The 108,412-nt window shown below is 31.3% G+C and overlaps 2 protein-coding genes across 2 annotated transcripts; both read right to left on the minus strand.

The window, feature by feature from the left end:
• Window positions 1–6,228: 6,228 nt before the first annotated feature.
• Window positions 6,229–81,794, minus strand: LOC111612922 (transcription factor 7-like 2). Its single transcript, XM_023354212.1, has 10 exons — window positions 81,386–81,794; window positions 81,213–81,288; window positions 80,852–80,937; window positions 33,737–33,872; window positions 33,556–33,658; window positions 15,477–15,680; window positions 15,156–15,393; window positions 14,671–14,830; window positions 7,790–7,862; window positions 6,229–7,705 (listed from the first exon to the last, which is right to left on the minus strand). The coding sequence occupies exons 1-10, from the start codon at window positions 81,527–81,529 to the stop codon at window positions 7,291–7,293; spliced, it is 1,635 nt and encodes a 544-aa protein (XP_023209980.1). The 5' UTR covers window positions 81,530–81,794; the 3' UTR covers window positions 6,229–7,290.
• Window positions 81,795–96,635: 14,841 nt separating this feature from the next.
• LOC111612921 (long-chain-fatty-acid--CoA ligase 1-like) lies at window positions 96,636–104,748 on the minus strand. Its single transcript, XM_023354211.1, has 13 exons — window positions 104,594–104,748; window positions 104,398–104,520; window positions 104,233–104,310; window positions 103,981–104,115; window positions 101,002–101,084; window positions 100,778–100,925; window positions 100,635–100,707; window positions 100,483–100,571; window positions 100,293–100,409; window positions 100,065–100,208; window positions 99,894–99,995; window positions 97,979–98,050; window positions 96,636–97,911 (listed from the first exon to the last, which is right to left on the minus strand). Exons 2-13 carry the CDS (start codon window positions 104,449–104,451, stop codon window positions 97,774–97,776), a joined length of 1,233 nt encoding a protein of 410 aa, XP_023209979.1. The 5' UTR covers window positions 104,452–104,520; window positions 104,594–104,748; the 3' UTR covers window positions 96,636–97,773.
• Between the last annotated feature and the right edge of the window lie 3,664 nt (window positions 104,749–108,412).

Genomic DNA, 108,412 nt, shown 5'->3' on the forward strand with positions numbered 1-108,412 from the left:
AAACACATGTTTTGTGATGTGTAATTACTTTTAGTTTTACTTTCTTTGCATAGTAGGGCTTTAGCACACATCCAAACAAATTTCAATTCATGGAATACTGTCATATAATATTATTTTTGGACAATTCCAGATTATCAGCTGTTTTCAGAGGATGTTGGATTAACAAACTTTTATTATAATAATAATCTTGGCGAATTAATTAAAATTTTTTAAAATTACAATTTATTATTCATTTTATTGCAAAATTATTTTGATATTATTATGATGGAAATCTTGTTTATTGACATTCAGCGTATTTTTCAAAACATCAACATATGATTCTGGCATTTTTCCAATGGTATTTTGGAATGTAACTAGAGACTTTTCACAAATTGCTTTGTTCAGACTGTTGTATTTAGGAAAAAATAATTTTTCTTATATAAAAGAGTTAATAAAGTTATATAAATTGGTAAATAAAGCAATGGATAATGTTATGTTAGCTAGAATAAATATAAGAAAAATTTGAGAATTTGGGCCAGAAATCAACTAACTCAAACCCCAATCTTGTCAATCTAAGTGTATTTATATCACTATTACTGCAAGCAGCACTATTTAAATATTGTTTCTTTTTGTGACTGTTTATTTCTTAATTTGATGTGCCATTAGTTATATGTTTTATTAGTAGTACCAGTAGCAAGCAAATCCAGTTGTATATGTTACAATATATTTTATTTGTTTTCAAGAGTAAAAAGAAGCCAATTTCAAAGAAAGATATCATACTAACAAAAGTCTTTTTATTACAATAGTATATAATTATTTATTTTATCCTATTCTTTAAATTAAATTCAGATTATATACTTGTGATTCTGATAGCAGCATTTCTTCCTTTTTATTAGGATTCTTATTTTGGCATTCCTTTAAACTATCTTTATTCTATTTGTGTTGTTAATTTTCTCGAACTCTTCAGGTTCATAACTAAACACTAACAAATTTTTGAACCTCTCCTTCTTTTCATACTTTTTTTAGTAATTCTTTAAAAAAGATATGAATTTTAGAGGCATATTTCAAATTACTACACTGTATATACACTATATATATATATATATATATACAAGAGATATATTACAACAAGAGTTTTGCAAATATCAGGGCTAGTCACAAATTGATTGATAGGAAAAAAGAGAGAATTTTAACTTTTGATATGTAGATGATTTATTGGTGATATGGATGAGTTTATGAATCATTTTACTGGCCAGAGATGTGTTTAAAGTTAAAAGAAGAACAAGAATTCAATCAGAAGATACATTTTTGGAAGGTATGGATAATTAAGAAAGATAACTATGAAATTTGTGCATATAGGTAAGATGTAATATTAAATGTATGCATTTTTTTTTTTAGTTGAACTATATTGAATGTTATATTCTGTAGGAAACTTCAGTTAAAAATATAAGGTTTTATAAAATACAAACTTTAATAAATTTTTAAAAGGTTGTAATAATTTTAACAAAATATTTTAGAAGAATGAAATTTAAGATAAATTAAAAGTGATTTTATTTAAGTATTATTATGATCAATTTCTGTTTATCAGAAATATTAAAATTCAAGTCATTCCTAATTTTTATTATCTGACTGACACTTATGGAATTTGCAAAAGATGTAAAAATAATAAATTTACACTTACTAGTAATATTTAAATTATAAGTAATGTAAATCAAAATTAATACAGTAGAAGTTTGTTAATCATGCACCTACATTATCTGAGTGGTCCCAGATTACTTTTTTGTATATTCAGAAATTAAAATAAAACATTTATTATGCCCAAATGATAACACATATTCAGTATTTCATTTAAAAAGCAAATTATACAACAACCAAAAGAATTTTTTTATGATTTGTTTTATGTGAGATTCTTCACTGTTAATCACATGATTAATATGAACTGAAAAATTGTTAATCATAGAAGCAAGTCCATCTTTAGAAATCAGTATTTCAGTTTAAATTACTGCCATTGGGTCAGTGAGTTTAATCACACTTTCACCCTATACTTAATGCAGAATGCTCTGGACTGTTTCCAGGATGTTATTTTTTATGTAATATTGTTGGACCAAGAATCTGTTCTTCAAGGCTGTATGATACCATATTTGCATGATACACAATACTGCAGTATGACTATAAACACATGGACAGACTAAATTTTGTTATTAAGTGCCAAAGTTTCCTATAAACTTTGGAACCTGTAAAATAAAGACATAAAGAGAGATTGAGATTTCTTTTTGTTAACTCCTATTTTTACACCCTGTACATCAGTTATACATATGTTTATGGACACAAAATGTGTCTTAGCTCTAACGTTGCAGGCATTTCTGATGTTGACCATGTCCTTCATAAGGAGTTGTCCATAAGCNAAGTTTTGAAACTAAAGAATAACAAAGTTTATTATATGAGTAATAGTTTATTATTACATCTAATTGTCATAATGCATTTTTAAAATAATTTTTTATGTCAATTCAGTTTTAGTTTAGTTATATTGTATATTAAGTTTGAATGAAAAAGCTTGAAAATAAAAAAATTTTCAATCAATTCCTCTTGAAATCTCACTTTTATTGCTATATTATTTTTGAACATGCTACTGGATATTTAAAGTAGATGATTTTAAATTGTAAGTTGAATAAGTTCATTGATGATATTTGAAATTTTTCTAAATACAGTGGTGGACAAAACTTTAAAAACAAGTGAAAAGTCCACTTAAACAATTAACTTTATTAGAATTATTGGTTCAATCATGTTCATATGCTTTAAAAAAGTAAAATAATAGGTTTATATAATAATGAAAGAATAGTGTTGGAATATTTCTTCCAAAAAGCAGAAGACTAGGTAATTTATGTTGACAAAACTTTAAAGACAACTGAAAATAATCGATCTAAAATCTTGTGGACTCTCCACTTTTTTAAATATCCTCAAATATGTTATCTGATATATTTATAATAAATGTTTTGAGTGTGGCAGTTGGTATAGCATGCCATACTTTCTCTACTGCAACTTTTAAATCTTTTACTAAACTATATTGTTTGCCATCAGCATATAGTTCTTGAGTATATCCCAGATATTCTTGATTGGATTTAGAGATGGATTATTCAACAGTTGGATTTTTTTTGCTGAAACCAACTTTTTGTGGTGGATGAATGGACGACTATTGTCTTGCATAAAATAAAACTTTCTGCCTGCTAATTTTCATAAATTTTGAAGTAAAGTATTTTCAATTGACTCCTGATCTTTTTTGAATTCATTCACCCATGAATGCAGTAGATGACTTTCTTTTGCAATAAATGGCACTCCACGCCATGATGAAATCACCATTACTTGTTGAGATAAAATCCTCTCTTTGTTGTGCAAATCATGAAAGTAATAGTTCAGACCATCCAAACTATCCAGTTGAACTTTTTTCATCTGAAAAAATAACCTGTTGGTATTCTGTATCCCAGGATGTGTGATCTCTAGCATAAGTTAATCTTGCAGTTCTTTAGTTAGGGGAGATTTTCTTTTCAATTTCTTTCAAGTTATCCTAGTGATTTTATCTCTCTTTGAACAGTACAAAGATGAACTTTTAACTCTAATTAGTTTACAATTTTTGATGAAGATGTCACATTGTTGCTTGTAACTCTCAGAATTCCTTTTATCTCTTGCATTCAGCTTAGAAAGTCTTACATCATTGTTTTTCAAGTTATATTTATCACCTTTTTTTTAATATAGTTATATTGTTCACAAGTGTGACTCCTTCCTATTTGGACAGCTACAGTGCAATAATTTTGTAATTGTGATCATAAAATACCAATTTGTCCTTGTTCCTTCTCTGTCAGTTTTACATAATGTTTGACAGATGATTTTATTGTACACAAATGTATGCAAATCTCTATACACTTACACATTCTTAATTATTAACATTTATATGAAAACTTGCAGTTATTTTTTCAGTTATCTTTAAAGTTTTGTCAACATAAATTACCTACTATAAAATGCTTCTTGTTTGGATAACTATGTTAAATTTTCAATTGGCTATTAATATGCCTCAAAACCAAACTTGTCATAACGACCACAAATGACTTTAAGGTGACTGTTTTATCATTTCATTTTGGAGAAAATATGTGATATTTCAAAAATTTGTGATATGATTATTAGAAAATTAATTTGTCATTATAAACAATTTTGCTAAAAGGTTTATGTGTGATTAAGAAAGATTAATTTTTATATTCATTCAAATTTTCTGTAATAAAATATTCCTTTTTTTTTAATTCTTTCCCTTATATATTATCACAGATAGGGAGTAATTGTCTTTTTTTGTAACAATATTGAATAAATAAATTCAGATATCGTGTTCTGGATATAATTAATAGTAGGTTTTTTTATTTTAATGTTTATTTTTTATTTTCTTGAATTTAAATTGCAGTTATAAATACAATGTTNAGCATATCTCCATACATGTTTATTTTTTCTTTAAATAATTTTCTCTTTTTTAAATTTCTAATGAGAAATATTAACAAAATATCAAATAATTTTTATATTTATTTATATATATACAGTGGAAAGTTTATGAGACCAGGGGTCTTCTGGATAAATGAAATTTTGGATAATTCAGAAACTTGTTCATTTTTTTGTTTTGGATATATAAACATTGCTGTGCATTTAAAGCTTCATGAACTATAAATACTGTAATTCAATTACTGTATTTGGAGAGTAAGTCAATTTACTCAAAATCTAATGTAATGTTATATATATATGATATAGTTTTATGGTACTACAATCAACAGATGATGTAGTTATTTCTAATTACATAGAGTTTGGTCTCTGCGTATTATAATCTGTGGTATGTACAAAACTACACTTTCTAATTTTCTTTTTGTTTTCATTTTTTTCTTAACTGTTTCAGATAATTGATTTTCTACTGTATATATGAAATAATTGTATATTTTATGTTACTAAACTTTTTGAATTTTCTCATTTGAACAATTAAATAACTTAATTGTAGCAATAATATATTTAAATAAGTAAATATTGTGATAAACAAACACTATAATAAATTATAGTATTCAAAACAACATTTAACAAATTGCTTGAGTTTAAAGTGCTTTGGACAGAATACTCTAAACTCTATAAATTTATAATAAAACAAGATTGTTTTCAATGCTAAAAATTTTGCATTTGAGAAAAAATATCATTGAAAAAATTATTAAAAACATGATAAAAAAATTATAAGTAGAAATTTCAATAGCTTTAGAAAAATGTTATATATATCCTCTTGTCTTTCCTCCTCTCTTTGTATCTTTCTCTCTCTTGCTCTCTCTCTCTCTCTTTGTCAGTGTTATTTTATATACCATTTTACAAGTAAAATACTGTTTAGATGATGATTGCATTTTAACAAATGTATAGAAAAATAATGATAAATAATTATGTTGTTGTGAAATTATTAAAAAAGATTTTCTCAGTTCATGTAGAGAATGTTCATAATATATTTTTGAACATATTCAATTAAATAAGAAAATGAATAGAATAAAAAGTTGCAACATATATCATCTGTTTAATTTAAAATTCCACTGCCATTTACGGACTAATATTAAAAATACATAAATTTTATATTTTCATTTGGTTTAGAATTTCATAAATTGGATTAAAATTATTTGGCTAAACTTACGAAATTGTGTAATAAGAGACATTACTGAGGAAGAATTCATTTATAAGATATAAATATGAGAAATATCGGAATTAGATTTGACTTGCTGATGGTTAATTAGGAAGAAAATGTAAGGAATATGAATTATCATCATGGATATAATAATGATAATAGAATCATTTTGAATATCGAGGGGATTTAAAATATTATTAAGGAAGAAGATGTAGTATATAAACAAGGAAATCAAGAAATTATCCTCTAGAATTAAGTTTATCGATTTTTTTTTATCTAAATCACGGGGTTACGTCATGAATACTTGTGAATTCAACTCTATCAACTACGATGAAATTCTTTACTATTGCAGGATTCTTAATTTAATTTCATATTCGCTATTAATTGTAATTTACTATAATTAATTACGTATAATCAATTCAATATTAACAATTCTTAATTCAATTTTTTAAATTGATTTTGTACTGTACCTTTACATTTATTTTCAATAAATTTGTAAGAATAGTATTAAATAAATATAAAATTTAAAAAATAAAAAAAAATTTTTTNTTCACAAAGTTATCAAACAAAAATCAATAATTATTTCTGGCATTTTGGTTTTAATCATAATGAAACCACAAAACAATATTTTCTAACAATTCTCCTAACACAAGGAAAGGAAAAAGGTATTTGGACTAAGATTTCTTTTATAACAAAATATGACTCAACAAAATAGTAATTGAATTTTTTCCATAACACATTCATAAAAAAAACATCCTGCAACAATACTGATTTTCTACATTTCTTTTTTACAGAATTATCACTTTAAATTGCCACTGTTATATTGCAGAATTAAAGCATATCTCCATACATGTTTATTTTTTCTTTAAATAATTTTCTCTTTTTTAAATTTCTAATGAGAAATATTAACAAAATATCAAATAATTTTTAGTTAATATTTCATAATTTTATGCATTTTTTTGCTTTAAATTCTAAAAAAGTCAGTAACATAACAAAAAGGTTATCTTGGAGACAAGGTAAGGCTACATTAGTAAGGCTATGATGGCATGTTGGGAGAGAGACATACATTATTTGTGACATAATGTCAATATGAGGCGTTAATTTTTACAAAAACATGATGAGATCATATATGAATACAGATGCCATTTCAAGTACTACATTGTTGATTAACAATCACATTGTATGACACCACAGTTGGTTACAAAAACATATTCTACATAATGAGCTGACAATACTGCTATGATGAGAGGGAAAAAAAATATATGAAAAACCAAGACAAATAACAAAATGCACGCAAAGCCAGAACAACAAACAAAAAAAAATGTCCAAAAAATTAATCTTATTTTATAAATGTCTCACTATACATTATTGGACAATACCTGATGACATAAACTTAGAACATAGCAAACATGAGAATTCAGCAAAAGCAGACTTAAAAATTTTGATATATCAAATTAATTTATTGCAGCGAATTTGATGTGTTATGATCAGCATTTGCTAAATAATCAGGATGGCTATATTCTCAGTATTGAATTTCCACACCAAACACATTTTGGCTGGAAAACTTTTCTATCACAACAATTATCTACATCATTGGAGTTGGTTACGATGAGACCGGTGGTTGTTTCCTTGAGCTATGTAACAGTGAGCATAGGAGGTGCCGCAGTAGTTGATGAGTCCGTAGAAGGAGGGGTTGGAAGCTGAGGTATTGACACCACTGCTATATCTGGATCACACTTAACTCTGTTTACAGTACTATTGCAATGAGGTTGAGTTAGATGATGTATGCTCAAAGGATGTAGAGGATGAGTAGGACTACTTTCTGGTGGAAGTGAATGTATTCTGCTATTTGGCCTATTGTCCAGATCACTAGGAACTTTAGGACTGGAAAGACTAAGTTCAGAAACATTGAGGTGCTCATTGTCACTATCTCCGGCACTCTTGGAATCCGGAGTGGGTGCTTCAACACTTCCGGCACTTCCAATATTGTCCTCACTGTCCATTGCATTGTCAGAACCATCTACATATCGTATACACTTTTTCTTCCTCCTAACAGGGAATTCAGTTACATATTTGAACTTAATACAAAATATGTAGAATATTTTTCAATCTAAATATAATAATTATACATACCTACAAGGTTTACACCAACTGCTCTGTTGATCTAACCCAAATCTTGCTCGGCATTTCTTCGGATTGCTGCCTTCTGCATAAATAAAGCATTTATTAATACTTACTTATTATGAACTTTTAATTAAATTTAAGATTTTGAAAAAAAATTGTAAAGATGAATATTTGTGTAAATTTTAAACTGAAATAAAAAGTAAATGTTATTAAAATTTGAATTTTATTTGAAAACATATTTTCATAAATATATTAAATTTTTTTTTTTTGATAATTTACAGTATATATGTAAAAGAAACATAAATTTTTCATTAAATTTTAAGATTATTTGTATTATTGATAATACATATTGTAATAAGTAAATTAAGACATATTATTAGTATAATTAAACACAATTTTTTTAATAATCTAATTTTAATATAATTATTTTTAATATATTGTTAAAAGAATTAATATATTAATGTAATGCTACTTTTAAATTTAGAAAAAAATTAACATTAAGCATGACTAATAGCTAAAAACAAAATACCGCATACCATGCAGTAAAAAATACTAATTAATGTACACTTTATATATCAGATTAATATCAAACATTTTTCTTAAAGAAAAGAAGCATAAATGTGTGAATACATTTAATCTGACTTTAATGAAGAAAGATTCCAAATGACTTCAATTTTGTAATTAGTGAACCTCTTTAAATAAGGTAATCTAATTTTTTTGTTTTTACTTTTCTGTTTTGAACTTTGTTTATAACTGTTTTAATTATATATTTTTATTTAAAATATTATTGTCATACTCAAAACGTTTATAAAAGTTATTATTTGTATATAATTTTTTCTAAATTGTTTAATTTAGAAAATTGCTTATTTATCTGTTTAGATAAATAAATTTAATTTTTTTAAATGTTTACAACATTATATTTATCAATGTAAATAGAAAAAGTTTTCTTAGTTTTAGTGTTACAAAATGTTGAAATTAGCTATATCTTAATGCAGTAAATAATTTCCGAGTACTTTATGCATTTCAAAAAATGTTTTGTTTATTCATGTTAAATTCTGTTAATACATCTCTTTGCTATCCAATCCTTTATATAAAGTGTATTTATTAATCAAAATTAAAATTAGTATCTAAGATGCACAAAAACAATTCTGACAATTTGTAACAATGCAAATTTAATTACAAAAACCTATGCAAATCAAAATATTAAAGCAGAAATCATAAGTTTGCACATCACTCAGAAAGAAAAAAAAAGAAACAGGCAGTAAAAATAACAACAAATAAAAAAAATAAAAAATAAAACTTTAAAGATCGCCACTAGAAAGACGAATTAGTGCCTACACTAGCTAGAGGCCGAGATTGAAGGTTTACTTACAGGTGATTTGACCTACCCCTTGCTGCATGTTTATGTAAATATAACAACATTAAAAATACAGAAAAATGTATTACAATTAAAAATTTTGTATATTAAGAATTAAAAATTAATAATGTCAATCTATCTAATTTCAAAGAAAAAAAATTAAATATAGTCTATTCTTTATTTTCATTATATAATATATCAATATATATATATAAATATATATTTGCTGGGTAGGTTAAAAAACAAGCCAACTATCATGGCCTCCAGCACCAAGCTAGCAGACCCAATAACAGACAATAGAAGAAAATATAAAATGAAAAAAATAGCAGATACTCAATCACACACATACAATCATAACCATTTAAAATAAGATAAAATTAATCCATTCAAAGGAATCGCTCTAAATCATCCAAGGATTATTTTAACAGAATAGCAGTTTCAATCCTTTCATTTTTTTTTTTTTCTTTTATAATGATAAACATTCAAACAATGTTTCAATATTCATTTATCTTATATACATAATTTTAAAACAAAATATTACATTGAAAGGATTAATACTTTTTTTTGATAATCTAAAAGGAAAAACTAAATTAATTATAATTAATATAATTTTACATTAAAATGTTATTAATAATTTCAAAAATTGTATATAAAATTCTGATGGGCTTGTTTCAAACTATAACTTTCTTGTTATTTTTATATTAATGATATTTGAATAGATATTGCTGATGATAACAGAAATATATGAAAATTTATAACCATTTAATTTCAAATAAAATAATGGAAAAAATTGTAAATTCTGAAGTTTTAAAATTTTTTATAAATTGATATGGTGAACAATGAAAAATCCAAAAATAACAGGGAAATTAAACCTTTCATCTGAAAATGTAGATTCCAGTAATTCAGATAAATTTTCTTATTAGCATAAATTGTATTTATTTCACTTAAAATTTGCATTGTAAATGATTTAAATGCATAAAATAATAATATGAAATAAGACAACAGTTTAACATTACATAAAGAAAATAATCAAATTTACTTTCTCTTAGAGAGAGAAAATGAAGAATATTCGATTCAGAAACTAATATAATAATATAAATGTTATTAATAGTTTTATTGTTGTTTAAAATTTGTTGGAATATTTTGTCTAATATTTTTATTCATCATAGAAGTCTTGGATAAATGAAAATATTAATATCCAGTATTTACTGATTTTATTCGGTAGTCATTATAAGCTTAAAGTGAACTTTTTGGTCAATTGTCTAGACCAGACATGGGCAAATGCGGCTTTTGCTGAAAGTTAATTTCTGCTTTTTGTTATTATTTTTACAATTTTATTTTCACAAAATTGTGGAAATATGTTTATTAAAAAATTCAATATTTGTTTTATATTATATTTATATTATATAATAAAATCGCAGTACAGAACTGCGGCTCCCATGCATTTTGCAAAACTTACATTTCGGCTCCCACTGAACTCTTGCTTGCCCACCCCTGGTCTAGACAAATAATCAATATATGATTCAAATTTCTATAAATATAAGAATAGTCTAAAATGTTTTAATGAAATACTTTAATTAATGCATAAATAACAATACAAAAATATTTATGATTCTTTAGTTAAAATCGTGTAGTATATTATAATATAAAAACAAGCAAAAAAATTACCCAAATGTAATTTAAATCAAATCTTACTCTTCACATGTGAATGATGATTTTGATATAAATGATCCTCCCTACTGAAAACAATCATAATCATAACACAGTAAATATTTGTAATATGGCAGTCTAGAATGTTAAGATACACACAGAATTTCTTGAACTAGCAAACAAATCATACATGAGAATAGTGTAAATATTCTCATATATGCTTATATTGTTAAAAAATTTAAAAATTTCATTTTAAATTAACAGCATTATCTTTAATTAGATTTATTTATAATTATTAATAATTATAAATAAATAATTTTTTATTTTTTTACCATTTATACATTTTTATTCAATTGTAAAAAAATACATATTCTTCTAAAAGGTTTTAATGATAAATAATAAAATTGTAATTAGAGAGAGAAAAAATATCTTGTATTCCTATAAATTGATATCTAATAAATCAACATTGGAAAGTAAAGTTTTGATATCCAGTTAAATTCAAATTTTATTTTCCAGATCACCTAACTGAATAATGTAACAAAAAGTGACGCACTGCATTTTGAAAAGATTTTTTTTCCAGTTCATGTTCCCGATACTAAGTTTTTGCTTTGATTCTGTCAAAAAGGATTTTGGCTTTTTCAAATTCCATCAAATATATTTGAATTAAATATTAACAAGATGATAATTTATAGATTCTCTCAACTCAACTCTGTGGATAGTTATCATCAATAATTTCTTTGACAATGCAGATGTAAAAAAAAAAACAGTCTCAGTTGATTCATTGTACTTTTTGAAAGATGAGGACCAGTCAGTATGCCAGCATTGTGGTTGTGATCTAAACACTCAGTTACATTGGGCAAATTTAGTAGCCACTTACTAACAAATTTACTTGTTGCTATTAAACTCATTCAATGTAATTAGTGGTTCATTAACTCAATTGATGATTTACCTGAACGAGTAAAATTGAAGATTGGACTACTTTTGTCACTACTCACTGCTGAGTTTACTTTTTGACTAGGAAACTTGCCATATAATAATGTGCAACAAGTAAATCAGCCTGTAGAAGATATACATCTTCTATTGGTTAAAGTAGTGTATGTGGAAATTTTAGCTGTTGCCTGTATTTTGAGATTTCAAGAGGACTAAATTATTATGCTTATTATTCCATCTTGTTTCTTATAAAATTGTTGTTATTATTTGTTTAAGGAACTTAAAATATATAAAGAATTATAATATAATTCTTTATATATTTTAAGTTCCTTAAACAAATAATGAAAGAATTTAAAAAATCTATTTGGAAAAAACACAGAATTCTGTGTCTAGACTTAAAATTAACTTGACAATATTTCGTATTAACTTTAATCACATTAAAGGAATTTATTTTATTTTGCTTTTTAGTCTAATCTTGAAAGCAAAGTAAATAGGAGAATTTACTAGCCTAGTGTAATTGGTACTCACTGTGTGCGTGTATAAACTTGTTCACTCTGTTGGAAGTTTTTATGCTAGCAAAGTAGCTAATAAACATGTTTAATGTAATTGAGCCCTAAGCATAAAGTATATCGTAGTTGAATGCCATATATTTAATAACTTGTCTACAATATCTCAAAGTCTCAAAGATGATGAACAATTCTAAAGTATATTGGATCAGAGACCAAATAAAGTTAATAAAGTTGTCTTTTTGAAAGCCACAAATAAATAATAAATGATGATGCGGCTTTTCCACCAATCAATCCACATGCATGCATGCATGCATTCACACAAAATACCACACACACACAGACAACCAGGACTGGCCTGAGCTAAACGCTCACTGGGCAGTCACCTAAGATGTAAAAATTTAGGGGTACCACAGCCAGCATCACTTCAAGGGCACCCTAGTACCATTTAACTATGCTGGCCCTGCAGACAACAGACATTATTTTACAGATCTGAGGCTGAAAAATACTATGTTAAAATCCAGTTAAATCTAAAAAGTCAAGCCAATATAGTATTAGTGGTTTGAAGTTAGAATTAATATAAAAGTAATTATTGCCAACCTAATCCTTATAAGTTAATAATAAGTAATGACTTTGAATGTATTTCTTTACAGAAAATGTATATATCTTTCTTAATGCTAAAATTTATACTATATCATACAAATTTATAAAATGAATGAGACAGATAATCATTGTTAAAACAGTAGCTACTTTTTATAACACATTTTATTATTACAAGTAGTGTAAATAATTATTTAAATTTTATAAGAACCATTAAACATTTGTGATATGAAAACTTTACACATTGATGAACCAGTTATTTATTAAAACAAAAAATGTATATGACTTCTAGAGGATATGAACTCCACTAAAGGATATGCACAATAAACATTATATTTCCAAACTCAAAATTTTTTTTAAAGATTCATTGAAAAAAATTAGATTTTTTTTTTAATAATCTGTCTGTATTTTTAAAGCTTAAAATATCAAAAAGTTTCTTTCTTGCTCAAAAAATTATTTTGACATTTTTTGTAATAAAGTTATGGTTATTTTTTATTTGAGAAGGAAATTAATGGATTAGTATATACTGATAAATTTGAATATAGTTATTAATACTTGGATGAAGCATCTAAATATTGATCTTTAAACAAAGTTTCTCCAAATTTAATCACTATTTCAAATTTTTAAATAATTTTTAAAAATAGAATATTTAATACTTAGAATTAAACACCTATAAAACAAGGAAAAATCACCTTTTTTTCATTAATATTTATAACAGTTATGTTAAAATTGAAAATTACTAGAAAAAAATTATGTTTGAGTTGCCCTAAAATATGAAAAATATTTGACATTTTCTATAAATACAATAAATATATATTTTTTCAAATGTAACATTTTAAAATGTAACTTAGTAAATTATAAAGTTGCAAGAACCACTATTCTTTATTTTAAGAATCATAATGCTTTATAATATATAAATAATAACAATAATTCAGTTTATTTTTTTTATTTTCAAGAATTATTTTCTTATTTGAAGAATTATTCATAAAATGTTTGTTTTTTTTTAATGAAAAGATTACATTGTTTTTACAGGTGTCAAAATAGTAGTTAAAATCTGTTATAAACAATCATATTTAAACATTTTTAAAACAAAACTGTCAGATATAAAAATGTATCATACAAACCTAAAACAATTTACTTCAAGTTCTTTGTAAATATTTTAAACATTCCTCAAATTCTTTTGAGGTTGGAAATGAAAAGGTTATTTAAATATACTTTGCAAGTCATCTTTATTCATTTCTAGAGATTTAAATTGTGATAACCTTCAATACATCAATGCTCAGAATTTATGGATGAAAAGATATTTAAAAGATAAATATTTACATTTTTAAATGCTTTTTTTATACCCTTAGTATAAATTATTTTTACTTTGTATATATAATTTATTTAACAAAGGTTAATCAAATTATTTATTAGTTTTTCATGAGATTATTTATATTTTCACTAGTTCAATAGATAGTTCACAGGTTTTGTTTTATTATTTGATTTACTAATTTTAGAATAATGTAATTAGATTTCAGATTGTTCACTATATCAACATCATTAAAAAACTAAAAGTTTCAATGATAGTTTTTGATTATTTTTAAACTGATACACACAATGAATGTTAAGAAAATTTCAATGAAATGTTAAGAAAATTTCAATACTGAATAAACTATATAATTTTTTTTGTATTCTAATTTTTAATTATTATTTTAAAAAATAATGCTAGAATAATTAAAATATTTCATATAATAATAAATTATTTGAACATCTAGATTATTTTATTATTTATGGTTTTCTCATATTTTGTTACATCAAAATGCACAAAAACATTAAAACAATTTAAATGAATAAAAGTTACTGACCTCCATCATGAAGTTTATCTTTTTTTCTTTTCTTTTTCTTTGTGTGTTGTGCGTAATTATCTCTGGCACTCCATCCAGGATATAGCTGCATATGTAACTGTCTTTCCTTTCTTGCCATGTCATAATATTTAGCTTGTTCTTCCCGTGATAAACTATGCCACTGCATTAAAAATAAATAAAATATAATTTTTACAGAATTAAAATATTTCCATTAAGCTAATTCATTTGCAATTCTACCCATTTATACTAATGATGATGAATAAATAATAATTTACAGTTTCAACTGACATTAATATTTCTGTCTAATGTATTACATTTGGTAATTAATAACTCCAAATTACTTCTCAATTATTAATTATAGACAATAAGTCTATAATTTGAAGTGTAGGTGAATTACTAAATATTATTTAATAATTATTTGAAATTTTAAAATATATTTTCATTTAAAAAGTTTGAAACAGAGAAAAATTTTATTTTGTACTAACCCTTCTGCCTAATATTTGATTAATAGCTGCACTTTCTTTCAGAGTGCATTCTGCAACAACTTTGGCACGCATTTCCTTCATGTATAACATGAAGGCATTGAGGGGTTTTTTAATGTGAGGTGCTTTTTTCTCTGCTCGTGTATGATTGTGATGAGTACTTGGACCACCATTAGTAGCATTATTTGTGTCAGCTCTACTCGACGGCACTTTTTGGTCTAACTGGAAATTTGGCAAATTCCTAATCAATTTTAAAAAAAGATATAATTAATTTTAATAAACAAAACCTTAAATGAGAAATTAGGAAAAAGACAAAAAATAAACCTTATATCCTGAGGATGAATTTCTTGTTTTGGAGTGATAAGTGCTGGATGAGGTATTCCAGTATGAGCTGCAATACCTGGATGATGAGGAAGGAGTGTTGGTGGAGAAAACCTCGTTAGACTGGCTGTGGTGGTGGGAAGACCTGGAGGATAGGGTCCTCGGAATCCTGCTGATGTCATTGGATACATAGCAGATGCTGCATGCCTAATTTATTTTAAAAGAATATTTAAAATCTTGAGTAATTTCAAAAATTTTTTTATAGTAAATAATTTTAATAAATATTTACATAATATATATATTCATTAGATTGTTTGAAATTATTTNTTTAATTATTGTTGTTTGTTTTTCCTTCCTTCTCTTGATATTTACTCGGCATCGATGTTATATATATATATAGTTTAAACACAAGAGTTACATACATAAAACGTTGCAGAATGTTTTATGTATGTTGTTAACTGTTTGGATTCCCTTACAAATGCCTTGGGTGTGTGATGTATGTTCTCATATTTGGTATATAATGTTGGTACTTGTAAAATAAGGTTTCATTTGGGGTAAAAAACTTTTTTAATAATATAGCATTATTAAAAAGAACTTATCATCATAGTATGTTATTTATATACATAAATGAGAATGTTTGTTTGGATGTTTGTTCGCTACACACGCCTAGGCAGTTCGATCAATTGCTACGAAACTCGACAGCTAAGTTCACATACTTTAACTTAGATAATGTCGTACATCCCACCCCAAAATATTCAATTTTTATAAATCAATTAATTTCTGTCTACATTCGAATTGCTGGTTTTACACGTAGCGCTATCTATTGGCAAAACTTTATAAACAATGAACTAAATATAATTCTTACAAAAGAATATATATATATATTTTGACATTTCATCTATACAATAGAACTCCAATTACTGAATGCTGCTCATCCAAATTATCCAAACTTCTATATAACATTACAAAAGAATATATATATATCGTTTGACATTTCATCTATACAATAGAACTCCAATTACTGAATGCTGCTCATCCAAATTATCCAAACTTCTATTTATCTTATCCGGGCCATTTTTAATTTTTATTTCCATACATAAAGTTCCTGACAGTGCCTCAGGATAAGGGAATGGTAGATGGGCATTTTTATGTCATCACACCCATAAATAAGGGTGCAAAACAAATGGGTCACTCATCCATTAACAAAGGGTAGTTAAACAAAGACCTTAGAAGTTTCTAGAAGAAATTAGAGGCATCCAACATACAGAAATTGAAGAATATAAAAAAAAACAGACAATGCTGGCCAGAGAAACAGCAATACCATCATCTCAAAGACCTTTCACTGGAATGATGATGATGGTAAGATCATTACAGCAGAAGAAATAATTCAGGTCATAGAAGGTATTACTAATTTCATCTGTTGTTCCTTCAAAGAAAGAGCAGTGGAGAACCAATATTGAGTCTTTTGTTATGTGGAAAAGTGCTACACAATCACTTATGACCCTTATTTCAAAACCAACAATGGTTAACTCAGAAACTTCCACTCACACCATGGTGTAGGAGAACTTCAAATTAAATGAGAGTTGTTGTTCTAAGACATCACAGATACCAATGAATTCAAAAAAACATTAACGAAATTCATGGAAAGCAATAGATATTCTGAAGATGCTATCAACAAAGCAGATATAATGGGGATAAACTGGAACGTACTTCTCAAAAGTCACAGACTTCACAATAGGAATCTACAGATCCTGGTTTTAAAGTTAGCAAAGAGTAAATTACTGAATTGGTTTGTGCAAACCCCAGGGGTACTCATGCATTACATTGCTGGTGATCAGAAAGTCTTAAAAACCTTAGTATTTCAAAAATTCTGTCTGCTACTGTTTACAAGATACCAAAAAATGTGTGGATGAATTCCAAATTTATTTTTCTTTTGTGAATGTTATACTAAAGACTGCACTAAGTGTTAAAACACATTATAAAGGTAAAACAGGGCAAAGAACTGCTGCTGCTCAACATCATATTATGCCACTCAATATATGTACTCATGCTTTATATTTATTATAAATAATTATAAAATTTAGAGGTACAAATAAAGCATTATTTTGGCCCTGCTAAAGTTTAGTATATAGTTTATTAACAACGTTTCCTTGTTTTAAAATTCTACATTGAAGAAACCAAAATTTCAAACTATTAATCACATGCCACTTATAATAACACTCTATAAATCATTTTTAAAATGCTTTAGGTAAGAAATTAAAATATCCATAGTCTTAAATATATAATAAGCTCTCAATCAGAGCTGGACAAAATACAAAAAAGAGCAGCTTGAATAAAAATATCAAAGACCAGTATTTATATTCAAAATAATTTTTCCTAAATATTAAATAGCTGATGAAAGTTATAATATTTGAAAATACTAAGTATTAATTAAGTTTGAAAATATGATTGTACATGAAAATTCAATAAATTATTTTAATGTAGAAATATTTGAAAAACTTTATATGCACTTGAAAATACATTATTATTATTTGGAATACATAAAAATATCTTTAAAAATTCTTGAGTAGACAATACATACAAAGATGTGTTTTTTTTTTTATCAGTCCTTTCAACTGATTGAAAAAAGACACATCTTTGTATATATTGTCTACTCGAGAATTTTTTAAGAAATTTTTGTAAATATAATTCATCCTGGCTAATTATTTTAAACATAAAAATACTTCAAGTAGACTCATTGCCATAAAAATTAGCACACCAAGGAATTGTTATATTCAAGAAATTGTTATATTGCTGTGAAACTTCACATGCAGATCAAGCAGATATGGAAATAATTAGAGTTATAAAGCGATGGCTCACTGCATAATGCCAGCAAAGGGCATTAAAGTGTGTCCCCCGTGGTCTATAAAAAAGTGTGCAAAGGCATCCTGCCTGTAGTTTACCTGTTGCAGAGGGATACTGTATCACTAGAGATGCCTTTACATCACGATCAAAGATCATATGAACAACTAACCAAGTTTGAGAGGCAAAGGATCATCAGGTTGAGAGGAACCAGATGGTCATCTCACCAAATAGCCCGCCACCTAGGCCATTCTAACAACACTGAGAAGGTGTTGGGACCAGCAGACGAGAGAGCCCACACACATGGTGACCAGGTTCAGGACCTCCTCAGCAGACCACTAGTCAAGAGTAATGCTGGTCCCCTGAAAAACATACACACAACCAACTGTATCATTGTCCTTCATCCTGATACAGGTGTCACCTGGGTGAGGAACATTTGGTGTCATGGCAGCCATTATGTGTACTGCCATTGACAGTCACCTACTGTTGCCTCTGGAGTGGTGTCACTCCAAACAGGACTGGAATGCAATAGAATGGAGCTGGGTCATCTACAGCAACAAATCCATTCAGTTTGGTCACTGACAATGGCCTATGGTAAATGCCTCAATCCTATCTGTTTTGGAGCAGCACACCACTCCCACAGCTGGTGTGATGGACTGGAGTGCCATTACATATGACAGCCACCTCTAGTAGTGATCCAAGGGACCACGAAAGCCCAACAGTATGTTAGTGACATCTTGTTAGTTACAATTAGAACAATTCAAAAATTTCATTTTCTAAAGACTTTTTATAAAATTTTTATGCATAATTATTTTGTAATTACAATACTTAAAATCATTCAATTTATTTCATTCATTCAATATTTAAATTTGTATGATCATATTTTATCAAATTTGTCATGTTTTTTTAATCCATCATTATCAGAATGGTTCTAAAGTATAAGCCATATTCAATGTAGTGTGTATATGCACAATGTATAGTATAGCAACTATGCTAGCTATACTAGCTTTCAGTATCCAAGCTAGTATTCCTATGACCAGAGATTATTGTTGATAACACCATATGTCATACACACTGATCAAATTTCACTGCAGCATATTATATCAAATGTTTATGTTGAAAAATACAAATATTTTGAACATCCTAGAAAAAGTATTTCAAATAAAATAACAACTTCCAAAGTATTTGAAATAGGAATTGAAATATCACCCAGCTTTGTTATCAATTATACAATTTTTAGATATTTCATACAATGCTGGGCTGCAATTGAAATTGTTTACTGTCAGTTATTTCAGTTATAGTATCCTATTATTTATGAATTTAATTAACAAGCAATTTTTCTTGTATATAAACTAATATTAACATTCTTGCTTTCCATATATAAGTACAGATGTTTAAAATTTATACACATTATTCTATTTCTAAACACTTGTCCATACCTAGTTAAACTTTAAAAAGTTTTAAGTGTTACACAATATGGTGATAGTTTTTTATTTAAGCCTTCATGGAACAGATAAATTACAATTTCTTCATACTTTATCATATTTTTGCTGTAATGAGAATTACCCATCTTTATCCATATCAAATTATGATGATATTTCCATATTTTCTCAAATTGAATAATGTTTTTATTTGCTAAGTTTAGTTCCTTTTCTCATCTTAGTTCTAACTTGACTGAGCTTCGGTAAACTTGATATCATTATCATCAGAATGGTTCTAAAGTATAAGCCATATTCAATATAGTGTGTATATGCACAATGTATAATATAGCAACTATGCTAGCTATACTTGACTTTGACATTGACTTTCTTTTGGCATTTTCTCATTAAATATAGTTTCTATGAGCGTAAAAGCATTTATTTGATTAATATTTTTAGGATACAATCATTTCATTTCCAGATCACTTCAAAATAAAATCAGTTACATAATTGATTTTATTTGAAGTGATCTGGAAATGGGATTCTTGTATTTTGGAATTGTTAATTAAATAAATGATTATAAGCTCTAGAAATATTTTTTTATATTTTAAGACAAAAATGCTGAAAGTTACATAATTTAAACTCTCTGATAAACTGTTGTTAGTAAATCAATATAATTCTTTACTATGGCTTTATATATTGCTGATTTGTAATTCTCTTCTAACAACATGAACTTCCTTTATTAAGAGTGTACTTTTAGTTTTACAATTGTTAATTCACTTATACTTTGATATATCTACATTAGTTTTCATATATTAAAAAGATATATGAAAACCGATATTGTTTTTAATCACTCATTTAATCACTCAAATTATAATCTAGCTTCAAATTTCAATCAAAACTATTTAACTATTTCACTAATATAGTAGGTGCTGCTTATTGTAATCACAATAACTGAGTGATTAAATTATGCAATAAAGTAATAAGACCACAATTAGTGAAAATTCTAGTTTTATTGAAACAAAAATTTAAAAACATGTTAAAACAATTAAAAATGTTTAATACTTAATAATTATTATTTGTAAAGTAATTCATTCAGAATTATGTTTATGGTCTTGCATATTAGTACAGTAATACCCCGACTTATGCGAACCCGGAGTTACGCGATTTTCAACTCTCGTCGATTTGTCTTTTGTTTGAGCGCCACGCAACCCTTGATTACTCACTCCCCCCACACTATTGTCCAGCTTACATGTTCGGATGTGTCGCACGGAATCCACACATAGCTACAATTTATTTTGTGTTATTTATTTCTGTGTTTGTTATATCTACGGAGACTCGAGAAACTCTACTATGTCATCCAAACGAAGTAGAACTGATTCTTCTGCATCAAACAAGAAAAGAATAACTTTATCTTTGGAATGTAAAGTTAACATTGGGTATGTTCGTAAAATCGAACGAGTTAAGCGAGAATGAAGTCATCGTTATTCCTATTTCGTTAGACTTTTCAAACGATTCGTTACTAATGCGTTTAACTCGTTTGACTTTACAAACGTACCCATTATTAAAGACTTCGATACAAAAATGAAAATTTGTGAATTGGCAAAGAAGTTTGATCTACCGGAATTGTCGGTCAGAACAATTATAAAAGGCAAAGAAAAAATTCTCGAAGCTGTGAAAAATGCTCAATCTTTAAATTCAAGCATCATTCGTAAACGTCACAGTATTATCGCTGAGATGGAAACAATGTTAAAATTATGGCGTAATAATCAAGTAAATGTGAAAAATTGTAAAATAATATAGGCCTAATTTGTTATACATATGTATTATCTAAGATTTTATTAAACATTTTTTTCTAAATTATTGTTTTCTTTAGTCTCCGGCCCCAATTAAAAACTATTTGTATGTATTTATATGCGAAATTATACCCCGACTTACGCGGTTACCGCTCGGTTCCACCTATCGCGTAAGTTCGGGGTATTACTGTATAGCATAAACTGTAATATGTTGTTCAATGATTCAAATCTTCAGTACTTTTGTGTTTAAACATGTATGATCAGGCATGCCATGAAAATTAAGTGCTGTTTTGTCTGCATTATAGAAATTCCTTAGTGAATGAATATTTAGCAATAATTTTTGATCATTCTGTCCTTGATACAGAATCAGAACTTTTCTCCTGTTTAAGAATTCATGTGCACCAGTAATAAAAGTAAGATAATTGTGTAATGATCTCACTTTTGCTACTGGTTGAAGCACCCATCAGTTGCAATAAAATCTTTTTTTCCATATTTTTAGTATTTTTCTATATTTTTCTGTTTTGTGACTAATTTGTGGCCCATTAACAGATACACTTGTTTTTACAAACATTGTTAAATAAAGTTTCAAAGATAATTCAACTTTACTATTTTATCTGATGTGATTTTCTTTTGTGAATCTTTGAGATTTCAGTCTTGTACAGAACTGGCTGTGAAATTTTTAACTATGCAGCACCATTGACTTGACTCATTTTTGTACCTTATCATGGCATTCTAAAATTTCAATTTTATCTTTGAGGAACAAATCTTTGTGTTTCTTACTTACTTTTTCCATTATGCTAAAAGTTATAGTACAATACATAATATACTTTAATTAAACAGTAATGAATAGCACAGTCTTCAACAATAGTAAACAGCTAACCTGCAAATGAGGTAAGAAATGACAGAAATCACATTTAAGCTATAGTAGTGTATAGAATACTGAATGCAAAAAATTAAAACAAACATCTTAGATGACTGGATGATTTAATTTAAAATGAATCTGACCATTGTGCTATTGCTTTTATGAGATTTACAGGAATTATAAATTATCTGTTGAGTCAGTTGGCTGCTATTAACTGTCTAATGAAATTCAAACTTGTTATATAACTAATAACAGTGAATTTCTGATTATATTAAGTGAAATGTTAAGTGTAACATTATTTAATGTACATGTTTTGAGATATAGTGGATCGATGAAGTGTGATTGTATTGAGCAGCACTTACTGTACAATCTTTGTCTTTATTGAATTGCATTTATGTTTATTTTGTATTTTAAGTTCTGATGATAAGGATAGAAATTCTCAAAATGCATAATGCAGATTACAGTTTTTTATTTCTTCGAAAATCAATTATTTGTATTTTTCTATTTATATTTATGTTTACTATTAAAATTATAATGGTTTATCTATTTTTAAAATATTTACATAACTTGTAATGAATTCATGTGAAAGCATTTCAGATCTGTTAAATCATTCATCTTGATATTCTAGTAGTAGTAGTTCATCAGTTTTCAATGAAAAACTTATAAAAGTGAATCAGCATGACAAAGTATACTTTTTGTTATAATTATAAAATAATTTGGTTTACATTTTTTTCAAGTAGAGCTGATATACATTTACTGATATTCAGAAAATTCAGTTTTTAATTGTACTTCAAGTGACTTACATTATGTATATATGCTATTTGAAATTATTTAAATGAAGTATATATACATTTTTTGTTATTATATAATAAAACATTATATGATTATAAATTATATTGAACTAAAAATAAATTTAAAATTCTTAGTAATAGTTTTCATGGGGAAAAAAATGATTTTCAGAATTATTCAGATGTCCTAAATTAATTCAAATAAACACTTTTCAGCATTTAACTGTGATAGTTATAAGTTTGAACGAACCATATCATATTAAAGTGTGGCACAATCTGCAAAGAGAATTTTAATGTCCTTTGCCAAATTTCACTTAAAAATAAAAACTATATAATAAGAGACTTAAAATTAGTCTGCTACAAAGTTTACTGAAATACTATCACCAGTAACAGCAAATGGGAACATTACATTTGTGTTTACATTTTCAGTTACATAGCTTTCAAAGATGTCATAGCGATCTATGTAGCCATGTCCTACAAAATTTTTCTAGCAACAAATTCATTATTGGTGAGAACAGTGTTCAGTTTGAACATTTTGATTGTTTAAACTCTTCTGGAATAAACAAACAAAAAATACAGTAGAGCATCGATTATCCGACCCCCGATTAACCGTCACATCGGTTAACCGACCGTTCTAGTCGGCAAATTTCAAATGTCCACTAGTGATGTGGCGTTACAATATTTGGCTATGTCTTGGATACTTTAATATTATTTTTGTTAAATTTTTGCGTGTTTTAGCTGGCATCAACGACTCGACTATTGAAGGGAGGCCAGTATTTAAATGAGGCTTAATTTTCTAATTACGAATGGTTGTTTGTTTCGTGAGCAATAAAATAATTTAAAAATAATTTTTAACGATACAATAGCGACAATTATTTTTAAAAAATTTTGTTAGGATTAACATCGATGAAAATTTAACGCGAAATAGGTTAACGATATACTAATATACTATACTAATAATGTATTTTTTTCATTCTTTTCGGTTATCCGATTTTTTTCAGTTATCCGACCAACCTGAGTCCCCAATTGAGTCGGATAATCGATGCTCTACTGTACTATGTAACAGTAGTAACAACTTTTATTAGTTCAGCATCAATTATATAGAATTATTATGCCAACATTTTTATTATGTTTGCCTGCATCAACAGTACATTAATAAAAATATTTTGTAATGTTAGATATTTTTTTCTTTCAAGATCATTTTATGTATAATGGAGGCTTTTCATAAAAAATATTTGAACAAAATTTTATTGTATTTTTTAGTTTCAATTTGGATTAAACTTGAAAAACATGTTCCATTTAAAAAATTTGACTTTCAGCCTGGATATCCCACTTATGGCAAGTTCTTAAAGTTGGAAATATCATCATTTTATAGACCATATCTGACTTACTTTCTAAATTTTATTATTTTTGATGAAACTTACAACCCTTTTAAAATGAAAGGAAGTATGGGTGGTCTGGGTCAACCTGTGTAAGAAAAATTTTGTTGCATGAAATAAATTGATATTGAAATTTCAAATATTCTCTCCACCTCAAATTAGCAGTGACTTGCCCCTGTATATCACTTTTCCTTTAACAATAGGATCATGCCAGTCATCTATCTAACACCTTTCAGAGGAAAATTTTTGAATTGAAATAACATGACTTCTGGTTTGCATTGGAAGTTCACATATAGTTAGTTGGGACCTTCTGCCCCTAAAGTTTCCATATCTGGTCTTGACTTTCATCTAACTAACTCTGTTCTTGAGATTAAGAACAGACAAATGGAAGACAGTGGGGATTTATAGATCTACAATTTTTTAAAGTTCAGCCCAATAAACATTCAAATGTTCTTTGATTTACTAAATATTCTTTGTTTGACTGTTCTACGATCTATTTTAGCATTCATCACTAAATAGTAAACAACCACACACAAGAGACTAAACCAATAAATATTTAAATGATTCAATTTCAAAAATGAAAGCTATCAATTTTATTTTATGTTTTATTATTAATTAAAGCAGTCCAGTAGAGAATAAACCACTTCTTGTTTCAGTTTCTTATTTAAGTTATTTAAAATTACTTTAAATCTTACATATATGATAGTTTAACATTATCTAATGCATTTGCTAGCATACATGTTGAATCAATATCATATTATCATTTGTATTCAAATTCATTTTGGACAATATGGAGTTGTGATTATACTATATACTTTTTACATTACATGGTTACCTCCAAAAATATTTCAATTCATTAATATTAGTTACTCAATTTTGGCTTCAACCATTTTTAGCCTTTTAGAAATATTTGTTTTAATTTTGTTAGAATCATTATTACAAATATTAAAGGAGGTAAACATATAATCAATGTTTACCTCCTTAAAAAAAGAAAGAAAACATTCATCTAAATAAGACTGAAGATGATGTAGAAAAAAATGAACAAAGTAAATTACACACACACATTTGCAAATTAAATATATTGAAGAAGAAAAATAACATTTTGTAAATGATAAAATCTTGCAATTTTTTTTTTTTTGTAAATATATTTACAAAAACATTTATTATATTATCAGTCATGTAAATCTACAATCTAATTAATTTCCATCATCTGATGTTATCAATTATTTATAAATACAACTAATAATAATAAAATTTGTGGCCTTAAGGTATTTGGAAAAAACATGCACAAATTTCAACATGTTCTTGATTACATGGACAAGAAAGGAATGAATTTATAAAAAGAACACTAAAGACAACTGCTTTCAACTGATATTAGATATGTAGTTATTTTCATTAGAATAATCAATGATAAACAGACTGGAGACAGAAAGACAGTTGAAAAGTATGGTGTTTTGCAAACTTCATCCAGACATGGAAAAAATCAGACATTGTTAGGCTTTTATGATCGCTTGTTTAAAGTGGAGATGGGTTTACAAGATCCTGAATAGAATAGAAAAAGGTTGTAATAGCAGTATAAAATCAGGTACAACCAAAACCAAAAGTTCAATTGGACAACATAGTCTGAAACATGTCCTCAATATCAAATTGATCTCAGTTTCAACTCATTGGCAAAAAGATATTGGATATTCAGAGACAACTCATTTCAAACACTATTCTTTTCATACTTTTATATGATGAGAAGACAAAAGTAGCACCGATAGGTTCAATGAACTTCGGTCAAAAATGGAGACAACAGCAGTGACTGTCCATTTTTCTCAAAGACATCAGAGATGTTCCTTTTCCTCTCTTATCATTGATTGTGAATCTGGGCACATTGGACAACAAGCTTTCTAGATGTTATTGACTATGACTTCATCTATTCCCAGTATCTTGAGATCTTCCTGGAATGTATTTCGCCACATCATGTTGGGTCAGTCCACTTTGCATTTCCCACCAGGCAGCATCTGTTGCATTGCCATTTTTGGGTGTTGGCGATTTGGCAGGCAAAGGACATGCTAAATGAAATGCAGTCTAAATTCCATCACAATGTCTTCCAGATGCTTTCTGTCACTCTGTTGGACTTCTTCAATTGTGGGCTAGTCAAGGTAGCTAATTTTGAGAATTCACTGTAAACAGCAATGGTGGAACACATTTTCCACACTTCATGAGTGTAATAATAGTTTTGAACACAGCAGTTTTGTAAAATTGCAGTTTCAGTACTTGTTGATATCCAGATTGGCTAAAGTCTCTGAAATATGAGCCCTGACCAAGTTGATAATTTATTCTGCTTCAATACTGCCATTGTTTGATTCAATGCTGCCAAGATATGCAAAACAGTCCACCTGTTCAATCTGTCAGTCTCAAATGAATATGGCCAGCATGGAAACAGTGTGCTCAACCAAAGGATTTTATCTTTTCACTACTGATAGGTAGTCCAACTTTTGCTGCCTCCTTTCTCAATTTAGTAGTAATAAAATGGAGGGCATCACTTCGCTCAGCAACTAGTGCAATGTCATCAGCATTACAAATCAGTTAGCCATGTATCTTTAATCCATGGCATATCAAAATCAAGGTTGATCTCCAACAAGAACAGAAATGTTAACAAGATTTATCTTGCCTAATCCAGTTGTTATGCTGAAGAAGTTCATCATCCTGTCATTTATTTGAATGCAGTAGCAAGAATTATAGTATAGGCCAGGGATAGCAAACATTTTTGTGTCTGCATGCCGAAGTTTTAGACTTTGAATAATGATATTTAAGTAAATTAAATGTATATGCTTTAATTAGAATAAATGTAAAAAAACTGATTGAAAAAAGGATGATCAGGTGATAAACCAAAAGGATGCTTGAAAAAGACAGATGATACATTGCTTGCCAGATGATTTGTCCTTAAGTGTCATTATGGGCACATGTGCCATTAGGTTTGCCAACCTGGTATAGGCTCTTAAAGATGTCAATGTAATGATTGAAATATCATAATATTTCACTACGGCCTACAGTGAATCAAAATGTACATTATCAAAGGCTTTTCAAAAATGAATGAAATACTGTATAGAACAGCAGTCAGCAAAATTCTTTGCATTGTTGTGCAGGGTTAAGATCTCCTTGGCAAAGATAACTGCAACAGAACCCAGCTTTCTTTCTACATAGCATCAAATTCACTTTGTTACAAAGTCATTGCATCAGGATGATGCAAAATAATTTTTCTGGCACTTAAAGCAGGGTGATTCCCCTCCAATTGTTGCACTCATTCAAGGCTGTCCTACCCTTCTTTGGCAGTCTAATAAGGATATCTTTTACCCAATTATCAGAACAGTTCTTTGTTGCTAGTATTTGTCCAACAACCCAGTCAGAGCACATACACAATGTTGGCCACCATGTTCAACAATTTAAGTATGATCTGGTCTATGCTAGCAACTTTCATTGCACTGGTAATCTTGGCACCTGCAATCAAATCTAGGTTTGCATCAATCTGTTCTGATGGGTCACCAATGGCACATGTCATCATCAGATTTGGCTATCTAAAGTTTATCTAAAGTTTTTGACCCATTGAGCATCTTGTTCACCTTTGCCAATGAGGATTTTGCCATTTTTGTCCTTGATTGGGACATTAGAGTGGCCTCAAGTGTCAGTCAGCTGTCAGACAATATGACATAGTGCGCTAAGATCATTATGATCTGCAGCTTCTTGGGCCTCAGCTCCCATGCATTCCATCAGCTTCTGTTCCTTTGGCAACCTTTTCATACTTCATGTAATCATGGGCAACAAGAGTTACTATCCTTTCTAGTTTCCTTATTCTATAACATTATGAAGAAGGGAAATATCTGATGACAAGAAAGATTGCACCACAAGAAAAAAATTAAGAAAAAGTTATTAGTCTGGCAGTCTTACAGTTGGACCAAAAGGATCATTACAGTCATTTTTCATGTATTTAAAAAAAGCCATAAACTGAGACACTTACATAACTTGAATGCATTGAGTGCAAGGGATGGTCCCTATATCCAAAAGTGCTACTCAAAGAATGAATGTATTGGGTCTAATCTGGTCACTACTCACTATACCTATCAGAATCAAGCAAAGTTGATTGAATTGTGTTCAAAGAAAAACAACTCTAAAAACATATTCCACCTCTAATCAATTGAACAATTTTGTGCTTATCATGAAGGACCAGTCTATGCTAATGGATGGCATACAAAATCAACTCAGGGATTGATTAACAAGATGAAGAAAAAGTTAGCCAAAGTTTCAAACAATTGTGAATCAAATCTCATATTAGAAGTTCATTTTAGAGTTTGCTATGCTTCTAAACCAAGGAATCTTCAGTACCATTTAGACTTACAAACCTGTTGCCAACATATTATATTAGTCTTATCAATTTGCATTGAGTGTAAGGTGTACAATTATGATTTCTTATTTAATTTTATCCTAAAACATGTCCTCAAATTTTATCCATTTCTAATTAAAATTGGAATGTCCTCAAAGATTCACCCTTCTAAATCAGATGACAATGCATTTTAATGATGTTTTAGGGGTGAGCCCAATAAACATAACCAAATGTTTCATATATGATTTCATCATGTATATCTATAAACGTATTGTAGTGTTGTATATGGTGCAGGTGGAGCAACCATATCATCTCCACCCAAATCTTGAAAAACATCACCAATAAAAAAAAATGTTCTTCATATTTTTAAAAATATATTAAAATTATTTCCATTTATAATAATTCTATATTTTGTGATTATTTTGAATATCAGTTTCATTCATTTATAGTAAATTATTACAGTATTTGTCATGTAATCTTTGTGATTTTTACATGCAAAAATAAGTTGTATCAACACACAGTCAAGTCTTCTTAAGAAAGTACTCCTGGAATCGCTGCATCATGCTCTTATCTGAATTGCTCCATTATTTGAAGTAATAGGATCACTGAAAGGGTTGTTAATGGTATTAAATTCTNGCTTTTATATATTATGATAAATTGCTCAGAATGGCTTCTTCACAATTTCATTTAAAAATTAAGTAATTTTAACTGAGATAGACAATGCTACTAACAGAACACATCATAAATCAATAAGTTTCCTTGGCTAGAATTTGCATAAGTAATGACTTCTACTAAATTTTGATTCTCATTAATGAGATGATTATTTAGTTTAATTGTATTTGTCTATTTCTATTTTTTCAAGAAGAAAGAAGATATTTGTTTAGTTAACACAATTAAATGATATCCAAAAGCAAATTGGATGTTTGATAGATTAATTATTTTTAAAATTCAATTAATTAATCATGTTTTAAATACTATATAAAATTAATTAATTGGCAATGAAAAAATTGATCTTTATAGTGTTGTTTTCAGAATTTTGTTATTTTATAAATTTTTAAGTAAAATATTTTATTACTTTGTGATTTTTACATGCAAAAATAAGTTGTATCAACACACAGTCAAGTCTTCTTAAGAAAGTACTCCTGGAATCGCTGCATCATGCTCTTATCTGAATTGCTCCATTATTTGAAGTAATAGGATCACTGAAAGGGTTGTTAATAGTATTAAATTCTCTTCACTTTTTCACGTCTTAGGAATTCTACATAACTTATAATACACTTGGAAATGTAAAATAATGAATTTTTAACAGTACTTACATATTGGTTTCCATTCTATTCAGTTTTATTGTTCTATTGAACAATCAGTAAATACAGTATATTTAGCATCGGTATCAAGAGCTTAGCTAAAGGAGTCCATTATACCTAGGCTCCATACATCTGTTTTTTGAACAAATGAAATATGTAAAATGTTTACAGCAGTCTTAAAGATTTTATTTTCTGTTAGTAAAAATAATATTAATTTTACAGGGAGATATGAACCATTATGGACCCTTTTCCTTCTGGACCTGAGAAAAAATCCCCAACTCCTTTCTTGACAGTCTGAGAAGTGCCATTGATGTATTTCTGAGAAGTGAAAGCAATGTGACTGGTAAATAACCAGTCACATTGCTTTCACTTCTCAGAAATATAGTAGGAGGCATAGCCAAAAAGATTGAATATATTTGCTCCATATATTCTGAATGCTCTCTAATGGGACAAATTACTATAGTACTGTATATTACTGTCTTAAAGCAAGGGCATGTCCTTCAAAATCTAATCGTTAATCACTATTTGGCTTGTCTCCTTGAGATGATAAAATATGTGATCTATGTTGTTTGCTCATATATATTTTATTATACCTTTTTAATACATAATTGCTTTTCATTTGTGTCCAATAAAATCTGTTCATTATGATTCTATAAGAAATCTTGACTGACTGTGTATTAGAAAACTGACCAATGAAAGGTTTCACCAAATCTCAACAAATACTATAATGCCACTGTGTGACCCATGTCACTATGTGCTCAAGTACCATAAGATTAAAAATGGATCCTTATAAATCTTCCTTAGAATAACCTTAAATTAAGTTAGATTAATTTATAGCAATAATAAATTTCAATTCTTTTAAACTCATTTCAAATTCTCAATATAAAAATTTGACACAGGCGTATGTTTATATCTAAAGCAGGATTTTAAAATTCACATCAGAAACATATTGTTGTATAAATTGAATGTAAATATCAATTAACATTGATATTCCTTTTAAACAAATTAATTTATGGTTGACAAAATTTCATTTAATATCTAAATGTACTTTTCCTTATTTGCGCACTTTGTTCCTCGTATTATGTTTTCTTATTAACCACAAAACTCATTAAACACGTTTAGTATAAATTTTAAAACACTTTTTTTAAAATCGTTTGAAGTCTGTTCTATTGGCCTTATTTTAGGCCCACGTCTATGATGCCAGGCACACAATCGGATCCGATATATCCGGGACAACCCCCGAAAAATTTATAGGGGTTTATGAATGCCCAGATTCGAACTTGGCATACCTAAAACGACAGGCTGGCACTTTTACCCCCCCTCCACTAGCCAGCCAATGATAAAATTGTTAATTAAATCCGTATCCGAGAAGATTAAGGCATCAGCNCCGCTCTCTTTCGTTTAACGACCTCTATCGTCAAGTCTTGGAAGCAAGCCAGTCCTGCTACATCTGTAACCACTTTCACTTTTTTTTTTTTTATAAAATATCAATTAACATTGATATTCCTTTTAAACAAATTAATTTATGATTGACAAAATTTCATTTAATATATAGACAATGCTTTTTATAAATTATGAATTAATTCTAAAAAAAAAAATGTAATTTAAAATAAAAAGTTAATTATTATAAAATGTCAACATCAACTCCTTACATATAAGTACAAAGTCATGTTCAATTAAATTTGTCATATTTCATCTGACAGATATAATTTTAATCAATTTATAATATACAAACACTAGAAATGACAAATAAAAATAAATGTTAAAAGTGAATATTTTTATTAATTTAGAAATTGTGAATTTTGGGATGGTATTTTTTTCATTAAAATAAACTTAGTAGACTGACTTAATTTTTGTGTCATACAATCTATTTTATATCAAATAGAAAAATATTAAACGACAGTATATTTAATGTATTTTATATGATAGTGCAAGACTATGTCAACTTTTTTGTTTTCATTTTATTACTAATTTTTGTCTATTCAAAATAATAAAATTACGAATTTGAAGAAATATGTTGTTATAGTCATTTTCATTGATTTCATAATTTAAATTCTGCTGAAATTGATTGATATATAATATTCTTAAGGCTAATTATCTATGCTTTTTTTTTTTTCTCTTCAACAAAAATTTTCTGATTTAAAAATTATATTTTAAATGGGAAAAAAACTTTAAAATTCTAACAGCAATATAACAAATTTTGTATATATGTAGGTACTGGTATAGATGCACAGTTTAGATACATAGATTTGGTTTTATATATTATGATAAATTGCTCAGAATGGCTTCTTCACAATTTAATTTAAAAATTAAGTAATTTTAACTGAGATAGACAATGCTACTAACAGAACACATCATAAATCAATAAGTTTCCTTGGCTAGAATTTGCATAAGTAATGACTTCTACTAAATTTTGATTCTCATTAATGAGATGATTATTTAGTTTAATTGTATTTGTCTATTTCTATTTTTTCAAGAAGAAAGAAGATATTTGTTTAGTTAACACAATTAAATGATATCCAAAAGCAAATTGGATGTTTGATAGATTAATTATTTTTAAAATTCAATTAATTAATCATGTTTTAAATACTATATAAAATTAATTAATTGGCAATGAAAAAATTGATCTTTATAGTGTTGTTTTCAGAATTTTGTTATTTTATAAATTTTTAAGTAAAATATTTTATTACTTTGTGATTTTTACATAAATGAGTAATGAAATTTCAATTACAATATATTAATAAATATTAATCATAATCACTCTTTCATAAGAAAAAATTAACTTTTATATTACTTACTTTAATTGATTATTATATTATTTACTTTAATCAATACATTAATTTTTAACATATAATAATAATAATGGCATATTTGACATAGTAAATTAGTGGTATATATTATAATTTACTGTGCTATTTTTAAATGAATATCTCTTCAAAATCATTAAAACATTTTACCAAAATCAATTGCTTCCATGTATAGATAAACATTTCATTAATATATAAATTCAGATATTTAAAATTTTGCTGAAATAAAGTATAATTTAATATTCTTAATAACTTTTGTTTGGGAGTTTATTTTTCAGCATCATATATCAAAATATAATGCAAACAGAAATGCTTTCTAAATTAATAATGATTTTTCTTGTCTTGTCTTCTAGAATTTAATAATGACCATGCAGTGTCAACAGAATAAAATATTTTGTAAGGAAAGAAAGGGAAATCAATATTAGTGGTTTCATTAAAATAGAGAATTTTAACATTAAACGTTTTAACTATTTAATTAAGTTTTGAACAGCTTTTTGACATAGCAATTTTGTAACTATCACACCTTAGGTAATAAATTCTTGCAGTTAACTCCAATTTCTTCTGTAGTATGACAATGAAAATACCATCCATTGATAGATCTCCTTTTATGACAATCGTACCTAACTGGTAGAGCACAGTAACAGACAGATATTAGCAAGTAACATACAAGTATAATTGTATTCCTATCAAAATGTGACATACCTGTCTTGGGATCAATATGAACAGGTGGAATGCCCATGTGTGCTGGAGGAGGTTGGGCAAATGCTTCACTATTATACATCACAAAGGGTAACGGCGAACCGGAATGTGTTGGTGGTATCATGTTCACCTTATTTGTCTATAAAAAAATTTTACAAATTAAATAAAAGTTTATTTAATGCATTTATCAAAATCAATGAAAAATGATTCTCAAATTAGTAAAATTTATTATATCTGTCTGTAATATATTGTTTTAAGAGAATACTCAGCAGTATACAAAAATAAAATAAATTTATTTTCTTCAAATTTTACTATTATATATACATAATAATCTTGTTTAATCAGCTGAGTATTTGTAATTTATTTGAAATTAACATTCATTAACTGAATAAACAACATTAATTTAATGATTAATATTAAAGTTAAAGCAGCAAAATAAGATTAAGTACATTAAGTTACGAAAAATTAATTTGTTGATCAATATTAGCATTAAAAAAAAGTAAAAGAAATTTATGTTAAATTATTCAAAAGATATCTAAATATATGTAATAAGTGAACAACATAGTAAATAAATTTACAGTATATTTAATTTTGTTTGTGAAATACACTATAAAATCAATTTATGATATTTTCATATAACAAGATTTTCCAAACTTCATGTTGATCATATTATAAATAAGTTATTGGTCATGTGAAATGTGTGACCGTCAAGACGTACATTTGATTAATCTTTCTTAATTTAATCAAAAAACATTTTTTAAATGTTTGAATTTCATTTTGAAAATGAAGAATTCGCTTATTAATTTTTGAAAGTTTTATTACATAGATGACATTTAATGTTCGACCTTCTTTGAACTTCATATTTTCCATTTTTAGAGAAGACACAATTACAAATTAATAGTCATAAAATGTACTCCAAGAATGAACATTATGATAATGTATGAATTACATTATATGCAAAACTATCTGAAATGGATGACAACAAATGTTAAATGCATAATATTGTGAATTTCTGTAGGTCTGACAATGAGTGAGTTAATTCTTTTGCTTTCTATCTTTGTATTGAATACATAGATTAAAATTCAAAGTGCATGCAAGTACTGTTACTAATGAAAACATCCCATCCAAGAACTCCATGATAATAGCCTCTAGCTCCATCAGTAAATTAACAAGATGGATGAGTCACGAGTGTAATCAGATACAGATGGAAGATCTTTACTCTTGAATGGAAGAGTCCATCTGGTTTCAGAGAATAAACTCATTTTTGTACCAACCACTACATACATCCCATCAGAGGGGGGTAGAATGCAGCTGAAGCAAAAATGTTATTTGCACACTACATCAACAGCAAAGTTCGCTGATTGAGAAGCAGCAGACAACTCACTTTGATCTCACCGCCTCTTCGTAATACGCAAGCGCAATATCCCGTGATTCTGACAAATATCCCCGCTGTCAATTCCCACCCTCTTAAGAGTGACATTTCAAATTAGATGGTTCATCATGCAATGATAATTAGAGCTTGCTTTTCCACAAGACTCCCGGGTCTCACCTGGATTAGGACAAAGAAGAGAAAGCCGAATATACCAAATGGCATTACGTGTGGTAAAGCTGCTTCTAGTTGAAAAGTACTGATAAAATGAATCAGTAAGTGGGAGATTACAGCATCCAAAAAGCAACATTATAGTATGAACAACACCGAAAGTGCAGGTTGTATTTTTACCACAAAAGAACTGTGATTTGCTAAGAACAGATGTTAGCGCACAACCCTCACATCTATTCTATTTACTACTGTTTTTCTCCCTCGTGCATTCGCCATGAAAAATACGAAAATTGGTTCTGGTCCAATGCAAGTGTGCACTTCATTACCCACTTTCAATAGAAGAGGTAGTTCTGCTTGCTTTTGTCTGCATCTCAGAATTGATGGGGAAAGAGTGCACAATTCTTTTTTTCTAAAGCCCAGTGACAGGACATTACATACTCACTACACTACTCTAAGTGATGGTAAATGATAGAAACTCTTACATGTAAAAGGCTAATTGTAGGTAAAAGCCAGGTAAATGGCAATTCTTACACAACCATAAAATTCAAAACTGGAGAGGTGAAAGTATTTTCACAAAGCAATACACTTTTGTAGCATTTACAAAATTCCTTTTTTTTTATTGATTCTATTCTTTTATATGAGCATTTGCAATACTATTCTTCATTCTTATATAGATAATAATTTATATTACTTTTATATCTTTGCCTTCATATAAAAATCTTTTGAATAGTGGAAGTATGATTCTTTATATTATCTATGTCAGTTTAATAAATTTACATTATGAATAAATTATGTCAAATTATGAAAGAAAAATTCTAATTTAAATTTATTTATTTTAATAAGAGATTAGTATAAGGTCCTACAATTATGATTTTAATAAGAAATAAAATTATATATATTTTTTTATTAATATTTGTTGCTACTAACATACTGATATTTCATATAAACTAAAATAAAATTTCAAACTAACTAAATTGCTATTTATATTTAGAAAAATTCAAATTTATAATAATACAATTTCTGTGGTAACATGAAAATACCAAAATTTGAAATGTATAATAATTAACCCTGTCATATCTAATAGTATCATTCCAAAATATGCTACCAATAAATAATAAAAATTATTTTTTAAAAAAAGAAGAAGAAGGATGAAAGATTTTACAAATTCAATTTAATGCTATTCATACAAACAAGATAGATGAGACAATCAGATAAGAGAATGGTTATTAAAGAGCAGAAAGAATAAAAGTAGCTATGTGCATGAACACACAATAGACATTTACAACAAGCCTGACAAGTTCCTTCTTTAATTGTATAGGATTTTAAATAATAATCAAAATAATGAGAAGTGCCTGAATAGATTATAATGAAAGGATCTAACATCTCAGTTCTCATGTTTTCCTATGGTTCCTTTCAGTTGCAATATGTAAGATATTTATATTTTTTACAAGTTACTTACTAATTTATTATAAATGCACAATTTATGTTAATTTATAAAGATAAGCCTATCTAAATCCATTTTGTTTGTTTTTGAGCAAAATTGAATGTTGTTATCAAACAAAGTATAAATCTATAATAGATATTGACTTATGTATTCACAGATGCTGCATTAATAATAAATATATATGGAGAAATAATGGGAGAGTTGTGTAAAAAAGTGATCTTGTTTTCAATAGCAGCTTGTGAAGAGGAAAGAAGGGAAGATGCTTTTTACAGTATACTGCAATAAATCTACTTGTTGCTATGGATTAATAGCATCTTTCAAACGATAAAAAAGTCTTTCACTGCCACATTTTCGAACTGGAGAAGTCACGAACTGAAGTGGTTCTTAAACGGGAGTCTCTCTACGTAGGTTAAATGTGTCATAAATTCTCTTTAAAGCAACGCTATTCATAACTCGACAGCTATTAGTTAACTACTTAATTCGAAATGGAAGTTTTGTTTTCTCTAAAACGCTAAAGAATGTACAGGTATTGTAAGGATTAGCAATAAATTTACATTCCAAGAGAATTTAGGCACTTTTCAGAAAGTTCCATCTCTTACGAAATTTATTATAAACATGAGATAACATTAGCAGTAAAAATTTACATAGTCGTGGAGGTACACAAAAATATGGAAAAAAAACAAAACGACAAAGTAATGACACTGCAAACTCCAATTATCGGTGTCGCCGAAAAATGGTGTTTCTATAGGGAAACTACCGTGATGCCGGACAACCTACAATTTAGACAGGAAGAGTCTTGACAGACAGAAACAATTAGCCACACACAGTGTACTACATTTTACAACATGACATGTCCGAGTCAGACACGCCAAACCTCTCCGCCTCACGCAAACAAAGAATCTACCACAATCGACTCACTGTTCGAAGAAACATTATTCGTTTTATTAACTGGGTTGTTTTGCTTTGAACGACTTTTTCCCTCCACACAACCATAAAATGCGTAACATCTCACTGGTTTCGATAGTTTATCGACTGGAGAATTTAGCCGTTAACGGTATAAATCTTTATATTTCCTTTAAGAGATGAATAAAAATATATAATAAGCCTAGGTTTAAAAATACTTCCGTCGTACGTATTACAGTTGCTCTAAATGATATCGATAGTTCTTTCATGTTTAACGAAACGTTTATCTGTCATTTCAGCCACGTTTCAGGATCATCTGGTAAGTTCAAATTCGATCACAATAGTACGACTGTTACTTTTTCCTCTCTCTCCTACAGTTACATTTTCAAATATTTACCCTCTAGGTATTACGTGACAGGAAGAAAGAGAGAATGAGTTAAGTTGCATTGCTGCATAAGTCATGGATGAAATCTTTCTCGGCTTCAAGCACATCATATGATTAAATACCTTGTCACAAATATTACTACTTACGTATTCTTATCAAATCACTAAGCTATAATTTTAATATCCATTTATATTTAAATATAATGATAAATTAGAAGATAGTTAACGCGGTCGTGGCTTTATACTCTGTTAAAGTCTAAAATGGCCATTCGTGCGGAGTACAATTGCTGCCGGTGTGAAATTTTTGATGTAGTTGGCTATTAAGATTTTCCAGTGATATGTTTTGCTTCTATAAATCCTTGCTGCGTTATTAATGTAAAAAAGGATAAGATTTCTTTTATATTATACAGCAGTAGCATCTTCCCAATTCCAGGAAGACAGTCGGATGCATGTGTTCCGACATTTCGACGAATCGAAGCAATCGCATCCATCGAGAGACCTAAGGGGCCCGGAAAGGACTTTTCGTGAGAACGTATGAATTCTAACAGACTAGACATTACAAAGAGGGTCTTTGACATACAGTAATAGCGTCTCTGCTACTATTTGGTTGCAAGCATCACGCACGGCGACTAGTTCGCTCGCTTCATCGGATTCCACCAATCCTCCTCCATCTTTTTTGTTCGTATGTCATTAAAGAACAACTCCTCCTACTAGAACTAGAAATATCTAAGCAAAGCATCAGTGCCGAAAACAAGAAACACAGCAATATCAATAACGGAAATATCAAATGTAATTATGGTAGCAGAGAAAAACCCTTCCAGAGAAAAACAGGATGTTGTTGCTTTCCACTGCTGTTTAGTGTCTTCTTTCACTGGTCCAGCGTTAAGAAGAATTCACGACTAACGCCTAAATGACCCAACCTAATTACCATCGGAGTCCCCGAGCAACAGGCATCCTTCTTACTAAAGTGTGTGTGGTCACCGCCACTACTCTATTATAGACGTCAGAAGGCCAGTGAGCCGTGACTCGCCAGCCCCTATACCCCCTCGAAAAGGGGCAGGGGGCACGAGTCCAGGGCAACCATGCCCGCAAGATGAAGCATATGCGTCCAATTTTCCACGTCATGATCCTGGACAGTGAGGCAAGTGTGACTAACAGGCGAATATCTCACCTGATTGGATGGTTAAGTGATAGGGATTGTTTACCCCTGGATAGCCCCAACTAGCAAGATCGCTTAATGTGTAATGGTCTGATGAACTCGATACTCTATCGGCATCTCGGCGTGCTAACATAAAAAACAGGAAAATGTTTTTCATATTACCTTTAGGGGAAAAAAATCATGTAATTTTCCTAATTTATTTTCGTATGAGTTGGTTTAACTTTAAAAACCTTTAATTATTTTCTCTCAGATTAAAAGTCTACAATCTCGATAAATTCACCGATACTATTATAGTTGCAATTTTTTAAAATCATATTTAATACGGTTTTGGTTCCTTTTAAATCCTGGAGATTAGCACAGTTAATCCTTTCTTTTCGTCTAATCATAAATCAAACCACTTAGTGAAAGGCAGATTAATTACTATAATAGTATTACGTTACAGACATTAGAAATTCTTGGCGTTAGCAAAAATATAACTCCATTCCAGCAAGATAAAAATAAAACGATCAAACGTGGACGGGCTTTTATCTTTCCATCACCAATTCTGAGAAATGTATCCACTTGCGCCGTGGAATTAGTCTTTGTTTGCTTTTCTGGTAGCTTCAGAGGTGGTCTAGAGGTAAGACCATTTGTCTGCAAAATCTGCTGGTACCACGGGAGAGGCGTCAGTCTGCCACCGTTCCGCTTTCTGAACTATTTATCTATATTTTCCGATCTATGTGGGCGTTTGAGCATGTTCTATCGGCGATTTATCATGACAATGGAACGATAAGTCGTCGTTATTAAGACACTAGTTAGTTAAGTTTACTGGAATCGTGAAAGAAAAAATAATTCGACAACGAGTAGTTGCACTCTAGTAAAACTTCCCATTTAAATGACTTTCATGCCAAACGAGGATACAGTTCATTTAAACCGAGAGTGAAATTTAAAATAGGCAAAATGTAAAGTTAACGAGGATTCCACCCCCCCGAAAAAAGGTTTGCTAATGAGGAGTAAGTTTCGCTGTCACCAACGAGTGTTAGTGACTTTAGCGAATACTCCGCTCTCTTTCGTTTAACGACCTCTATCGTCAAGTCTTGGAAGCAAGCCAGTCCTGCTACATCTGTAACCACTTTCACTTTTTTTTTTTTTATATATACTAACTCAGCTTTTTCCGCCATCAAGGTCATCTAGACAAACACAAGGTACTCGTTTATCCAAACGAATATATTTATTTATTTATTTATAAGCGTAACTAACCGGTTTATAGTAAATAAAACATTACGAAAATCTTACAAAATTATAAAAATCTTGTAACAAATTTCAGTATTGTGATGCAATTGTCTATTGAGTTTTCGATTTAGAACGGTGCATCCCTTCTCCAATTTGTTTACCACTCCGGGATGCTTAGGATTCATAGATGAGAACGTTCATTGTTTGTAAAGAATTTAGATACATTACTCTTTGTGACCTCTTTATTGAGACAATGAGAAAAAATAGAAAAGGAAAAAAAAATTCTGGTGGTTTCGAACTCTTCTTCCTCTTTTGCTTAAGGGGTCTTATCCGAATGGAAATCGGCCAATTGAATAAAAATGAATAAAGAAGTGAGTGATGTATATCCAATGGAGTAGCTGAATAAAGATTAATCGAAGCACCAATAGCATGAAAGAAATTCATCCAATAATGAAGCGTCAACACCCACTTTGTCAATATGCTAATGAGGTGAGTCACTTCAGCCTATTAGGAAATAACACGCGGACATTTTGTCACCTGAAACATTATTTTGCTTTTTCACTGAATTATCACATCTTGTCTCGGCTTCGTAGATTCGAACATTTTTCCGAGTTTTGGCGATTTTAAACATTTTAAAACAGAGCGCATCAATTGATCGAAATGTTAAACGAAAAATAATTAGACCGTAAATGTCGAGAAATTGAAAAACGATCCGTTGTTTCTATAAACTAGATATTCGATACGTATACAACGAGCTACATCACATACGCTATCGACGGCAGTGCTTCATCCCTACTTGAAAAAAAAATTACGTAGTTAAATTTATATATCTCGTGTATTTTTTTGTCCTTTTTTTTTAAAGATCGTAATGCTTTAAAGAACAGAAATTAATTCGTAGATAGAGAAGATAGTGAAAACCACCAAAATAAATGGAGACTGTAATGGGTCGTTTCGCCTGCTTTCCCTCCATCCTCAGATTTGGTACCCGGGTGTTGAAAACGCCTCTGAATGGTTTCTTGGCAGAGCTGGCATGTTTCCACGTACCACGACAGTGCCATCCATTCATATCTTGCCCGCAGCACAGCTGCAACGAGAAACACGAACCCCCCAGTGCCGGGTACTTGCATATGATGCGTGACCTATACAGTCGTCGACCAATCTAGTACGTTTATTTTAGTCGTCTACGTCCCCCCTTTTTCGTTTTTCCCGTTTTTTAGCCTGATATCGAGTTCATTGTGTCAGCAGACTTCCCTCTATGTTGAATTTTTTTAAAAAAAAGGGGTAAAACATTCCTTCTAGCATTACAAAAGACACAAATTATGACTTCTACAAACGGCAATAAGGGAAAAAAATCGTTCATTGACTCTACTTAAGTAATGCTTAAAATTGGCATTAATTGTAATTAAAGCGATTTTTTAAATTGCGTAACATGTTTAAATGCGATTAAGAAGTGCTCGTAGAGAGTTCAAGCCCTGGGTGAGCTCACGAAAGCGTTGAAATTTAACTAGCAAAGTTGACTGACTAACAACTTTTAAGATGTTTATTCCTTCAAACTGACGTCAGCTTTAACGTTAACTAACTTCCGTAATGTGGAACACATTAAATAGAAATCATTTGCCTGACCACACTCACTTTTCAAGTCTAACGGTTTCACGAACTTTAAACTCGCTGACTAAGCGATGTCTAGTAGAGAGAGAGAGAGAGAGGTTGCTCCCCTTCATTTACTACCCCCATACACTGCACATTAAAGGACGGAATCCAGCTGTCTCTTCACGTGGTACAAGAGCGCAAGAAGGAAAAAAAAAATAATGCCAGGTGATGTCGTGGCACAACTGTCAGCTTAGCGTGTCTACTGAGTGACGAGTTTCTAGAACGATGCCGAGCTACTGTGCTTCCGTCACGTGACCCGATTAATCTTGGAACCTCGAATAATTAGTACGATGGCATATATCCGAATTTAATTTCAGCGAGAGTTGTAAAATTTGGACGTTGGTCTGGTAAAAATCTGGCAGTGACCAATTAAAATTTATACGTCGGCAGTAGAAGTAAAGTGTCACGTTTAGAAAAGTCACGTGTCAAGAGGAAGATGACGATTTTCATCACACGTTTCCAGTTTTAGGAGTGAGATAGTTATAAATTACTAACGTCAAGAGGACAGCTATTCCATAAATTACTACGGAGGAACCTGTAATCTGATACGTGACTGACTGTTCTACCTGTACGTAATAAGTATGCACGGATAACTTCTCGCCTTGCCTGTTAAGTTCGTTGGAGAGTCGGATGTCTATACATCATAGAAAGTTGTGCTAATGGAAAGTTTTCCAATGATGAGACAAAGAGTTCTTGTTACATAATTGCAAGCCGATACAAACTTTTCGCAAGATTGGAAACTACTTCGGGCTTAAATAGAGACTTTTCAACAATAAACTTTCTCTTCTAAAGTTTTTAATAGAAATCAGTTTGCTGCAAGTGCTCATTTTTCTGCTAGATTACTAACGGAGATGATTTTTAAGTTGTACAGTCTGCCTTATCACTAATAATAATAGTTTAATTCGCATTATTTTAAAATATATAAATGCTTCTTGCTGATTAATTTTATTTAGAGAGCATCGCTTAATTATTTTATCAGTTTTAAAATCGATTTATTGGTTTTAAAATCGAATTATTGGTTTAAAATCAGTTTTAAAATCGAATTATTGGTTTTAAATTCCAAACCAATCGCTTCGTTTGAAACATTTTAACGTCAATTTCAATTATTACGTATATTACAGAATAACACCGTATTGGCTAATTCAAATTTGAAAAGATAATTAGCCTCAAAAACATTTTTTTTTTCTGTAGAGAAATACACAAAAAGTAAATTATAAAAACAAAATTCTTATACTAAAAGGCAAACAAGCGTTATAAAATAAAAAAATAAATGCTAATTACCCAAAAGGCCTACTAAATTTTATTATTATCATAAAATTTCATGCCTCTATTAAAATGCGTTTCGGTCCAATTCTCTTTTGATATAAGTTACTAAGCGGTCGACATGGATCTAGTTACGTGTCTCAATCTACTGTCCCACTAACTTTCTGTTTTAAAATTCACAGAAATGAAAATATAAGAGTGAGACTAAGATTTTGTAAGAGTAGAAAGACATACGATACGACAAATATTTTCTAGCAAATCCCTTTACAAGCATTCAGTTCATTTAGAAGTAGTTAATAGCGAGACGGTGAAAGGTTACTGACTTATTGAACTATAGACCTAGACGTTTCGACAAACACTCCAACAAACTTACGTGCACATGGTTGACTTTTATCAACATTAACGCGTGTTGTGTGTGTGTGTGGTAGATGTCTAGAACGAAATTGCGCTTTGCCACCTTTGACTCGATTCTTTTAATTTCGAAAAATAATAATGAAACGATATAATTTATTAGTTATAAACAGTTTGACAGGTTTTATTAGAGGTCGCGAACTCGTTGGTAAGGTGCAAATTGGATGGCAAAGTGCATAAATTCTTGTTATATCCTTATTGCGTGGTATTCTATTTCAAGATTATCATATAAATTTATATTTTCATTTTGTTTTTATTCAAAAATTACGAAATTTCCAACTTATTTTCATATTACATCTTCGAATTTTAGGAATAAAACTTTTATAAACTGGAAATGATTTAAATGTGAAAAATCTTCAGTAAAATATGTTTTAAAAACCCTCTCAAGACATACGGACGGCTGACACGAACAGTTGCATTAGCGCCTTTTTTTTATTACTGATAGAAGAAAAAAAAGATGGAAATGAATGAGAAAGAAAAAGTACATTTGTTTTTTTTTCTTCTATTTTTTGACAAGGAGTTAATTGTACTTTTTGTGCTAGTGTTAAGTTCAAGTATAAGCGAACACTCTTAAGCACTAAATAACAGTTAATGTCCATTTGGCTCTTCTCTATTCAGGATTTATCGTACGAGTTCAAAGGAAAGGGCCTCTAGAGATAATAACCCGTCGTACTTAAGTTAGATCCAAACTAGTCTAATAAAGGCCCGTTTAATTGTACCCTAGAAAAGGCCTCGTAACAAATGACCCTTATTCAATTGTATTCTAATAAGCCAACTCGCAATATAACTTATTTAATAAGTAAATTATATCAGTAATTATCACGAAAGCTTCTATCTTAATATTTTATAATGGATTCATTATCGCGCTTAATTTTTAAAAAGAAACATAATGCCGTTATTTTATGTATATTAAGTTAACAAAGAGAAAATTCGTCCCGTTTATCTACATTTTATAGTTCTAGCTGTATTTTAAAATCATATTTATACCAATTACCTATGCATCTCCCCAGTCTGTTCGGAGTGTAATGTAATCATTAAGTGAATCAATTCCTGTATCTCTAGGTTCCACTCTGATCGGTATCGACTCAGACCCCAATTAATGAACATTTATTAATTTTATTTTTACATAATTTATTATATTCTGAGAATAGATTTCATTAAAAAAAATTTTCTTTATAAATATTTTTTAACTTGTTATACATAAATAATTCTATAGCTTTCATTTCTTTCCCTTTTTTTTCTGTAGAAATTCAGAATATTTTTTAAATTAATCTCTAATCCTGTAATAGATTTATAGGATGAAAAGCAAAATGTAATTATTTTTAGAATTTTAAAGCTTTACTTTCTTAACTCAAAGCTGCTATTTTCTAGTTAAATTGTAAAAATTTTAAATAATTTTTTTTTTTGTAAACTAAAGCTATTAAATTGTGAATTATTCGCTTCCTTCTTCTATAGTGTGTTATATAAAGAGAATACTATTAAGTTACGATGTTCCAGATAAGCAGTAAAGAGTTAGTCAATTATATTCAAGCATCTTTCTTTCATGAAAGATAAATAAACAATATATGTATGTTGTTATATTTTGCATCTTTTCTTTATAAAACAACAAAATAAATAAGAAAACGAGAGAGAAAATTATAGCATTTTGATCTTTCCTTTGTCTAAATATAAGCAAGTAGCATATACTTTATCTTCTTCATTCATCAACGATGGAACACGCATCTTTTCTTTACACTTTTCTTTCGGAAAAATTATACTTAACGTACAAAAAGTGCTAAAAAAAAATACATTTAAAGTTTAAATTCAATGTCAATTACGTTGAATATTTTTTTTAATAATTTGAAGAAAAATAAATTCGACTGGATTTTTTAAAAAATGAAATTTATATCAAGAAAGAAAATATTATAAAATGGTTTTAAAAAATGTTAGCAATTAAACAGTTGAAAAATGTCATCATTAAAAGTAACAAGATGCTAGATTAAAGAAGGAAAAAGTAACTATAAAAGGAAGATAGTAAATGTTCAGTAACGCATGCATCTTGATGGACAAATTAATAGATCTTTTTGCTCTTTGCACTGATTACCCATAATTATAACATGCGGACCGTAATTAAACGTTTAATAAGTACAAAATCGCAAAAATCTCCAAGAAATTAAAATTAATTGCACGTTTGGATGAATACGAGACAACTTAAGAAAGGCAAACTACAGTAGATAGGAAGGCATCGCATCACTTTACACTGTGGCTGCATTTGCAAAAGAAGATTCGGTGCATAACAGCGATGAAATATAACCTCTCCGGTCCTCGTCCACTCCATCAATCTGCAGCGGGGAGCACCACGCCCCTGGTATGCAGCCCAGGAAAGAAAAGTACCCAATGTACATGTGGGAGTTAAACAGGCTGTGCCATGTCTCTCTCTTCTAGAGACCTCTGCCAAGAATATTATAGGTCTCTTTTAAACGGGTTGTTGAAAGGACAGGAAGCTTTTGTGGAATTTCGATTGGAAGTTTTTGTTAGGTGCTGCCATTCAGATTGTCAAGACTTGTTGGAACAGGTGATTGTGTTGTCGTACTGTTTGTTTGTCTTGTCACAATCTGACAAGCTAGAGAATAAGAAACAATTGTTACAGATGGAAAAGTGTTCCCTCAAAAGCTGTTATATATCCGAGAGAAGAATGAGATGAGGTAATGCACCATTTCTTATGGATAAAATACGATCTCGTATGTACAAATTCGATAACTGAAAGGTCTTTTGTTGAACCCAAAATTGTCAGTTATATATATATATACACATATAGCCTATATATGTCGTATATTCATCTATATTTAGCATGCGTGAAAAGATGTTTCGATCTCTTTATTTATTTTTCCTTTTTTTGAAAAATTTGTGTTTGTATGCAAAATACAATCTAAGTAAATAGCCGTACAAACACGCGAATAAAACTCATTTCTGTACAAACAAACCGAATTCCCATTTCTTTTCAATTTAATTAAATTCGAAATTCAAACAAAAATACTGTTTTTTATTGTTTCTTTTCATATTTTAAGAGTCATTCACCAGTGTCAAGAATGTCAACTCTGTAGTCATACTTAGTTGATTTACGACAGTTCATCTCTGGGTCGTATGAAAATTTGTGCCTACATAGATTACATTACATGAATAAATAAGAGTTTAAAACATGGAGGAAAGGGTAATATTTGACCCTTTTCAGACCTTAGCTTGGTGGTGACTGACCAGCGTTGTCATCTGGAAAAGTGCACAGAAAGAACACCGGTTTTTAAATCAGATAAATGCTTTTGTTTTTTTTTCTCTCTTAATATTAGCAAAAATGGTATCTAGTTACTTATAAAAAATTCAGAAACAGAGCATTTAAAGATACCCGAATGATGAGAAGTAATGCTACTATCAGCGTTACGTCAGTAACACAAAAACGTAATTCGTGCTATCCGCTTTATCTGCTTTTGAGGAAACACGTAGAAGTGATACGTATGCACGATAGCGGGGGCCAACATAAACACGGTCAATCCATCAACCAGCGCATCTGTCAATGTCTACTGAGGAGACTCATCTGAGGACAAACAAACAATCGAAATAAGGAGAAAAATATGTGAAATATGTACTCTTGTAAGTCGAATGTCCATCCGTAATTTCTTATTGCTGTAGAAATAAAGCGTTTATTATTATTATAGGGAATAATAGTTTGAGTCTCAAAATACACGATGTTGCAACGTAAATATTTATTTTGCAGTTTTCCTAACACGTGTAGCAAAGGCAGATGTCCACTTTAACCAAGGTAAATCCCTTTTGGCGCATGGCCAGAGGGTGCAAATCTCTGGGAAAATTTATCAATTTGTTTATTCTCAGATTTAATAATTCTAGGAAGTGATTTTTTTTAGGATTAAAAAAGAAATATGATAAATGGCCTTGGTACGAATTTCTGTTAGATTACATGTTAAATGGAAATGTTTACTTTATCAATAATAATTATATATTCGTTAGAGCTTTAATTCTAGACGTTTGAATGATTTATTATGGTAAAATGCCAATTGGATGAGGCTCTTTGATGATGTCTAAATGCCGAATGTCTACACGCAAAATCTCATTTCGTATTCCGGGCTGACGTTATAGGAAATGCAAAACAAAACTTTTCATGATGAAAGTAACCTTCTAAAGGTCGTAATTGGTCAATTTTCTGTTTGTATATATTCTCCGCTCTGGCACCTCTCCAAAATTTTTAAAGATGACGTTTTTCTTTCAACCACGAAGCTCACCCACAGGTTACAGTTAAGCAACACGGGGAATTTCTGTTAAGTCTCGATTGCTAATTGGTTTATAACTTAATATATCGTTGGAGTATATAAAAAAAAGAAACGAATATAACATAAAAACATCGTATTTGATATCCTGGGGCTGAAAGAACCGCTTTATATCGTGCAGCATTCACTACAAGCGATTACAATTGGCGTATCGTGATCAAAAACGTTAAGAAGGCATTCTTAGTGGTTGGGAATCTTAATTGGTGGATGGGACAAATATTTTAGTTACGTGATGGATGTTTAAAGCGGTAGAAAAAAATTGTTCAACTCAATTCTTTTTTTTTTTTAACTTCTTCACTCGCTTTCTCCCCAGACGTCTATTGTCTCCAAACTGATCATCCGTCACTGTCGCAAGTCGAGTGTCGTGACCAGATTCAGTCCTCTTTCCTTGTTCCGATCCTCCCTTCGCCAATAGTGACCTCACAAATTAGGGTTAAACCTCACAACTAGAATCCCGAGACCTCGGGACAGACAATAGCATTTTTTTAATTATTTTTTTTCGTATGTCTCAGTCTCCTTACGGTGGCATGCTTCGTGTGACATTTGTAAAAAGCGAACCGCTGCAAACGAATCTAAATTACTGTATACCTAATTAGAATTTTAATTTGTTTACTGGCCACTGAATTTAATGAATTTCGCATTGCCTATGCTTGTATATATATATCAATACTCAAAGTAATTCCTTCATCTCCTGTATTGATGAACAAAAATATCTTAATCAAACAAGCTCTTTTAGAAACAGTAATTGCTGAAAAGCCTCAAATATCCTGGAGATAAAAATGTTAATAACTTCATTCAGTAAGGTGATGTTGACTTTTCAAACAACAACACGTGTATATTGTTTTTTATTTATTTATTTATTATTATTATTTTTTCTTTCAATATTCGAGTGAATATAATTAGTTGTGTCAACATCTTAACGCCTTAAAGTAAATTAAACTTATAAATGGGAAATTCTTGGCAAGAAACATTACAGTTCTTAAATATCAGCTACTGTAAGAACAAGAGATGGATAGATGGTGCTAAGTTTCTGTCATCTGCACAAACAACAAAATTGCACTTTAGAAAACTGTGTTTGTTTGCAGTCAATAATTTCCAGTGAAACTTCTCACCAATCATTCCTCCGACAGCTTGTTAACCAATGGAAACGGTGATAGTTTCAACTTAGCCCAGGGCTAATGTGGGACAGTTATGGGGGAAAATGACTGGCCCGAGGTCGATCGGACTCCCTTATTATAAAAGGAGTGGATTCTCTACATATCATGGACTACTTAATGGAATTTTAGAAATAATCACGCGATGCCATGTCCTCCAGTACTTAAACGGCTTTTGATGGCCAGACTTTGCTAATTTTCGCTCTAATTAATTTTAATTAGGCTTCTCTTAACGTTCGCCACCGGTTATCGAGTGTAGAAAAACGATGATGAATAGCAACGCACGCATTAGAAAATTTTTAAAAAATGGTCTTGAGCATGGTCACTCTTAATTGGTTTTAAAAAGTTAAAAGTCGGCTCGCTATGATTTATACGCACCGATATTTTTACTACAGAAAACTTCTTAAGTATTAGCTTCTGTTTTTCTTCTTCAAAGTTTTTAACTCTTACTTTATACGATTCAGTTTTTAGAAGGAACCATCCCTCCTCTTTTGTTATGGTTCCATCAATCATCTTCGTCCTTCAACCTGCATATACAGTACTTTATTTACACAAATTTAATTCGTAATTCTTTAGACAGTTTTCCGCCATAAAACGGTGTATTTTTAGCATTAAAATCTCACAATTAGATTTAGGGGAGAAAAATGATAGTTAAAACCATTCTTTGCTTCCTTCCAGGCAATTCTCCATCTCAACGTTTCAACAGGTTGTCAGGAGAAAGTTGGTCTATTCTCACTTAGCCTGAAGGTTGCACTTACGTATAATTACTGATGACGTCAGTATCCAGTTTTTTCCCTTCACTAGTATGTTTAAAGACCATGGTTTCTGTGGATTTTTTCAAACGGGGCAATCAAATTGCTTTATAAGCCTACCGTGCAATAATAGTCACTTCTATCAAAATAGTGCTCTATATATCATTCATGAACAGTTGCGCTTACATTATACTATTTACTAGCAGTTGTTCCAACCCATTAATAGTCGCTCCTGCATCTTATGTGTTATTCAGTAACGATCGTTTCTACAGAAATTATAGAACTCAACAATCCTCTTGGGCTTTATGTACCATTCACTAATAGAGTTTTTATCCCAATGCCTCTAAGTATTGTCTATTTTTCTTATCTTCTGAATGCATCGCTAAAGAATAGTTCACGCTGAATGTAAATGATTGGCAATGTGGAAAGCGATCGAAAATTGAGTGAGATGGCGTCATACAAGACGATATACGCTACACTTGGTGGCACGAGCAATGACGTTAGCGTCATTGATGCCATTTGACTTTTCTTCTTCGCATTCAGTAGCAATTCGTATTGTGTGGACCTACCTTAATAGTGGCTCGTATATTTTATGTGCCATTTACTGATAGTCACTCCTATTCCTTATCTACGGCGTGCTCACCGAATCGCTTTATATTGCCACGACTGGGATGAGAATCGTAACGTTGTTTTCTTGTTGGTGAATCGGGAGCGTGACGCAGTTTTAGAATAGATCACGATCACGTGATAACTAACCAATGGGGCGATTGAGGATAATAAGCGTGGGTCGACTATCATAAATCGCTGTTAGTTTGACAACACTCATGTCACAGAGCGGCTGATGAAGTAATTGTTTGATCAACGTTCTTTTTCCTACCGGCAGGAATTACGCCTTGTTATAAATTGACCAAGTAATGGCTACTAAACAGTTATTATCTAGAGCATTACGACACAACTACTTACACTTTTGATTATTAATACACGCTATTAAAGACATCCTGGTTCCTCGCTTCTTAAAAATAAAAATATTGAGAAAATTCTGGATGGTCTAAATGTTTGGTGATATTTCGAGCACCCCGGGCTCGAGATAGATGTCTCGACACCACCCACCAATCTATTAGAAACTCCGATTATTCGGCAGATGTCTTCCAAAATTCGCAGTTTGAGGTTCCTTATCTCTCTTCTACGTCACACGACATTATCACACCCCGAGGGGTGGAGTAACCACCCCATAAGTAAACATCTTTGGAGGTGAGGAGGGACTAAACCACTGGCTCCAGATAGTCTGCGGATTGGGGGTGGGCTCCTAGGCCCGTCAGTTTGGGGTCTTCACACCCACCCAACTCGGCTCCTTCCATTATCGATTTCGGGGAAGGTGGACTTACTTCGGAGAAGAAAGAAACCACCACGGATCTCCGAGGAATGCGCCGGTTGGGGATTCAATTTAATGCTTTTCCCTCTTCATTTCTGTTTCTGAAAAGAATAGCACAAAAAAGAGCTCGAAAATTCGATTGTCTTCGCATGACCGTGAAATACGTTCAAGTCAGGTGACACCATTCACTTGGATACAATTAATAGAGCACGTTAGGTTTCATAAGGGGAGTGTAATGTATATAAAATCTAGTAGACACGCGATGTTGAAAGAGTTAATAAATTTTCGACTACGTCGGGTAACGTGAACAACTTTTTTCCAGACAATAGATGGTTAAAGATGAATGAACTAGAGGAAAACTATTTACAGAGACGTCATGCCGGGTGTCTGTATCTACTTTCGTTTAACGGAAAACTAGAAACAGATTTTCAATCACTTTGATTTTTAAAATGTTTTCTATTAAAATCTAAAAATATTTATTCATTTTTAATCGATTCCGAATATATTTATCTTGGTTTTTCCTTCTAATTTTACTTTACAGAATATTTATATTAATTTCCCGTCCTTTTTCCATACAAGACGAGAATAGTTCGGGGATAAGCTAAAGTTTAGAACAGTTTGAAAATAAGCGTAGGAAGGAGGAAAACTAACGTTTAACTGTTTGGTATAATAGTTCGTGAACCATCCCTAAATAGGTACTGACTGCTCCTATTTAGGGATGGTGCAAGAGGAGAAAGATTTCTGTATCTTTCTCCTTGTTACTAGTCTGTTCTCGTTTCACCAGTTAAAAAAAAAAGCACACTCATATTATAACGTACAGTACTTTACTTTTAAAAACAGAACAAAGAACAACACAGTAAATGCTAGGTATTTTAAAATAGAACAAGTACAAAATATTTACAACAAAATAGTAAAATTGAAGAACAAAATGGCGATTCTAACTTCACAGTAGAGTGAAACTAGAAGATTTTTTTAAAATAATAAATAAAATATAAACAAAGCGATAAATTAAAATAATGAAAAGAAAATAGAGTAATAAAGTATTATTTAAAGTATTAAACAAATGTATATTTTATTTTTTTTTAATGGATAAATAAAAAAATAAATACGAATATTCAATCCGAAATTAAGATATTTTGAATATGAGAAAGGGAGATGTGATGTATTTTTATAACAAAACAATATAAACTATATAATTAAATACAAACAAAACTTACAATACGTAGAGAAAATAAAGAAATTTTAATAAGTTTATAATTAAATAATCTTTTTTTTTTTAATTTCGATTATTTTCGAATTTAATTTATTCCTCGTGTAGGGTGTTTTTATTTTTCTTGTTAAGTGAAATTCGTCTATGTATAGGCGTGCACAAAATTTTAGCTCTAATCTTTCTTTTTTTCTTCTCCTTTATTTAATTAATCTTTCCATCCTCGCTTCTTTTAATTAATTCAAATTTTAATTGAATATAAGCTCTTAATGATAATGCATTTAAAATGTTTTTATTCTTCTATTAATTAGAAAAAGATAATTAAAAGAAACTTTCGTATTAAAAGGTGATTTTTATCCAAAATTCTACTCTCTCTCTCTTTTTTTTTTTTTATGGCCAGGCCAAGAAGAGAAAGCGAAATTTACCCGCAAATTACGGCAGAACCACGACTTAAGGTTGGTGAGAATAACAAGGAACGAGCTTAGGATCTTACTAGGAAAAATTATATTTGTTAGTGAAAAGCGTGCCTCCCCCTCTTTGCATTCCATCCGATATAGGTGGTAGGCTTTTATAACCACACCTCTGCTACGGGGATGCTCTCCTAATCACGTGACACGGCTCTCATTTCACGCCTGTTTATATTGTAAGTAAGTGGAAATTGTTAGAAGGTGCAGTTTGACTGATATCCGGCTTAATAAGCTATATATATATATATATATAAGACTTTGCAGTTTCCTTTATTCGTCCTGGGCGTTGCGCGGTATAAAAATATATCGCATTATGAAACAACGTCTACGTATGGATGCGACGCAAAATAAAATAAAATAAAAATGTGTTTGTTTGTTTGATTGAACCCAAATTTCTGTATTTCCTGCAATTGGTAGTGAATTACACGCATTTATATATGCATTGTTCCTCTTGGTTAAACACCATGTTACGCCAATGTCATATTTTCAATCGAGTGTTTCCAGTTACTATTAATACAGCTCCCCGAGATTTAAATTGATAAATATTTAGCTTATAAATTTTGTCTAGTGACTGTTAAAACTGTTAAAGACACACATTTCATAGTATGTTGAGGACTGGAAACGTTCTCTTAGCTCACAACTAAAACATGGAGTAGCGTAATATTCATTATCGAAACGAGCGAGACTGTTATAAATATCGTAAAATTTTTCCACACAGCACTAAAATCGGTAGTTTTTTACAGCACTAAAACTATCAAAGAAACGTAAAATTCTTTTCAAGAGCTCTAAAGCTATCGAAGAGGATTTTAAAAATTACTTTCAAACGGATCCGCTCTTGAATTGCATAGAATTCCCTCCCCCCTTATAATTACAAACAATAGAGATAAATGTTTGTTACTAAATTAAAAACGAACCTTTCCTGATTATGAAAGAAATTATCGTGGCAATTTTAAAGTTTATTTATTTATTTTATTTTTGGCAAAGTATTAAATAAAAAAATAAAAAAAATGCTTCTCTAAAATCTCATACCTCTAAAAATACTGATTAAATCTTATCATAAGGCAAATTACTTCTAAAACTATGATTAAACATCACTATAATTTACTTCTAGATCTATCGATTAAGTCTGACTGTAAATAAAAATTCTTTACAACTATTAATTAGCCTGACTGTGAAACATACCGCAATGTCAAAAACACGAAAACAAGCAAACTATCTTCATAAAATTAAACATATCCCAACACTATCTCCAAATATTCATTAGTTATCTTCAAAAATTGAACTTGGATCTGGTGTAAAGGGGGGAATGCGTGTATTTTTTTTTTCGAAAAATGAAAGTAAAACAAACTGGAAGCATCGTCGATTGCAAAAGCATCCCGGGTTTTGATAATGTCCCAAGTAGTAATTAGTTCCGATACATTAATTTGATGCAGGTTAAACGTATCTTTAGTGGGAATTCCAGACTCGCCAGTGTCTGCTAGAGATACGCTAGATCGCGTCGCTGATTAAAAGTGACAAAGTGGCAACTCGTGATATTTTTATCGTACTGACTACTTGCCAAGTTCTAATTTAGTTTTAATAGTAGAGAGCGAGAGAGATAGAGAGAGAGGGGGCTTCTCTTCAACGCTGATTATATATATATACGTGGGGTCATTAGCGATTAATTTACCAAGGTTCGACTGTCGCGATTGTTCGAGGATGTCTGCGACGGTGGTCTGCATTAAAATTCAAACGATGGACCTGGTCGACTTGTTTGACGACAGCAATCCTTTGTTCTCTACGTTTTGTTCTCACAGTCCAATTGTCACCGTAGTCGGAGAAAAAGAACAAATTAACCGCTGCCATGCGTTCATTGTGATCTTTTCCTTTGTTTGTACCCTGTTTAATTAAGACAAGTATCTCGTGTAGATTGCTGCTGCCATCACGTTTTAACAGTTTCGACGACATATTGGTTAATTTCAAGTACCACAAGGCCGTTTCGTCCGAGATAGAGATGCGCTTTGGACGGATGCCAGCCTCTTCATCTATTTTACATAACGATCCCTCACTAGACTATTTTTAAATGTTTAATCCACCTTAACCCTCGAAGACACTAATGGCTTTTACACCTCTAAACATCGTTTTGAATGCGAAATTAATTTTAAAAGCAAAGATTTTCTAAAACTCTTTACGTAATTTAATCCTCTCGCATTTCTCCATCCTTAATGCCTTAAATTATTATAAATGAGAATTTTACTTAGATTTTTAGGGACGATAAAGAACAATTTTACTTAGATTTATTATCTGGATATCTGTTAATAAGTAGAAAATAATTTTTTTTGTGTGTGTACTTAGCGAACGGCAAGTTCGATTACGCCGCATCTTCCAGTGTAATTTAGTAAGTGGGTAATATTTAATTTAAATGATAGGACGTGTCGTCCGAGAGGGTAAAAGAGGGCCAGGAGCTGGATTAGGCGCCGACATCATCACCTGTTTTGCGGAAATTAGCGTTTGGTCCCGAGATAGTATCGCGAAGTAAAGCACTTTCGGAGGCTACGAACTCCCATTCGCAGGGGTTCAGATGGGGTGAGGAGAAAGTTTTTCGAGACTTGGACATCGGAACGTCGATCGAATCTGATAATTACCGCGAATACTGGCCGCAAAATGACATTAAACATGATCGATCATAAAGGAAAAGCAAAATGCGAGCAAGAAGTGATATTTTGCGTGTGGATTCTGTCATCGTTAATGTCAATTTAAAACATAAAAAAAAATAAAAATTAAAGGTAAAAAATTTGTTCGGTAGGAAACATTAATCTCTGCAAATAAGCATCCGCGACGCGCCCCGCTGCGTTTAAGGCGATAACAAATTTCTGATCATAAAATAAAAATTTAGAAAATTTTCTAAATCAAAAAACTATATTTGAATGAAGGAGAAAAAATATGAGGGATAATTAGAAAGACGAATGTGGAAAATGAAGCGCGTTGCACATTATTTATTCATACAAAACGGGGGGTTAGCCCCGAGCAGAAGCTGACCTTTCCACGACAAAAGTCACATGTCCCCCGGAGCACGCTTAACAATGGAAAGAATAGAAGAGAGAATAGGACAGGGGAAGGTCTTTCCACTCTATGTACGTTATGATATGATTACAACCACAAAGTTAACCGCACACCGTAAAATTGATTACATTTATCACGGCGAAGTTTACGTCATAGGATGGATGAAGACGAACATGTAAAACCAGCAAACATGACAGATGAATTTCAAAAGAGATCTTTTCAATCTTTACCTTTTAATTATTTAAGCATTTATAACTTTTTTTCCTAGAGAACACTTTAAATTAATAACAGAAACGGTAGATCGCGAGCTACCATTTGGAGAATAATTAAAATCTACATCAATCTAAATTACGGACAAAAATTTTATTATCCAGAAAAATTGTCAAAAAAATCTTACGTAATACCTCAGAAAATTCACATCGCGCTGTTTTTCCCCCTATTTAATGCCCACTCTATCATTCACCCCATTTCGATTGTTTCCTAAGGACAATAGTTAGAACCACAATTTCTAGTTAGTGCAACACGGCGATGAATGAGGGACGGCAACGAACTTAAAAAAAAAAAAAAATACATAACAACCCCTCTTCTGGTTATTATTTATGACAGTAATTATCTCTGCCCTTAAGATAAGAGAACTCATGATGTGTAAGAAAAGAGATTTCGTCAAGCAGATATGAAAAGATGTACAGTCTTGTCCTCTTGTTGAATGGTGCTGGTTTTAATGACACATCTTCAATCAAACAGGCTACCAGTCGGACGTGGCCCAGTCTGGTTTGGCTTTACGCTCACGCGCCATTTTCACACCGTAAGGCAATTTGGGTTCTTTCTTTTGATAGATAATTTCCACAACTCGGATAATTAAAAGATACGAAGGAACCCTTGTAAATAAATTAAGATATTTAATAAGAGTCCACCTTGGTTGACGTTAAATGGATTAACCCCCTACGACAGAAGTTAAGAATTTTGCTACAACATTTTTCTTTTTCACCCGTTTTAAGAATTTAATTATCCTATCTAAATGCTCCAGCACGATTTTCTGGTTTCATTAAACAATTTTGTTAATTAACAATTTGGGATGGAAACGGTTTAAAAAAATGACGTCACGATCCAAGGCGATATTAAGCATTGGCACGTCTCTATTATGCTGTGGGCGTGTTGCGTGTTTTGCATGTTAGATTTGGGGTCCTTTAGCTAAAGTTTCAAAGTTGCTCTGGCGCCCTTTTGACGGATGAGGGGCGAGTCTTACCACTATTCTCGAATTTTCTACTATTTGTTAGAGTTTCATTAATCTTAAATATAAGTTGGCTCTTTTTTTACATTAGCGTGGTTGTAAAGTAATTTGTACTCTTCTCGATGATACCTTAGATGGTAAGGTTATTGGTGTAGACGACCCAGATTAAACGAGATAATGGTGAAAGAGAGAATCTCGTTGGCGGATTTTTCTTTCTTTCTCCGGAATCGGGCATCGTGGACGATTCGCATTAACGTTTTCTTTCTTCTCTTTCTAGAATAGCGACTCGGATAGATCGTTGCTATAGAAAAAAATAATTCTCTAGAGCATCTCCGGATGAAAAAGTTCCAGGTCCAATGCTCCTTACTTTATACCATTAGGAATTGTAAACCTTTTAAAGTTGGTGGAGAATGCAAATTACAAATGACGGTTCATCTTTATGAATTGTAAATGATATATTTCTAGAATAATCAATTGGAGATTATCTTAACAATAAATGTAGATTTCTACTAAAAGTTGCAGATTTCTCTAGAATTTTTTCAGTTAATTAATTGGCTTGCAGAGTTCTTTTTTTATATATATAAAGTGGAAACAAATCGACTGTCAACAAAATCTTCCAGGTACTTAATGTAGCATAGGGTGTCTGGTGTCAGGGCGGAGACCGTTTCAAACGCTTCCATGCGTACATCTCGAGCAGAGTTCAACACGAACATACGTGTTAGCCAAGAACAGGCGGTGTCACAGTATCGAAGCATGATGCGGTTAATTATAGAATAATTTATGATTGAGCACAGGGATCTTAGCCGGGAGGATCCTAAGTGTAATTTCATGGTGACCCCCTTTCCAACCCGGGACGAGTCGACCCCACCTAAGTCGCTTTTCCATCCACCCGTTATTAACGCCTAGATTAGTCATACTCCTACCCAGCCGTGGAATATTATCTAGTATCCTCACAATCATTATTGCACGGTGTGGTCCTCCCCAAAATACTCTACCTCTGTCATCTAGCAGTCGAACAGTTGAAAGTATAGTAACTAAGGATGGCGTGATGTCTTTTCTTCCTCTATCTGCCTCCCCGTTCTCGTTTTAAAGTCGTTGATTGGAGGAAGAGAGAAGAGTCGTGCGTGCAATTTCGCAACTTTAAGAGGGAATTGCTGTTCACGTGATCTAACTTCAGGTGATATTTATCCTTTATATCCACTTTTTTTTACAACTTTTAGTGTGAAATATCTCCCTTCGATCTACCAAACTGTTCAGGATGAGCGCATTATACATAATCGCGATACATTTCGAACAATAAATCAAAAAAGATCTCTTTACCAGATTATAGATTATGCGTGGCTACAGGCTTCTTCTACGCCATCTCTCAACCGGGGAAAAAAATGATTTATGACTTCTGACGTTATAAATACGAGTAAACTATAAGTCAGTAATAATTAGGGGCCTAATGAGGAAAATAATAGGATGGATATAAAAAAACAAATAGGAATGGATAATAATCCTTCAAATGATGCAGGGCCTCCGAAGTAATTAGACGAATAGCCGGGTTAACGTGACAATACAACATTCAAATTCACTCTTATCGATAATTATTAATGTTCTCATCCTTTATGAACACAATCTGTGCTACAAACGGATGAAAGGATACAAAACCTGAGCCCATCATCTGCTTACTGATTAGAGTCGGTCCTTATCCTCTACTTTTCTTTAATTATTAACGTACTCAACCTATGGGAATCGTCTATACCCTTTAAACAAATGTTTTTATGCGTGTTTGCTTTCAGTTTTCATGCCTTTAAGCTTAGATATAAAGGAGAGAAAGTCGAAGGTGAATTTATTAGATGTATTTTCGGACAAACTTTTCATTAGATCAACCATCAAACCGGTAGAAACCCCGGGTGGATAAAGTCGAACAGAGAGGTGCAACTCCAACAGTGATAATGAATGGGTAGTGCTCGTGATCTAGTTTGTCTTCCTCTACGCTGTAGGGTGACTTAACAAGACACTAAATATTTCGCTAGATCGAAAACATCTTAAATCGAGTCTAAATTACATAAATATGTAGTAGTAGAGTATCTAAAAATGAAGTTTAAATCGAAACGATTCATATATTAGCTCTACGCTGGGAGTAAAATGAAACGAACAATACTCCCTCGACCGAAAAGTACTTTGGATGGCCATCGCCACATGTAGGAGGTCGACGGGGTCACGGTGGCACCCCCCCGCTAACGTGCTCGGCAGGCGCAGTGTGAGCACGCGCTGGGCATTTCCGACTCTCCGTATAATCAGCACATAAATAACCCTGTCCATGGATTAAATATGTAATCTACTTTGCACATGTGTTAACGAGGTAAAGTTTAGAAACGAAAGCAAACGTATCGCAGCACGGAGCCATTTTTTTTGAATGTTACTAAAGGAAACTGACGTTCATTTTTTTTCTCATGCTGATATTAAATTTTTCAATTTTGAATATCGCATATCATTCCAGGCTTGTACCGAATTTATAATTTTACTCACACGTTTATAATTTTATGTATTAGGGATTTGAATGCATTTCTAAATTTTTAATGACTTAAAAAAACGAAAGTATCGGGAAAATTCCGTTATATTTATATTATAGATTATATCTTCTTATTAAAATAAAATTCTCTTAAATAAAGTTGAAATTCATTTAAAAATTTCATAGATTGAATTTCAATTTTATAGAAATAAAATATGTATTCCCGTTTCTATATATAAATTTTCTACAATTTAGATTTATTTCTTTATTTATTTTTATGGAGTTTCGCCAATTTAGTTGCCCATTTCGACGAGTTTTTTGATATGTATTTTGCGATCTTAGACGAACATTATTAATTAAATATAACTTGCAACGTTATACCCTATTATTATTATTTTATAGATGAAAAATATATATATATATATATTAAAAAAATCAGCGTATTAAAAAAAGAAGAGATGATTAAACAGAACGGATAGCATTATACTGTATATACTTTTTCTAAATAGAAACTTCTAGAATTGTCAAATTCCCCCGAGCACTTTTTAGATAGCGTTACATCGATAGACAATGGAGAAAAGCACGGTTGTAAGCACACAAAGAAATTGGATTCAACCTTCTTATAAAGTCAGAGTTGTTGTAAACAAAGTTATCCCCTAACGACCAACCAGAACAAAAGAGCAACCCAGTCTAGTGTACGGGCTTTAAACATTCTGCATTGATGCCACCCATATTGATTTGTCTCATTACTAGCCATATCCCACTTCAAAGTTAACCTCTTCTGACAGACCATCGAGTAGAGTGAAGTACTTGCCAGAGGCTTGTAATTGTAGATTCTACTGGCATCTAATCGACTTAATTATAACCGCGGAAAAATTTGTCCGACTGGTTTCAGGACAAGATATTTTTTTTTTTATTCTTTCCCCTTTTCTCCTTCCTAGTGGTTTGCTTCTTTACGGTCTCGTGATGCATCGAGAGTCGCAATGTCCTTCAGAGCCCCAATAATCCGATCAAGACGTCGGTATCCGTTACGTTTAGAGTGTCCACTCATCCTCTGCTTGGAGTGGCAATGCGGTTGCTGCTTGCGTAAGCCAATCAGAACATGGAGAACATTATCCAAGCGGTGGTGATGCTTTTATGTAAGTAGCAGACTAACTTACAGTCTAGTTTGGGGAAATTTAATCAGAGAATCTGGAGTCATTGAAGATGTTGGTAATTAGGCGGCTGTTACAAAGACGGAGTTCTTCTAAAATTCCATTTATCCGCATTAACTGTCATTATAAGCTGGTGTGCAGCTCTAAAGTGATTATAGGACTCATCCACGAAGATCTGATCAACGCTTCGATACACCGCTACTGCTAAAAGGTTTTCAAATGCAAATCTAAGGGAATTTCTCTTCTTATATTCTCCCTCCTCCTGTTTAATTATCTTCTTCTCTTCCCCCAAATAAAAATTAGCCAGCTAAACTACTCTAGAATTTGTTTTTGTTCTTCATAAATATTCGGTTAAGTAGGTTTTACTTAAATTGAAAAATTTTTCTAAACGTTACGCTCCACTTGGTCTTTGTTCACTACCAAAACAGCAAGGCAGGTTCCTCCGGAAGCTTTCTTTTTGCCTGGCCTTCAATCCCTCTAGATGCAACTCTAAGCAGAATTCGTCCATGACTCATTCCTATCCTAATAACCTACATAACAACTTTTAAACAATGCATATTTTATATATTAAGGAAATTAATTCCTACCTAAAATTTTAATTGCGATTCCGGGTTGACGACATCGAGATTCCTCTTCCCTCTCGAAAACGTAAACCGAGTTTGCAGATTTCGGAGGTAACGAAAAAAAAAAACACGAAAGAAATGCAATATTCACTATAATCCAGGACGCCTTTACGAAGTGTAGTTAAAATCTCTAGAGATGCATTCAACCCTTTTAATCTTCCCTAAATCGTTTGTGTAGCAAATCTGTAAGCCGTTTCATTAACCCTTCTATTTTATGCATGACCCTAGCCGGAGCTTCCAATTCAATCCCCATTGTTTGTCGAGACTGCACACGCCTGCACTTTTTCCACCTCTGTTAAAGGATATTCGTTCTCTTCCTTTTCAAAATAAACTTGTTTATTTTAAGAAAAACTAAACTGACCAAGATAAAATGTACTAAAATATACGTATAAATATGTATTAACAGAAATACATACAAGTAAGCAAACCCTTCTATAGGATAAGGAAAAAAAAAAAAAGCTGATGATGTACAGACTCGAGTGACACGTGATCAAGTGGATGGGTTCAAATTTTATGCGGGGTATCTGGAGAGCTTACGAGAGAGTGTAGCTAACGTTAAAGTTTCAACCCCCAACTTTTACCGAGCAGATGAACACATCAAAAACCCCACACAATGAATATTCGAAATAATGTTAGGAGGGCGTAGTGTGTCCGGAGCAGATTGTCGAGAAAAGGCTCCACCCACAGACTCTCTCGCCCCATTGTGTTGAGGGTGATAACTGACTTGGAAGTCGAGTGATAAATAGGTGGCAAGACTCGTTCGGTCTCGGACAGGGTAAGACCACACGCGAGATCCGAGGAAAACTTTCTATATTCTGCCCATGGGTCATCGTTTATCATTAAGTAAATGGGAGCATCTCAGCAAGTTTTTTTTCTTTTTTCTTTTTTTTTTTTTTGAACCATTCTTCTAATTTTTCGACAGTCGAGCATCCTCGATAGATAAGGACGTAGTGTAGGAGCAATGGAAAAATTTTTACTAGTTTCTGCCACTCCTGAAACTATGATTAACAGTATAAAAGAGGGGAGAAAGGGCGATAAAAAAATGTGAAGCGGCGAGATGAAAGGCGCATAATCAAGTTATAACAAATGAAGAGAAAAAAAACCTCTTTCATTAAGATCGAATAAACATAAAAGTCAGAAAAATAGACAACTTTTGGAAGGTCTCCGTTAATGTTGAATCCCATCTCCCTACAACTTGCAGGTTACTTCTTCTTCTTCTTCTTTTTTTAATGTTTTCTTCTTTTAGTGAATAGAAAAGACAGTAGTTGCTCTTCTCGTTTCAAATTAATTTTTTAAAGTATTTTTTTCATTCCAAGATTTAGGAGCAACGCAGCTACGTTATTGCAGCAATATAAACTAGTGGGTGGGCTCGATGCCAGTTGCTGTTATAGAGCAAAGGTGCATGACGTCAAACTCACTAAAACCTCCGAAACGATCCCGTTGAGTTAACTGTCGGTGGAATAAGGACCGGAACAAAGGAAGAAAAAAAAAAAACAAATACAATGTATGTTCTTACTCTCTACACCCTGCTGAACAATTTTATGGATGGTACTTTGAAAAAAAAGAGGGGTATTTCTTGATACAGATAATAATCCAATTCTAAGATCTAACATGAGTTTTGTAGTGTCTCCACACGAAAATTTGGGTGTAGTATTGTTTATTTTAACTATTTTAATTAGATTTAAACAAATTAGATTAATTTTTCCTTCAGTATAGATGTAAAAAGACATAAAATACGCTAAAACTTTTTTTTATTTTCGGTACAAGAGTTAACTTTCCTGTGCTACGCACCGAGTTACGCACCTAGAACTTCTAAAACACTTCATAAAAAAAGAAAAAGAAGAATAAATAAATAAAAATACTGTGTTTTTAATGAAAAACGTTGCCAATTTTCTTTCAAATCCGACTTAATATTTGGTAAATGTAATTTCAAAATAGAATAATTTACAATTCTGTTAAGACGTAACCTTTTTTTTTTTAAGTTCAGTTAAATGTTTGTTTACAGAATGTTGCATAACAATGAAAACATGCGAGTAAGCTTAACTCTAAGGGAAACAGGATTTGAATGAAAAAAAAATTATGCTGACAAACTCAAAAGAATTTTGGTGTCAGTTACATCCAGTTTCTTTTTTTTTCGTTTTTATTTTTTAATTTTTTTTTTTCATCGGAAGGCGGGTTTTTAATTATAAATATCGTCTCAGAATGTACTGAACATGTCAGTGTATGCAATTAAACTATTTGCAAAACAGTTTTGTCGCATGGGGAGTTAGTTTTTACTTTAATTATTTCGGGAATAAGCTATTTGTATCGTGGAATTGGATATTATTGAAAAAGTTAGTTTATAAAATAGCACAGAAATTAAATAGGAATGAAAAGGGAAAGTTTCACATATTATTTCTTGTATTTAAATTAAATAATATAATATATATTTATGCCATTATAAACGGAAAGAAAATGCGCACATTTGAATTTACATTTTAAATTTCGAATATAATCAAAGTAAATTTACTTTAAGCAGCATAAATTCTATTGGTTAAGGTTTTGCACATTTAAAATAATAATGTGAAAGTTCATTCACTTTCGCAATAATGATAATACAGTATAAAAATCTTGTAAATTTATTTTGTTCCAAATTAAATCGCATAATTTACCATTAAGTGCGAATAACTGTTTAAGAATTTTTACAGTAAAACTTTATTAAATATTTATTATACATTTAAATTATAAATGTTATTAGATAAATATAATTTTTATAATGTAAAATTTAAATTATCTGTCGTGTAAACATATTAAAAATTTACTGTAAGAGTAATTTAGTAAAAAAAAAAAAAAAAGAAAAGAAAACAAGCGCCTTAAAGAATTAAGAAATGCGTCTGGTAAACATATAATTTGAATTGTTTCCATGCGATAAGGATAAAATGGCGTTTAATTAAATGATAAACTTACTTCCTGAATGAAATTTATACTGTATTCTTTTTTATGAATTGGTATAGTCTAAAACATGTTTTCTTTGCTACACTCCATCAAGTAAATTGCTGGCGTTGATGCTAAATGAAGAAGTGGATAAGACTGTGTTTTAACTTAATTTTATCAATTTTAGATCCCTTTGTAACGTCTTATGTCGTGCTTAAAGCAGCTTACACAGGTTATAGTGCGGAAGTAAAAGACTTCATATCCGAATATCAACTTCTTTGTTGAGGGTCCTTCTCGCTTCGGGGTAGACACTTCCCGTCTACTTCATCCAAAAATTCTCTTCTTTTAACTTCTCTGTGATTAATGATGACCACCTGGAGTATTGTAGCTGAACCAATTTGTCAATTATTGTAGCGGGTGCAAAATGCCAACTTATTATTAATGTTTTTTTTTCTCTCTCTCTCTCTTCTCCGTCCACTATTAAAATCGTGAAATGAACTCAAGCTGATTTCCTGCCTTTTGATAAATGATTTTACAAGTTTTCTTTGTTTGATTTACAAAAATTCCAAGGTTACGTATCAATTAAATGTTGCAAACAAACATATTTTCCCCATGTCCTAAAACTACTTTTCTTTTCAATTATTTTTCTTTACGCATTTTATAATGTAAAAATCCTATTCTCCGATTCGAAATGGCGAAAGTTTTAGTAAAAGTCGATGTTTATTGAAGATTCTGAAGTGATTTTTAATCTCGGTTATCGGCACTTATCGCCTCTTCAAACAAACATCTCTAGATAAAACATAAGAGTACGATAAAAGTAATGAAAATATACTTTTTACTCTAGCAATTTTCGGTAACTAAGTTTTATTATCGTCTTTTATATAACATTAAAACCATGATGGATGGCAAGAAAATCCTTTGCGGAGCGTCAAAATTCAACAGCGTGAATGGTGAAATTCACCTTTTCCTTGAAGACAAACGAAGTAGGACGTGCCAGATCGACTCGCTAGCGCTTTATAACTTTCGATACACGAAGGAGAAACGGATAAATGCATTCTCTTTCGGTCGCTTTAACCTCAGACATGTAAAAATAGCGGTTTGGGAGACGGAACGGTATGCTCATGCGGTATGCAGCTTCGCAACGGGCTGTTACTTATAAGGAACCACATCGCCCGGCAAATCACGTGATCGTATTGCATTGGCCGTATCCCTCTAAACTTTTATCATAAATAAATTTCTACAGTCGCAGATAGAACCGCATCCAGACATCACTTTCCTCCCTCCGACTTCTAGCTTCCGATCACCTGCTGAATTAGAATAGACTTACTGGCGTCGTCCATTTGTTCTAACCAAAAGGGAGAGTAGAAGCTTCGTAGGAGAGATCTTTAGAAGTGCAGGAGGCCAAGCAGGGGGTGGGAATGAATTGCGTTCGCTTGCAGGCTACACCTGTCACTGTCCCCTGTTTAGATCTTGAGTCATGCCAGGAAATCTTCGATTCGATCCGAGATAAGCTGCAGAAGGTACTTGTTGCTGGCCGAGACTTTAAACAATATTTTCTTCTAAAAAAACAAAAGACAAAAAGAAATCTTTTTGGCAGATACACCGTTCGATATCACGTATTTAAATATATATATTTGGATTATCGAAGGTAAGAAATGCTGTCAAAGAAATCATCAATGATGTAGGTAAGAACTATTATTACAACCCTCCGGTTACTATTTCTTTACTTCTTTAATGATCAGAAGATAACGGACTTTACCGGAGGCTCTGTAACGAATTCAGCTTTTGATGCTGTTTATAAAGACCCCATCTGTATCGGCATTGGTCCGATAGCCTTCAAACGACTGGCTAATTTTCCAAGCGGATCTTTTAAAGTTCCATTAAAATAGTTGAGGTGATAAAAGCCATCAACACCGAATAGAAAAAGATCGTTTCGACTCTGTGCAATCCGTTTTAGGCTTTTGGCTACTATAAAAATGTCCGCAGACGGCAACTTGTGCCCGATCCAGATGTAAACTACATAAATCTTGTTTAGTAATGGCCAAAGCTTGCTGGACTTGTATTCTAAATGCCTACCGTAATCTATCTCTATTGAAGGCAATGGTTGCTAAGTGTATCGAGGGCCTTTTTTTTCTTCTTCGAGAGCATCATTCATTGAGCAAAATCTCGACCAGAACGATGTCTATCGATACGACTACAAGAGAGGGAATGAACTTCCCGTGTTCGTTGGATGTTGCCATTTTTGGATTAAATATTAATTAATGTCAATATTTTATGATGTCTTCAAACGTGTTTTGCTTTGATAAACAGTACTTAAAATCTAGAGAAAAAGGAAATTAAGGCTTATTTTTGAGCGAAAAAAGTCCAAGAAACGAAATCAGGAAAGAAGAAAATGTAATAAAAAAGAAAAAAGCCTCTCTTTTCGATCACCTAATGGAATATGCCTTGCTTATTTGAACGTCTTCTATGGATTGACAATCCAAAAGAAGTGGTTGGTTTCTTCAAAAATTTACAGTTTTCCACGGCTGAAAGTTGGACCAAAATAGGACTTTAAACAAGGAAACTTATTAAGCTTTCTTTTTTCTTTTCCATTTTATTATTTTCTGCTTTAGGAGTTGGTAAATCCATTCTTATAGCTACATTAAACACATGTTTATACTAGTAAAAATTATGAAATATTATCAAAGCACCGCGTATACTTTCCAGATTTAAACAGGTTGTGTGATGGAGGAGGAGAAAAGAGAGAGAGAGAAAAGGTCACAGCATTGAAACCAGAATTATAAACAAAACTTTTAAACTTATCAGCGGTTCAGAACCTTGTCCTGCTTCCTATCGTGCTAGAATGGACTATAAACTCTCACTTTTATTAAATAACGAGGCATTTAAAATCCCGCAATGCTCCTTAAGAGGTGGATTAAGGTCAAGGGGATGGACACAACTCGTTTCTTCCTAAATAGTAGACCTAATTTAAATGGAACCCTCTATGAGAGTCATTTTCCACAAGATCCGGTTTTTGGATCCGCACACCTGTGGGTACTTCAGTCTAAAGGGGGCATAAATCGAGTTTTCTATACAGAAGCAAGTAGGATAGACTACGTTGAAGTGGTGAATAAAAGGCCTATCCTAAATACTCCCTTTCTTACGACACTAATGACTTATCGGATCTTCAAATGATGTTATAATTAAAGAAGACGTCATTAACAAAACCGGTAATTAAACTTTTAATTCTTAAAAATGAATCAATCTCCACACAAAAACCACTTGTTTACAATAAAGACTTTCAGAAAGATATGGGGCTTCCGAAATACTATCTTACTAAGAAGACATGTGACAGATGTCAAGCTTGGGGTGTTTCAAGCGTCGTTGTAGCCTTATCAACTTCAGATGTTTGCGTAGAAATTTAACTTAAAACAGCAACCGAGAGAGCCACTCCACATCTTCAAAATAAATTTCTTAAAAGATGAAGAAGAGATTTAGCATCGTTTAAGAATCTACAAGACTTTGGACATAAGAGACTAGAAAAGAATTGATGCTGTATGCAACAAAGCTGGTCCTATCTACGTTATAAAAGGAAAAAAAAAAAAAAGAAAGATTTATCCTTATCTCGTTACCAAATTGATATATATATTTTTATCTTTCTTTGTAGGGCAGCATACTTTATTCTTCAGTCTCTCCTCGACTTAAATCTTTGGTCAAGGACGCGAGACTAATGGTAAAAGGTGTGTTCAGCAAGGAAATTTGTAATTTTACTATGTCAAAATTTATGCCGAATTACGCTATAATAATTTTTAAAATAGGTTATGAATAATTAATATCGTATTAAGTTCATTCCTTGTTTAAAATTTTTACAACGAAGAACAGATTACAAAAGTTGCAATTGAGCAAATTTGCAAGAAATAATTCTTCTTTTATGAAAATATTTTTATAATAAAAATCGAATCACATCAACGAAAACTAGTTTGAGCGGAGTTTAACACGAAAAATAATGATAATTGTCTCTGATAGGCCTACTTTTTTTTGTTAAAGTTTTATATCATTAACAAGAAAAATATGAAAACAATTTAATTGCAAAGGATTTATTAGTTTATAAGAAGAATAAACAATTATATGAAAATTTGCAAGATTCAACGATAAAATCTGGTTCATCAGTAGAATATAAACTAGTTTTGAATGGTTTTCTTAATGAAAATGTCTGAACAATTCTGTCTGGCACTTTCATTTTATACGAAAAATATAATTTAAATTCTATAGAAGCACATTTAAATACAGTATTTTTTATAAATAAAAAAAAGGACNTGCGTGTTTGCTTTCAGTTTTCATGCCTTTAAGCTTAGATATAAAGGAGAGAAAGTCGAAGGTGAATTTATTAGATGTATTTTCGGACAAACTTTTCATTAGATCAACCATCAAACCGGTAGAAACCCCGGGTGGATAAAGTCGAACAGAGAGGTGCAACTCCAACAGTGATAATGAATGGGTAGTGCTCGTGATCTAGTTTGTCTTCCTCTACTCTGTAGGGTGACTTAACAAGACACTAAATATTTCGCTAGATCGAAAACATCTTAAATCGAGTCTAAATTACATAAATATGTAGTAGTAGAGTATCTAAAAATGAAGTTTAAATCGAAACGATTCATATATTAGCTCTACGCTGGGAGTAAAATGAAACGAACAATACTCCCTCGACCGAAAAGTACTTTGGATGGCCATCGCCACATGTAGGAGGTCGACGGGGTCACGGTGGCACCCCCCCGCTAACGTGCTCGGCAGGCGCAGTGTGAGCACGCGCTGGGCATTTCCGACTCTCCGTATAATCAGCACATAAATAACCCTGTCCATGGATTAAATATGTAATCTACTTTGCACATGTGTTAACGAGGTAAAGTTTAGAAACGAAAGCAAACGTATCGCAGCACGGAGCCATTTTTTTTGAATGTTACTAAAGGAAACTGACGTTCATTTTTTTTCTCATGCTGATATTAAATTTTTCAATTTTGAATATCGCATATCATTCCAGGCTTGTACCGAATTTATAATTTTACTCACACGTTTATAATTTTATGTATTAGGGATTTGAATGCATTTCTAAATTTTTAATGACTTAAAAAAACGAAAGTATCGGGAAAATTCCGTTATATTTATATTATAGATTATATCTTCTTATTAAAATAAAATTCTCTTAAATAAAGTTGAAATTCATTTAAAAATTTCATAGATTGAATTTCAATTTTATAGAAATAAAATATGTATTCCCGTTTCTATATATAAATTTTCTACAATTTAGATTTATTTCTTTATTTATTTTTATGGAGTTTCGCCAATTTAGTTGCCCATTTCGACGAGTTTTTTGATATGTATTTTGCGATCTTAGACGAACATTATTAATTAAATATAACTTGCAACGTTATACCCTATTATTATTATTTTATAGATGAAAAATATATATATATATATATTAAAAAAATCAGCGTATTAAAAAAAGAAGAGATGATTAAACAGAACGGATAGCATTATACTGTATATACTTTTTCTAAATAGAAACTTCTAGAATTGTCAAATTCCCCCGAGCACTTTTTAGATAGCGTTACATCGATAGACAATGGAGAAAAGCACGGTTGTAAGCACACAAAGAAATTGGATTCAACCTTCTTATAAAGTCAGAGTTGTTGTAAACAAAGTTATCCCCTAACGACCAACCAGAACAAAAGAGCAACCCAGTCTAGTGTACGGGCTTTAAACATTCTGCATTGATGCCACCCATATTGATTTGTCTCATTACTAGCCATATCCCACTTCAAAGTTAACCTCTTCTGACAGACCATCGAGTAGAGTGAAGTACTTGCCAGAGGCTTGTAATTGTAGATTCTACTGGCATCTAATCGACTTAATTATAACCGCGGAAAAATTTGTCCGACTGGTTTCAGGACAAGATATTTTTTTTTTTATTCTTTCCCCTTTTCTCCTTCCTAGTGGTTTGCTTCTTTACGGTCTCGTGATGCATCGAGAGTCGCAATGTCCTTCAGAGCCCCAATAATCCGATCAAGACGTCGGTATCCGTTACGTTTAGAGTGTCCACTCATCCTCTGCTTGGAGTGGCAATGCGGTTGCTGCTTGCGTAAGCCAATCAGAACATGGAGAACATTATCCAAGCGGTGGTGATGCTTTTATGTAAGTAGCAGACTAACTTACAGTCTAGTTTGGGGAAATTTAATCAGAGAATCTGGAGTCATTGAAGATGTTGGTAATTAGGCGGCTGTTACAAAGACGGAGTTCTTCTAAAATTCCATTTATCCGCATTAACTGTCATTATAAGCTGGTGTGCAGCTCTAAAGTGATTATAGGACTCATCCACGAAGATCTGATCAACGCTTCGATACACCGCTACTGCTAAAAGGTTTTCAAATGCAAATCTAAGGGAATTTCTCTTCTTATATTCTCCCTCCTCCTGTTTAATTATCTTCTTCTCTTCCCCCAAATAAAAATTAGCCAGCTAAACTACTCTAGAATTTGTTTTTGTTCTTCATAAATATTCGGTTAAGTAGGTTTTACTTAAATTGAAAAATTTTTCTAAACGTTACGCTCCACTTGGTCTTTGTTCACTACCAAAACAGCAAGGCAGGTTCCTCCGGAAGCTTTCTTTTTGCCTGGCCTTCAATCCCTCTAGATGCAACTCTAAGCAGAATTCGTCCATGACTCATTCCTATCCTAATAACCTACATAACAACTTTTAAACAATGCATATTTTATATATTAAGGAAATTAATTCCTACCTAAAATTTTAATTGCGATTCCGGGTTGACGACATCGAGATTCCTCTTCCCTCTCGAAAACGTAACCGGAGTTTGCAGATTTCGGAGGTAACGAAAAAAAAAAACACGAAAGAAATGCAATATTCACTATAATCCAGGACGCCTTTACGAAGTGTAGTTAAAATCTCTAGAGATGCATTCAACCCTTTTAATCTTCCCTAAATCGTTTGTGTAGCAAATCTGTAAGCCGTTTTATTAACCCTTCTATTTTATGCATGACCCTAGCCGGAGCTTCCAATTCAATCCCCATTGTTTGTCGAGACTGCACACGCCTGCACTTTTTCCACCTCTGTTAAAGGATATTCGTTCTCTTCCTTTTCAAAATAAACTTGTTTATTTTAAGAAAAACTAAACTGACCAAGATAAAATGTACTAAAATATACGTATAAATATGTATTAACAGAAATACATACAAGTAAGCAAACCCTTCTATAGGATAAGGAAAAAAAAAAAAGCTGATGATGTACAGACTCGAGTGACACGTGATCAAGTGGATGGGTTCAAATTTTATGCGGGGTATCTGGAGAGCTTACGAGAGAGTGTAGCTAACGTTAAAGTTTCAACCCCCAACTTTTACCGAGCAGATGAACACATCAAAAACCCCACACAATGAATATTCCGAAATAATGTTAGGAGGGCGTAGTGTGTCCGGAGCAGATTGTCGAGAAAAGGCTCCACCCACAGACTCTCTCGCCCCATTGTGTTGAGGGTGATAACTGACTTGGAAGTCGAGTGATAAATAGGTGGCAAGACTCGTTCGGTCTCGGACAGGGTAAGACCACACGCGAGATCCGAGGAAAACTTTCTATATTCTGCCCATGGGTCATCGTTTATCATTAAGTAAATGGGAGCATCTCAGCAAGTTTTTTTTCTTTTTTCTTTTTTTTTTTTTTGAACCATTCTTCTAATTTTTCGACAGTCGAGCATCCTCGATAGATAAGGACGTAGTGTAGGAGCAATGGAAAAATTTTTACTAGTTTCTGCCACTCCTGAAACTATGATTAACAGTATAAAAGAGGGGAGAAAGGGCGATAAAAAAATGTGAAGCGGCGAGATGAAAGGCGCATAATCAAGTTATAACAAATGAAGAGAAAAAAAACCTCTTTCATTAAGATCGAATAAACATAAAAGTCAGAAAAATAGACAACTTTTGGAAGGTCTCCGTTAATGTTGAATCCCATCTCCCTACAACTTGCAGGTTACTTCTTCTTCTTCTTCTTTTTTTAATGTTTTCTTCTTTTAGTGAATAGAAAAGACAGTAGTTGCTCTTCTCGTTTCAAATTAATTTTTTAAAGTATTTTTTTCATTCCAAGATTTAGGAGCAACGCAGCTACGTTATTGCAGCAATATAAACTAGTGGGTGGGCTCGATGCCAGTTGCTGTTATAGAGCAAAGGTGCATGACGTCAAACTCACTAAAACCTCCGAAACGATCCCGTTGAGTTAACTGTCGGTGGAATAAGGACCGGAACAAAGGAAGAAAAAAAAAAAACAAATACAATGTATGTTCTTACTCTCTACACCCTGCTGAACAATTTTATGGATGGTACTTTGAAAAAAAAGAGGGGTATTTCTTGATAAAGATAATAATCCAATTCTAAGATCTAACATGAGTTTTGTAGTGTCTCCACACGAAAATTTGGGTGTAGTATTGTTTATTTTAACTATTTTAATTAGATTTAAACAAATTAGATTAATTTTTCCTTCAGTATAGATGTAAAAAGACATAAAATACGCTAAAACTTTTTTTTATTTTCGGTACAAGAGTTAACTTTCCTGTGCTACGCACCGAGTTACGCACCTAGAACTTCTAAAACACTTCATAAAAAAGAAAAAGAAGAATAAATAAATAAAAATACTGTGTTTTTAATGAAAAACGTTGCCAATTTTCTTTCAAATCCGACTTAATATTTGGTAAATGTAATTTCAAAATAGAATAATTTACAATTCTGTTAAGACGTAACCTTTTTTTTTAAGTTCAGTTAAATGTTTGTTTACAGAATGTTGCATAACAATGAAAACATGCGAGTAAGCTTAACTCTAAGGGAAACAGGATTTGAATGAAAAAAAAATTATGCTGACAAACTCAAAAGAATTTTGGTGTCAGTTACATCCAGTTTCTTTTTTTTTCGTTTTTATTTTTTAATTTTTTTTTTTTTTCATCGGAAGGCGGGTTTTTAATTATAAATATCGTCTCAGAATGTACTGAACATGTCAGTGTATGCAATTAAACTATTTGCAAAACAGTTTTGTCGCATGGGGAGTTAGTTTTTACTTTAATTATTTCGGGAATAAGCTATTTGTATCGTGGAATTGGATATTATTGAAAAAGTTAGTTTATAAAATAGCACAGAAATTAAATAGGAATGAAAAGGGAAAGTTTCACATATTATTTCTTGTATTTAAATTAAATAATATAATATATATTTATGCCATTATAAACGGAAAGAAAATGCGCACATTTGAATTTACATTTTAAATTTCGAATATAATCAAAGTAAATTTACTTTAAGCAGCATAAATTCTATTGGTTAAGGTTTTGCACATTTAAAATAATAATGTGAAAGTTCATTCACTTTCGCAATAATGATAATACAGTATAAAAATCTTGTAAATTTATTTTGTTCCAAATTAAATCGCATAATTTACCATTAAGTGCGAATAACTGTTTAAGAATTTTTACAGTAAAACTTTATTAAATATTTATTATACATTTAAATTATAAATGTTATTAGATAAATATAATTTTTATAATGTAAAATTTAAATTATCTGTCGTGTAAACATATTAAAAATTTACTGTAAGAGTAATTTAGTAAAAAAAAAAAAGAAAAGAAAACAAGCGCCTTAAAGAATTAAGAAATGCGTCTGGTAAACATATAATTTGAATTGTTTCCATGCGATAAGGATAAAATGGCGTTTAATTAAATGATAAACTTACTTCCTGAATGAAATTTATACTGTATTCTTTTTTATGAATTGGTATAGTCTAAAACATGTTTTCTTTGCTACACTCCATCAAGTAAATTGCTGGCGTTGATGCTAAATGAAGAAGTGGATAAGACTGTGTTTTAACTTAATTTTATCAATTTTAGATCCCTTTGTAACGTCTTATGTCGTGCTTAAAGCAGCTTACACAGGTTATAGTGCGGAAGTAAAAGACTTCATATCCGAATATCAACTTCTTTGTTGAGGGTCCTTCTCGCTTCGGGGTAGACACTTCCCGTCTACTTCATCCAAAAATTCTCTTCTTTTAACTTCTCTGTGATTAATGATGACCACCTGGAGTATTGTAGCTGAACCAATTTGTCAATTATTGTAGCGGGTGCAAAATGCCAACTTATTATTAATGTTTTTTTTTCTCTCTCTCTCTCTTCTCCGTCCACTATTAAAATCGTGAAATGAACTCAAGCTGATTTCCTGCCTTTTGATAAATGATTTTACAAGTTTTCTTTGTTTGATTTACAAAAATTCCAAGGTTACGTATCAATTAAATGTTGCAAACAAACATATTTTCCCCATGTCCTAAAACTACTTTTCTTTTCAATTATTTTTCTTTACGCATTTTATAATGTAAAAATCCTATTCTCCGATTCGAAATGGCGAAAGTTTTAGTCGATGTTTATTGAAGTCGATGTTTATTGAAGATTCTGAAGTGATTTTTAATCTCGGTTATCGGCACTTATCGCCTCTTCAAACAAACATCTCTAGATAAAACATAAGAGTACGATAAAAGTAATGAAAATATACTTTTTACTCTAGCAATTTTCGGTAACTAAGTTTTATTATCGTCTTTTATATAACATTAAAACCATGATGGATGGCAAGAAAATCCTTTGCGGAGCGTCAAAATTCAACAGCGTGAATGGTGAAATTCACCTTTTCCTTGAAGACAAACGAAGTAGGACGTGCCAGATCGACTCGCTAGCGCTTTATAACTTTCGATACACGAAGGAGAAACGGATAAATGCATTCTCTTTCGGTCGCTTTAACCTCAGACATGTAAAAATAGCGGTTTGGGAGACGGAACGGTATGCTCATGCGGTATGCAGCTTCGCAACGGGCTGTTACTTATAAGGAACCACATCGCCCGGCAAATCACGTGATCGTATTGCATTGGCCGTATCCCTCTAAACTTTTATCATAAATAAATTTCTACAGTCGCAGATAGAACCGCATCCAGACATCACTTTCCTCCCTCCGACTTCTAGCTTCCGATCACCTGCTGAATTAGAATAGACTTACTGGCGTCGTCCATTTGTTCTAACCAAAAGGGAGAGTAGAAGCTTCGTAGGAGAGATCTTTAGAAGTGCAGGAGGCCAAGCAGGGGGTGGGAATGAATTGCGTTCGCTTGCAGGCTACACCTGTCACTGTCCCCTGTTTAGATCTTGAGTCATGCCAGGAAATCTTCGATTCGATCCGAGATAAGCTGCAGAAGGTACTTGTTGCTGGCCGAGACTTTAAACAATATTTTCTTCTAAAAAAACAAAAGACAAAAAGAAATCTTTTTGGCAGATACACCGTTCGATATCACGTATTTAAATATATATATTTGGATTATCGAAGGTAAGAAATGCTGTCAAAGAAATCATCAATGATGTAGGTAAGAACTATTATTACAACCCTCCGGTTACTATTTCTTTACTTCTTTAATGATCAGAAGATAACGGACTTTACCGGAGGCTCTGTAACGAATTCAGCTTTTGATGCTGTTTATAAAGACCCCATCTGTATCGGCATTGGTCCGATAGCCTTCAAACGACTGGCTAATTTTCCAAGCGGATCTTTTAAAGTTCCATTAAAATAGTTGAGGTGATAAAAGCCATCAACACCGAATAGAAAAAGATCGTTTCGACTCTGTGCAATCCGTTTTAGGCTTTTGGCTACTATAAAAATGTCCGCAGACGGCAACTTGTGCCCGATCCAGATGTAAACTACATAAATCTTGTTTAGTAATGGCCAAAGCTTGCTGGACTTGTATTCTAAATGCCTACCGTAATCTATCTCTATTGAAGGCAATGGTTGCTAAGTGTATCGAGGGCCTTTTTTTTCTTCTTCGAGAGCATCATTCATTGAGCAAAATCTCGACCAGAACGATGTCTATCGATACGACTACAAGAGAGGGAATGAACTTCCCGTGTTCGTTGGATGTTGCCATTTTTGGATTAAATATTAATTAATGTCAATATTTTATGATGTCTTCAAACGTGTTTTGCTTTGATAAACAGTACTTAAAATCTAGAGAAAAAGGAAATTAAGGCTTATTTTTGAGCGAAAAAAGTCCAAGAAACGAAATCAGGAAAGAAGAAAATGTAATAAAAAAGAAAAAAGCCTCTCTTTTCGATCACCTAATGGAATATGCCTTGCTTATTTGAACGTCTTCTATGGATTGACAATCCAAAAGAAGTGGTTGGTTTCTTCAAAAATTTACAGTTTTCCACGGCTGAAAGTTGGACCAAAATAGGACTTTAAACAAGGAAACTTATTAAGCTTTCTTTTTTCTTTTCCATTTTATTATTTTCTGCTTTAGGAGTTGGTAAATCCATTCTTATAGCTACATTAAACACATGTTTATACTAGTAAAAATTATGAAATATTATCAAAGCACCGCGTATACTTTCCAGATTTAAACAGGTTGTGTGATGGAGGAGGAGAAAAGAGAGAGAGAGAAAAGGTCACAGCATTGAAACCAGAATTATAAACAAAACTTTTAAACTTATCAGCGGTTCAGAACCTTGTCCTGCTTCCTATCGTGCTAGAATGGACTATAAACTCTCACTTTTATTAAATAACGAGGCATTTAAAATCCCGCAATGCTCCTTAAGAGGTGGATTAAGGTCAAGGGGATGGACACAACTCGTTTCTTCCTAAATAGTAGACCTAATTTAAATGGAACCCTCTATGAGAGTCATTTTCCACAAGATCCGGTTTTTGGATCCGCACACCTGTGGGTACTTCAGTCTAAAGGGGGCATAAATCGAGTTTTCTATACAGAAGCAAGTAGGATAGACTACGTTGAAGTGGTGAATAAAAGGCCTATCCTAAATACTCCCTTTCTTACGACACTAATGACTTATCGGATCTTCAAATGATGTTATAATTAAAGAAGACGTCATTAACAAAACCGGTAATTAAACTTTTAATTCTTAAAAATGAATCAATCTCCACACAAAAACCACTTGTTTACAATAAAGACTTTCAGAAAGATATGGGGCTTCCGAAATACTATCTTACTAAGAAGACATGTGACAGATGTCAAGCTTGGGGTGTTTCAAGCGTCGTTGTAGCCTTATCAACTTCAGATGTTTGCGTAGAAATTTAACTTAAAACAGCAACCGAGAGAGCCACTCCACATCTTCAAAATAAATTTCTTAAAAGATGAAGAAGAGATTTAGCATCGTTTAAGAATCTACAAGACTTTGGACATAAGAGACTAGAAAAGAATTGATGCTGTATGCAACAAAGCTGGTCCTATCTACGTTATAAAAGGAAAAAAAAAAAGAAAGATTTATCCTTATCTCGTTACCAAATTGATATATATATTTTTATCTTTCTTTGTAGGGCAGCATACTTTATTCTTCAGTCTCTCCTCGACTTAAATCTTTGGTCAAGGACGCGAGACTAATGGTAAAAGGTGTGTTCAGCAAGGAAATTTGTAATTTTACTATGTCAAAATTTATGCCGAATTACGCTATAATAATTTTTAAAATAGGTTATGAATAATTAATATCGTATTAAGTTCATTCCTTGTTTAAAATTTTTACAACGAAGAACAGATTACAAAAGTTGCAATTGAGCAAATTTGCAAGAAATAATTCTTCTTTTATGAAAATATTTTTATAATAAAAATCGAATCACATCAACGAAAACTAGTTTGAGCGGAGTTTAACACGAAAAATAATGATAATTGTCTCTGATAGGCCTACTTTTTTTTGTTAAAGTTTTATATCATTAACAAGAAAAATATGAAAACAATTTAATTGCAAAGGATTTATTAGTTTATAAGAAGAATAAACAATTATATGAAAATTTGCAAGATTCAACGATAAAATCTGGTTCATCAGTAGAATATAAACTAGTTTTGAATGGTTTTCTTAATGAAAATGTCTGAACAATTCTGTCTGGCACTTTCATTTTATACGAAAAATATAATTTAAATTCTATAGAAGCACATTTAAATACAGTATTTTTTATAAATAAAAAAAAGGACCTCTACGAAAATAAGTCCTTAAAATGAAGCATTCCATTATTATTTATGAAATTAACAATAGATCGTTTTTTTTTATTATTTTTTATAATTACAATTTTCCCCCTTTGTATAGGCCCTATATCTCAAAATACAAGATATGTTTTTTTTTAGATTTTTAATGGAAAAAGTCTCGGGTCTGAGGATGTGGCGACAAAAAAAAAAAATATGTAGTTGGCATATAATTTACTAATTTAAAAGAAGAAAGTCAAAGTTTGCGTACGATAAAATCTAATACTATCGACGAAACTAGTTTGGGTGGCGTTATTCGCAAAATGGCGATAATCGTTTCTGGTACTTTTAGCGTCACCTAAAGAAAGGAGGGGGATGCCCGAACGAAATTCTATTGAATCGTTGAACGCGAAGGATGTGCTGGAAAGATGAACACGGAAAGACAGGAAGGGGTCATGTTACGACATCCGGGAGAGGGACATTTGTTAAATCACCTCACGAGAGACAGAAATCCACCCATCTTCTGCGAAAACAGGAATTCCTGTCTGGAATAGGACGTTTCCACCCACCCCAAATCTCCCTTAACTGTCGTCTCACTTCTTCCCCTCGGCTCTTCCCCGTTTATTTACGTTAGTCTCTCACCCGTCTTCAGTTAATCTCGTCTACTTGACCACCTGGCCGCCATTAAGGGAACTTCCGAGTCAACATTTTTGATGAAGTTATAGAAGCGGAGGTTGGACGAGAGAGAAGTTATCTTTTTATCTGGCACAGCAACGATGTTGCGGGCGATATTTTGATCTTACCGAAATTTAATTTAATTTCTTTAAAACTATTTTCACCTTTAACTTTCCCTCTGGAACCGGATTATTTAGTAGAAGTGGTAGAATTTTTCCCCCTCTTAAATCGGGATTGAGACGTGACTTATCAATTAAGCGGGGGGAAAAGAGTTTCGATTCATCCTTCACTCTACTTATTATCCTCCAAAACAGAGGGCACCTCATCGTCGACACCTCTAAGAACCAGTTAGAACCTGTTATCCCTCGCAACTTCTTAAAGTAGCCCTTGAAACATTCCGTTCGCCCACTGACAAGTCCTGTTTGACTAACTGGTTCCTGCAAAACATAGAGGCGAACACCCAATGGTGGAAGATTTGCATCAACTTGGGGTCGTTGTTTGTCGTCTTGGATCGTCTCCAACTCTCAAAAATAAACACTCTAATCGTTATTATTCTTTAAAAATAGTTTACGAGTCCAATTTTTCGCTTCTTAAAGTTGAACAACTCTTTTATTATACCTATTATATATATATATATATAAACACACACGATTTATATAGGTTTTTGAGCCTGATTAAAGGACAAAAAATACTAGCTGAATATCGTAAACAAAAATTATTCCAATGATTATGTAAAAATACAAAAACAAAAAAACCTTTCTATCTCGATTTAGAAAAAGAAGAAAGTTAGTTGAAATTCAATCTCCCTCGAGAACACCACGTTCTTAAGAAAACAGCAACAAGGCTGATTTCTGTCTGTCTCGATGAAGATGACCGATCTTCCTGAAATAAATCCTAGTGTATATATATATAGTGTTTTTTTTATATTCTTCCTTCTTTCCTTTCCCTACCACATTAAATCCAAATATATGTAAAAATTCTCCGGGAGGAAGTGAATTTTTAATGGCTGTTTACGTTCGTAGCCATGCTATTTCTGTTTCAAAAGTAACGGGATTGTTCGGAAATGTGTTTCTTAATGGGAACCATTATGTCTGTATCTAGAAACTGAAAACAACTCGGCAGGAGGTCTGGAGTGGCAATTCTATCTTGCACTTAAGTAAACCAACAATTAGAGAATCTCGAATTATTGTAAATATCTCGCAATCGGGTCTTAAAACCGATGGGATCGTCCATCAGTGCAACTCCCACGTGGCTACAGAATGGAGGACTCTCTGGGACACGCAGTCGCTGCACATCGCTGCTCTTGCGTAAGGTTAATCGCTACTGGATGATTTCGGATGGGCATCTTTATGAAGCCTCCCATAACCTTTCTTGACCCCTAGCCAACCCAACTTGCTTAAGAGCATGTATATATCTGTCTAAACTTGCTTCCATTCCTTTCTTGGATCTCAGTATTTCGGTTCTGTCTTAGCAGTTTTTTAAACCAAAGATATGTCAACAACCTTGAGTGTGGTTGAAAAAGTTTGTAGTAAACCGCTTACGCGATCTTCGCGACATTACAATATCGTTAGAGCGTGTCAAGGACGCTGCAAACATTCGAAACGGACATCAGAAAGTATCAAAAATCGAGCCAAGGACCGAAAGAAAAGTAAAAAAATGAATAAATAAATAAAATAAAATCTAAGGATTTTCGTGGAAACCGCTCGCTACTCTCGAGAAGACTTACAAATTTTGTACTTACCATTGACAAACTCCCGTTGGGATGAGGATAAGGTGAAACCACATATCCAATAGGTGTGGCGTGAGATATAGTTTCGAAAGGTTTACCTAAATTTTAAAAATATGCTTTTAAAAATGTCTTCTAAAATTACATATATAAATATATAAAATATTGTAGATATATTAATGTAAAAAGCGTGACTCTCGAATTGCAAATATTGTAATAATTAAGGCTTTAGAGAGATAGAAGATTGGCAGAAAAGACAGTGGAAATTTTTTAATTAAGCTCTATAAATATTTATCGCGTCTGGTTCTTATCTCGGACAATCGACTACATTCCGCGAGGTTGACAACAATGTCAACAATGCCGGCGCGATCCTTACCTGCCTGACTGACAGTCCCGGGTCTCGACACTTGGCTGTTCTTCCCGCTAGAGTATCCTTCGTTGGAACTTTTTCCCTAACGGAGGAGGTAAAGAGACCAAAAAAACCATCAAAGGACGGCACGGGGCCCTAAGGCAAATTTCAACGCTTCACCAGTAACAGCACCCACCTACCTTCTCACCCTCCGTTACCAGACTGGACTTTAGATCCGTAAGGTTTTCCGAAGACCTTTCTTCTTCTTCTCCCTCGTCCTTGAACACTTTGATCTCATCAGTCGATGCCAAGTCTTCTCCGCCGCTCCCGCCAACATGCGGCATTTTTCACACACAAAAACTGTTCGATTTCGATGCCTAGATTCGACTTAAATCCTCAAACGGCAACGTTAGTAGTAGGGAAGACGGGCCCGACGACATGGAGACGAACCACAACCCACCTCGACTGCTTTAACCTTCTGACAAATCAGATTGAGGGCGAAAACGAGACTGCCCCGGCACACCAATCACGCTCGAGACGTTGGGTCGCCAGCCGCTCGGCGCAGATGCGCGGCGCGGCGTGACGCCAGCCTGTCACTTCGTATTGGAGTGAAAGTTTCCACCGTCCCCATAAATAAAACATGATAATTATAACCATCCTCGGTTATTTGTGATGTTGTTTATCTCTCCCCGTGCTCGATTCGAATGGGAAATACTCACATTTGCCACTTACGACACGTTAAAACGCTACCGGAACCGATTAAACCCGAGGTTAAAGTCCCTACTCTTCTATCGCGTGTTTATGCTCGCTTCGTATTATAAACGGGCCTTATAAAATTGTTTTCGTGTTGGGAAGCCTTTAAGGACCTTCTCCCACTACAAATACCCTATACTTTCGTTACACGTCTAATTATTTTTAACTATTCTCATTTCCTCCGACGGACGTAACAAGATTTTCTGATTATTTTAAAATTCAAAAATGAAAATTAACCTGATTCATAACTTAATTAAAACCATTAAAATTAAACTGGTTTCTGCAAAAGACCTTAAATCATATTTGTCTCTTTAGATTTGATAATTTATCGACTGTAAGAAGCCCATTTTAAATAGGTTAGAATTCAGAAAAAATAAAGTCATTTAAGATTCTTTTAAGGCCCTAAGTGCCTCTACTAGTATAGAATTTGGCATTTACACTCGTAGGGGGGTTATCATTTCTTCGATAGGCCCTTTAACATCTCTCCGAAACGTAGCTACTTCGAATTTTTTTCCACCTATCGAACCTCATATCTAATCGCAACCAAGCATTTAAGCAATTTTAGTCGGTGGCCAAAGAGTAAGTAATATATAACCGAGTGAGGATTGACGTCATGAATTTTATACTAAGCATTTTGCCTCGTCGCTGACTTCCAAGGACCTTCTGAATTTAGATTATCTCCAATAGTAAGCCACTTACCAAAATATACACGACTTAATAATTAATTAATTAAAAAAACATTTTGTGCAAATTAAATTTCAGAAAAATATTGCTAATAATTAAATTAATTATCTATTTAAATTATTTTACAAATAAGACTGGCACTTTAAAAAAAATTATGCGTAAATTCTATTTTAAAATTAAAACTAAACTTTTAAAAAAAGGAAGCCGAAAGAACCGAGAAAAAACAGTTTAAAAAATGGAAGAGACTATAAATAAATGTAATAGAGACTATATTTAGACTATATAATTTAAAACAATTATTTATAGATAATTGCATAAGGCAAAAAAATACAATTTTTTTTCAAATATTCAATAACAATATATTCGTTAATATATATGAAAAATAAATTATTTAATAAGAAAAAATAAAGAATTTAAAATTCTTATAGTTAAAAATATACGAGAAAAACATATAGAGGAAGCACCGAGTAGAATAAATTAAATGAGCAATTTTAAATATATTATTTACGTTAAATAGTTAAGGAACTGATAATCAATATAAAAAAAAAATATTAATTATTGATTTAACTAATGTTACAATCAGGGCTAAAATAAGCTATAATATATAACAGACTCTTCCTCTCCACTAAATAATGATAATGTAAAAATGCGAGGTCCTAAACTGTTTTTACATAATAATAAACAACACTTTTTGCCCACGACTATAAATTAGACAGAGTTAGACAACCTAATAAATAGGGTATAACAATTTGAAGGGCTTATCACACCAAGGCCGACTGAAAGAAGGACCAGAACTTTTATAAAAAAAAGGTTGGTCTTTAATAATCACATTTCAAATTTAGGTAAGTACATATTTCGGGTACAAGGACCCCTCATCAGCTTACAAACACATGGTAACAACGTAACAAATACAACACCAATGACCTGCCAATACAATAGAATAACCAACATATGCAGTGCGCTGCATTTACAATTTTTCAATGTAACCCATACACTAAAACTAAATATTAAGTATAAATTAGAATACAATGACAATGTGGTATAACATATTATCTGGGACCAGTAAATGTCTTAGTTTCTCCTACATTTTCTAAATTCTGGTAGACGGTTACACTATTAATAATAAATATTGTTAACCCTTTTTTGTAAAAGTTCTGGTCCTTCTTTCAATCGGCCTTGGTGTGATAAGCCCTCAAATTGTTATACCCTATTTATTAGGTTGTCTAACTCTGTCTAATGTTTTTACATAGTTGGTACGAATCTATGCATCAATGAAACGAAAAAGAAAACAGGAAGGCCCAATGGGAGGATGACATCAGAAACTTGACCAAGAGAAGATTGTCAGAGGCTACTCCGGACGTAGGAGAAAAATTGTCTACCCCCTGCAACCTCTGGAAAGAGAATTCCACGTGAAACAACGCGAATAATTATATATATATATTTTTTCCTATATCCCCATTGCGTGTAATGCCAAACTCAAAAATATTTTTGTTTTTAGACGGTATAGACGGTATAAAATGACTTATACTTTATATATTATTTAATCCACTAAATAAACAATTCTTTCGTTTTTAATTTCCACATTTATACATTTAAATTACGGTAGATAAACTTTTTAAGAATCATTCTTTTTTTATTTATAGTTTTGTCATTCAGTGTTTGTTTTACACACATTCTTCGTTATTAAATGAATACGTTTTGTCATTTTCCAATCAACCAGCTTTAATATTTTAATACTAATTAGCGAATTATTAAGTTACAGTGTAAAACTTTTTATACTGTAACTTACAAGACAATAGCAGTTTTCTTCGATCTAGACACGCTTCATTAATGAGTTTTCCCTTATATACTTTATGATAGTGCCTTATTTATTTATTTATTTATTTTATCTCGTCAGACCAATTTAAACCTGAGAAATGATTTAAATTTGACAAGCGAGCCAATTAANTATATATATATTTTTTTTTATAATTAAAATCTTATTTTTACGAACTAATGACGAAACTTATGATATTATTCGTTAAATTTCCATTTAATTCAAGTACAGAGATAGCCTATATTTCTACATTTTCTATTAACATTGTCTAAATTCACCGCTTATTTGTCAAGATATCGTCTATTGTTATTAGTTTTGTAAGACTATTTAATATAGTTTTTTTAATTTTTATAATAATCCAACCAAATTTATAATATCTCACCAGTATTTACACTTGACTATAGCTCTATATTTGTTCTATTTATATAATCTGTTTAGTCTAAAGCTTTGATTCTATGCTTAAATAAAAACCAATACAACAGACTTTACGCACGCGAGTCAATAAATTCATTATTCCAACATATTTATTTTTAAATATAAATCTATATTTTTTTAAAAGGCATTTATGCTTAGGTTATTAATCAGGACGTAAACGATACATACAACATTTAGACATATTAATTGCATACTTTGATGCTAAGATACGTATAGACTATTATATAAACTGCATTTTATTCTATACAACTGTTGATAAATTACCAGCCTATTATTATATAGTTCTATTTTTAATACATGTTTTATATAGATTTTACGAGTTAAATTTTGACGCAGGGACATTATAAGCACATAACTTATGCATGGAATAAACAGTAAATTAGGCATTTATGTGAATTGTAAGAATTGTGGTTTATTTAAGCATAAAATTTGACACTTACGATATGTATCTACGCGTAAAGATTTCAGATAAACGCATAAATATGAATTATGTTCGATAATCTTCGATAAACACGACTTATATTTGGATATATCCAAAATCACACTTCTTAAAATAAGTAAAATTCTGGGAATTAAGAGCTTAAGATTTTAAATTTTTCTTCCTTTAAATTAATTTTAAAAAAAAACACTCAATTTATGTAGTTTAAAGTAAATCACAATTCACATGGCTAGAAAAAAAATTCTAAGGTTATTAAAAAGTATAGCATTTGTCTATAGAGCTACACAACTTTCAAATCAAATTTGGAATGTAAAATTTTTTCTTCTCCAAACCCAAGTTAATACGAATTATTATGTATCTATATTATTGTCTTTGTCGATCGTAAAATTATAATAATGGTTACGTGTAAACTATGGACGTAATTCGTCAAGTAGTAAAGTCTAACAGACACAATCGTAAAATTCGGTTTAATGTTTTTGGATAGTCGAAAATTCCTCGGGCAAAATAGTCCAACGAAGAACAAGAGGGAATTATCTGACGATCTTTATTGAATGAAGAGGAGCATAACTATTCCTTACTCCATTTTCGGTAGTAGAATTCGGACATTAAGCAATTCATTCATTTTTTCCACTTGTGTTATGTGTTCTGAATAATAATAATAATAATAATAATAAAATTCATAAAAGAAAAAACTACCTTATAAGGTTATAACATCGGGGAGGAGGCAGTTGTGCACGATAGTAAAAGCATACTCCTTTTTCTTCTCTTTGTTTTTTCATGCATCGCGTAATACGAGCATATCCGCTTTTATGCGTGATAGATGCGCATTAATAATAATTTTATAGGGATATAATTAAAACTTTTTCTTCATTACTTTATATTTTATATAATTTATTATTTGATACTTCTAACGGCCTTTGTTGATTTATAATCTATAATCCCCCTTTTTTTAAATTTATAGTAGTAATAACGAGATCGTTCATTGGATGCATGTGTATAAATTTAAAAAATATATATATATATCAAAATTATATGTTAATTCTACATATTGGTATGCTTGACACCCTTTGTCTTAACTAAAACTGCAAGATTATTCATTAATTTTATAGTGAAAGTAGAAAGATTGTCCACCTTTCTGTATTTTATCCTTGATTCTGTTGACATAAACGCAAAATTAGCCACCAATTCGATACGTTAGTCCGTAATATAAGATTATCTACCAATTGGATAGCGAGATCATCCGTAGATATTGAACAGTAATAACAGGATTTTCTGATAAACGTATAGATATAACTAACTTCAAAGGTATCCGCCGATAAACTATAACAGTCATTGAGAATGTAATCTATCCTCTATGCTTATGGATACTATAATAAAATTATCAGCAATTTTTATATCAATGGCAACGAGATTATTCACATATTCCATTGACATAATGACCTTCTAACGTAGTTGCAAAGACATCCCATTTATTCTTCAGCCTGTTAACAAGATTATTCATTGATTTCGTAGACTACTACTAACAATATCATCATATATTCATATCCATAAAAATATTCTAATTTCGCATTAATAATGATAAATATATCATTAACGGTATAATAATTTGTAGATTAAATACTTTAAAAAAGCAAAGGATCGTCTCTGTTGGTTCTAGTAATAAGATTCTCTTCGAATTCTTTACAAACAGTAACTGTAATATGATTGATAACGTAACGTAGTTGAATTCGTAACGTTAGGCCCAAGTAGTTAAGCATCACAACCGGATATTTGTAGTAAAATGGAGAATTATCATATTATATACATTACCTAGTATCGTAGGAGATTATTTATCATAACGGGAATATTTATCTCGTTATCAACGATGGATCTTCCCGAGGTGAATACATTACAGACTTTAATAACCGTTACGATGCAAAACGAATAATATTTTGATCAATAATCATTTAAAATTAAGGGAAGATAATTTGCAAGAGAACAATGCAATCTCCGGATTAAAATCTTCCCAATGAATAACATAAATCTCCAGATTTTTCTATGATAATCATTTTAGCAATTATCTTCTGCTTAGCATGTATCTATTCGTAGATCACTCGGAATTTTAAATCAGTACTTAGCTCATTAATTGCCTTATATTCATGCAGCATTTTTTTGAAAGGAAAGAGGCCAAGCTGCTAGATAATGGCCGACTTTCGTCACTCCTGGAAGATGCTACGAAAAAATATTTCTTCTGATTATTATAACAACAACAACCTCAGCGATTAAAATATAATTATTTTATTAAATATTATACATATATAAGGAGATTAAATTTTATTTATTTATTTTAAGATTACTTTAGCGATGACGTCGCAAACCATTTTGTGACGTCGCGACTGATGTAAAAATCTCTGACGACGACATCACGCCTTATTTTAAATAATTGAATTTATTTTTAAAAGCGAAATTGTTTTATTTAAATCGATTTTTAAATAAGTTTTCATGGTTGATTTTTTCAGACTATCATATCTATCCGCTGAATGTTAAAATATATATATTTTTTCCTATATCCCCATTGCGTGTAATGCCAAACTCAAAAATATTTTTGTTTTTAGACGGTATAAAATGACTTATACTTTATATATTATTTAATCCACTAAATAAACAATTCTTTCGTTTTTAATTTCCACATTTATACATTTAAATTACGGTAGATAAACTTTTTAAGAATCATTCTTTTTTTATTTATAGTTTTGTCATTCAGTGTTTGTTTTACACACATTCTTCGTTATTAAATGAATACGTTTTGTCATTTTCCAATCAACCAGCTTTAATATTTTAATACTAATTAGCGAATTATTAAGTTACAGTGTAAAACTTTTTATACTGTAACTTACAAGACAATAGCAGTTTTCTTCGATCTAGACACGCTTCATTAATGAGTTTTCCCTTATATACTTTATGATAGTGCCTTATTTATTTATTTATTTATTTTATCTCGTCAGACCAATTTAAACCTGAGAAATGATTTAAATTTGACAAGCGAGCCAATTAAACAAAGGCGTTACATCTCGCCTTTCTAATGGAGATTAAACACATCGTTAAACAAACAATCTATAAAAATCTGTGATCGATTTTTCTCTTAGTCGATAATCCACCCAAATACCTTATTTCACGTGTCCATTTTGATTTCACGCTTCCCTAAACAACACCCCAATGTTACTCTTCTCTTCATTTCTACATCACAGAACTCCTTTAACATCCATCTAATCTGTTAAACCCTTCAAATCTTCGTCAAAAATATGATTTTGATTTAAATAAATAATGGAGATATTTAATCGTGGATAGTAAATTTACTAATATTTACGAAAATTTAATAAATATTTAAGATTAAAGGATTAAAGGATTAAAAATGCATTTTGTCAAGCAAAATTCCTATGCAAATTTTGGCAAGAGGATTTTTAAATATGTAAAATAGAATTTAATTTCTAAAAAGAAAAAAAAAACTTAAAATTTAAATCTTTTTAAAAGAAGTTTTCTTCCAATATTCGACTATATAGGCCTATATATTTGCAAGTAACCGATTTTTTTTAATCTTATTCGGTATAACAGATCGAATGTTGGCTTGACTGCATCATCCCTATTTTAGAACGTATCTTTCTTGTGCAGAGTTTTCATCGAATTCTTATCAGATTTTTCATTTTATATACGATAGCCCTGGGATATTTTGATATTTCCCGACGACTCTCGTTCGTTCCTTTTAACGCAAATTCTGAATTAAAATCGGTTTTTGAATATAACGAAAATCAAGTATGTACTGTACAGTACATAGATGTGATCTGAGATATTTTGTTATATAATACGGTTGTTGAAAGTTTACATTTTTATGATTTTACTCTGTCGATAGGATGGTAAATAACTTTTCTATCTGTTTACATATTGAGTAAAGTTGCTTACATCCGGCTTACAGCCATTAATCTTAAAGCAGACACAAAAGAAAAATCCTCCATCGAAAGAATAGACAATTTTTACGAGTGAATCTTTTATGAGATTTCTTTTAATGCTCATTAAACCGGATTTTACTACTCAAATTTAAACTTTAATTAAAGTTTTGTCGCTAATGGCAACGTGTTAAATGACGTAATAGCGCCACGTTTCTCGTCGTGGCGAAATTTATCTCCTCCCCTTCACGTTAACGTCACCGTTAAGCACCGCCCATAATCGTTTAACCGAATTTTCTTTCGTCTGAGCCGTGTTGTCCGATTGGGTTTATTTTATTTTATTTTATTTTATTTTTTTTGCCATTTCGACTGTTAAAAATGGAGAGGAAGTGCGTTTAGTATCGTATAACATAAGGAAAAGAAGGGATAAAAGGAAATGATGCAAATCAGAACAGAAGATGCATTGTCAAATATAAGGCCCGCCCTAAATCCCGTAACAATGCAATAGAGGAGGAGTTGCTTTAAACCGTTTTATAATAAATTCTAGTTATTTATTTACCAGTATTTATTTTTAAAGAACAGAATAACTACATAAAAAATTAAGTCTGTTTTATAAGCCGGATGGATAATCGAGCTGAGAATTTACTTTGTCCTACAGAATAACAAAAACTTAAGCTTTAAAATCATATACTTTCTACAGCGCTTTGATTAAATTTACTCTCGATTATCCGTTTACTCTTACTACCGAAGAGATTTTTATAAAATTTTCTGTAATAGAAAATTTATTTTTTAAATTAGTTTCGACTTTCGAAGTGTAACGGTTTAATTACAATTTTCCTTTATCTATAGAGAAAAAGTAAACAAAATTTAAATGATCTGAACGAATTTTAACCGGATAATCGAGGTGGAAATACTCATTAAAATATAGGTTAATTATTATTACATTTTATAGAAGAAGATTACGGTTTGAATTGAGAGATTTTTCAATACAAATGCAGTGTTACGGATATGTTTGAGTGGGATAATCGAGTAACGAGATGATTTAAATAAAGGAAAGGAAAAAAAATGGCGCGTTGACAAGTCGGAAACAGCGAACAGAACATTTAGAGTTATTTTTGTTTTTTTTAAATTTAAATCCGACTAGTGTTGCGAGTAGTGTTCTTATATACATATCGAACACACAAGACGACAGAGCGATGACGGCGATTGGACGAGAGATCGTTTCTCTTTCATTCGAAAACGGTCCGGTTACGGGACTCAAGGACAAAATAAAATAGAAAAATCGGCCAATTAAATGCATTATTATTGTCGGGGACCTTCTAAGTTTACAACTTATCTGTTGGATGATGCTAAAGTTGTTTATTTTTCTCATTTCTAACTCTCGATCGTCTAACAGATAAAGAGTCAGTCGCGGCCACTCGTTATTAATTGCGGTCACGTGATCGAGTTCCTTTATCTTAAAAACGTTTAATGAACGCTAAAAGTTGTTCTTTAAATGATGTCACTCGCATCGAAATCGTTTCGTATCAGAAATAAATTCCGTTTTCGTTACTTTCGACGGAAAAATCTCGTAATATCAGCGACGAGAAGTATCGCTTATAAGTCACATGGTAAGTCACGTGTACGTACGTCACGTAACGTTTACTTTCATGTTGCCAATCGTTTTCTCGAGTATTTCGTGATTGTTAAAGTAACGGTATAAAAATCATGTGACTTTTACTCTCCTTTGCAAAATCCAATTTTAAAAAAATATTTACAAAATCGCCGGATTAATAATAATAATAAATAATTCACTTTATCTATAACGATATCGATCACGTGATTGCAAAACATCTGATCTAGCGTCACGTGATTTTCCGGCATTTTGTCAGAATGCTAAGGAGGATCACGTGACATCCGTTGTACTTAATACGGCAATAAAAATGGCTAGAATTCAGATAAACGCGTTTATATCGCTAAAACAATTCGTTTTTTTTTAAACGACTGCAGACCTCACGCAAAGTACGATCACGATTTTTCATTTTTTTTCCTTACTTTCGCCACGCGACTATCGCGGGCCACCTACATTATCGTTCGCAATTTTCGCTATTCGAAATTTTAAGCGTACTATCCTGACGTCATCGGACTTAATCCAATGAGACGAGTCGAACCAACCGAAGCAGATTAGGCACATCACGCGCTGACGGAAGTATTCTCGGATCGAGAGACGAGACTTCAAAACTCCACCGCAACCTAATATGGTATGATAAAGGGGAACCGACTGGCGGGGATCAAAGCGCCGACTCTTCCCTCCTAGCATCTGTATAACATAATAATTTAGCAAGTAACCTTCCCAAACCCATCAGCTTTTTTTTCCTCTCTCGTTCTGTTACGGTCCCCGGAGAGTCGCTCCGTAAGCAGTTAGTGAGGTCGAAATTATGACCTCTACACCTACGCTGTCAGTCACGTGACCGCCGTCCTCTCTCGCTTTGTCCGAGAATCTCGTGGCCGGCCGAATCACGTTAGTTTCACTCCGATCGACGATACAATGGAGTCTGAGCGGTTTGCTAACCACCTGTTGCGCTCGAAAGTCGAGCAAAGTCTAATGTTAGGGACTAACTTCCTAACTTGACAATTCCCGAATTCTCACATTTATTACAGTATGCGGACATCGCTTTATTACATTTAAGCCATATATTTATGGAAATTGGAAATATACATTTTAAAACTTTTTAAGTACGATGATTCGCTATTGCTTCCGTTAAAGAAGCGTGCTGCCATCTATCTCTTCGACTACAAATTATTTTAAAATTTCAAATTTTCTGCATAAGAGTACGTCCCGCCATCTAACGATCGAATTAAGTACTAATTCAGAATTTACAGAATCGTTCCTACGTAAAGGACGGATTTAAGGAAATGGCGATTGCTCCTAACAAACCAAAATTAAACAAAACAATTGTTTTTTAATGACATATTTGTATTTTTGCGTGTTATAATATATAATATAATATTTTGCAGTAATTAAAAATAGTGAAAGTCACGGTGCGCTAAAAAGAAAAACATTCATATCAAGCTATAAATCTATGGAACGTAGCCTTAAGGACACAGTACCGTAAACACAGCATCCTTACTTGCATTTTGTGCAAGAAGTTTTAGCGCGCCCAGGCTTGATAACAATGTGTAAATTTTGCACCCATTTTCTTTCGGCTCTCTGTGAGGCGGTAGTTTGATCGTACCTAGAATCGGCTTAAACATTGAATTTTATACAGGCTACTAAAACCATAAAAATGGAGGTTATCATGCGAAACGATCTGAAAATTTCATACACAACAGTAAACCCTCCCTAGCTGGACTGAACGTTGTCCGAGTTAGCGGGTTGTTTTTTCCGGCTGCGTGTAAAACGAGAAGGCGGATATAGAGTAGATTTATTATTTATTACGATCAGCTCTATACAGAAGTTTTATTGAGCTGAGATTATAATGCCAAATTTTTCTATTATTCCAGGATATAATGAACTCAAAAAATTTCCATGATTATAGTGCACAGCAATGTACTGTTATACAGTACCCTACAGTAGAGTCTTTAGTAACTTACCGATTACAGTAGCATAATGCGCGGATTTCAAAGACTTCAGGATATCGAAAACATTCGTTAATTTAATTTTTCCATTATCAAGAAATTTTAAGTTACTTTTTCGAAAAATTTGTCCACGTTATGCGAAGTTCGAGTTAACTGTATTTACTGTATTGTAGGTTTACTGTATTGTAGCGGAGGTTTACTGTATCATCCAGATTTACTGTAACTGTCCAGTTGCATATTTTTATCGAATGTTTTTTCAACCGCTGTGCCACAAAACTTAAATCGCTCTAAGATCTTTCCAGTGGCGTGCCGTGACATTTGATGATAGGGAAGCTGTGTTTCTATAAGAAGCCGACTGCCAGGGGCAATCAGTCAGCAATGGTCTAGGGTCCATTCGTATTCGNTTCTAATGTCGGCACGCCACTGGATCTTTCTAGATCCGCCATTATGGCTGCCGTATTGTGAAATCCCGAAAAGGAGCCATTTCTGTGCTCCGAGTTTCGAAAAAAGTTTTCTTATTACAGCAGTAAGGATAATACACTATACTGTGATGTAACAAGAGATAACTGTAATCTAAATAAGAATTTATATGTACTTACATTTATTTTGTTTTGTAAGTTCAGTTGTAATCTCAACACTTCCCAATATTTGCATAATCTCAAAGTAAGATTTAAATAACGAATAGAATTATATCTTACTAATTTAGTATTTAAATATGGTTAAAATATTAAGTAATATTTTACTTATATTTTATAAAAATATATGGCAGAGATAAGTTGATAAAAATTTTATTTTTTCTAGCCTATATCAATCAATTAAAAAATAAATAATCCCTTTTATGTACAGTGTACTCGTTTCTTACTCCTAATTTTTGTAAAATAAAATGAAAATAAATACATATAGTCAGTGCCAGCCCGAGGCAAGTTTTAGGATGGAGCGAGATCCTATTATGGCGCCCCCCTTGTGGCCCCTAATTTATACCCTTTATTTTTCTTTAACACTGAGGCGCCACCTAAAACTTAGCGCCTGGAGCGGCTGCTCTGTTCGCACTATGGTAGGGCCGGCTCTGCATATAGTCTATATCTTGGGAGGGAGACAATTTGCTAGTCATATTGGGGATATAGCCCCTCTGCCCCTTATGTGTCAGTGGTATAGCACGGTGTATAACTGTTATATTGATTAACGGCTATGTTCTCTTTGTAATCAGGCTAATCGATCGTTTTGAATAATTGTAAATTTTACTAATAATCAATTTCATTGTAATTAATTGAAATTTATAACAGTTGAGTTTTATGCTAATTAACTTATTATTGTTGTAATATTTCTTTTGTAGTCAGAAAGTTAAGTATTGGCATTTGTAATTTATGATGCAAAGTGGGTTTTTCTATATTTTGGATTAACCTACTTTTAGAAGTTTTGTGACCAGAGCCATCGGAGTTTTTCCTCGTGCCCAGAGAATACTTTATTTAACGTAGTGATTCCTGCTCTTATTACATTTTTTTTTGTTAGTAAAAAATAAACACAAAACAAGCTTTATCACTTAATAAAAAGCATGTCTGCGTACGTCGTGCGCGTAAAAGGAGCCCTATACAAAGCTCTGGACGACCGTGCTTGTAACATATTGTAATGAATAAAATCTTATTTCTTATCTTATTACAGTACATTATTGTAATGAATAAAATCTTATTACTTACATAAGCTGAGTTAATCAAACAATTGTTTCGATGAATTTAGACTTATGTACTGTACAGTATACTAGTTTATCGAGAATAGTAAACATACTTAAGGCTACACTTCGTCTACGTGCGAACCGAAAACGAAGCTGGCTGATAATGAAAATCCGAATAGAAACTAGAAATGTTTAGATCTAAATACATTTAAAATGTAATATCGTTAGCATCATCTAAGTCAATTGGTCGAATTGGCAACGTAGAATTCTAAATTAACGCTACATTGTTACTAACAGAATCTCCCATTTTTTACACGGGGTAACGCTGGAGTGAAGAGGAAAAAGTCTAATCGCTAGAAATAGGGACAAAAAAAAAAACATTCAAAACTACACGGACACTAATTTTCATTCACAAAATGATAACGTATGCATGGGCATAGCTAGAGGGTCATGATGGTCGGACGACCCCCAAAATCTTAAAGTCAGCAACCTCATTCGTTTGTATAAAGTCCCTCAGCTAATCACAATCATTAAAAGCAATGTTAGATAATTTTACTTAGTTCTATAATGTTTCTTAACTTTTAAAATAACAGAACTATTAATAATACAAATGAAAAAGTTAAAGATTCCATGAATCAGTTATGTAAACAAATATTGTTAAAAGCAAAGTAGTAGAGATTATTATTAAGGTGTCCAAATTTTTTACAATGAAAAGGAGGACACTAATAAATTGAAGGAAAAAATATCTTAAATAAAAAACATTTTATTCATTGCAACAATAATACACTATAATAATCTCTACTGCATGCGTAGGTGCCATGTCGTGTTCAATAAGAAGTAATAAACAAAGCCGTTTGCGTGCGCTCCCTAAGGTTTTCCGTGCGAAGAGCGTCTCATAATTGCATCTCGTCGCATTGTACAGAGCCTTGTTGAATCATGTTAAATACAAACACGTCATATCACATCACACGTAACGGATCGGTTCGGCATTGATTGAATACGGAAATTTACAGATTAGTCTTCAAATATCAAAAAGGAGGACAGTTTTCGAGGAAGGACAGAACTTACAAAAGGAGGGCGATTAGTCACCTCTTCACACTCAGTCTCCCACAAGATACACACGAAGGGTATACGAAATCGATAAGGCGAGAAACTTTCTAAAGTCACGTGATTCGATACATTCAAATTCGATAAGCGAAATTTACCAAAGTAATTGGGGTATTCCAGATTTTGTTAAGTTCGCCAAGCTGTGAAGTACAGCTAAACCGGAATCAGGCAGGCGTGTCCAAAATACCATTCCGGCATCTACAGAACTTTGTGACAAAAACTATAAAACAATCACTTTCTAGTTAAAAGTAAAAACATACCGGTAATAGCCATACGTGTCGACGGCCGGATGGCCGAACGGTCAAGGTGGCATCCTACCACTCTGGGGAACCTGGGGTAAAACCCGTCCATCACCATCCGGCTTTTCTTTTATCACACAATCTTTTCCTTTATTGTTCGAAAGGTCAAAAGATTAACATTTTATTCTATTCGTTCTGCACTTATTCTAATGCATTGTTTCGAAAGCCTCGACGAATAGCCTTGTTTTCTGTTCAAGATCACTGAAATTAAGCTTATGCGAAATAAAAATTTAGTTTATAATACACCAAGAGTCACGGAGTTTTTCGTATTTTCATTACGTTTGTAACACCTAAATATGCGCCAGTTCTCGTTAAAACGTCCTCCCTACGTGTCGAGTTGCAGTATACAAATAAACCAAACTACAGAATTTGATAAACTTTCGTTTTGTCGCAAATAAATTTTCTGCAGAATTCTTTGACCCTTGTGCGTTAAAGAATGCAGGCTGAATGCTTTATGAGCTCGATTTTAGACTTCAAACGGTTCAGAATTGCGGAAACGTCAAGAATAATAAATTAGTGATCTAACAACCGATACTGTAAACTTGCACTACATGAAAGTTTTTAAGCTAATGCCCTAACGTAAGATTAAAATAGAACACAGATGAAATTATCAAGCACGTCGTTTTTGTGTTATCCTTGCGCCCGTTTCGATCTCTAGAAGCTGAAACTAGTTAAAATTTCACGAGTAAAAAAATTTTATCATCATGGCGACTTTATTATAAAATTGTTAATAAACAAGTCACGGTAGTATTTTAACAACAACAAAAACAAACCAAAAAAAATCTGGTTTATTTTGGAAAATCCTTCACTAACAGATTTGTAAACACCAAAAAACTTTTTACAATATAGAAAACTTTTGAATATTTCCACTAGATAATTACACAATTACAAAAATTTCTTCTACAGAGTTTTCAAAATAATTCTATTAAATGTAAATTTAAAATTGAGTGGAATCCATACAAAAAGCAAGCAAATAGTGAACCGTAGCATTTAGTGATTCCACAGTTGCATTAATCACTGAAGAAAAATATGTTAAATGGTAGTTTCTTTAACACTAAAAACATTAGATTCAAATCTTATACAGTCAAATAACAATTACATCTGGGAATTTGATACTTAATTCTGAAAAATGACAACTAGTGGTGCTTGTTTTTGTTGACTCTGCTCGGGATCTGTGCCGCTGGGAGAATATCTACTCCCGTCGGCACACGAGAACGGGTAAATCCATGGCTAAGCACAGTTTCTTGATTGAATATCTGATGAATAATACACAACTTATCAATAAATAAATTGAAATGAAAAATTTTAGTGCTCCACTGTTAAACATCTGAGCAATGCAATGGAGGCAACAACAGATTGCAATCCACTTTCCGTGTTGCTAAACTCCGCATTTGTATCTTACATAGTCATATTTTGAATATTTTAATATATTAAATTTTCTTCTGACTTCCCCAAAAGACAAAGTACATAAGTTTATTGCACGGCTTTAAAGTCACCCAAGGATCGGATAAAACCAGAGTTTTACAAAAAATGAAAGACTTTTCCTTTTGGAATTTCTTTTTTTACACCCTTCCCAAATTTTTAAAGACCCAAATTACAAAAATTTAGATTTGTTGTCTTTTCATTAATTGTCCATATTTCCACCCTAAAGGAGATGGAATGTATAAATAAATGCTTAATGTAAATATTAGCCATTACCATATTTTTTGGTGCAGTGCACAAAAAAGGTTAAACATATCAAATTTGGCAATACAAGATCTAAATCAAACAATATACAAGTTAACAGAAGTCTTTTCCATAGATTCCAATATACAAATGCATGCGTCACACCCAGAATGAGATGCACCTCCGGCCAATTATCTGATGCCTCGAATCGGTTCTCAGTTTCTTTGACAAACACTTCAAATTTTAGACAAGTACACGATACATGGCTTCTATCTGAGGCATAAAATATTTTCGGCACTCTGGTCGTTTGGTCTTCAGAGTGGGTGTAAGCAAACCGTTGTCAACAGAAAATGGTTCTGGATGCACGTAGATATCTTTCACCTGATTAATTAATAGACAAAATTAAAAAAAAATGTCTTTGAAAACTTTAAAAATTAAAAAAACTTACCTGTTCAAATGATTTCAATCCAGTTTTCTTTCCTAGACTAACGATGTTATCAAATATAAGTTTCTTCAAACTCTAAAAAAGAAAGAGAAAGGGAGATACTTTTTAAAGGCCATCAATTTATGAAGCACAATATTATTCTACTCGTTTTTCAAATTTAATGTTTAAGTTTGTTTTCTCCAAATTTTATCCTTGTTTGAATAGATGGTTGGATAAGCCTGCCCTAAACTTTTTTCCTAAAGGGTCAAATTAGAAATTTAGATACCTTTTTTGTGGCCTGCTGAATGTACTTTATATAAATGTATACTTTTAAAAAATTCAAGATGTGAATATATATACGTAATTTGTTCTTAAAATTTGATACAGTAATTACAAAAAAATACTGTATTATTGACAGTAAAAAAAAATTATACTCATACAAAATAAAAATAAATTCAATGTGATTTTTGACATAATCTTTTATAATATTGTCGATATCTGCTTTTATGGTACTAGTATTAATTCTAAGAATCTTAGAAGTTAGTTAAATGGGAATCATTGAACTTATTTCTTTCAGCAGTTTTGATGTTTTTCATGCATGAAAAGAATTGTTCATAACAGTATACACCATAGGTGGACAAGCAAGAGTTCAGTGGGAACCGAAATTTAGGTTTTGCAAAATGCATGGGAGCTGCAGTTCTGTACCGCAATTTTATTATATTGAATTTTTTAATATTTATATTATGTTTTATATTAACATATTTTCACAAAATTGTGGAAATAATTTCTGCTTTTTATTATTATTTTTACAATTTTAACTTTCAGCAAGAGCCGCATTTGCACATGTCTGATATATACTATCCCACATAACAGTTCTCTAGATCGGTGGTCTCCAAAGTGGGGTATGCATCAAAGTGATACTTGGGGGTATGTCAAGTTTTCCTTCAAAATACTGTGTGTGTCCCCTATACAGTCATAATATTGTAATTCTAATTCAAAATGTAAATTTGTAGTTTAATTTAAATTTATGTATATTGTTTAAAATAATTCAATTTTTGACTATACATACACAAACATTACAGCGGATAAAACTTATACAGTAATTATTTTGGTCTTAGGGGTACACAATGAAAAACTTTGAAGATCACTGCTCCAGATAAAATAGTTTTCTAACACCAATTAGTCATTAGGGCATCAGTATATCCAGTGAAACGAGAATTAGTTTTATGACACACTTTACCAAAATAAATGAAAAGATACCTAAAAAAATTAAGGGTGCAGTGGGCCACATAAAAATATTAAGTGGGCCACAGTGCGGCCCATGGGTTGGACATCCCCAGTTTAGGGGTTAAGAATTATGGAAGTCTTTTTTATTACCAGTTTTCAGGCCTTGATTTAAAAATTGCTTATGATCAACATATTATATGCAAAAAATTTATAAAAGTTGAGTATATCTGCAGTTGCATAGCAAGACTTATAGAAATTAAGTTTGCAGAAAAAGATATTTTTACTAAGCTTCAAAGAAGCATGACTGACTTAAATAAATCTAATATTGGAATTGAATGTCACTACAGAAAGACCAATGACAAATTAACAAGAATAATTAATAGAGCCTCTTCTAGAGATCAATAGGTCATATCAAAAATAGAATAATTCAGAATATCATTTGGAAAAGTTGACTTTCAATGTTCAAAAGTTTTCAAAAATTTATTGAAATTATATTTTCCTTTTTAAACTAAACTAATGTTAAGTTTAAAAATATTAAAAATTCTAAAATTTACTTACATCTGAAATGCTATTAAATTAAATATGGACTAGTTAATTCCAATTGATGTGTGATGAAAGTATGTTATTTGATATCTCTTTACAATTTAGCTTAATTTACATTGAGACAAACTAATGTTTAAAAAGCAAAATGTAGGTTTGAAAACAAGATTACCTTATCACCACACAATTTATTCCAGGGTTCCTGAATATTCTGTTCTTTAGCCCAAGATTTTACTACTTCACTATCTGGCACAACTATAGCAACAAGACACGACTGAAAGGGAATAAAAAAAATTAGATTGATTGATTTCCAAAAATTTTTCACTTAGATTTCCTTAGATACCTTTAAGCTTTCTCCATGAACAAAGATTTGCATAATATAGGGACTAGATAGATAGATATTCTCAATTTTTTCAGGTGCAATATATTCACCTTGTGCAAGTTTAAATATATGCTTCTTTCTGTCTACTACTTTTAATGCACCATTCTATGTACATAAAAAAAGGAAAAGTATAAATTTCATAAAAAGCAGCAAAGATCTAAAATTACAAACTGAATTTAGAATACTTACAGGGAGCCACATTCCAATATCTCCAGTATGTAGCCAGCCATCTTTGTCAATTGTTTCTGCAGTTTTTTCTGGATTTTTTAAATAGCCTCTAAATATGTTGTTTCCTTTGATACAAACCTAAATAGAGACGAAAAAGAAATTAAAATTTTTAACCCTAATTATATAATTTAAAACAAAAATTTTTCCTTACTTCACCCTTGTTCTCTGAAGCATAATATTCCATTTCAGGAACATCAACCAATTTAATTTTGCAGCATGGTATTGGTGGTCCAACATGTCCTACATTAAAAGTCATAATTAAACAAAATACTTAAGAAAAACTCTACTCACAGTAATACTTACCAGCTGTATAATCTCCGTGAACTGTTAAAGTACATGGTGCAACACCTTCAGTTTGACCATATCCCTCTACAACCTATATATTATGAAAATTAGTATCTACTGTAGTAATAAAAAACAAACAAAGAATCTTAAAAAATTCTTACAACACATCCAAGAGCACATCTAATAAAGGTTAACACGTTGCTAGCCAATGGTGCCGATCCACAAACCAGCAATCTAAGCCTTCCTCCCATACCTTCTCTCACTTGTTTAAATACAAAATCCCAAGCTGAATTATTCCTGATAACCAATCTAAATTTAAAAAGATAGCTTATAAGTCCTTAAAATAAGTATAAATAGATTTCAGCAGTATTATAAACAACCTTACCGTTTCAATTCTGACTGCTTTCTTTTCATTGCAAAATTTAAAAGAAACTTTTTTGCAAAACTTCCACTTACTGTTGCCTGAACCTTTATTAAAAATAATTATTCTGATTAAGATTGTACATAGGAACAAAATATTTCAACTAGATTCTTTCAAGTATATTTTATAATTAAAAAAACTGCTGTAATAATTATTTTTTCTAAAAATAAATAGAATGAGAAGATTTTAATAGACTGATAACTGATGTTGGGTATGCTGATACCAAATGGACAATAGCAAGTTGACATTTGAATCATCAAGATGCTATCTTTACCTCTATCTATACAAATGAAACTATTTAATTTTTTCAGTAAATTTTGTGAAATCTGATTGAATCAAGAAGGTTCAATGTACAACAATAACAAATTTTATGCAACTACAAGTCAGGACCATCTGATGCTTTTTTTGGTACATAGTCTATGTGCCAAAGAGTTAAATAAGAGTTAAATATTTAAACTTATTTCTTACAGTTCATTTATACAATGCAAATTTAAAAAAAATATCACTTTCAGGACAAGTAAAACTTTCCATTTTTAGATCCTGAGATTAGTCACTTAAATACAAGAACTTTCAAATCCATAAAATGCAAGTGTTATGCCAAAATTTAGATTATCCAGACCTAATGAGATCCAAACTTTATACAACCACTAATATTTGTTGGGTGAAATTGAAAATCAAAAGCATAAATTAATTGAATAGTTTGTGTTAATTTATTAGCTATCCTCTAACTATTAAAACATTGATGTTGATTTTTGTAGTGGTTTCTGGATTCTTGTAACATTATACAAAAGCATTGTTCAGAAACTTAAAGCAGTTGCATTGATTTTACATAAAAACTTAATATCTGATTAACAAGTATTAAATTTTTTGTCTAAGCTTGGTCTTCAAAACACTTCAAAAAACCTTATACCAACAAAATGAAAAAAAATCTTTCATTCCACAACTTCTTTGACATTTTTAACAAAAAGATTGAACAAACATCACTGAACTAGAGATTGAATTATAAACTAAGAAATGTATTTAAATTAGCTATGTGATCACATGGATTTTTCCCATGTAAAGCTATGTCTATTATAGTAATTACTTTTTATGTAACTTCAAAAACATGTATTTTTCAATAAATAAATATCTAAAAACAAGATTTAAAGGATTATTGCAAGAATAAAAAATTTATCTTAAACACTTAAACAAGCTTATATATTGCAACAGCATCACAATTCTAACATGCAATTTTTAAATCATATTTTTCAGTTTTAATTTAAAGTATATGCTCTCCACCTCAAATTTGTATTATGTGATGTCTTGCCCCTGTACACCATACTTTTCCCATTAGGAATGGAGTCATGCCAGTCATCTAACTCCTTTCAGGGGAAAATTTTTTGAATTGAAATAATTGACTTCCAATTTGCATTGAAGTTCCTATACATATAGTTAATTGGAGCCTCTTGCCCCTAAGATTTCCACATCTGGTCTTTAATTTCATTTATCTAACACTGAGATTAAGGAAAGACAGATGGACGGACAATAGTGAATTTATAGGCCGACAATTTTTTTTCAAATTGCATCCAATGAAAGATTAATAGCTTAATATAAAGATTTGCTGGACTACTTACTGAAGATAAAAACTAATAGTAAATCAGATTACAAAATAGTAAAATAGAGATGGAGTACAATAAGCGACCAAAATATGGGAAACAAAATTTTATTTTATACCCTTCATTGCTCAAGAAAATAAGGATTTAGTATTTTAATTTTCAGAATAATGCTAAATTTTTTCTTATTTACACCACAGAGGATTAATTCATAGCAAGCTGGAAGAATTTGCTTGGCAAGTAACACTGATTTCATTTTTCTTGCTAACTTAATATGAAAAAAGAAATTAAAAATCTAGAAAAAAAATCACTAAAAAACACTTATTCATAAAATTTTACATTTGTTTTTGATGTTATGTAAAAACTTCAGAATTAATACATTAGTCAATATATTAATTAAATCTCAATTGAAAAAACCTTACTCAATATAATCCTAAAATTTTTAGTATATATTATATTATTCATGAAGATTACAATGTTACTTTTTGACTTCACAAAGTGTCTGAAGAAAAATTATCCATATTCAAGGAAAAAAATTAAATATCATTTTAATATAATGCTCATTAACACTTCATCCAGAATGAAATTTAAATCTTATTAAAATAATTTAAATTTCAAAGTAGTACTTCCAATAAAATTGGAGAATTAAATAGATAATATTATATTAAACATACAAAACAGTAAAAATTTTAGTGCTTAAGAAAATTCAAGCTAAAAACAAACCATATAATATGGTAATTAACATTAATACTTTAAGTGAAAATATTTATCTAAATATTTCTCCTTATGATATTTTAAACATAACTAATCAGACTTTCAAGAATTGGAACATTTTAGTATTAATAAATAGTAATGAAATAATTGTTTTTCTCAAAGTTTTATTAAATTAAAATACTTAAATTAAAAATGAGATTGAAAAGTATTTAAAATTATCTGCTGAAAGTTATTCAATAGTAGTATAACTTTAAAATCAAGCACTATTTTAATAAATTAAGTCAAGTCCAAGTTAAAAATTAATACTTTGTTGTTCAAATTCAAAAATACAAGTCTCACCTATCTAAAGTAAATCTGCTTAAAAAAATAGTATTGAATTTTTTTGTATGTTTGCTTTATAATTTCATTCTTTTTACTAGGGTGTTCTATGCAGACTTCAAAATTTTGCTAATTAAAATTTATTTAAAGTAATATATTGACCAAAAAAAAGTTTCAATAGCTTTGCTTCATTGAACAGATAAACTTGAGCATATGAAATTCTCAATTTACTGAAATTTATTAGCTTTGGTTATTAAACTAGTAAGTTTAATCTGACTAAGTCCTAATTTTTTTTACAGTAATTGATTTAATTTGGTACCTTGTCATAAATGCGATTTAACACTCTTGGAACTGTTGGAGATATCGTTGGGCGAAGTGCTTTCATATCTTCCACTAATAAGCGTATATCACCTTGATAAAATCCAACTCTTCCTCCAGCAATGTAAACTGTTGCCTGTAGACAAAAAAAATTCTATAGTTAGTTTTAATTTCATCTAAAATAAAACTAAGGATTTCAAGAAGCAATTTTTAATAAGAGGAATAAGCTTTAATATTCCAATTAAAAACTTACTTCACAAACTCGTTCAAACATGTGCGCTAATGGTAAAAAAGACATCATTACATCATCACTATTTGGAGCATATTCAGCCTATTAATAAAAATTATAAAGTGAAATTCTAAGAATATAAAAATTCCTAATGACTTAAAATAATCAAAAAGAAAGGTTTGAATTTACCAGTTGATAAATAGAAGCACTAACATCAACAACTACATTTCTGTGGGTCAACATGACTCCTTTGGGAGTACCAGTTGTACCACTTGTATAACACACTGTTGCCAAATCTTCAGGTTTGGGAGGCTTCAAGGAAAAAAAAGGAAGTTAGGAAAAAGTCTTATTCTGATTAAAAATTCAAAAATTATCAGATACTTACTACTGCTTCAAATGGATTTGTTTTACCTAATTCCTGTAATAAGAAAAACACTTAAGAAAAAACACTTTAATATTAAACATTTTTTAATATTATTAAAAAATGTTTAATATTAAATAAAGTTTAATATTAAATAAAACAATAATTGACATTTATGAATATTGCAAAAAGTTATTAAATGTATGGAAAAAAAATAAAATTTAAGTTTGATGAAATTTTCTTTGTTATTATTTCTTTGTTTCTGCAATGCAAGTATTGCAGAAAAATCTGTAAATATAGCTATGTTGACATACTATTTTTCCCCTATATAGTTAGAAGTTATTTTACTGAGGGGAAGGTTTATCTTATAGCATTCCATTTTTTATCTGGAGTAATTGTTGCAAGAATGGAAACATACATACAAATGCAAGGACCCAAGTCTGTCCTCTGACATTCTAACTTAAAGAACAGTGTTCTCAATCTGACAATCTTCTTTCTTCAAAAAAAATTTGTTATATGTATCATCATCCAAGGAGAGAACTTCTGCAAAGTATCAAGCAGAGGATCACCTCAGTGGCATGAAACCCATTTAATAAGCACTTTGAGACTACCTTGTCCTAAGTGATGCAGTATCAAACAATAGAAAAAACATTTTCTGCACTATAAATGTAGATGAGGCATCAATGCCTCGTTTCATTCTATAGTCCAAATAATTGAAAAGCAATTCCATTCTATTGCATTCTAGGATAACAATGGAATTAGCTTAAACTTCAATATTTGAAGACTGCTATTTTGAAGAGTCTTGGCATATTGAACAAAAGTATATCTGACAATAGTGACAATTTCTTGGATGCCATATAATCGTAAAGACTTTCAAGTAGGAACATCTCTAATCTATCCTGCATTCCAAACCTTGTTCAAACTTGGAGCAGACCAATTGTTGAAAAAATCTACTAGGTCCCCAGTTCAATTTAGTCAAAAAAAAAAATTAAAACAGGCATAAATGCTTCAGAACAGAACCAATATTTTTGCAAAATAAATTTTTGAAAAATTTTGATGTGCTGGGACAAGACTGCCTCTTGGAAACCTATTTTAAACAAAACATACCTAACTGAATCAATTCTTACAAGAAGTTAAAATAATTTTGTGGCCAGAAATTTAAATTAAGCTTCTAAATAAAAAGACCCAAGGCAATAAAGCTACAAACCAAGGCTCCTAATACGACTAACTACACATTAATTAATGAAAAACAAACATACGATTGAAATAAATATAATCGTTTCTAAATATATTAACCATCATCCAATATTGGGAATTCTTACTGAAATGGGTAAATTTAATAAAAATGTTTTCAGACTGAAAATTATAAGCACCTACCACCATGCAGTTCAAAAACAATTGAAGATTCCAACAAATTACAAAGGAAACCATATAAAATTAAAATGGCAAATGTAAGCAGGGCAAGTTTAACACATTTAATGCTGAAGTAATATGGATATAGGTTCACATTATCTGCAGAAAAAAGGGTAAAAATAATAGGCTGATTATTATTCTTTTCTTAAAAATGCAATTTATTGGATTATGTTTAAAACCTCCAGCATTTAATTATCTCTCTCATATAATCAATTTTATTGTTTATAAAAAAAAATTCAACAATTGTAAATGCTTACAAATTAATTTTAAGAACACATTCTCAACAATGTTTCATTATAATATTGCTGACAAAAGTAACAACAACATTCAGTGAATGCTGTATTTATAACAAGAATTGTGTACAAATAATTTCCAGTAACTTTTCACAGGGAAAAAAAAGGGCTTTCAAATTTTAAAAACCTCATTATACATTAGTTACTGAATAAAAATCAACTAATCATTGATTTTATCTTTATGATAAAAACTAGCATTTTATTAACACCTTTTTACATCAAAATATTCAAAAACAAATAATATTTTTGAATTTCCCACAAATATATATAGTCATCTTAGTTTCAATCTGTTAAACTACAACAAAATTCAAACTTTCAAATTCTGAAATTTTAGCTATTCAATAAAACAATTTTAGTTTAGAGATGTTTATGTTTGGCTTCTTTATTCTACAATAAAATAACTAAAAAACTAAAAAAAGTACATTTATGTGAATAAAAAAGCATTAAGTAAAAAAATCTCCCCCCCAGCATTCACAGTATTCTTGGTATTTGTGTGCAAAAAATAAATGCATAGGGGCATTCATGTTTAGAAATATTCTTNTCCTCTCTCGTTCTGTTACGGTCCCCGGAGAGTCGCTCCGTAAGCAGTTAGTGAGGTCGAAATTATGACCTCTACACCTACGCTGTCAGTCACGTGACCGCCGTCCTCTCTCGCTTTGTCCGAGAATCTCGTGGCCGGCCGAATCACGTTAGTTTCACTCCGATCGACGATACAATGGAGTCTGAGCGGTTTGCTAACCACCTGTTGCGCTCGAAAGTCGAGCAAAGTCTAATGTTAGGGACTAACTTCCTAACTTGACAATTCCCGAATTCTCACATTTATTACAGTATGCGGACATCGCTTTATTACATTTAAGCCATATATTTATGGAAATTGGAAATATACATTTTAAAACTTTTTAAGTACGATGATTCGCTATTGCTTCCGTTAAAGAAGCGTGCTGCCATCTATCTCTTCGACTACAAATTATTTTAAAATTTCAAATTTTCTGCATAAGAGTACGTCCCGCCATCTAACGATCGAATTAAGTACTAATTCAGAATTTACAGAATCGTTCCTACGTAAAGGACGGATTTAAGGAAATGGCGATTGCTCCTAACAAACCAAAATTAAACAAAACAATTGTTTTTTAATGACATATTTGTATTTTTGCGTGTTATAATATATAATATAATATTTTGCAGTAATTAAAAATAGTGAAAGTCACGGTGCGCTAAAAAGAAAAACATTCATATCAAGCTATAAATCTATGGAACGTAGCCTTAAGGACACAGTACCGTAAACACAGCATCCTTACTTGCATTTTGTGCAAGAAGTTTTAGCGCGCCCAGGCTTGATAACAATGTGTAAATTTTGCACCCATTTTCTTTCGGCTCTCTGTGAGGCGGTAGTTTGATCGTACCTAGAATCGGCTTAAACATTGAATTTTATACAGGCTACTAAAACCATAAAAATGGAGGTTATCATGCGAAACGATCTGAAAATTTCATACACAACAGTAAACCCTCCCTAGCTGGACTGAACGTTGTCCGAGTTAGCGGGTTGTTTTTTCCGGCTGCGTGTAAAACGAGAAGGCGGATATAGAGTAGATTTATTATTTATTACGATCAGCTCTATACAGAAGTTTTATTGAGCTGAGATTATAATGCCAAATTTTTCTATTATTCCAGGATATAATGAACTCAAAAAATTTCCATGATTATAGTGCACAGCAATGTACTGTTATACAGTACCCTACAGTAGAGTCTTTAGTAACTTACCGATTACAGTAGCATAATGCGCGGATTTCAAAGACTTCAGGATATCGAAAACATTCGTTAATTTAATTTTTCCATTATCAAGAAATTTTAAGTTACTTTTTCGAAAAATTTGTCCACGTTATGCGAAGTTCGAGTTAACTGATCATCCAGTTGCAGGTTTACTGTATTGTAGCGGAGGTTTACTGTATCATCCAGATTTACTGTAACTGTCCAGTTGCATATTTTTATCGAATGTTTTTTCAACCACTGTGCCACAAAACTTAAATCGCTCTAAGATCTTTCCAGTGGCGTGCCGTGACATTTGATGATAGGGAAGCTGTGTTTCTATAAGAAGCCGACTTCCAGGGGCAATCAGTCAGCAATGGTCTAGGGTCCA

Source organism: Centruroides sculpturatus, unplaced genomic scaffold (assembly GCF_000671375.1).
Source record: "Centruroides sculpturatus isolate CEXI.00-Female unplaced genomic scaffold, Cexi_2.0 scaffold1886, whole genome shotgun sequence".
NCBI lineage: Eukaryota > Metazoa > Arthropoda > Arachnida > Scorpiones > Buthidae > Centruroides > Centruroides sculpturatus.

Coding starts and splice junctions, on each gene's coding strand:
- LOC111612922 (XM_023354212.1), bottom strand. CDS start 81,529: ATGCCGCATGTTGGCGGGAGCGGCGGAGAAGACTTGGCATCGACTGAT. Junction 15,394..15,476: donor ATTCATCCTCAGGATATAAG/GTTTATTTTTTG, acceptor AAAATTGATTAG/GAATTTGCCAAATTTCCAGT. Junction 7,706..7,789: donor AGTTGGTGTAAACCTTGTAG/GTATGTATAATT, acceptor ATTCCCTGTTAG/GAGGAAGAAAAAGTGTATAC.
- LOC111612921 (XM_023354211.1), bottom strand. CDS start 104,451: ATGTTGACCCACAGAAATGTAGTTGTTGATGTTAGTGCTTCTATTTAT. Junction 100,572..100,634: donor TCACGGAGATTATACAGCTG/GTAAGTATTACT, acceptor CTTTTAATGTAG/GACATGTTGGACCACCAATA. Junction 98,051..99,893: donor ATAAATTGTGTGGTGATAAG/GTAATCTTGTTT, acceptor TTTCTTTTTTAG/AGTTTGAAGAAACTTATATT.